The sequence below is a fragment of the Nomascus leucogenys genome, chromosome 22a, assembly GCF_006542625.1.
Source record: "Nomascus leucogenys isolate Asia chromosome 22a, Asia_NLE_v1, whole genome shotgun sequence".
Taxonomy (NCBI): Eukaryota; Metazoa; Chordata; class Mammalia; order Primates; family Hylobatidae; genus Nomascus; species Nomascus leucogenys.
In genome coordinates this window covers 127,074,039-127,218,217 of record NC_044402.1, presented here as the reverse complement: position 1 = coordinate 127,218,217, position 144,179 = coordinate 127,074,039, and positions in this window count along the sequence as shown.

Here is a 144,179-nt window from a genome sequence, read left to right as displayed (position 1 = left end):
TCCAAGGACTATGCTTAACCACTGCCCCAGTCACTCCCTCTCTGTGGTGTCCTGCAAGTGTACCAAGAGAACCTTGCAAGGTTAATAAATTTAAAGTGGTGAGGGAGGACCCATCCCAAGTTCCTATATTGTAACAGCTATATCTGGCAAGTTAAATGGACTATGGAATAATAAAACCCAAATATTTCTGTGTGTGGAAAACCTGAGGTCTGATAAAGACTTGGGTTATATAGTCCCAGGTACACATAAAAAGACCTTGGACAAGTCACTTAATGGACTTCAATTGCCTCATTAAAGAGAGATAATGAAAATACCTAACTGATATGAGGTGTGAGTATCTAGGTAGGTGATGAATTTGGTGTTGTCTGAGTTACATATCGGAAAAATCATTGAAACAGTATTAAAATAGTGAATAGTACTTTAAAGTATTAATGTACAGCACTTTGGGAGGCCGAGGCGGGCGGATCACGAGGTCAGGAGATCGAGACCATCCTGGCTAACATGGTGAAACCCCGTCTCTACTAAAAATACAAAAAAAAAAACAATTAGCCAGGCGTGGTGGCGGGCGCCTGTAGTCCCAGCTACTCGGGAGGCTGAGGCAGGAGAATGGCGTGAACCCGGGTGGCGGAGCTTGCAGTGAGCCGAGATGGCGCCACTGCACTCCAGCCTGGGGGACAGAGAAAGACTCCGTCTCAAAAAAAAAAAAAAAAGAAGTATTAATGTAGTGTGGTGTCCTGGGCTATGGCTGGCTGGTTGACTGTGTTTACAACTTGGTTTGAAAAGTCACAGTTCATTCTTTGGTATGTTTTTGCTGCTCAGAAATGAAGGCAAGAGCTTCTCTCTCATATTTCTCCTTCCATAGGTAAAGATATAATTGGCCCAGCCACAAAAGTCAAGAGAACCTGAAATGCCAGTTGATATCCAGGTTTCAACTTTATCTGAAACAACTTTGCTCATAGTTTTTATCATATCCCTAAATGCAATAGACACTTGTGGCTCATTGGTAAGTCTCCTGTTCATAGCACCTAACTAGAGGCTGCATAAGGAGACACCTGGTTCCCACACTATAGAAGAAATTTCCGCAGAGTATATGGGAGGCTGAATGAATGGGCTGGGTTATATGCCATTAAGTCTGGAGTGATTTTTATCAGAACAATATATATTTCCTTCTATATAGACAGTGGCAGAGTGTTTCAAGTTATATAACTAGCTGTTCTGGAAGGGTTTGAAGAAAAACAACAGGGGATTCAGTTAAAGGTAAAAGAGATTTAACCATCCTTTCTAATCCAGCTCAAAATTAGGAGCAGAGAAAAGTGGAAAATGGAAAGAAACATATAAAGGTCATATCTATTTTGATTATATTGATATTGTGGAAAGTGCAAATTTGGGGTATGGGGAAGCATTATGGATAAGCAGGGGTCATGTGATCTGGAGCCAAAGTACCCAGGGTGGTAGAGTAAGAGGAGTTAATGGATGTGATGCCATTGAGGCCTCAGTGAAATCATCTGCTGTTCTGGGCTGGCGTCTGCTCCATTAGGGGCCTGTAGTGACTGCTATAAAGCTCAGTTATACTGCTCAGTTGTTCTTAATGTTGGCTGCACACTGTCATCACTGGGAGCTTCAAAATTACTGTTGCCTGAGCTTTTCTACTTGCAGAGCATTTCAGCTGCTCTAAAGAATCTCCCTAACATCTCTCGGAAGTAACCCCTTGGTTGGGTCCCTCACAGTGGATTTTTGTGAGTGCCATATAGCTTCTGTTTTAAGACAGAGCAGCCCAAATATACCTTTCAAATTGCAAGATGAGTTGTACCTTTTTTCCAGCAGCTGTGGGAGGCAGCTGACTCTCTTATTTCCTTCCAGTGGCTTACTAATTTTCAATTAGTTGTAAACATGCTTTCCACATTTGGTAAAGCTCAAATCATCAGTTTCACGTGATGGAGTCACAAACAGAAACTTAATTTTATTATCTAGATTGACATTTTGTACTCAATAACTGATTCTATGGAAAATTGTCTTAATTTTACCAATAACGAATTTGAGAGTTTGAGTCAGTTTATACATTTGTACATATATATTTTTCTCTTCATTTAGAACTTACTATTTCTTATCAAACACGAAGTTACTTTCAGTCCTTTAGTCATGGAAGATTCTCAGTATTAGAGTTCTAAAGTGTCTTTCAAGTGAAGAGCGCTTTAGAAGAGAGCTGTTTCATTCGTGTTATGGGGTGCCTAGCACTTTGCAATACTTAATACAAATGAAACTATAATAGCTTTTTTGTACTCATCATGCAATAAAGGCACGGCTTATCACTGAACACACTATGCAGTTAATGCTTCATAATTCTAGTTTCAGTATCTAACAGCTACCAGCCAGAATGTAACCTGACCTGACCTTTTTTGTTGATGTAAAGTGATACAAACTGATGAGTCCACACAGAAGGCCCTTTTGGTAGATGGCTATTGGCTATTGTCTATTACCCTGGGACAAAGAAAATAGGCTTTTCCTGAAGCCAGAGAGAACTGGGGGAGCACAGGAACTTGGCGCAAGATGGTATATATGGAGATTATGGGATCCTTTCCCTGGAAGCCCCTTGGCTCTGGGTGTGGCCCCATCTGCTCAGGTCTAGATGACCTTGGGATATCCCAGCCTCTGGGCATTCCTCACTCCTTTTCTAGGGAAACAGGGACACAGATGTGTGGCCTGAGGTCGCAGAGTCAGTCAGCATCTACCTGGAGATTCTAATTCCTTCCCCTGGGCTCCAGCCTCAAGGGGTCTGGGTAACCATTATAACTGTGCTTTACTGATTATTATTTCAAAAACATTAAAAAAAACACAGCTTTGGAAATCACTTTCCTATCACCAACACTATTGATTTTCCACTATGGATAGATTTTTTTGTTTAAAAGGACATTTGTATGTAAATTGAGCAGGCAGGCAGATCATCATTTACATTGATATTAGCAGGGTGCTTATTGCCATTAATTATTTATTGTTTTTGGTTCTCCTGAAAGGTGGGTTTTCTGGTCTCCATTTTGCAACTGATGCAGGTTTCCAAGGACAGCATGTTGCCAAGTCCAAGTCAGTTTGGGCTTCTGTAACTCACCTGAGCATGGGAGCAGGACCTTCTCACACAGGCCAGGTAATCAGCTGCTCACTGAATGAATTTCTACATAGATACTCTCTCGGGAAAATACTCACCAGTGTTTGGAGATTTCATTCAGTGTTATTATGGAAACCTTTTGGTTCATTTGTTGCTAGCATGTTTGGTTAACGTTTACTATGGAAATTTTCAAACATTCACAGAAGCAGAGAGAACGGTATGGTGAGAACAGGCACTCAAGTCCACCTTCAGCAATGAGCAACATTTCGCCAGTTTCATCCCTTCTACCACCAACCACTGGTTTTCTTTTCCATTTTTGTTTGCTGAAATATTTTAAAGCAAATCATAGATAGCAGGGACATATTACCCATAAATGCTTCAGAGAACAGATAAGAACCTTAAAAAAACAGAATCATTACACCATTATCACTCCTAATGAAATGAACACAATTATTTAATCTAATTTAATGCCCTCTAATCCCACTCATGATTTTCAAATGTCTAATTATATTTAGTTTTGTTGAATCTGTATCCAATATTTGTGTCTGTTTTATTTCAAGCCCTTCAGTCTGGTAAGAATGACTGAGGACCAGTTATGGGCCAGGAGCAGGGGCAACACAGATGGATAGAATCTGGTCCCTAACCCGGATGTGTTCAGAGTCTTGCAGAGAAGACAGACATAACAATAAAGTACTCTAATGTTTATGACGCAAGGAAGCCTATAACCAAGTTGTGCATCTCAGGCAGCTGGCACACAGGTGGAGGGAAGTGGAGGAGGCTGCAGGGGTGACCATAGGACATTTCAACTTCCAGTAGCTAACATTTATGAGTAATTGCTATATGCCAGTGTATTAGTCCATTTTCATGTTGTTAATAAAGACATACCAGAGACTGGGTAATTTATAAAGAAAAAGAGGTTTCATGGACTCACAGAGTTCCACGTGGCTGGGAAGGCCTCAAAATTATGGTGGAAGGCAAAAGGCACATCTTACATGATGGCAGGCAAGGGAGAATTAGAACCAAGCGAAAGGGGTTTCCCCTTATAAAACCATCAGATCTCGTGAGACTTATTCACCACCAGGAGAACAGTATGGGGGAAGCTGTCCCCATGATTCAAGTGTCTCCTACTGGGTCCCTCCCACAACACGTGGGAATTATGGGAACTACAATTCAAGATGAGATTTGGGTGGGGACACAGTCAAACCGTATCAACCAGGGACTGTTTCAAGTATGTCTTAACACATTAAGTCCCCTCAACAATTGCACAAGGTAGATATGACTACTATACCTAGCCTAGAGATGGAAGTACAGATTGGTTACATAATGTAACTACTGAAAGGCAGGTAGGAGTTTGACAGGTAGCAAACTGGAGCAGGATATTTGGCAGAGGAGATCCCGTAAGGAAAGAACAAAATGTGCAGGTTCACAGCGGCTGATATGTGTCCCAGCCAGAGATGGGGGTAGGGGCAGGGATGTTGGGGGAGGGGACACTAGGAAGATGGGCTGATAGGAGGGTGGGAATGTATAAAGGAGGCAAAGGAGTCTGGGCTCCTTTAGGAAATGGAATATCACTGAAAGTTTTTAAAAAGACAGTGATAAAATCACATTTGTATTTTGGAAATAAAAATCTTCTGGCACAGTGAAAAATAAAGTGGGATAGGGATTGCCTGAGAAATCTCTGGGAAATAGCAGTGGATAAGCCAGGTAAGAAATAAGATCTATTCTACACTGATTATTTTCCTAAGGGTTCTTAGGACATTCTTTTATTACTATAAAAAGTAATACACACTCATTGTAGAAAATTTGGAAAAGACATATAAAAGAAAAAAAAATGTCCTCCCAGAAGATGTATTTGCTAAGATTTTCATATCTCTCCTTCCAGTTTTACACACACACACACACACATGCACACACACACACACATTTTCTTTTTCTAAAGTTTGGATCCTAACTATATATTGTTTTGAATCCTGCTTCTTTCACTTAATATAATGCCTTAATATTTTCAGTGTCATTAGATATTAAAAAACATGACTTTGAATGAATATATTGTTCCATTAACTGATTAAAGTGGTTACATCACCATCTATTAATTGTTCTCCTATTTTTGGACACTCAGTTTCCTTTTTCTTTGCATTTCAGAGGGTAACCTTTCCTTACACTTATACAAAACTTCTACACCCATGTCAGAATTGAAATTCTTGATCACTAAGAGCTTTGACTAATGTAATTACTGAAGTTTTCCACTGAAACCATCCTCTCATGCCCAACTGCAACAAGCTGGTAGCCACAAAGAGAGGAGACACTGAACTTCAAGAAGCTGATGTGCGGTCTGCACTTGCAGCTCCAACCTCCACCCACCATAGTGCATTTTGGATAATAGCTCACTAAGCATATGGGTTGACTTGGCTCTGACCTGGGTTTGTAAGTGAGGTTAACACTCATGCTCTTACTGCTGCCATCAGGAAAACTTTTTTTTTCTTTCTGGATACTGTTCATTTGGCACAATAGCCACCAAGTAAACCTATTAATAGCTATTTCCATAATAAAAATATCTGATTTTTGAGAGCTTACAAAGAAGGGGCAGGTTTCTCAGCTGTTGAAAGTAGATGCTATTTGGTAGGAAACATTCTAAATACTCAAATGTTCACTTGCATGCCACTGAGGAACTCATTATAGTAAGTCCATCTATTGTACCCATTTTTTACTGTACCTCTATATCAATCATTTGAATTCTTTCAAAGAGTGCCACGGTTAGGTTACTTGGGAATCCAGGTATAAAATGGAATTTGTCCATGTTTATGTGTAATCTTATCAGATCATATATAATAGAAGGATAGGAATTAGTGGTAATGGATCAAATCAATTATTTATCCTCCTCCCAAGTAATATGATAAGCCAGGAACACAGTGTGAAAATACAGGAAATTTAGTTGGTGGTGCTTCTGATTAAAAAGGGAGAAGAAAAAGGGAAATTAATACAACAGAGAAGTGGCCATGTTAACAACAGAATGTTTTTCAGTAGTTCATTTTGATGTGCACAAATATTGCTGTTTATATTCAATGGATTTTCACTACTGTTACAGTCAGTGGTGTTGGGTGTGGTGTTTCACACCTGTAATCCCGGCACTTTGGGTGGCTGAGGCAGGAGGATTGCTTGAGGCCAGGGGTTCGAGACCAGCCTGGGCAACATGATGAAACCCTGTCTCTGTAAAACATTTTTTTAAAAATTAGCTGGCATGGTGGCACATGCCTGGAGACCCAGCTGCTCAGGAGGCTGAGGCAGGAGGATCTCTTGAGCCCAGGAGTTTGAGGCTGTGGTGAGCTATGATCACACCACTGCATTCCAGCCTGGATGACAGAGCAAGCTCCTGTTTTGAAACAAAACAAAACAAAACAAAATTAAAAGCTAGTGGTTTATTAATTTGTCTACTTCAAGAAGTAATCACCGTGTATCACTTGGAGGCTGGCTACACCTGAGCAAGGTGTGTGCACCACAAGAATCCATGGCTACTGGTATCCAGGCAGGCCCCCGTGAGACGGAAGTTAGGCAACTTTGCTCAAAGGAGAGCACCACGATCCTTGGAAACTTCTCAACAGAGGCAGACCCATGTGTTTCTTTCAAGGATGTTTGGACAAAGCCACGTTTCCTCACCTCCCACAAAGGAATTAAAAGGACTTTTCTTGCAGGGTTGGACAGGATTTGGTTGAGGACAGTGAGCTGACTCTGAAGACTTCAAGTTCCTGTTTAGATTTTAAGAAGCATCATTCTCAGGTGCCTACCTTGGAAATCTTTCTCAGATATCTCTGCAGTGACAGGTCATGGGCACATGGTAGGCATTTATGAATTGTCTGTTTTTACTAAAAAAGCAGAAATATGATGTTAAGAAATTACATATAGAGATGGTATGAAAAATAGAATATTGAAAAAACAAAACAGATCCCTGAAAGAATTCCCATAATTCCATTATCCAAAGAAAGCCTTTGTTAATGTCTATCTGTCTTTTTCGGGCTTTGTTATTTTTGATATATATGTACAATATAGTAGTTAAGACTTCAGTCTCTTTAAAATCAGGTGAATCTCAAGTCAAGTACCTGTTCTCCTACCTAGCAGCTGTGTGAACACTTAGCCTTGCTGAGTCTCTTTTCTCTCTTACATGAAAGGAAGATAAAAATACCTACATTATATGGTAATTGAAATATTTAAATAAGCTAACATGTGAAATTATGTTAGTATGTTTAGCAGGGTGGCTAATTAACAGGGTGACTATTACAATTATTAGAGTTGTGATTTTTGTATTCAACATTATAACCTATTTTCTAGATTAGTATACACTTAACACAATCATTTTTCCAAGTGCATAATATTCCATCACATATTTGACTAAGTTGTTATAATTTAGCATATTTTGTTTCTTTAGAAACCTAAACTATTTAAAAATTCTTCACTTTAGAAAATATTATTAAAAGTATAGAATAGCAATAGAGATAAAAGAAAAATGTATCAAAAGAGAGAAAAGAAAAACTTAATCCACTCATATGCGTAATCTAAAATATGCCACAGTTTTTTCAGTCTATTAAATTCCTTTCACTCCTTGAATTTTTATCCATGGAAAATTACTGCAAATTGACAGAATGGCAAGCTGGTTGTGAAGACCTTGTCACATGGCTGCGAAGAACTCTTGCCAGCAACCAATGCAAAAGCAAATATGCACTTTCAGAGAGCTTTAGTTGGAAGCAGTCAAAACTAACCCATCAAATCACTACAAAGTAATTAAGTGGATAACAGCATTATAGAAGGGTCAGAAAATAGATGATTCGAGGTTGGAGTGATTAGAGGTTCTGTGGACATAGTATCCAAGTTGAACTTTTTAAAGACAGAATCAGGATTTTTGAGAGGAGCAGGGGAACTTCCCTGCTATGGACAAGTTTGGCCGAGGGTGAAAATAATATGAGAAAAGGAAGGGGATGCACAATGAATGTGCGTTTGTGTGTATATGTGTATGTGTATGTGTATGTGTGTATGTATGTGTTACAATCAAGATACTGGCCTCATTAAAGTGGAAAGTACTTGTGGAGTTGTTTTAGGCCATTCTTGTATTGCTGTAAAGAAATACCTGCAATTGGGTAGTTTATAAAGAAAAGAGGCTTAATTGGCTCACGGTTCTGCAGGCTCTACAGGAAGCATGATACTGGCACCTGTTTGGCTTCTGGGGAGGCCTTAAGAAACTTACACTCATGGCAGAAGGTAAAGAGGAAGCAAGCACTTCATATGGCCAGAGCAGGAGCAAGAGAGGGAGAGAGGGGGGTTCCACACACTTTTAAACAGCCAGATCTTGTGAAAACTCACTCACTATCGTGAAAACGGTACCAGAGGGATGGTGCTAAACCATTCATGAGAAATCCACCCCCGTGACCTGATCACCTTCCACCAGGCTCCACCTCCACCACTGGGGAGTACATTGCAACATGAGATTTATGAGATGTGATGGGGACACAGATCGAAACCACATCAGAAGCAGAGGGAAATATATAGAGAGCTTGAAAAAGGAGACCTGAGTGCTAAGAAGGGAAATTGGCTAAAATAGGATTTTAACTTTTTAAGTGACCATGTGGAAGCTAAGAGAAGCCATTGGTGACAATCATCATATAAACTTGTGTTCTCCCTGCAGTGAGGAAAACTGTAATATGAGGGATTATATCAGAGAATCAGAGTCCTGAACAGCACACTGCTGAGACTTCCTTAGTGGAAACATTATGGCCACTGACTTCCATAAACCTTGGGCTTGAAGCTCCTCCTTGATTGTTGCCCTCAAAGACCAATATGCTCATTATCCCATCCCATGTCACTCACTTCTGAATCCCATGCTGTGCAAATGCATTTCATTTGGAGAACCTGCATCATAAGGAAGAACTTAGGTTTTGAGCCATAAAGAAGTCAGGGATTGCAAATTTTCTGAATGAATTGTATAGGAAATTATCAGAACATAGAAAGATGGTTCAAAAATGTTTTTGTACCTGCTAAAGTAACAAATGTCTACTACCAGCTTTTATGCGGGAGGAGGGTTTTAGTTAATCATAAGCATCTTTGTTTACTTTCTTACATGAGAGAATCCAGTAATGTCACTTCTTAAGTTTACAGTGGAGAAAAAAAAGTTCTTACGGCCTTTCTGATTTCTGTGAAATATTTGGACCCTCGACTATGTGACAGCCAGGGTAATGGAGCTTTGTATGTATTGAAGGACCCCAAATAGAGGAGCTCATGCCATTGTGATTTAATAGATATGTAGTGAGTACCCACATAGGTACCAAAACCTAGGGGAGGGATTGAGATTCCTTTAACCTTCCCAATTTCATACTCTTTTCATGCTCCTGTTGCCAGTCAACTTTCAACCTCCACATTAACACACAACTCCTGCATCTCAGTGACTTTCATTCATACAGGTTGATTTCTTTCTCACCATTATGGGATGCAGGCTGAAGGGTGATATGAGGCCAAAAGCAAGGAGTTACGGCCTAAGATTGGAAGTTTTTTGTTTGTCTGTTTGTTTTTTAGCAGCCATACCACTCTATTGCTACATGTCATGCTTGCAGTCATCTGAAGCCTTAATTCCTTCCCATGCTCCACATATTCCTGATTCATCCTATGCTGCCTCTCTTCTGTCCTTTGTTATTAGTCCCAGTTTGGATCACATGTCAGGTGGTTTCACACCAAGAAACTTTATAGAGAGAAGCTGTCTCACTGCTTGTGTGATTTCCTCAAAAAGTTCTTTTCTGATAAAATTTTAGTTTTAATTGACAAATAATAATTATATACATTCATGGGGTAAAATGTGATGTTTTGATATATGTTTACATTGTGGGATGATTAAAATCAAGTTAATTAACACATCTATCAACTTATATACTTTTTTTTGTGGTGAGAATGTTTAAAATCTCTTTTAGCATTTTCGAAATATACAATACATTATTATTAACCCGAGTCACTGTAGTTCAAAGTAATTTTTCAGGTTCCTTCTACCCCATCTGTTATGGCCTAAATTGTACCCTCTCCAAATTTATATGTTGAAGCCCTAACCCCCAATGCAACTCTATTTAGAGAAAGCGTAATTACCTTTAAAGAGGTAAAGTTAAATTAGGTCATAAAGGTGGGGCTCTAGTTCAATAGGACTGGTGTCCTTATAAGAAGAGGAAGAGACACTAGGCTTCTTCCTTTCTAACACAGAACTTTGTTATCCTCCTTCTTTGTTATTTATTTACTTATTTTTAAAATAAATATCAGGAACCAACAGAGGAGAGCTCGTCCCATCTGGGAGTCTAGGGCCAGGGGAGCACATTATTCTATTCCTGATTTTTCCCATTTTCTCACTTTCTCTTTATGTTCTAAACCTCATAATTCCTTAAAATCTCCGTATTTCTTCGGATTCTTTTCTCATGGGAGCAGTGGCAACACCCCTTTATGTGTGCTCTGAGGAGGGAGACGGGATCAGATGAGGCTGTTTATAAGAGACTACTGTTTATAAGTCCAGGGTTTATAAGTTGTCTTTTCCTGTATATGTACGACAACTTGAAACATTTAAATTAAAATTCTACCTAGAGCATACAATGCTTGAATTACATCAATTTTTGGTGGGCACATGAGAGAATTATTCTCTTGTGCTTGGGCACAAGAAATACTTGTAGACTAATGTCGAAATGTCCATCATTTTCTTTCCACGTTAAAAAAAATTACACAGGCCGATACCCATATTCATGCCAAATCTCTTTTTTTTTGTGGTATTTTTCTCTTTCTATAACTTAGGACATTTTCCTCAGCATTTCATCATCTTGTATAACCAAAAAGTAATTCCTTTCAATTGATTCAACCAGAAGGCTGAAAACCATAATTATATTACCACAGAGATCATTAAAAATACATACAACTGAATAACAACAATGAAAACACTCTTTGGCTGTATTTTTCTTTGTTCTTTATCCACAGAGGAAATAAATTCCAAGTACCTAATTGTGAAGGGTGAAGCTGGCTAGCCTTAGGGTTAAAACTCATGGTAGATATTAAATTTGCCAGAAAGCCAAGCAATTGACTGTGTACTTAAGTTGTAAATTAACATGCTCTTTATATAAAGATAGATTCACCAATCTGTGCCTTCAGTATCTTCCCCATACTGTGTGTGTATGTGTGTGTGTGTGTGTGTGTGTGCATGTGCGTGTGCGCACATGAGCGCATGTGTATAGTGTCTTTGGTTCCAATAAAACCATAAGAAAAAACAGAAAAGTTTACAAATTTCACAAAAGGTAATTCTACAGGGAATTGTGGGTGTTGTATTAATGACTTTCCTAGATAAATATTGCCTCTTAGGTAGTTGCATTAGCATTAAAATGAGTCAGTTTCTTCACTGATGCATTTATTTTACTTTAATTTTCTATGATTTCGGTGTACCAGGATGCTTTAGAAAAAAAAAGGTAGTTAAATTACAGAAGCTAATAACTTTCTCAGTTTAGTTTTTATTTAAATTCCTTCAAGATCTAATGATTTTCTAGATCAATTCTGGGTTCAAATCTGCCAGATAAGGAATCTTATCATTTTGGATTCAACAATGTTATTTTCTAAGAGGGTTTTTTTACAGTAGAAATCTTTCACCTCTATTTGTCATAATTGCTTATGTTATTTGATCTTTGTAATGGGCAAAATCAAGAGACGACACTCCTAATCATCAAAATGTCAAACATCCTTGAGAAAAGTGGTAAAATAGGATTTATGCCTCATAAGCTTTGGGGCAAATGTGAGCTTTTAATGTCTGAATACAGGGACTCCTCCTTGTCAGAGGGCAGAACTGTCACTGGAGGGTGGGAGGAGGGGCATGGCAGAGATTTGGACACATGGGATCACTTATCTTTTGGATTATCGTCAGGTTCGCCCACATGCCTAGCTGATAGCTCTCTGTCTCATTCCTTCAAGGCTGCATTGTGGATCAGCATGAGCACTGCACACACCTGGGCGCTGAGTCAGCATCCATGTTGGTGAAAGGGGAGCAACCCAGCGTTAGCATTTGGCTAGAAAAGCAAAGTTTAAACATTGTGTTCTTATGCAGTGTAGTAAGAGCAAGAACGTCATGTTATTTACATTTTAGGTTCTACTTATCATGCAGAGTCACAGGTTTATGTAATAGGACTGTGCATGGACTGACTTGTGTCCATAACACAAATAGCTCTGTTGAAGCCCTAACCTCCAATGTGACTGTTTTTGGAAATGGTACCTTTAAAGAGGCAATTAAGTTTCAATGAGATCAAAGGGTGGGGCCTCAATTCAATGGGACTAGTGTCCAAAGAAGAAGAAAGGGAAGAAGAGGAAGATGGAGAAGAGAAGAAAGCTTCTGCTCACACAGAGAAAAGGCCATGTGAGAATACAGCAAGAAGGTGCCATCTGCAAGCCAAGGAGAAGCCAACCCTTGAACTCCCAGCCTTCAGCACTATGAGAAATGAACTTCTGTTGCATAAGCCACCCAGTCTGTGGTATTTTATGGTAGCCGTAGCAGACCGATACACTGTTCATTAATAATTCCAGAGAAATTGTGTATTGAAAAAGGAGTCCATTATATTTATTTCTACCATTTGCACACTTGGTTGAGTATTGTCAACAAACTGTCCTCTTATTTATTGAAAATAATGTATCTCAAGCCTTAATATTTTATTGCCGTATAATTAAGGAGACCAGAGAAACCTCTAATCTTTTCTGATAGGATAGTAACCCAGTCACTACTGAAAGATGCAGAGAATTAAAAGTCAACTTAGTTATCAGGCACTCTTATGAATAAAAGGCCATCAGATTGTGGGCTCATGAAGGGGCTGAAAAACATGACATGCATTGCATTCATCTGTGTTTCAAGAAGACCCATAAGCCTTAAATGGGAACATCTGAAATGTAAGTGCAAAGCAGGATTGCATGATATACACACTTTGCTGGAACTACCCATTCTTTAACGCAGGAACAGGAAATCTAATACCACATGGTCTCAAAAGTGGGAGCTAAACATTAGGTACTCATGGACATAAAGATGGCAACGATAGACACCAGGGACTACTAGAAAGAAGGTAGGAGTGGAGCAAGAGTTGAAAAAAAACTATGAATAACTATTGGGGTACTATATTCAGTACTTGGGTGACAGGATCATTTGTACCCCAAACCTCAGCATCATACAATATTCCCAGGTAACAAACCTGCACATGTATCCCCTGGATCTAAAATAAATTTGAAGAAAAAAAAAATGAACCACCCATTGTCAAAGGCAGGCACTCTCATCATTTTATTATGCAGTTGGATGATAGTTTGGGATAATAACCAATAAATATCAAGAGATGCCTCATGAGAATTGTTACAGAAGGATGAAAGAAACAAATTAATGCCTAATTTTTTTTTCTTTTTCTTTTTTTTTTTGAGATGGAGTCTCACTCTGTCACCCAGGCTGGAGTACAGTGGCTCGATCTCAGTTCACTGCAACCTCCACTTCCCAGGTTCAAGCAATACTCCTGCCTCAGCCTCCCAAGTAGCTGGAATTACAGGTGCACACCACCATGCCCAGCTAATTTTTTTGTATTTTAGTAGAGACAGGGTTTCATCATGTTGCCCAGGCTGGTCCCGAACTCCTGAGCTCAGACTTTTTTTTTTTTTTTTTTTTTAATTATAAGATGAGGTCCTGCTCTGTTGCCCAGGCTGGAGTGCAGTGGTGTGATCATAGCTTACTCCAGCCCCACATTCCCGGGCTCAAGCAATCCTTCCCACTTCAGCCTCCCCAGTAGCTGGGGGCTCTAGATGTACACTGCTATGGCTGGTTCTCAGTTAGTGTTTTTAAGCTTTAAACGTGAAGATATGCACATACAACACCAATGAAGTGACAGAGAACAACTTGTCTTCCTCTATTTACCTTGTCTTTTTTAGATAAAGATTCTATCAGCATGGTAGGAGGAGAGAGTCAAATTTAAGGAAGAAAGTTTAGATTCAGGGAGGCTTTTGAGAAGAGGCCCATAGCTAGTTCAGACAAGGGGTGGGGAAGACACGATTAAAACCTCAGATGAGTTAGATCATCTGAGAGTTGAGGAGACCTATTTCTTTCTTCCTGGGTATAGCTCATAGACATGACAATTTGTGTGTTCTTGAGAGGCTCAGATATGGATCCAGGGAAGTCTTACAGCCAAGGGGAAGCGACCTCACAGCATGTGTCTCTGTAACTCAACCACTGAAGAGTTGAGATGCTGCAGATACTTCAATTGGTGCATGGACAGGTGATGTTCTTGCACTTCTAGGTCTTGGTCTGTGCCTGTCCCCAGGAGCCTAAGGACCATCTCTGAGGAGGACCCTCAATTGCATAAGATTTCGTTTCCGGCTTCCTTGTTCTCAACCAAATGCAATGGGCCATCCAGATGAAAAAAAATAGGTTTGCTGTAACAATGAAAAGCATTTATTTCTTACACATCTGAGTTGGAGCCTGAGAGTCAGGGCTGCTACAGTTGCGTATAAGCAGTTGCTCTTAACTGGCACACACCTGGGTGCTGAGTCAGAATCTATGTTGTATTAATGACTTTCCTAGATAAGCATTTCCAGGCAACCACTTCCCACCTGCTAGAATGGAAATGTTTGGTATTAGAGAAGTGGGTGTAGAAAGGCAAGGGGTTGCCCAGCAACTTGTTCCCTCAGACCTACCTCCATGATTGCTCAACTTTAAGATATTGAGAGCTTCTGCTCTAAAGATTGATTGATCTATGAGGGCTTTGTGGGGAACATTTGCTTCTAGTCCTTTGTGTCTGCTGTTGTTCCAAATCCCTGAAAGAGACTGCTCATCGCCAAACCCTCAACTTGGTACTGAGCACAGATTATAGAAGGTTTGGGGTTGGTTTCAGGTGACCCAAGGCAAGCTAGATTCTGATCACCAACCCAACTAAATGCAATTGCAGATTGACCTTGGAGCCATGATGACCTTCCTAGAACACTCTAAACTGGGAGGAAGTGGATCAGGGACAGAGGCCTAGGACATAATAGCCTCAGGCTCCAGAACGGCCTAGGACCTGTCTTTCCCCAACTTAGTTTTCCTCTTATCAGGCTGTCTTAGAACAGAAATGGTCCTCAGGTGACCAGATCCTCCCCATACTTAGCCCAGTGGGCATTCTCCTGAGTGCTCTTAACAAATATCACTTAACTAAAAGATTTCCTGCCAGATTAGGCCACTTTCTGTTTTTAGTGGCTTGAGGTGAGTGAGTCTGTTTCTGTTCTTTGTGTGTCCTCTTATAAAAATCACTGTCACCTGCTTCGTGCTTTGCAAATAGCTCTTTTTGCTATAGGTAAATCCCTGAGAGTCTGCACATCTTTCCTATTAGGGACAGAAGCTCCAATCTCCCCTTTAGGTATTTTTAAAGTGCAACCCACCCAATGTATAATAATCGAGTTTTCTTACTCTGTGGTTACCTATTGATACTCTTTAAATGACTTGCTTTTGTTGTGCCTTCTATTACAGAGCTGTTTTAGGGAGGCAGGTTGGAACCGGGCATACAGTTTGTCATGTGTGACTTGCAGGAACCCATTTGTCTTAAGAAGGGAGACTGGAGTGCAGTGTGAGAGGGCACTATAGTGAAATTCATGGCCTGAACTGGAAAGGGATAAGAGTACTGGGAAGAGGTATGAAGATGGGAGTAGTAGACCTGAAGCTTTCTTCTAGAAATTGCCAACAGAAAAAATACGTATTTCCCATTAAGAATTGTTGACAGGGAAAGAAAACAAAGAGAGAAGCCAAGGGAAGAATATCTATTAGGAGGAATAATGTTGGTTCCCTTGATGTTAAACCTATTTTTTTTTTCCCTGATAGACTTGTGTCTGCAGTTGAACAGAGGTTATTGGCTGCAGTAAGTGCCCTCCACTGCAACACCAGCAAAGGCTGTACTTCCAATCACGAAGAGTCACACACTGTCTGAGATTGATAAAGCGCAAGTACACAAATGCAGTGAGCACCAACAACACATTTGAGCAAGGGACACCCAAATATGTTAATTCTCTTCAACCAAGAAGAAAGAGCTTTGCTTATTTCCAGAGCAAGCACAATTTGGCAAGGGCCCTGGGATGGTCGTTCTCAACCGGGAGTAATTCCCTGTCTCCCTGCTTCCCACAAGCGACATTTGGAAATGTCTAGACACACTTTTGGTCATCACAATTGGTGGTGGGCCAGCAGGATACTACAGTTATCTACTGGGTAGGGGTGAGGGATGTATAGGACAGTCCCCCATTACAGAGAATTATCTAGCTCATGCTGTTGAGAAACTCATGTCTAATGTTAATTTCTAATGTGTTTCAAGATAAAATGGACACTCACAACACAGTATGTCTTCATCACATTGCTTTTTAGATACCTGCTACAGATTAGACATGAAAAAAAGTGATTCATTGTTCAAATCACTGCAAAAAGCAACTTACAGTTAAAACATATGCTAACAGACCTGCTTCTCTCTTTCAGGAAACAGATTTACAAATAAATGGTGATGGATTTTTGTTTTTTAAAATTTTTGTTTGTTCTTTTTTTCTAGAAAATATCCTGGCTTTTATGTGTATTGATGAATGTGGTCTTTATAGAACTTTAACACATTAAAAAAAATAGTGAGCACTTAAAAGCCAATTTATTAGACTGTAGGATGGTTACATTACATAGTAGCACACATGAATTTTTTTTTAAATCTCAGCTCTTGTGAAGAACAAAAATGCTTATTTTAGATGAAAGTGTAAACTCTACTTGAATGTCTGACAGAATAGGTATCTATTTCAGCATTGAGAAGAAAATTGATTGTTCATTATGAGAAAGATTACAGCCTGTTCCTATCATATCTAAAACCTGAGTCATTAAAGTTGAAAACTTTCACAAAGACCTTATACTTTAACCACTTAGAAATTTTCATGGGCTGATATGTCCTTGGGGATGGGGAGATGAGGCAATATTTACTGTGACATTTTTGTGCGTAGTTCACCTTTCCCTGGGACCACTCCATTTATACACATTGGGAGATGATCATGGTGTTAAGACTCTTAAGTCAATAAGAACATGACTTTCCTCTAGGATGTTTCATCAAGCAGTTGGGTTGATAATGAGAAGCGTTTTCAAAGACAGAATCTTAATATAGACCTTTTAAGCGCTTATGAATTCACATCAGTAGAAATAATAAGCTTACTATCACAGGCTAGTGTGTGTCTATTAAGTGAAACTAATTTTACTTAATCTTAATTAATTTTCAATTTCTATTTTGTCTCCTCTGTTCCTGCATTATTCTCGTAATTACAGCTTATGCTTAGCTTTGCTGATACTAGAAATCAAAGTTAAATGAGGAAAGGAAGCCAAGTTCAAATCTGCTTAGGTGGCAGGGTCCAGGGGATCAAACTCTTACTTGAATGTGGAGATGGAAGTTTCTCTGAGAAGGTTGTGTGCATATGAGTGCATGCGTGCGCATGTGTGTATTTGCCTTGTTTCAATCTTCACAGACAGTAGCTCCCTTCTCCAAATATTTGAGGTTGGTAGGCCATTTTTCTACCTAAAAGTATTTTATTGAAACAGCCAGAGTCATATTATTGTTAGTACAGTATTTAGATGTTGTATGAAATTACTAAAAGATAATCTGTAAACTATAGCAACCATGCTTCTCAAACTGACCTGATTACTTTCCTATATACACAGAATGGAAGAATCCTAGAATCTTTTCTCAAGGTAATTGTAGATTGCCATAACTAATTACAAAATTGAACAGTTCGTGTCAGTTGATACTTGTCACTTAATCACATTTCTAAGTATTTGGTCTTGCTTCCTAAATTAATTTTTTATTCTATTATACTGGGTTGAACTTCTATTCTTAACTCCTGTCAAAGATTAAAAAAAAAAACCAACCCTGGTTCTCTCTTAAATTTTCTCCTAAAAGCAGTTGAATTATCCTGGACCAGTGATGAGAAACTGTTCCCAGGACACTTCTAAGACAGGCGATGCTGGTCTAGATTTGTGGGTGATGTTACCTCTCATTCCTTGTCAGCTCCATGACGTGTTGCTAGAGCATTTCAGTTGTCTGGGTTTTTATCATTCTCCATGACACTCGCAGAGAAGGAATGTGAGTAGCTGGTAGCTCTGGCCAATGTATTGCCATGTCCACCTGTCACCAATAATAATGTAATGAGGACAAAGGAAATCTCCTTCTTCAGTATCCACTTCAGAACTTCTGGTTTTAAAATAGCATTTGGTTAGCAGCCCCTAAAATAAACATTTACACAGAAAAGGTGAAAATTCTGTAGTCTGATGGAAACCTGAAACTGACCATTTACCTATTGCCAGAAGCTAGAACATTGCACTAAGTACCAAAGGCTGGTTGAATGAGTCTGAACACTATGGTCAGTACTCCTGCATGCGGACAGGATAGCCTTTTCAGCATTTCCCATTGTCTGCCACCAATATAGAACTTAAGATTTTCATCAATTAAAAAACTCAACAGCCCTTGTGTCATAGGAACTCCTCAATCCCTTTACTTCTCTTTCCGCTTCAACCTAAAACTCCTAGACAGCAACTTGATAAAAAGGAAATGAGGCGGGGGATAGAACAGGATGGTAGTCCATGAGAGCAGAGGTAGGAGAAATCCTGGCTGTATCGTGTTTTCTTACATAATCCACTTGTTTAGAGTCAGATAGCTAAAGAGTGGGGCTGGGAAGACGCCATCTCATGGAGGACAGTTTTGTTGGTTAGAGTAGAGGAATAAACCTAGGATCTCTGTGCACATCCACACATAGTTCCAAAAAAGAAATTTGATGAAGACACAACCGGACAAATGAGAGAGCCAAAGTTAACATGTACATCCTGTCTTTTGGATGCTGGGTTTGGCAGATCTCTTATTAAAAGAAAAAAATATATATGTAAATACACACACACATATAAAGAACAAAGGGAGTAGAATATAATCCATGTTACAGGTGAGTACGACTCTCTGGGCCCAGTTTCACGTGGGTGGTTAAAGAATTTACCAAGACAGTTGTAGGTAAAGAAAAGCAGATTTACTACAGAAAGTGTGAAAACGCAGTGAAAGGGTGCAAAAGGTAGGATGGCAGAGAAGGGGCTGTCTGCAAGGAAACAAAGAATCGCTGGGGATTTTCTAGAAGAGTGTTTATGTGTATGCTGAAGAGAGCTTTGTGCAGTACTGATAACGCCAAGGCTACAGTGAGCTAGTTTGCAGGTGTCTGGTGATACGTGGGCACAGGAAGATTATGAGTTATTTGCGCAGGAGGGCTATGTGTCCCGGACCATGAAGAAAGACAGACTTAGAGCTTATCTGCTTTTACTTTTTGCTTTCCCTTGGTCCTTCCAGCATGACTCCTTTTACCTAATTAGGACTCCACAATCCAGAAGACATCAGTGAAGAGCAGACCTCTGAAAAAGAATTATTGTAGGAATGAGAAAAAAAAGTAGAAAACTGGCATCATATATGGGATATTAAAAAAGAAAAAGAAAAAAGAAAAAGACAGGCAGGGTTATCATAAAATAGAAGCAAGAATTCATACTAGATGAAATTGTAGTTTGGTAACATTAGAAATATATTGTTGAAAAATAAAGGTGCATAAATAGAATTAAAGCAGTACAGAGCAGAGTGAAGTTACAAGCAATCAAATAGGTGTTATAAGCAATCAAAAAGACAAACTTGAGAAATTCTACTAGGATGCAGAGGAAGAAAAGAATCAAGAGTTGAAAATAATGCAAGAAAATGAAATGTACGGAGGATAGAGAATGGAGAGCCAACCTGAGAATTATAGGTGTTCTAGAGAAAATAAATAACAAGTAGAACAAGAACAGAAGCAATTATTCCAATATATCATTAAATAAAAGTTTCCTGAGTTGAAAAAGAATGAACAAGCAGATCAAAAGAGCTCACCATGTTCAAAGTAAATTAAATGAAAAGAGAACTTTGTTACATTTGAATTACAGGGATGGAGGAAAAGAGACTATAGGCATTCATGTAGAAAAAATGGTGAAAAACAAAAAGAACAAAGCTAAGTTGGCCTTAGCCTGACTTTTTCTCTGGACACAATGGAGCAACGTCTACAGAATTTTGAAAGAAAACATTTTTACATGACCATTTTATATTTAGCCCAGTTAAAAAAATCTACTAATATAAAAGTAAGACCTTTACAGATATACTAAAAATATGCCAACCATCTAATTTTTCTGAAAACAAAATTACCTGTAGTGACATATTTTAATATATGAAATTCAAGAAGAATTAAGCCCAGGTAAAACATGACTGCCAGAATGCCCAGTGCTTTAAGAGATGGGCAAGAACATAGTTAACTTACCAAGTCTCGAGGCAAACTGTCACCCAAGCAAATGGGATTAAACTGGCCACAGTAAGAAAACTACAAGAATTTGCTCCCTTTTTCCACAATGTCATCTGGATGGAGCCTAAAAGTAAATATTTTTATTGCAAATGATTGCTCATTGTCGCGGAGGCATGTTTTGAACTAGCCACAAGTGTATCTGAAAAAGCGTGTTTTAGATGAAATTTGCCACTGGATGTGGGTTCTGGAGTCACACTACCTGGATATTACTCCTTGTTCCATCAATTACTCCACATACCACTCCCCACGTCTTCTTGGGCAAATCATTTAATCTCTAGGGGCCTCGGTTTTATTACTTGTAAAATGGAAATATTGTAGACTTTCTGGCATAAAATTTTTGTGAGGATGAAATAAGTCAACACATATAAGGTACTTAGAACAGTACCCAGAACCTTGTTGCTAATAAAAAGATGTCAATATATACCATGTGTAATGTGGTGAGACCTGATATATATACACACCATATGAGACAGGGGATACACATCAGTAGATTTGCGTTTTCTTTGGATTGTGGTGATATTTTTTCTGTTTCTCTAGTTTATAAGATTTTACTTAGTGAGCTTGCATTACCAGTTGAACAAAGTATAAGCTTAAAGAAAAAATTCTGATGTAAAAATAAAAATAAATTAGAGCTATTATGTAACTGTAATTTATGTATTATAATTCCACATTTATTATAGCAATAATGGGTGTACAGTCGACACCAGTAATTCAAATTCGATTACTTGATATTATTTGGATTTGATTTTTTCTTAGTATCTAGGAGGGTCATGACATCATTTCCTTTTAAGAGTTCATGGAAATAGACATTGCTTTTACCCTCCTCCTGGCTACACTGGTGTTTCTCAGGGCCATGTTTGGTTTTCATTTCTCATGCCTGTAATCCCAGCACTTTGGGAGGCCAAGGTGGGTGGATCACCTGAGGTTAGGAGTTCGAGACCAGCCCGGCCAACATGGTGAAACCTCGTCTCTACTAAAAATACAAAAATTAGCCGAGTGTGGTGGTGGGCGCCTGTAGTCCCAGCTACTCGGGAGGCTGAGGCAGGAGAATGGCGTGAACCCAGGAGGCAGACATTGCAGTGAGCCGAGATTGAGCCACTGCATTCCAGCCTGGGTGACAAGAGCAAAACTCTGTCTCAAAGAAAAAAAAAAATTGTCCTGAACAACTAAGAAGGAAGAGAGGAGTTAAGTGATCTGGGGCATAATAGTTATTCAGATCTGTCTCATTTTTATCACTCCTATTTCCTCTATTAACCTGTCCTAACTGTGGTAGTGAAGAAATAGACATGTTCAAACTACTTTTGTGGTGGTCATGGTAGGCAAGCAATTCTCTATAACCTCATATGACCACATTGCACATGACTACCAAATCAAATAGCCATCCTGCTTGACTCAAGTGCGAGAATTAGACAGAATTAATATTTACCAGATGGCTACATGTTTTTAAGTGATAGGGTAATGTTTGTTGTACTGGTTTTGAGTTTTAATTGTTGAAGTTTTACCCTGAAGCCTTCCCTTTGCTCTTTAGTGCTTTATCCCATGATATGGAAATGTGGCACCGTGCTTTGAAAACATTCTTTTATGTCTGTGCTATAATGCCAAAGCTTGTTCTGACAAAACCTCTATGGTTTTAATGGCCAACTACAGGACCATGGATTCCATGTCAATAATTGAATATTTCACTTTTGGAGAAAACCAGACATGTAACCATGGTTTGTAAGGATCTCATAAAGCATATTTTGAAATTTTTTAAAGCCAAGTTGTTTGCACATTATCTCATTTCTTCTGAATATCATTTTTTTGTTCAGCGATAAGCAGTGTACTACTTACTTTGAAATCAATCTCTCCAGTTGCTTTACATTTTTCTAAATTTGGATTTTTTTTTGTTAATGTGCATTCCCTAAATCTCTTCTGCTTAAGGATTTTAATTCAGTATTATATTGAATGTGCCATTGGCATTAGTATCACTTTTATATCGGTTTCACTAAGACCAACTTTCTAGATATAAGATAATTACAGAAGCTACCCCCCATGGCAACTGTCTGGGGATCTGGTTTCTAATAACGATGAGCTAAAATTATAAGGAAAACTTAACGTGTGCCAGGCGCTGAGCTAAGTGCTTCATTTACATGGATTGTCCTAAAGAATTGTTATTGCTAAGAATCAGGCACTGTTTTTAATCACCGTTTTACAAATAGGACAATTGCGGTTTAGAGAGGTTAAATAGTTGCACACGTTTATAGAGAAAGGACAAATGTCTAGGTCTGATTATTTCCAAAGCCCATTCTCTTAACATCTGGCTCCTGTGTATTTCTGCTTGGTTTTGGTAGACTAATGTCATACCTAACAGAACCATGGGAGTATGTCTTGATCTCCACACGATGTTTTCTCTTTGCAGTTTCTAAGAACAGTGATACAAGTCAGAAAAGAAAAAAAAAAATGAGAATCTTCAAATATCAGGAGGTTCTAGGAAGCTGGTTTCTGACCAGTGGTAGTAATCCGTTAAGAAGTAAATGGAAGCAAAATTAAATGAGTTTTTAACTGTATGAAAGTATTTACAAAATTAGTAGCTCCATGTAAATGGAGATACTTCCGAGAAGTCACAAGGAAGATTTGCAGGAGTCTTACCTTTTACTTGGGTTTGGGCTTCAATTGTGTGGTAATGGAGAAAGAAAAACCTTTTAGCTCCACCTGGCTTGTATTCAGAAACCACACCTCTTCTGCATATCACCTGGCCGTATAAAAAATATGTTTTGCTTTTTATGATACATGTCATAAAGAATGAAAACACAGTGAGAAGCCTTAGCATGTCTTTAGTATTCAAATTAAAAAAAAAAAAACAGGCAGCCCTGCCTCTTCTGAGAAATGTTTACGATCCAGATGGCTTTGCTTTTGAGGTTCCAGGCAGGCAACTGTACCTGTAGCAACACACCAAACTCATTCATACCCTTACTCACAACAAAAGGTGAAGGGATGCTTGGTGGGAGAGAAATGCTGATGAAGCCGGATCCAGAGGTCCACTGGAGAGCAGGAATCCTTCACACACCCTGCACTTTGACAAACCTGTTCTTGCTTTGCTGCCCATGTTCAAGGAAGCAGTTTTTCTAAATAACTATGTTTAGATCAGAACTCGGTCTAACAGAAGTTCTAACATGTTGTACTGATTAAGCAAATTACCATCAAAACAGACAGACAGACAGGAACACAAACAAACAAATATGCATTATTCTCTGGAATGTTCCATTTCTTAGAAAGCATGCAAAGACCTCCACACATTTTGGAAAATGTTGCTCTAACTTGAGTAGAAAAAAGAGCCTTTAGGAAATGGGGAATTGTTATTTATTTGATGGGGTAAATAAAATGAAGGAATAAAAAATTGAATGCATTTACTTTGGAGATGAGACCATGGGCCTGAAGCCAAGTGTCTCGCTGTGGGGAGTGGAGCCGTGACCCTGACTTGTCTGCAGGTCACAGCATTTGAGAATCAAGAAACCTTGTCTGAGGATATGTCCTTGCACCAGATCCCTCCAGCCAGTTTGCCAGATGCTGACTCAATTAGGGGAGAGTGGATTATGCCCAAGGAATGGATAAATCTTCTCACTGATACTCAGACATGGATGTTATTTTCTGGTTCTTTTAAAAAGGCAGATGATCCGACTTAAGGAAGGAAAGTAGAGAGCAGGGACAAGTGTAAGCTGTCATAATAATCTTGTTATAATCTTTTGGATACATTACCTTATTTTCTATAGTAGAGGTAGTTTCTCAAAAGCAGTATGCAGTTAGGTTTTCTGCAATTTTCATATTTTTGATAAATGCATCATTTAAAAAAGTCTTTAAAAAAGATTTCTTTCAGCCGGGCGCGGTGGCTCACGCTTGTAATCCCAGCACTTTGGGAGGCCGAGGCGGGCGGATCATGAGGTCAGGAGATCGAGACCATGGTGAGACCCCGTCTCTACTAAAAATACAAAAAAAAAAAAAAAAAAAAATTAGCCGGGCGTGGTGGTGGGCGCCTGTAGTCCCAGCTACTCGGAGAGGCTGAGGCAGGAGAATGGCGTGAACCCGGGAGGCGGAGCTTGCAGTGAGCCGAGATTGCGCCACTGCACTCCAGCCTGGGCGACAGAGCAAGACTCCATCTCAAAAAAAAAAAAAAAAAAAAAAAAGATTTCTTTCAAAAGGAAAGTGGCACCTTCTAATTGAATGATTTAACAATAAGAAAGTCTGTGATTGGGTTTATTAATACTTAGTGCCCTTGTACAATATAGGGCCTAAGTAAAATATAACAAAGATGATGACATTTACCAAATAATTATGTAACAATGGTTTGTTCTATATAATTGTAATTACTTAGTAATATAGCAGGTTATTGGCTTTTGTTGTCAGCAGTTTCAGGCATGTTGTATTAAAATAAAAGCTTTAAAATTTCTCCTAGAGGTGTGCTCAGGAGTCTCTAGGCTGCTTTGCAGTCCTGTTTGCTTGTTCTGATTCAGAGTAGAATGCTTTCTCTTTTAAGTGGATCAAAGCAATGCAGTTTGGAATTTGGAATGCAGGCAGTTAGGGAAGTATGTTTAGAATAACTACTAAGTTTATAAGATAAGTGTCTGTATCCTTGTAATAAAGATGCTCTTTTGCAATATACCTTGGCTGTGTGTTTAATTGCAGGTGCTTGATAAAGGCACTTGTGATTCTTTCCTTACATAATGAATGCCTTAGTATTTAATGCTGGGATAAAATGCGACACATTGGGTGTAGGGAGAGGGGACCAGGGCAAGGTAAGAGCCATTTCTGGCCTTTCGTCACAGAAGCTAATGCACAGCTTTTGGCTGCCAGTTGTCATAGCCTTTTGGACAACCTGACATTTGACCCTATCTTCTCCTGCCTCCCTCTGGCTATGCTTAATTCCTAGCCCTATCTACACTTGGACACATCCCTGCAGCACTCTCTCCACCTGTCCTTGCTGCCCGCCCCCCAACCACTTACTTCCTGGAGTCTTTGCTGTCAGCTTGCTCACAATCAGTCCCCTTAGACTTTACTCAGAAGATTGAGGTCTCACCTGGCAGAGCAGAGTCCCATTTTGCTTTTTCTGTGCACTCCCCTTTATCTTTTTTTCCACTGAGAAGCTCGTTAAGATCAACACTTTTACCTGTGCCCTTGAGCTCATGCAGCCCATTCCGTTTTGGAGTTCTTGAATTCAGCTGTGTTCAAAAGACAAGTCCTCAAACACACCTGGGGTTCCCTTGTTACACCACACGCATGCTCAGACTCTCTTCCTTACAGTGTTCCTCCTTTAGCTTCCTGAGCTCTCCAGCCTTGTTTGGGAGGGGGAACCTGGACTGGCTTAAACAAGAGCCAGCCTTAGGGATGAACCAGAGCCTGGCAGAGAAGCCTTTACTGAAGATAAGGGGAGGTGGCATTGCTGGGGATTCAGGAGAGCCTCAGGACTGCTGAGGCCCAAATGCCAGAAGAGTTAGGAGCACCGGGCTCCAGAAACCCCAGCGACAGAAGGAAGAGAACCAGTGAGCCGAAACCCATTGCCAACAAAACAGTATTTATCAAGGTGGGAAGGTACACTACTTCCCCGAGAGACTGCTTAAGCAGACAGGTAACATTTCAGATTTGTTTTTATGAGCCTCAGAAATGAGTGAGTCAGTGAGCAAAGATACTAGTTAACATGCTGTTTTGATGATCAAATTTGTTGAATGAATTGACTCTGCCTTTCACTTCTTCTCTCTAATGCCCACTTTCTTTTCGCCCTGTGGAGGGGCAGTTCTCCTCGGTTTGTTAAAATTAGAGTTGGTTGATACATCCCTGTATGAGTTTGCTATGGCTGCTACCAGAAACTACCACAGACCAGGTAGCTAACACAGTGGAAATGTATTTTTCACAGTTCTGGAAGCTGGAAGTCCAAGATCAAGATGTGGGCCAGTTTGGTTTCCTCTGGGGCCCCTGTTTTTGGCTTGCAGATCCCTGCCTTCTCACTGTATCCTCACAGAGTCTGCTCTCAGGCCAGGTCTGTCTCATGCCTAGATCTGCTTTGACTTACGTTGTGTTGGAAAGTTGTCATTAGTGGCCAAGATTAAAATTCAGATGTTGATATTTTGCATGAATGTCTCAATTTCTGGCTTTTCTTCAAACGCTGCATGACCTGGTTTTAACCCTGTGTGTCTGTTTGCAGCTGGAAGCTTTCCATTTGATGCCATTCACATGCTTCCCATCAAATCCATTATCACAAATCACTGCAGGTCAGCTCAATTGTCTGACTTTTTATATTAGTAGAATATTCTCTATACTTTTGTAGGCTCAAGGGTTGGACATGTTGCTGTGACCTATATCTGTAATGTCTCCCTCCCCGTCTTCTCCACCTGCCCAAAGTGTCTTGCCTCTCTGTTATTTTGCTCTGGTTTAGGCCTTTACACTACGTCATTCCTAGCTTCTTGCAAAAGCTTCTTAGCTCATCTCTCCTCTTTCAGATTCTACACACTATCTCCAAATGGTTTTCAACATGTTACTTTCCTGTGTACTCTGTTGCCTAGATGTTTAGCCTTTTATGTCCCTGCTTGTCATTTTAGTTTTCTCTCTTTCTTTTCTGGTCAGTGACTGGCACATTTGTAGGTGTTCATTCACTACTTGTTGATAAGGGATTGCTTTGTTCAGATCCCCTGAGCATGTCACTGGGCTTGCTTTGCCTTATGTCATCTACACCCTCCCACCTGTAGCCACCCAGATTCTCCCCATGGTTCCAGATCAAGACCAAATCATCCATGAGCAAACGTTTGTTTCAAGTAGATTCTTTTTCCTCTGAAATCCTCAAGCCCTTAGCATATGGAGTAAACACTTGTTATTTACTCTTTCCTACGATTAATTTTATTATAATGTTACATAATTTAGTAATCCAGAATGCAATTTCTTTGAAGGTAGAAGCTGTATTTCTTCCTAATAATAAACAATTCAGTAACTCAGAATTCAGCTTTAAGTCATGGATAGGCCCTCCTGCTCAATATAGAATGTAGATTGTTGGCAATGGCTATGCTGGATGACCAGTTCCTTAAAAGATTCTGGTGCTGGAGAAGAAACATGATAGAGAGCAAACCATGGGTCTTGGAGTCAAATGGACCTAGGTTTCAATACAGGTTCTACTACTTGATAGTGCTGTGGCACATGGCAAGCGACTTACTTTCTATGCACTGCAGTTTCATGTGCAAAAGTGGAAATAAGAATACTTCTTTACTAGATTGTCCTGGATATGAAATGAATTTAAAAACACCTGGAATAGTGCCTGATACAACTGGGATGCAATAAGTCTAAGTTTTCCTTGTTTTTCTTTTGCTAGGTAGCATCATGACCCCTCAAAGATGTCTATGTCCTAATCTCTGAAAGCTTTGAATATGTTCACTCTGAATTACATGGCAAGAGAGAATTAAGGTTGCAGATGAAATCATTCTTTGAAATGGAGATGTTATCCTAGATTGTCTGGGTGGGCCCAAAGTCTTTAAAAAGTAGAAGAAAGAGGTAGAAGAAGAGTCAGAGACAGAGAAGGGGACATAATGATGGAAGCAGAAGTGAGAATGATTTGATATGAGAAGGATTCAATCTGCCATTGCTGGCTTTGAAGATGGAAGGGGGCCAGGAGATAAGGAATGCAGGCAGTAAAATTCTTTGGAATGAATCCAATGAAATGGATTCTCCCCTAGAGCCTCTAGAAGGAACTCAGCCCTGCCAACACCTTCGTTTTAGTCCAGTGAGACTCATTTCAGAAATCTGATCTCCAGAGCTGTAAGATGATAAATCTGTGTTGTTTTAAGCCACTAAATTTGTGGTAATTTGTTACAGTAGCAATAGGAAACTAATATATTTTCCTTTCCTTCCCTAAGATTTTGCAATTGAACTACCCTCCTCATAAAGTAGAAGAGTGGAGAGATTTAATTTACTATGTCACTTACTTGGTAGGTGCTTGTTGAATAAAGCAATGAATGCATAGGAAGATTACTGCTTACATAGTGTGTTTCATTGTTCTGATTGGTAGAAACTTTCACCTTTTACTGAATCAGAATGAGCTGGTGATTCTTGGCTGATTGAAAGAGTAAATTCCATAATATCTTCACTGTAATTAAAAGCTGTGTATTTGTATCATTAATATTTACTAGAAGTACAAGTAAAAAGAAACCACCAGGTTTGCTGAGATCTAGTCATCTCATAAGAATTAAACTAAGTGCAGAATCAGAGAACATGGAGACTTCTCTTATGTATGTCAGAAATTTCAAATGAAATCAGCAGGTATCACTGGAATATCAACATGTGCACAGCTCTGGACCACATACACAAGGGAAGGTAAAAGTGTATTTAAGGGCTGAGTGCAGTGGCTCATGCCTGTAATCCCAGCACTTTGGGAGGCCGGGTGGGTAGATCACTTAAGGTCAGGAGTTCGAGACCAGCCTGACCAACATGGTGAAACCCCGTCTTTATTAAAAATACAAAAATTAGCTGGGTGTGGTGGTGCATGCCTGTAATCCCAGCCACTCTGGAGGCTGAGGCATGAGAATCACTTGAACCGGGAGACGGAGTTTGCAGTGAGCCGAGATCACACCACTGCACTTCAGCCTGGGTGTTAGAGTGAAACTCTGTATCAAAAAAAAAAAGTATATTTAAAGAATTGTCCCCGATTATACTGATAAGACCAGGATACAAAGTAATAGTAAAAAAGCCAGAAGGTAAATGGAAAATGCAGTATATATGCTGTTTAAGATGATTAATTGATCAATGATTAATGGAAAAAAATGTCCAAGCTTTGAGAAGAAGTTACCATCATTGTAGGGGACCCCATTCTGGCCTCAAGAGTGCTTTAATCACTGTGAATAAGATTTCTGCTCATGGAGAGCTTGAAGTCTCTTTTGCTAACTCTATAAAGACTTTGAAGACCTTCAGACTAAACTAAAGGCTGTACATAGTGTTGGCCTAATTTTGGAAGGATAAGAGTTCTATGTAAAAGAGGTAGAATGGTTACCTCAGGAAGCTTGAGATTTAGAATGTAAGCACTTTACATTTGGCCAATAAATTTTCATTTAGGAAAATAATACTGGAGAAGAAAGTACCCAGGTCCCAAAAATGAAAGTCTCCAATCAACAGGAAGAAAAAATCATGAATTACTTGGAACTTTCCCTGGTACTATGACCATCCTTGCTTGAGTCTTTCCTGCTTTCAAAGAACCATTAACCTAGCTAGCATGACCTCCTGTGCTAGTAACCTGCTCTATACTCTTCTAGGCTATGATACTTGTTCTTATAGAACCTTGAATTTTGCTAGCATTCTACCCATTGCTTGGCTCACTCTCCTGCCTCTTTCTCTATCCATTCTAATTGGCCCAGAACAACTCTCCCATACTGAATCCTGCATATCTTTCTTCAGTCAAGCCTCAAAAATTGAATTCACCAAAAAACAACAACAACAAAAAACCTAGAACATGATGACATAGCAAACCTCACTTTACAAAATGCAAAAGAGCTGTTTAACATAAACATTTAAAGTCTATTTTTATTAATGTAACTCATTAGATATTTTCCTTTGAGAAATGGTTCAATAGAGTGCTTACTGTTTCTTCCAATTAGTAATCATTAGTGTTCTGTGGCATTTCCTTGAGAAAGAATATTAAAGGGCTAGAACAATGTCACCAGGGGCAGAACTTTTAAATTCAGAAGCCATGTCAAAACCAATCATTTTGGGATCAAACATTTAGTTAGTCTCATCACTGGTACCATGATTCTTAATCTTTATGACAAGGGTTATTAATTTAGATTAGTTCCAAGAGAATCAGTTATTCTTTTGTTTTTTTGATATGGTGCAATGCAGATTTTCTGTGGTACTAAAAGCAAAATAGGCATGGAAAAAGATACCATTAGACTGAAATGTTATTTGAAAGTCAGTGATGATCTGTCTCCTCAAATTCAAGTCCAGAAGCCTTTTCTCAGCTTTTATTCTTAATAATATTTTATGTGCATGCCATTTTAGAGTTCACAGACTTGTAAATAAATAACTTGCTAATCCTTCCTTCTCTGTGTTCCTGTATAATGATACTCATCTTCCTGTATTTGTCTGTTCTCTGAGTTCATTGAGGGCAGGAATCATTTTTTTTTTCCCCCAGTACTTATCAAAATTCCCAAGTCATAGCTGTGATTGACTGCTGCTGAATGAGTAAAGGATGAGTTTTGTGCTTCTTACTCTTGGCCATTCCTCTCCTTCAGAAATGTTTTCCTCCTTTGGGGATATGGTTTTGCTGTGCCCCCACCTAAATCTCATCTTGAATTTTAGCTCCTATAATTCCCACATGTTGTGGGAGGGACCTGGTGGGAGGTAATTTGATCATGGGGGTAGGGTTCTTTCTCATGTTGTTCTGATAGTGAATAAGTCTCATGAGATCTGATGGTTTTATAAAGAGAGGTCCCCCTGCACAAATTCGCTCTTGCCCACCACCATGTAAGATGCCCCTTGCTCTTTGTTTTCTGCCATGATTGTGAGGCCTCCCCAGCCATGTAGAACTGGGAGTCCATTAAACCTCTTCTTTATAAATTACCCAGTCTTGGGTATGTCTTTATTAGCAGCATGAGAATGGACTTAAACATTTGGGTTCTGCATAACACACTCCCCAGTTCTCGGGCCTTTTTGTTGACCAAGCTTCCTTTGTTGTCCTCACTAGCTTTCCTCTCCTATGACTCTAAAGTTCTGTGCTCATTCCTTCTTTCTTGGTATGCTCTGTTCTTTGTGTCATTCACTAGCAATTATCTCTGTGTTAATTCTGGACCTGTAATCCACATTTTATTTCCAACCTTGACTGCTCACCTGATTTCCAGTTCTACACCTCTGAGGTGTTCTTCTGAGAACATGACATGTCAGGAACAATGCCCAAGATTTTATCATTGAATCCATACCAGATTTCATGATGAGTAACTCTTGATTTCATTAATGCTGTTAATAGTACATGTCACCCAGTTTCAAAACCATAAATTCATCTTTTATTTATTTTCTTCTTCCCAACTGCATCTAGCCAGTTGGAAATCCTCTCAGCCCTGCTAGTTTAGTGGTTTTCACATTGGAGTAGAGTGTTTTGATCCTTCCATTTTATTTTATTTTAAGACAGAGTCTCACTCTGTTGCCCAGGCTGGAGTACAGTGGTGTGATCTCCACTCACTGCAACCTCTGCCTCCCTGGCTGAAGCGATTCTCCTGCCTCAGCCTCTGAAATACCTGGGATTACAGGTGCCAACCACCACGCCTGGCTAATTTCTGTATTTTTAGTAAAGATGGGATTTCACCATGTTAGGCAGGCTGGTCTCAAACTCCTGACCTCAATGACCCATTAGCCTTGGCTTCCCAAAGACCTGGGATTACAGGCATGAGCCACCACGCCTGGCCTGATCCTTCCATTTTAAACACACAATTTATGAAACTGAATGTAATTACCCAATGGAGTCTTCTTGTCCACTTCCCAGAAAAGCTAATGCACAGAGAACAGCAGATGTTGCAACAAAGAAAGAGTTTAATAATCACAAGGCCAATCAAGCAGAAAGATGGGATATGTTATGCAAATCTGCCTCCCAGAGAATTTGGAAACTAGGGTTTTTCAAGGATGGCTTTGGTAGACAGGGGTCTAGGGAATGGCGAAAGCCTATTGGTTGGATCAGGGATGAAATCACAGGGCGTTGAAGCTGTCTTGTGCTGAGTCAGTTTGAGGGTCACAGGACTGGTTGAGTCAGTTTCTAGGTATGGGTTACTGGTCTTGGTGGTGCCAGCTGGTCCATCAGAATGCAAGGTCTGAAAAATACTTCAAACACCAGTCCTAGGTTTTATAATAGCAATGTGACCTATAGGAGCAATCTGGGAGTTTACTAATCTTGTGACCTCCAGCTACATGATTCCTGAGTCATCATTCTAAACTTATGGCCAATTCATTAGGCTTTACAAGAGTAGCTTTGGTCCCCAAGCAAGGAAGGGGTTAGTTTTGGAAAGAAACTGGTATCGTTTTTGTTTTACAGTTAAACTATAAATGGAAATCCTCCCATAGTTAGTTTGGTCTACACACAGGAACGAGCAAAGGCAGTTCACTTGTGAGACTAGAAGCAAGATGGAGTTAGCCAGGCTAGACTTCTCTCACTGTCATAGTTTAATTTGTGAAGGTGGCTTCATTTAGATCCCATTGTTCTTGTCTAATCTGTAAGGGATCAAGAACAGTGGGACCAAGAACATTATGTTTGAGGGAAAAGGTACCTAGGGACACCTTTGAAATAAGATCTCTGAGCCCTTAAATAATTTTGTCAATTTATCAGTGTTGAGATATCTGAAGATTTTTTTCTCACAAATTTCTAATGAATTTCCTGAGAAACATACAAACCATCAGTCTATTATTAGAAATCATAATGAACATTACCAGTAGTGTAATTCATGGAAAATAAAACTAGCTATAGCTAAAGGGCAAGTGGTAAACTTTGATATTTTTAACAAATTGTTGGAAAAAACAAATCTTGACCCAATTTTTAGATTCTTAAAAATATAACCTGGGGCGCCGGGCGTGGTGGCTCATGCCTGTAATCCCAGCACTTTGGGAGGCCGAGGCAGGTGAATCACAAGGTCAGGAGATCGAGACCATCCTGGCTAACACGGTGAAACCCCGTCTCTACTAAAAAATACAAAAAATTAGCTGGGCGTGGTGGCGGGTGCCTGTAGTCCCAGCTACTCAGGAGGCTGAGGCAGGAGAATGGCGTGAACCCAGGAGGCGGAGCTTGCAGTGAGCTGACATCGAGCCACTGCACTCCAGCCTGGGTGACAGAGCGAGACTCTGTCTCAAAAAAAAAAAAAAAAAAAAAAAAAAAAAATATATATATATATATATATATATATATATAGCTTGGGTAAACTGGACTTGGTGGAATTACTGCCCACAAAAGAAAAATCACTGTAATGGTTAATTATTTATTTTAAAAGATTTTATAAATCAAATTGCCATGCTAATCTCCTTTGTATTGTTCCAATTTTAGTATAGTGCTGCTGAAGGGAGCACTATAATGGCTAATTTAATGTGGCAAATTGACTGGGTCATGAGATGGCCAGATATCTGGTTAAACATTATTTCTGGATCTGTCTATGTATGAGTTTGTTTTCACACTGCTAATAAAAACATACCTGAAACTGGGAACAAAAAGAGGTTTAGTTGGACTAACAGTTCCACATGGCTGGGGAGGCCTCAGAACCATGGTGGGAGGTGAAAGGCACTTCTTACATGGTGGCAGCAAGAGAAAATGAGCAAGAAACAAAGGTGGGAACTGCCAATAAACCCATCAGATCTCATGAGGCTTATTCACTATCACGAGAATAGCATGGGAAAGACTGGCCTCCATGATTCAATTACCTCCCCCTGGGTCCCTCCCACAACACGTGGAAATTCTGGGAGATACAATTCAAGTTGAGACTTGGGTGGGGACACAGCCAAACCATATCAGTCTGTGAAGGTATTCCCAGGAGAGATTAGCATTTGAACTATGTAAAGCAGATGGCCTGTGTGGGTGCACATCATCCAACCCATTGAGGGCTTGTATAGAACAAAAAGGTGGAGGACAGCTGAATTATCTTTCTGTCTCTGTGTCTGACTGCTTGAGGTGAGACCTGGGTCTTCTCTTGCCTTTGGACTAGGACTTATACCAACCATGTGCACTCCTGGTTCTCAGGCCTTTGGACTTGGACTGGAATTTATATCACCAGGTTCCCTGGGGTTTCCACCTTGCAGATGGCAGATTGTGGCATTTCTCAACCTCCATGATAAAGTGAGCCAATTCTTTATAATGCATTTCAGTATCTCTCTCTCTATATCTATCATCATTTAATCTCCTGTTCGTTCTATTTCTCTGAAGAGCTTATTGATACATTCACATTAATAGAACCTAAATGAGTAAAAATTTGTTATTAAAAATAAAACAGGCCGGTGGGGTGGCTCACACCTGTAATCCTAGCACTCTGGGAAGTGGAGATGGGCGGATCGCTTGAGTCCGGGAACTTGAGATCAGCCTGGGCAACACAGGGAGAGCCCATCTCTACAAAACAAACAAATACAATGATTAGCTGGGCATTGTGTTGTGCACCTGTAGTTCGACTTACTTGAGAGGCGGAGGTTGAAGGATCACCTGAGCCCAGGGAGGTCAAGGCTGCAGCAAGCCATGATTGTGCCACTGTACTCCAGCCTGGGCAACAGGGCAAGACCCTATCTCAAAAAACAAAATACAACAAACAAAAAGCTCTCAAACACACTAAAAAATATTGATTGATAAATCAGTTATTGGTTTGTAACTTTCTCTATGGAAAAAGAATTTATCTTAAGATAATTTCAGTGCAATAAGAATAAAAATGAAAAAATTAGGAACAGTTTCTTCTGTATAGAAAACTGATCAAGGAATTAAGGTGGCTTAAGGAGTTATGCCCTGGAGAACACTTTTGCCTTTCAAAATCCTCCAGTTGTTGTATATTCTGATAATACCCACATTCAGAATGTTCTCATGGTGAAAATGCTGATGTAAAAAAAACTACTGTATCAAAATGGCAGAAGAAAGCATTCGTCCATTTTCCCCTCCTCACCAATGCTTGAATTAAAACTTCCTTTATTTCTGAAATGATCTTTGGTTGTTGGTTGTTTCCCTGAAATTTTGGCTTTTCAGTTCTCAAACTTCCCTGACAAGCTGCACTATGCTAACATTTTCGAGGACAGTTCTCACTCCGTGTTGTTGTTTAGGGATGTAGGTTTCACAAGCCTCTCTCTCATTACCTGGCACACTGCAGATGCTCAGAAATTGTTATATCCCACTGTATTTCCACATCCTTCCATGGTCAAACAATTTAGCCTAGTTTTGAAGATACTCAATTTGTTTAACTGCTCTCTGAAATACCAGTTTTATTTCTCTTTCTCTCCCTCTTTGCATCCTCTACACTCCCAAGTATCTGCTCTATTTATTCCATTTTCCTATTACTCTGCTTTTCTTCAAGCAGTTCCTCAATCCAGATTGCCTTCTTCTCATTTTTGTCAATCTGAATCTTTTTAGTTTTGTTCTTCTGTGCCTAACTTTAGTGTCACCTCATCAGAGAAACCTTGTCTTCTAAACAAATGTGAGGTGTATCTCCATATAACCAATCTAGCACATTGTTTTCACCAAAGTGGGGTAATATGGTTTGGCTGTGTCCCCACCCAAATCTCACGTTGAATTGTAGTAATCCCCATTTGTCAAGGGCAGGGCCAGGTGGAGACAAGTGAATCACGGGGGCAGTTTCTCCCATACTGCTCTCATGGTAGTGAACAAGTCTCATGAGATCTGATGGTTTTATAAATGGGAGTTCCCCTGCACAAGTACTCTCGCTTGCCACCATGTAAGATGTGACTTTGCTCCTCATTCACCTTCTGCCATGATTGTGAGGCCTCCCCAGCCATGTGGAACTGTGAGTCAATTAAACTTCTTTCCTTTATAAATTACCGAGTCTTGGGTACGTCTTTATTAGCAGCATGAGAACAGACTAATACATGGGCCTTTGCACATTTTGTCTTCCCTTCCTACTAGAACATCTAAATTCTGTAAGGATAAAGGCTATTCTTGAATATATTTGCAATCTGAATAGTGCTGACACAGTTTCTTACAAATGTTCGGTGCTTATTAACTATTTACTGCCGAACTATGTGAAGATCAGAAATGACAAGGTGTTTTTGTGGACACCAAGCTGATAAAAGATGCTGTCCTTGGCCGGGCGCGGTGGCTCACGCTTGTAATCCCAGCACTTTGGGAGGCCGAGGCGGGCGGATCACGAGGTCAGGAGATCGAGACCACGGTGAAACCCCATCTCTACTAAAAATACAAAAAATTAGCCAGGCATGGTGGCGGGCGCCTGTAGTCCCAGCTACTCGGAGAGGCTGAGGCAGGACAATGGCGTGAACCCGGGAGGCGGAGCTTGCAGTGAGCCGAGATCGCGCCACTGCACTCCAGCCTGGGCGACAGAGCGAGACTCCGTCTCAAAAAAAAAAAAAAGACGCTGTCCTTCTGTGGATAAACCTACATATTCAACCCAAGTCACAGTGGTGGAAGAGAGGGGAGAGGTTACTGGCAATGAACTAGAGATTACTAAAATATAAAATATGCTTATAAATACTTCAACACTACATATTTTTCTTCTCTTATCTCTCCCCCTAAAATAATAACTGTACATTTGAAAAACAAATAATGCATTGTATTCTCACCTCTCTGTGTGGGTTTTTTTTTCCTTTCTTTTGGAGTCTTAAATTTAGGAGATGTATAGAGAGGGAGAATAGTGATAAGAGTAAGGTCCTTCCTGGGGGAAGGGGTTGACTTTGACCCTGCAGTATAATTGGTTGGCACCTGATTAAAGATAGCAGTGTTTCCAACCACTACAAAAGTGTCTGAAGTTCATCTGCTAAAAATATTCCTGACTTTCCTATTAGAGGATTATTTTAAACCTTAAACTTTCATTGAAGTGAAATTTCTCTGCTTGGTAGATTAATGTTCAATGCACTTACTTTCTTGCGTATTTGTCCTGCTCTAATCATTGGTCTAAGTTAGTCTGTGCCTCATTCCTGTATCATGAGATTTTTCTATTTCATGGCTTCTTATTGATTAAGCATTTTAAAAGATTGACATGGTTTGGCATTGTGTCCCGACTGAAAACTCATCTCGAATTGTAATCCCCAGGTGTTGAGGGAGGAACCTGGTGGAAGGTGATTGGATATTCTCATGATAATGAGCTCTCACCAGATCCGATGGTTTTATAAGGTGCTCCTCCCCTTTTGCTTTCTCTTTCTTTCCTGCCACCATGTGAAGAAGGTCTTTGCTTCCCCTTTGCCTTACGCCATGATTATAAGTTTCCCGAGGCCCCCCAGACATGTGGAACTATGAGTCAATTAAACCTCTTTCCTTTATAAATTACCTAGTCTTGGGTATGTCTTTATAGCAGTGTGAAAATGGACTACTAAAAAGATTCTACTAGCATTATTATATTCAAGAAGAAAAGCAAACAAAATCACACTTTCAGAAAGCCCTGGGACCATTAGCTTGTTCCTGGTCCTTTACTAAGAACCTTGATTATGATGTGCTTTCAGCTCAAAGTCACAATATGCTTTAACAAATCCCACTGTGAGCTAATCAATTACCAGTTACTTTCCTTTAATTGAGAACATAATTTTGTTATTGTCTATCAGTTTAAGAGTAGAGAGCAAGCATATCAAGATTATCTCACTGGCATAACTAATTAGTAAAACAGTATGAGATAATAAGAATGAAGTCACTTATATGTGTCTGAGCTTGTGCTGAGAAAGGGAGTGGGGTCAGCAGAGTAGGTAACAAAAAGAGCTGCGTTATTTGGATTTCAGTTCATCGGTCGCAGCCATAGGAACCTTTCTGGTCCCTGTGTAGATTTAAATGCAATTGCTGATTCTCTGACAAAGTGAGCATATTTCTAATCTTGTGGGAAAAATAACATATCAGAGCTTTCCAGATTTGAACACGTTCTCAAAATTTCCAACCTACCTCTAGAAGATACAATTTTCTTGAGTTTCAGACTCTTGAAAATTTTCTCACCCAGAGTGTAGCCACACTAGTGAAAAAAAAACATTTTCTTTTTAAGTACAAACTGTCCTACAGATTGAGGTATTAGAGATATTTTGATTATTTTCCCCCTATTAATGCATGGAAATCAATTAGGTATGCTCTTGCAATTTTCATTTAGAATAGAGCATTAAATTTAACAGATGATCAATCTCATTACTTTCACTGAGAAGTTTCTTGTTGCTAGTAGCTGCTAGCTTCCAAGTATTCTGATATGAAGTATGGCATTTCAGAAATCAGATCCTCACATGATCTGCATCAGAATCACCTGGGATACTTGTTGAAGATGCATTTTGCTGCTTCCCACTGGATGTCTACTGAGCTGTGGCCGGCGGATATTAACCTTAGGGGCTGATGTTCACCAACAGTGGAGAAATAATAGATTAGTGTGTATGCTTTCAGGTAGTTGAGGTAGATTCACATGACAATGAAATATGGTGATACAAATAATCAGTTTCAATAAGTAGGATTAGCCAAGCATTCTTGTTTATTTTAGGTCAAAATACTCTTAATTTTGATAGAGAGTGGAATGATTATTTGACTTGTTACTCTTGAAATAAATTCAGAGAATTCTATCAAGGATGGCAAAATAGCTGCTATAGATAAAAGCTTAGTTTGTCAAGTCAACCTTAAGGCTACCTTTCATTCTGAAAGGCATGACTAGGGAAAGATGGTCAAGAGAGAAGGAAGTAAGTACAACAGAAGGTACAGTTTTAAGGAAACAAGAAGTTCAGTTGTCAATGAACACATGTTGCTTCTAATTCAAAGGAAAGCACAAATGTGTATTTGCAAATCTCAGGATTACATTTGGAAAATACTATCCCTCATCTTTTAAAATTGTGCATAAAAACCTAAAAGAGACTATAAAGTAAATTTAAAGTCCATTTTTGCTTGGTACTCTTTTTTTCTTTTAAAATAAGAGATAGAAGTCAGACAATTATAGAACAAGTTATTTTCAAGGAAGAAAAAATGCAAATAACTATACAATCACAACAAATTATAGATTTAATCCAACTAAAATTATTTGATACCTGTTCTATGACCAGAACTATCTTAGATAAGAGGAAAGCAAAGATAAAATGCCACTGACTGTATGAAGGAACCTTAAATACACATTACTAAGTGAAAGGAGACAATCTGGAAAGGCTACATGCTGTATGATTTCAATTATATGATATGAAAAAGGCAAAATTATGGAGACAGGAAAAAAATCAATGTTGTCTGGGGTTGTGGGGGAGGAGGCAAAGCAAAGAGAATGTTTAGGGCAGTGAAACTACTCTGTATGAACTGTAATGGTGGATACAGGTCATTATAGATTTGTCAAAACCATGTAGAATGCACACCAAAAGTAAACCCCAATGTAATCTATGGACTTTGAGTGATGATGTGTGATATGATTTGGCTGTGTCCCCACTCAAATCTCATCTTGAATTGTAGCTCCCATAATCCTCAGTTGTCATGGGAGAGACCCACTGGGAGGTAATTGAATCATGGAGGTGGGTCTTTTTGGTGCTGTTCTCATGATAGTGAATAAGTCTCACGAGATCTGATGCTTTTATAAAGGGCAGTTTATAAAGGGCAGTTCCCCTGCACATGCTTTCTTGCCTGCCAGCACATAAGATATGCCTTTGCTCCTCCTTCAACTTCTGCTATGGCTGTGAGGCCTCCCCAGCCATGTGAAACTGTGAGTCCATTAAACCTCTTTTTCTTTGTAAAATTACTTAGTCTCAGGTATGTCTTTATTAGCAGCGTGAGAACAGAATAACAACTTGTATAAATGTTAGTTCATCAGTTTAAACAAACGTACCACTCTGGAGTAGGATGCTGATAGTGGGTTGGCTGTGCATGTGTTGGGTTGGGGGAGATATGAGAAATCTCTGTACTTTCTGCTCAATTTTGCTGTGAAATGAAAACAGCTCTAGAAAATAAAGACTATTAAAAAAAAGACTTGGGATTGATGGATGATACACTCAGCAGAGTCCAGGGTCATCAAGGCAACAGTGGAAGTAAATACTGAGAAGTGGAACAGAATGGAGGAGGGAGCAATTAGCCATGGAGAGTGGGAGGAACCAGGGGTGGCTTTTGAGAAGTGGGGCCTCTGAACTGAATTCTGTGAATCAAGACAAACCTGTCAGAGACATTCCAGCAGTATGTGTGGTTTGGGGAACTGTAAATTATCTGATATTGCTGGAGCAAAATTTGAAGAAGTAAGGGAAGAGCAATAGGAAGAAAGACTGAACAAATAGGGTGAAGTCAGGAAAGATTGACACATGCACATACACATGCACATATACATACACATTCACATTAACGTGAACATGCACACACACATATAATCACGTTATAAAGCACTAAGACATTTAAACCTGGTGGGGAACCACGAAAAGCTTAGCTGTGAAGTGATGTGACCTGATTTGCATTTTATAAAGAGCCCTGAGGTCGTCATGGGGAAGTGCAAGGAAAAGAAGATCAGATGGAAACATCTAGTTACCTGGATGCAGTTAGAATCCTAGGGCAATAAAGGAAAGAGCAGATTCTCATTCAAGAGAGATACTTGAATTAGCTGAACTTGATGAGTGCCTCACCATGGGAGGTAAGGGAAAGAGGAGTCAGAAAACTGTCCTCAAGTTTTGGGCTTAAGAAAGTGGAGGGATATTGGTTAAATTCAATCAAGACAGGAAATGTAGAAGGAAGACCAGTTTTAGAGGGTGGCTATTTTCTCAAGATTAGGAGTCTATGTTTGACATACTGAGTGTGACGTGTCTATGGAACATCAACTCATTCAACTCAGCAAGTTTGTATTGAGTCCCTTTCAGATGCTCATCCCAGGTTGATACTGGGGACTCAGCAACGAGCATGACAGGGATAGTCTCTGTCCTTGTGAAGTTACTGATAGTGATAAAGGAAGTCTTCAAACAATAATTGCAGGTGTGATGTCTGTTACGAAAGGGGAAGTACAACTTAGATATACAGGAGAGGTCTAGGGTAGAGAATCAGTTCACAATCCATCAGCGCGTATAGGTTAGAGTTGCCATCATAAAGATGAATGAGGTGGCTGACAGAGAAGATGACAAGGGAGAAGAGGAGAGAAATGTAGGGCATCCCATTGTTAGACTGAAGGAATGATGAGGGAATTGTAAGGAAGGAAACAGGAGAGAGAGGTGCTTGGAATCAAGGTGGAATTTCAGGAAGAATGAAGTGGTCAAGAGATGTCATGGGAAGCTGACATAAAATACAGCATCAGAGATGTCCTTTGGGTCTTGCAGCATAGGAGGCTTTTGTGATGTCTCTGTGAGCTGCTTGAGTGTATTGGCAGGGGCAGGAACCTCCTCAGAATGTGTTGAAGATGAAGAAGTGATAAGAGATGAAATCTGAAGGTGACACGTCCTAGATCCTTGATTCTGACGGGAGTGCGAGAGAGAGGGAAGTCAATAGGGAGGGACATGAGATAAACGGCAGGTGCTTGAAAGTGAGAGAGATTTGAAGATATTTATCGACTAAAGAAAGGTGGAGTCAAAAACTAAGTAAAGAAGGGCTAAATTATGGATCAAGATACCAGACAATGGCAGGAGGGAACAGGGTTTATTCATTGGTCTCAAATTAGCTTTAAACAAGTGGAAGGAGAGTTTTCCTACAAAACTAAATGCAAAAAGGTGAGAGTGTGCCTGGATGTATGTAGGGGAGGAGGGTAGGGTGGAAGGAACCTAGGGGAAAACAGAGTAATAAAATAGAAATTTAAAGATGAACAACTTTTTTGATGTCATTAAAATTATTGGCCCTGATCACTTTAAAATATTCATCTTCTATAATACATTATCTCATATGTGACCTTTTAGCTTATCAGATAAAAAGTAAAAGAAAAAAACAAAAAAAGTGGCTTCAATGTGAAATGAATGTCAAACATCAAAACTTAATTTGATTTTGAGAGGTTCTCCCTAGGGTTTTATATTTAAATGCAGCAAAGGCCTCTGAACTCTATAGATCACAACAGAAACACGAGTCCAGGAAATTCCTAGGTCATGTCATTCTTGGAGAAAATTGTACCAAACAGAAGCTTTGGTGAGGAGTTCTATAAATATTTATCAGCCGTGACTTTTACCGACTGGAGGTTAAAGATCTCTGAGTTTTGGATGAGAATGCATAGCAGTCTGATTTGACTTGAATTAGCAGCAAAAATAACTCTCCAGATTTAAAACTGCTTATTACAACCAAATAATGATATATTTTGCAAAACATTACAAGATAATAGGAGGTGTTCTAGTCATTGACAAAACAGTGTAAGTACTGTAATAACTTTTTTCATTCTAATCATATTTAATGGATTATATTTTGCTTTCAGATTGGCTTTCCATCAGAATAAAATCAAATGAGAGATATTCTTAAAATACATAAGATGTTAACTGGGTCAATTTTAACGTCAGAAATTTATTAACTTCCTCTTTAGTTGTCAACTGTCTTGAACATTAGGTTTGAGCTGGCTCAAACTTGTCATACAGCATTCCATGTTATTCAGTTTCATCATGTGTTCTTATTAAAATATATTATAATTTTTATCCTACAAGGTTAAAAAGTTTTCGGCTTCAAAAGTCATTAACTTCTTGATTTTATTACAAAGTAGGTCATTTTATTAACTTAAAAATAGACGTGAGTCAATATATTCAATAGGTCATTTAAGAAAAATAAGGATAGAAAGGAACATGAATTTCACTATAAATTTCTTTAGAAATATCATATTCATTTGTGATTAGTTTGATCACTCGTAAAGTGTTCCAGAGTACTTAAAATGATATTAGTGTGAACTAAACATGATTTTTCTCTTGATAATTTTATGGAGTTTATCGAGATGAACAGACATGTTTTGGTGTGAAGATTGAGAGACAGAGGTTTTCCCAAATGTGACAGCTCAGAAACCTATCTGATATTACAAAAAGCACACCATGAATCTGGAAGGAGTCTTTACAACCTGTCAATAACAACAAGCTGGACATGGTGGCTCACGCCTATAATTCCAGCACTTTAGGAGGCCGAGGAGGGTTCATCACTTGAGGTCAGGAGTTCGAGACCAGCCTGGCCAACATGGCAAACCCCATCTCTACTTAAAAAAATATATATATATATGTATATATATATAAAATACATATATATAAAATACATATATATATAAAATACACATATATATATATATATATATATATGTATGTATTAGCCTGGCATGGTGGCCCGTGCCTGTAATGCCAGCTACTTGGGAGGCTGAGGCAGGAGGATCATTTGAACCCTTGAGGTGGAGGTTGCAGTGAGCTGAGATGGTGCCACTGCACTCCATCCTGGGCAACAGAGCGAGACTACATCTGAACAACAACAACAACAAAAAACTCCCCCCAAAACTCCAAAAACAAATTGAGCCATGCTAGAAGAAAGACTGCCTTTTTTCTCTTCTCTCCATGAAAAATAGTATCATTTGCATGTGAAAAGCCATGGAAGAGTATGCAATCAAGATGTAGGGAAAAAGTCTAATATAGGCAGGTGTTTGATTAATAAAAATTTAATGTTTTTCCTCAGATTTTGTGATTTTTAAAATATTTTTACATTTAAAAAACTCTGTGATCCCCGTGATTTATTTTCTCATTATAAATAAACATTCACTTTTATACTTAATTGTGTTTTTATAATTTTGAATTCTTTTTTTGTAAAGTCTCCACAAAATGTAGATTTACCATGTGGTAAATGTTGTAATATTCATTGGAAGTAGGTTTTTCCAAGCATTTTCAAAAATGCTTCAGTATTTGATGTTTTCTGGGGAAGCATCATTTAGCTCTGTCCTAGGGTTCCAAGTATTTTCCTTGCAAGTGTATTTTTATTGGAATAAAATCTTATATTTTACAATGTTTACATCTTTCTCAATGATCAAGTTGTCCTTTTCTGATAGGCTATTATATTTTTTCTTTTTTAGAACTAGTAGTTCACATCCCACGAAAGAACAAAACTAATATGTTCATGTTCATAGTAGAATCATAAAATGATATCTAAACAATGATCTCTATGGTTTGAAGGTTCTACATAAAAGTATAAATAGCTGCTAATGTATTGCTGGGAGTGTTTGTCCTTCTTATAATATGCTTTTTACAACTAAAAGCATTTCTAAACATCAGTGCCTACGAAATCCTAAATATAATAGAGTATTTGAGAACTTCTCATTGAAGGGGTACTGATTATTGATGCATGTTTCATTAGCAATAGATTTATTGCCCTGCAATAATATTAATTTTTAGAAACCCTTTGTACCAGTTTGTTTATATTTCAACAAGACTTCAAAAGTAGTTATCTTTCAAGAAAATGTGGTACATATACACCATGGAACACTATGCAGCCATAAAAAAGAATGAGATCATGTCCTTTGCAGGGACATGGATGAATCTGGGAACCATCATTCTCAGCACACTAACACAGGAACAGAAAACCAAACACCACATGTTCTCACTTATAAGTGGGAGTTGAACAATGAGAACACATGGACACAGGAGGGGAACAACAGGGCCTGTCGAGGTGGGTCGGGGGAAGGGAAAGCATCAGGACAAATACCTAATGCATGCAGGGGTTATAACCTAGGTGATAGGTTGATAGGTGTAGCAAACCACCATGGCATATGTATACCTATGTAACAAACCTGTATGTTCTGCATATGTATCCTAGAACTTAAAGTAAAAAAATAAAACTAAGTAGTTATCTTTATATTTATTTCCTAGAGACCAATATCTGAGGAAGTGGATATGTATTTGTATATATCTTGATAGTATATGTTTAGCAATCACCTATGAATTGATTATTGCAGAGTGATTTGTTTTCCTTTTCCTACTGTATTGTCATAGCTGCCTCAATATTTTTGAACATTGTATAAAGTGTCTGAGCAGGTTAATCAAGGTTCTTCTAAGTCTGAGAAGGTGTCAAGCAGCTTTGCCTCTGTTTATATAATCATTTTTCAAAAGTAAACTTAGTAGAAGATGTGAAATATATTGTAATGTCATGTTTTGAATTGTTGATGGGATAGGGCAGTGACCCAGAAAATAGCTGTTTGCTCTAGTTCTGCAGTATCCAGTGACTTATGGATATTGTCTTCAGTGGCTTTCACAAGGTCAAGGTTGTAGGAGGATCCACAAGTCCAGAGCCATGGCCACTGCTTGCACCCCCATTCCTAGCCCACCATCTTACTCATATGTGCTGATGGTCACAAGATTGAGGACAAGGGGCAAATAGCCTCTTGTTTCTACAAGCACAAATGTATCCCTGCTAATGACAGGCTCATTCATTATCTACCTACTTGGGCCTGGAAAATGGCAAATCTGGAGCATCACCTCCATAAATGGAGGAGAGTGTGTTATTGTAGACACCAATTAGTGGTAAAAGGAAGAATTGCTAGTTTTGGAAGCAGTTTGTCATTTTGAAAATTAAGCTTGGTAAACAGGGTTACACAAAAAGCAGTCCTGAAATACTACATCACTGTCATGCCCTGGCATGTTTGGAAATATTTCTGTTTTTGTGAAATTGTACATCATGTTAGGTTTACTATACTTATGTCTCTGTATTCCGCATGACAATTGGCTAAAAGTTAAAAGGCTCTGTGTAGTAAAGCCAAAATTCCATATATATATGCCACATATGTATAGATATATATGCCACATAAAGCATATTTACTTTGAGTTGTATTTTATCCTGTGTGACAGCAATGGATTCCAGCTAGACACAGAGTATATTTTTCCCTAGTCCTGATGTTCTTTAATCTTAACACAGCAACAGATTGCAGGATTTATTTTCCCCAGTAGAATCTACTGCAAGTTAGAACCACTTTGTTTTCTTGAATTCCACTTACAGCAGTACTTTGTCTTGGGAAACGAAGCTAGAATTGAGTGGGGTTGTGGGGGGTGGGGGAAGGCACATCTTGGTGAACTATATAGTTCTCGGCAAAAGTGGTTTCCACCCACGGCTGATACAAATCAAGATGGGAGTATGATCCTTCATATCTAATTGATAAAAGATTTCTCAGTGCACCCTATGAATCATTGGCTCCCATAAATGAAAACAGGGGATCATGTGGCATTGCAAGGCAGTGAAGTCTCTGGACTAGCATGAGTAATTACGGAGCAGCTTCATCCATAGGGCAATGGAGCTCACAAACAATTCAGGGGAAAAAAATGGTTTGTTACATATTGCCTTTGTCCTTGTAAAAATCTATTATTTCATACAGTGCATTTTACTACATTGCTAACACGATTCCATCATGTAGCTGCATTTGGGGGCGTGTTTAAAGACCAATGCTTTTAGCAGCATAAAGTCAACCAAAGCCCATGTAACTCAAACTTTGATTTTAATTCTCCCAGATGCTTTTGTACATACACCAAATTCGATGTCATTTTGAAAGCTTGCATTTTAATGAGTATTTATTTATTTAAATCGATGATTGGAATCTTAGAAGGTTTTTGATGGTGTTGGTATTTTTTAGTTTTCAAGCAGATGACACCGTATATCCGTGAGAAGCCTTCCACCCCTACCCTACAGCATACAAAAGAACCCCTGTGAATTTGAATTTTATTCACTAATTCAAAATCGAGGTCTTATCTATGACAATAAATGTGTTGATTTTATTATATGTTTAGCGAACACACTTAATCATAGAAAACTGAAATACTAGCCCTGATGGGATGTCCTTTATCATTTCAAATAACAGCATTTTGGTCATAAACAGAATGATCAAGTTGGCCATTTGTGACTATGGGTTTAGCTCACTAGATATTGGCAACGGAGAGAGGTAAAAGTGTTTCATACTGAAGCATGTAAATGATAGGTGTCTTATTTATTTTTACAAAAACAAGCACAACTTTAACAGGCAAGGATTTCTCAACTTAAATTTAAATTTCCATTTCATTTCCCCCCGTAAAGGATAAGGTATTTATTTTGGCTACCTATGCTTAGGTAGTTTTGAAGCTATGAAAATGAATGCTTGAATAGGAAAACACCATCTTTTTAAAAAAGAAATTCAGTCCTCAACATCTACACTGAATTATAGGCAGATCTTGCTTAACTTACACTAAAATATGGAAGCATCTCTATTATTTGGGATAATTTAATATGGTATAATTAATATAGCATATCAATACAGTAGTTCATTTACATATGTGTAATTTTCATTACAAGGTTTCATTTGTTCCATTAAGGATATAAATGTGGAATGAAAAACATTTCTATAGGGCAAGGTGAAGTCCATGTGTTTTGCATAAGTGGATAGTCACCAAATAAAGCCCTCTTTGGAAGCATGCTGTTAACATGACGTTTACCACCTCTTCACATGTAGCTTGAATCTGCTCCTGCTACCACACTGAGTGGAAAGAAAAGAAAACAAGGCAATAAGAGAGGAGAAAAAGCAGAAGTTGTTTTCACCCCTTGCAGAATACCTGCAGTAGCTCTCTTTTCCTTCTTGCATTTTGGCATTGAACCCCTAGAGATAACAACAAATGGCCCCTTCATTAGTCATTATGTTTTGCTCTATTTTGCCTTTGGAACAACATTGCCATTTTCTGGTAGAAAACACAGTTTGTAAACATCTGTAATAGAAATCAGTATGGCTGTTTAGGAATAAAAGCCAAAAAGCCTAGGGCTAGGGTGACACTGAGCCCTCCAACCAACGCCACTCTTCAGAGCTGTTCAACCTCTAGTAAGAGTGGCTTACTAAGTAGCCCTGTGTCGTTCAGTCATTGGCTGGGAGCAGCTTGTGAGAAGCAAGGCTTTGGATCAAAAGTGGTGGTAGATTCTGCACATTGCAGCTGGAGACATCAATCAAGTACTTTCCTTATTGTGATAGATCGAGTCACATTTTCATAGCTGCCATGTGAATTAAAAGTCCTGTGATTCCAAAGCTCCATTGTTTAAAATGAGTTTGGTCTCACTATAATTTAGAGTTCAGGAATTTGAGTACTGGGAATGCTTAAAGGTTAGATTGAAGAGTATGTTGGACAGAAGTCTTGATTATAAAAATTTGAAACCCAACTCACAGTACCCTAAGGAAAAGAAAATGCATTTATGGTCTCATGTATGTAACTGAAGAATCAAAGGTGGTTGTGATATCTTTCAGGGATAGGTGGGCTGGGAGGTCAGATGATGTTTTTCATTCCATCTTCAGCTCTGTTTTCCACTTTATTGGCTTTTCCTCAGGTATGTTTCACATTCTGTTTCCTAGACATGTTTTCCTTATAGTTATTAACACCAGAGAAGAGAGAAACCCTCCTCTCTGATAGTGCCAGCAAAAGCCCTTGGACGGACACTCTTTGGCTCAGTTTGGATCAAATTCCTTGCCAAAACCAATTGCTTGACTTGAGAACACTATTCTCTGATTGGTTGAATTTAGCCATGTGTTTAGCCTTATGCCAGGAGAGGTGAGTAGAATCAAATCATAAATACCCGGCCAAGTGGAGGAGCAACACTCGTTAACAAACAAAAACAAAATGATGCTGAGTAAACAAAGGTGTTCACCAAAGAGGAGATTTTTCTTCTCAAAGCTTCAGTGATGGTGGTGATTTTTGAGATGGGTTGATTATGGGTGAAAAAGCTAAGAAGTTTGATGGTTGGCTGAGGATACAGTGCTTTAAAAAGATGTTGACTGAAAAAGCAGATGAAATCAGTGGTAGAGTGTTGAATTTGGGGCCCTTTCAGGCCGGATAAAGCCTGTAGATTACATATCCCCTACATTGCTGTTACTCTTTGCAATACAACTTAGAACTTCACAATGCATCTTCAGGTAGCATGCCTTCTAGGAATAGACATTATATGGCACGTGAAAACCTAAGTAGATAAAAGAATTCTAGAAATTCAGAGAGAAAAGAAATACCATGGGCTTTTCCCTTAGTATATTGCTCTTTGGGGCAGAAATGTTTTAAAATTTGTTTTCCAGAATATTTGAGTTCATAATTAGTAAGTTTGGCTCAGCAAAGTTTATCTTCAAATACATGAGATTTTATAGTAGTTTTTGGATCCCAAGTAGGCTTGTTCTATGTTTACCTCCTTTAAAGTTCAAGGTGTCGACTGACTAATCTGATAAATAAAACTCTTGGGTGTTATGTTCATAATGTTCTGGAAAAGAAACTTCTTGGGTGTGTACTTTACCTAGTGTCTTCCTGGAACAAGTCTCAATGTTTCTTTTATAACTAATTTGCAGAGTCAGTCGTGGTACTAAGTAAGACTAGCAGCTGGAATATCTGTGTCCTGGATCGTGGCTCACTGTTGCGTGTCCTTAGGCAAACCTTTATCTTTTTAAGTAAAATGGGGTTAATAATACATTTCTTAAAGAATTATTAAACCAATCAATTGAAAGACTGCACGGGATGCTGTACCCAGCTATAAAACGTGAGCTTTGTCATCACATTGTTCTCAGGGATGGGAAATTCAGGCCAAAGGTGGGGATATAATGGAATCATCAATTTTCTTTCTTTCAAATTGTTACACACAGGATGGAATCTTTTCTGTCTACACCCTGGATGGCTTCTGCCCTTTAGCATGCTCCAAATAAGAGCCGGGCTTTTATAACTCAGAATTCAGGCAAACCTCCTCATCCCATGGATGGTTCTATGAAGAAAGCCTCTTATATTCACTTCTCTTTGTTTCTGTAATTGTCAGTCTCTAATTTATTTCCTTTGAGAAAGAGTTTATCTCTCCATCAACTCATTAGTGATTTAATATGAAGTAAGCTGATTATAGGCAATCTGAACAGCCAATGTTCACACTGCAGAGAAATCAAGCTAATAATGCCTCTCAAGAATACATTTGACATTTCAACAACATGGGAGTTAGGGGTGCCAACCACCGTGTGCAGTTGAAAATCCACAAGTAACATACTTTTGACATCCCCAAAACTTAACTACAAATAGCCTGCTGTTGACCAGAAGCCTTCCCAATAACATAAACAGTTGATGAATAAATATTTTGTATGTTATATGTATTATATACTGTATTCTTACAATAAAGTAAGCTGGAGAAAAATGTTATTAAAATCATAAGAGATAATATATTTACTGTTCATTAAGTGGAAGTTTATCATCATAAAGGTCTTCATCCTTGTAGTCTTCACGTTGAGTAGGCCATGGAGGAGAAGGAGGCGGGGGTTGGTCTTGCTGTCTCAGCATGTATAAGTAGAACTGAGACACTTTAACCCATGGTGTTCAAGGCCCAACTATTTTTCTCCCGGACCTATCATTTCAGCTCATCCTATTAGATTTTACATGTGGTCTTTCCAGAAAAAAAAAAAAAAATCATGAAGCCATATATTTAGAAAGAAAGGAAACCAAAATGTTTATATATTGCCACTTGGTTCTGAATCTGTTACTTGATTGGAATATCCCAAGATTCAGTCTGAATAAGAATGTGAGATAACATTACTAAAGGGCTCAGGGATTAAAATCGTAAACAAAGAAGATTCACACTGGGTACCCAGGGAGAAATGAAGGAATTTGAAACCCATCCGAATCCTTTCCTTTTAGTCTGCCTCCAAGAGGCTAAAACATCTGGTGAATCACGTCAAAGATTCAATCAATCATTCCTGTGTTTGGATTTTATGATGCCAGACATCTGGATCAACTGAGTTTCTCTTTTCTTTAATTAAATCAACTGGATGTTTTGGCTTCCTGCAAAGTCAGCTTCAGTCTAAATAATACACATCATAGTCCTATGTCCTATTTGTACTCTGACTCAATTTTGATACATTTTGTTTTGGTTTTAATTTCTATTAACATAACTCATAGATTTAAATAGTTTTGCATATTGTATAATACTTTGGGCATTAATATGAAAGTCTTAATAAATAAATCAGAAAAACAAAATCGACTGTTTTACTTTTTTCTGGAAGGCACCCTGGATGTTGGCACTGATAAATGGAAGTTGAGAGGGCTAAAGAACAATGTTAAATAATTACACAGATAGGGCTCAGCAGAGATCAAAATATCCTCTCTGATGTAAAGACAGCTGGCACCGACAGTAATTTTAACTGTGTGTAACAAGAACACACAATTTATAGAATTTATGCATTCCTAGGTTTTTTAGTGCATAGGAATTTGGTCTGGTTTTATGTTATTTTCAAATATCCTTTGCTTTCTTATCTGGAAAGGCTTCTGGGCAATTTAATGACTAGAGGAGATTTAAAAAGAGATGAAAAGAAATCAGGAACACATACTGGTTTAATGAAATATCAAATTTTCTAGGAGAGAAATCAAACCTCAAAATAGACAAAACAATGTTTATTGGTCTAAATATATGACATGAAACAACTGAAGAATTTTGGAATAACATCTTATACTTTATTTCTTTATGATGTTTTTGTGGGGCCTGCCTAATACACAAGTCAAAAATGGATGCTGCTTTCTCATTTAGGATGATTCTGTTCTTTGGTTTTAAAGAAATAAAAGGCTAATAGAGAATAAAGTAGTGTCTTTGTATGATTGTAGTTAATTCATTGGTCTTTTGAAAGACTGATTAATTAGGATTTCACGATTTTATTATAACCATTTGGGCCAAATTGGCTAAATATTTTATATTTATGTTGTGAGATCTATGTCCAAACACAGATATCTAAAAGTTTTTACTGAAACTAGGCTCCACTCTTGCAAAAAGCTCCCTAATGTGCCCTAAGTCAGATCTTCTTTTGCTAAAGTAAGAGTTGGAAGTCCACTTTGATGCTACTTTGCCAGATGTGAATACTTCTTGCTTTATTTTTCTGAAATTGATTTTTTTTTTTTTTTTTTGGGACAGAGTCTCGCTCTGTTGCCCAGGCTGGAGTGCAGTGGCTCGATCTTGGCTCACTGCAAGCTCTGCCTCCCAGGTTCATGCCATTCTCCTGCCTCAGCTTCCCAAGCAGCTGGGACTACAGGCACCCACCACCACGCCTCACTAATTTTTTGTATTTTTAGTAGAGACGGGGTTTCACCATGTTAGCCAGGATGGTCTCGATCTCCTGACCTCGTGATATGCCTGCCTCGGCCTCCCAAAGTGCTGGGATTATAGGCGTGAGCCACCACGCCCGGCCTCTGAAGTTGATTTTGTAGAAGTTCCTACTGCATTCAACATCTGTATTAGGACACTTCAAGGATGCAGTATTTGTAAATAGAAGGTGCCAGGCACTCTCATGCACATTTTACATATATCATGTTTTAGTTAATCACAGCAAGCCTATTAGGTAGGTACTGTTATTAATTGCATTAAACAGAGGCTGACACTAAAGCTCTGTGAGGTTACTTGCTCAGAGTTAAATAATTCAATTTTTGGATTGAGAGTAGTTATTTTAAAGATTGTGTGTATATACATAAACACAGATATTTATTGAAGGAATTTTGGAAAAGCTATAATATTTAAAAAAAAAGAAATTACTCAGAATGCTATTTTCCTGAGATAATGACTGTTAATTTTTGGTGTATGAGCCTATATTCACATATGTACATAAATATTTAAATAAATACATCTACATTTAAAACCATAGACTCATACCGAGTATACTATTTTATAACTTTCTTTTTTATAAACTTAATTGGGAACTTGTTTCATTTCATTTTTATTTTTCTATACCAGGGAGCAGCTGTAAGGATCAGCTGGCAAAAATCTTTATGATTTTGTGTGGAGTATAATCTTCATCACAACTACTCAGCTCTGAGAAAGCAGTCAAACACAATACATAAGTGAATGAGTATGATTGGGTTTCAATAAAACTTTACAAAATAAGCAGTGGGTCAGATTTAGCTCGTGGGCTATAGTTTGCTGATGTTTATTTTACGGCATCATTTTTTCAAATGTCACCAATAGTAGTTTATCCCATGGCTGTATTACTCTTTAGTTATAGGCCTTATTTAGTTATTTAGTTTGTGTCTGCTTAGTAACAACATTGTGAAGAAAATCTTATAATTAAAACTTAGTACACATGCACTTAGTTTTTCTCAATTTCCCAGAAAAAGAATTTCTGAATCAAATGAAAGTCCTTTTATAAAGTGATTGGCATGCATTGCCAAATAGCTGTCCACAGAACTGTAGCTTACATCCTCACCAATGTTGTCAAGGAAGGTGTCTTTATCCATACCCTTGCTTAGGATGGTGCAAAATAATTGCAGTTTTGTATCACTTTCAATGGCAAAAACTGCAATTACTTTTCCACCAACCTTAATAACAATGCATACTATGGAGTTCTTAAAGTTTTTATCAATTTGATGGGCATAAAAATATCCAATTTGGCCAGGCGCAGTGGCTCATGTCTGTAATCCCAGCACTTTGGGAGGCCGAGGCGGCCAGATCACGAGGTCAGGACATCAAGACCATCCTGGCCAACATGGTGAAACCCCGTCTCTACTAAAAATACAAAAATTAGCTGGGTGTGGTGGCAGGCACCTGTAGTCCCAGCTACTTGGGAGGCTGAAGCAGAAAAACAGCTTGAAATCGGGAGGCGGAGGTTGCAGTAAGCCTAGGTCGTGGCGCTGCACTCCTGCCTGGCGACAGAGGGAGACTCCATCTCAAACAACAACAACAACAAAATTTGATAGGCAAAAGCATTTTTTTCAACCTGCATTTTAAAATTATGATTATTGAACATATTTTCTCTTCTCTTGCATGTTTAATATTTAACCATAAATCAGCTGTTTCCTTCAGGTGAACAGTTCCTACTTCAGGTGAACATAATTTTATATATGAGGTGAACATGCAAATTTATTTTGGCATATTAAATGACTTATATTCAGAGTTAGATTGACACATAAAGTGTTAGATGAACACAGAGGTGATGTCAAAACTGTCCCAGTAAATTCTTGTTCATTCACTTTATGGTTAAAATTAACTGTGCTTCTTTTTAAATCTTGCTTCCTTTGAGTATTGCTCATAGAATAAGAACCTATCTTTATTGAAGGTCTCTGCTCTTCTTTTCTCCTTCACTGTATCCTCTCCATGGAAGGCACACTTTATCTGATTTACTGGAAGGCAAAATCCTGATATCCTTTTATCCAGATTCTCTAAGTGATGAGATAAATGTACTAAAGGTCCTAGTCATTGTTATGAGTGAAATTGTGTCCTCCAAAAAGATATGTTGAAATCCTAACCTCTGGTACTTGTGAATGTGACCTTATTTGGAAATAAGGTCTTTGCAGATGTAATCAAGCTAAGATGAGGTCATTAGTGTGGGCTGTAATCCAGTGTGACTGTTCTTGAAAGAAATGAAGACAGAGACAGAAGGAGACAGCCATGTGATGATGGAGGCAGATATTGGAGTTGTGTAGCCACCAGTCAAGGAATGCCTAGGGCTACCAGAAGCTGAAAGAGACAAGGAAAGTGCCTTTCACAGAATTTTTGGAGAGAGCTCAGCCCTGCTAACATCCTGATTTCGAACTTCTAGTGTCCTGAACTGTGAGATAATACTTTTTTGTTGTTTTAGGCCATGCCCTTTGTGGTACTTTGTCACAGAAACCCCAGGAAGAATGCAGGCCTCAGTGACCATCAGCTCTTCGGGAGCTGGACAGTCCGTGGGTTCCACCCACTCTGCTGTCCTTCAAGTGGAGCTCTAATCAGAGCAAACACTTTCTCTCTGATGGCTGATCTGCCTGTGACCAGCAGGTTGCTTATTTCAGAAAGGAAGGAGGAAGAAACTCTTTTGGCCTTGTGTTTGAGCCTCTTTCTCCAACCTAGTCATGTCCCCATTAAAGCTGATATTTTGATCTCCTGTGCCCTTTCCTCCAGAAATCTTCATAGGTCATGCCTAGGACAGAAAACCTCCAGAAGACATGGGCATACTGGCATTTGGTGCCCAATAATACACCTGGATATGCCTAGCTCTTTGCTTTGGCTGGGGTAGCTAGTGTCCAAATAGGCATGCAGATGATGTAGCTTAGGTTTCAGCAAGCATGGCTTCCAAGGCCTCTGCAGCTGATGTTGACCAAAGAAGGCATACTTTGGTTACATCTGGTAAGGGAGATTTTTTTCAGTTTCATTGAAGTATAATTGACAAATAAACATATTTGAAGTGTGCATTGTAAAATGAGCAACACCAGCTAATTAACATATCTATCACCTTACAGATACCATTTTTTTTTTTTGTGGTGAGAACACTTAACATCTATTCTCTTAACAAATTTCAAGTAGACAATACGGTATTAATAACTTCAATTGTTGTCACTTTGCTACAGTCCCTTTGTTCTTGATTCCCAGAACTTATTCATCTTATAATTGAAAGTTTGTGCCCTTTGATCAACATCTCCCCATTTCTTTCCCCATTCCTACCTCCAATTCCTGGCAACCCTACTCTAATCTCTTCTATGAGTTTGATTTTTTAGATTTCACATATAAGTGAGATCATGGAGTATTTCTCTTTCTGGTGTCTGGCTTATTTCATTTAGCATAATGTCCTCCAGGTTTATCCATGTTGTTACAAATAACAGGATTTCCTTCCTTTTTATAGCTAAATAATATTCCATTATAAGTGTATGTGGGTATATATATATATATATATATATATATATATATCTACATATCGTATATAATTTTTTTATCTGTGCATTTGTTGATAGACACTGGTTGTTTCTGTATCTTGGCTATTGTGACTAGTGCTGCAATAAAGGTGGGAGTGCAGATATCTCTTTGCGATTCTGAATTCACTTCCTTTGGATATATACTCAGAAATAGGATCACTGGATCATATGGTAATTCTATTTTTAATTTTTTGAGGAAACTTAATACTCTTTTTCATAATGACTGCACCAATTTACACTCCCATCAATAGTGTACAAGGGCTTGGAAAAGGAGATTTTTATTTGTAGCTGTCTTTCCTTAAAACAGACAATATGTTGTACAGGTTAGTCGCTGATGGGGAATATTTTTCTTTCTATCTATCTGTCTGTCTATCTATCTATCTATCTATCTATCTATCTATCTATCTATCTATCTAATCTATTTTTAGCCAGGACTTTAAACTGTAAAGGCAGGTAAGTTTCCAATGAACCTCAGAGAACTCGTGTGCAAGCTTTCAACCTTTTAGTTAGTATTTATCACGAGTAGGTAGCACAAGGTGAGCTGCCCCAAATCTAGCTATTTTTGTCTTATTTTGAACTATTTTGAGAGATGAGAAAGGAGCTGTGGAAGGGTTAACCTTGTGAATTCATGAATGCATCAAGAAGAATGGAAATTCTTATTACATATCAGAGAAGTAATCTTCTTGAATTGAGGAAAATACTCAGTGATATTATTAGAAACTCGAAAGATTAGAAGGAAATTGAAAAGCCTTATTCCTGGAACACTGTTTTTAGAAAAGCATACCTAGAAATTCCAGGAGGGATGTGATTGCTGTGTGTAACATGCTTTGGTTTTAATGTCAAAACATGAGCAGGAGGAGAGAGAAACAAAGTAAGTTACACTGATTTAAGAGAGGCAGGTGAGAGACATTCTTATTAGAAACATTAACATCTTGGTAGATGGTACAAGGTACAGACTTGACTATTTATAAAGGTGGTATCGAGTGCTCTCAGTGATGAGGTTGAAGGGCCACAGGCTGGCCAGGGGATATGGGAGATGCTTCAGCATGACTGAGAGGTGAACAAAGTCACCCCAACCAGTGAGCATCCTAGGCCATGACCAGTCAGCAAGATCCCCAGGGATGAGGCCAGAGACAGAGCAGCAGGCACCAGGGTAGTGGCTGTTTTGTTCAGCCATTCAGTTGCAAAGCCCAAGGATGTACAGGGGGCACTATGTGGATTCTGAGGCTCTGTCTCTTCCTCTCTGTCATAGGGTGCTGTTTGTTATGCTCCTGCCTCATGTAGTTGGAGGCCAACTTAGAGAAGAGCAGGGGAGAATAAGAGGATCTGAGAAAGTAGGCATCTGTCTCAAGGAATTAAGTTATTGCTTCAAACCAAGTCAATTGAGTGGACTAAAGCATAGTTTTTTTCCCCTCCTACCCATTAGATGGGTGTCACAAATGATCAGATTATAGGTTAGATTATATTTTTCAGTTATAGAGAAAAAAAGTATCTTATTACAATTTTTTACATTTGTGTAGAGTGTAAGTAAATTGGGTCTTCTAGTACACAGGGAGATTTTATTATGCAAAATGGGTTAATATAACTTGGATTTTTGTCCTCACCCAAATCTCCTGTTGAAATGTAATCTCCAGTGTTGGAGGTGGGACCTGGTGAGAGGCTTTGGAATTATGGGAATGGATCCCTCACCAATGGCTTGGGCCTTCCCCTTGGTGATAAGTGAGCTCTCCAACAGAGTTCACAAGAGATCTCTGAACACACAAAGAACACAAAAATTCTGTGGCACTTCCCACCCCAACTCTCTCTCCCTTTTGCTCCTGCTCCCCCTACGGTCTTCTGCCATGATTGGAAGCTTCCTGAGGCCTCACCAAAAGCTGAGCAGATGCTGGTGCCAGGCTTGTATAGCCTGCAGAACCGTGAGCCAGTTAAACCTCTTTTCTTTATAAATTACTCAGACTCAGGTATTTCTGTATAACAATGCAAAAATGGCCTAACACGGGGATTCACATACAAACTGGTACTTAGTAGGCTTCAAGAAGAGGCAGCTCTTTTCCTGGCCTGCCAGTTCCTAGACTGTATCCTAACAGCATATCCTCTCTGTGCTCACCCTTCATTCCTGGACACTTCCAGGGTTCCCTTTGCTTCTTAAGCTAATCCAGAAATAGGACAGGGATACATTTTTAGACTACTACATCCCCTCCAAACCCTCCCTTTGTCCAGCTTTCAAAAGTCTGGCTGTTAGTGAGGCCACAGGGATATGCCTGAATCTCAAGGGAATGATCTGCTCTGTGCTCATGGTCCTAATTTGTGATGTAGGCCTGGCCTCTGGCTGGGGCTGGTGAGTCTTCTTTCATTCAATAAATAGACTGTCTGAGCAGTGGTATTGCACCTGGGAAAGGGAACTAGACACACAATTTCCCTTCATGAAGCACCCAGTCTGAAAAATAAACAAACAGCAACAGGGACAAAAGAAAGATGGGAAATTAAACAGGTATTCTCCACACCGAAACTGTTTTAGAGGTTCCATATAGGAGAAGAGCACTTGACAAAATATGAAAAAATGAAATGATTTATTTAGGTTGAATTTTCTATCATTACTGGGAGACTGGGACTTTCTAAATGTCTCTAGCAACGAGATACCATGAAAGATGAGAGAAAGAACATTTAACAAAAATGAACTTGTTCAATTTTCTATACCCTTGACTGAACACGAGACTTTCTTATATAAAGAACTACTTTATACAATAACAGTGGACCAAGTAGAGGATGGCATGGAATAACATAAATCTCTCCCTCAATTTGGAAAAAAGAAAAGGAGTTTTCCTGTTGGTCTGTGATATGGTTTGTCTCTGTGTCCCTACCCAAATATCGTATTGAATTGTAATCCCCAGTGCTGGAGGTGGAGCCTGGTGGGAGGTGATTGGGTCATGGGGGTGGTTTCTCATGGTTTAGCACCATCCCCATAGTGCTGTTTTACGAAGAGTGCTCAAAAGATCTGGCTGTTTAAAAGTGTGTGACACCTCCCCCCACTCTCTTCCTCCTGCTCCAGACATATAAGACATGCCTGCTTCCCCTTTGCCTTCCATCATGATTGTAAGTTTCCTGGGGCCTCCCCAGCCATGCTTCCTGTACAGCCTATGGAACACTGAGCCAATTAAATCTCATTTCTTTATAAATTACCCTGTCTCAGGTAGTTCTTTATAGCAATGCAAGAGTGAACTAAAATAGTTTGTGTTGTCATCTTTGGCTACAATGGAAAAAAACATGTTTATACACAGTAGGGAAACGAACTCCAAGTACATCAGTATTTATCCAGGAAATAAGCACAACATGTGGAACTCAAACTTGCCTTCATCTTATTTCCCAGTCCTTTGCTGTTTTGACACTGTTGGCTACCCAGTTTCATCAACACTGGAGGCCCACCCAGGGGATCTTGGTGTCAGCAAGAAAAGATGCAATTTCAGTTTGGCCTAAACATGAAAATTTGTTTTAAATGTGTGAAATCACAGCTAATGGGATTCCAGGCATTTCTCTGTAATATGCAATGGAATTTATAATAAGATGCTTGTATAAAACCATGCTACTGGAACAACTGGGCTTCTAATTTATAAATAAAAATCTAAATTAAATATGAAGATACTTAATAAGAATGCATGTACACTGTTTCAGAGCTTAAATTTCTACTTAATAATGTACTGTGAATCTCTGTCACTGTCAGTAAATACGTATCTAATTTTTTTTTTCTTTTTGAGACAGAGCCTCTCTCTGTCACCCAGGCTGTAGTGCAGTGGTGCGATCTTGGCTCACTGCAATCTCCGCCTCCTGGGCTCAAGCAATTCTCTGCCTCAGCTTCCCGAGTAGCTAGGACTACAGGTGGCCACCGCCATGCCTGGCTAATTTTTGTATTTTCTGTAGAGATAGGGTTTCACCATATTGGATAGACTGGTCTATAACTCCTGACCTCAAGTGATCTGCCCTCCTTGGCCTCCTAAAGTTCTGGCATTATGGGTGTGAGCCACCGTGCCCAGCCATATCTACATTTTTATGTAATACTTTAGTATTACATCTTATGATGTAACTGTAATTTATTCAGTAAATCCCTTAATTTTGGATGTTGAAGTTATTCTGATTTTTTGTCAGTATAAGCAATTGTACAATATCTTTGTGTAGATATGTATACGTAAGTGTATGTGTATCTTTGAGAAATTATGTGATTATTTCCTTAGGCTAAATTCATAGAATAGCAATTGCTGAATTAATGCATTTAAATATTTTCAATGCTTTTAATATATGTTAAAAATTTGGTCTCTAAAATTTTTGTGTTAATTTATACATCTACCAGCTGTCCATGTATATGTCTGTATCCGTTACCGTGACCAACACTGACATTTATTATTTAAATTTTTTTTCAACATCTGAGAGTGAAAAAGGATGTCTCAATGTCACTTATATTTGCATTTATTTGATTTCTGTTAAGATTGATGACTTTTTAAAAGTTTTATTTCTTTATTTGGGAATTGCCTGTTCATAATGGTTGCCCATTTTTAAAATTGCTATATGTAGTAGGTCTAGTGGTGTCCCCAAAAAAGGTAAGTCCATGTCCTAGCCCCCAGAACCTGTAAATATGAACTTATTTGGAAAAGGGGCCTCTGTAGCTCTATTAAGGATCTGAAGATAAGATCATCCTATGTTATTTGGGTGGGTCCAGAATCCAGTGACAAATATTATTGTAAGAGACATGAAAGTATAAGACATAGACACAGAGAAGAAGGCCATTAAACAGAGGCAAAGGTTGCAGCTTTGCAGCCATAAGCCAAAGGACCCCTGGAGCCACACCAGAAGTGGAAAGAGGTAAGGAATCTCTTCCCTAGAGCCTTCTGAGGGAGTGGGGCCCTGCTGATACCTTGATTTGGACTTCTGGTCTCCAGGACTGTGAGAGGATAAATTTCTGTTGTTACAAGTTCCTAGTTTATGGTAATTTGTTATGGTGGCCTTAGGAAACTAACATAGTGTATTTACAGATTTTTAAAAAAACTGACCACAATTTATATTTTAGGATTATTAACAATTTTTCTGTTATGTATATGACAAATACTTTCCTCCTAATTTTTTATTTAAAATTTTTTTTTAATGTTTGTATTTCTCCATGGAAATTAAAAAGTTTCTTTCCTGTGGTCTTTTAAAAAACGTGAATACACTTTGTGTTTCAGAGCAGTTTTAGAGGCACAGCAACATTGAGACGAATACAGAAAGGTTCCATATATACTCTGTCCTCACCCATGCCTAGCCTCCCCTACTATCGTCATCCAATACCACAGTGATACATTTATCGCAATAGATGACCCTGTGCTGGCATGTCATTACCCAAAGCCCATGGTTTATATGAGGGTTTACTCTTGGTGTTATAGATCCCATAAGTTTTGACAAATGCATAATGACAGATGTTCACCATTCTGGTATCACACAGAATAGTTTTACTGCCCTAAAATTCTTCTGTGCTCTGCCTAGTCATCCTTCTCTTTTCTACCAAGAAACTAATTTTAGTTTACCCATACCTCTCAATCGTTTTTGTTAGTGTTTTTGCTTTTGAAGATATTTTTAGAATGTTTACAAATGTACCTTTAATTAAACAATTAATGGTTTCACCTATGACATTTAAATTGTGATTACTTAGAATTTATTTTGGCGTAAGGTTTCCTAGAGAGGAGAATACAACCTTCCACATTTTGTTGTATGTTTTGGTATTTGTTATGTGAAGAAAGTATTTGTTTCTTCATAAACTTGATAGATATATCAAGTGAAACTAAGTCTATTAATGCAGTTATTGCTTGTTGGACTTTGAATTAAATTCCCATCAGTGATAACTATGTGGTGAGTATGAAGGAGGCCAAAAGACTATTTGAATGGTTAAGCATGAAGTATGTCCATAAGGGACAGTTCACCTAGGATGGGGAGAGACTGGCCTTATCAGTCATTCCTTTTGGAAAATAGTGATGTTGGGTGCTACAGGAGAAGGTGAGTCTCTTAAACCAGCCTTTGTTCTGTTCCACTATAACCTGTGCACTTCCTACTTACCATGGGACCTGGTTAATGTAGGCCATCATTCTGGGACCTAGAGTGAACGTAGGCCTGGGTTTTATACTGCTTCAGTTTTGAGCATACTTACATTTACAGTCCACAACAAAGGTCATTTCTGTTTACTTGAAAAGTATAAGAATGATGTACTTTTATAACACAATTTGTCGTTTGAAAAATACCTATTACTCTTGGTTTTCTAAAAAATTTTTTTGTGTACTCATGATTATTCTTTCAGTGAATTTTGGGTTATTCATTAAGATCCCACTCTCTGCCCTCATCTCCACAACAAAAATTTCCTAATTTTTATTTGGAGTATCTGGTATTTATAGTTGGAAGGGAATTGACATCTTTAGAATATTGAAACTTCCCATACAGGAAGACTCATTCATTATATAAGTCTTCTTATATAAAAGCATTTTGAGTCCATGAGTAAAGTTCTAAGGTTTTTATTTTTTTAATGTGGGCCTTTAGCATTTATGTTTTAGTTGAAAATATTTAAGATGTTTGCATTTAGAAGAGCATATTTTATATATTACATTAAAAATGGTAATTACCAAAATATTAGATAGTATTAATTTTTCTTTGTTTTATGTTGATTCTAGTTGAAAATGATGAATCTATATCTTCCTTTCAAATACTCATATGCCTTGTTTGATTTACATGGCTGATTGTATTAGCTAGTCCTTTCAGAAATTAGCTTATAATGGTGATAGTGGGCCTTCTAGCTTTATTTCTGATTTGAAACGAAACACATCTCATGTTTCCGTAATGGGGACATCTTTACATCTAACTCATAATGAAAGCATATTCTTCCTTCAAGCTTCACAGATGCTGTTCTAATAGTTTCATTCTGCTATGATAGTTTTTGTTCCCCCTTTGTCTTTTGTCTCATACTTTTACAATGCAGGAACAGTTAAGACTTAGAGTTTTCAGTAGAAGGGTGAGTTATTTGTTTTTGCTCCTGTCCTTGATCTTGTTGTCTCATATCTTTCTTGGATTTTCAGACAAGGTGCAGGCTGTTCTACACATTACTTCATTTCTAGAAGGCCTTCATTTAGTGTTTTAGTGTATCGCTACTCTACTGTGGTGTTATCTTTCTTACTCTACTGTTTTTGATAATAATATTAAACATAAAACAAAACAGTACTACTCAAAAGTCTGGTTCGTGCCTGCCTCATCCATAGCATTTTGCTTTGCTTACTCCCAGCATTGATTGTGCCTGGAAGTAGATTCTATCTTTTCAGAGAAATTCCCAGGGGTCCATGTGCAACCTGCCTGTTCTCTGAGAGGTGGAAAGCCTCTCTGTCAAGAAGCCTTTATTCTTTCACTATGCCATGTGTTTAAGCCTCGATATGTGTTTCACAATTCAGATCTAACCCCCTTATAATTAATGCCAGTTCCTCCTAGATTCTGGTTTTAGGTTGACTATCAGTCTTAGTTTTTCTGTGTGTTGTCAATGTGTCCTCTTTTGCCCAGTGTTCGTTTGTATTTAATGAGAAGATGGGGGAGGCTATGCTGGGAACTGCTCACCATACATTTTTTTGTACTTGTCTCATGTATGTTTACTCCTAGAGAAACCTGTTTATATTTAACTTATCCTGGTCTAATTTCATAGGTTAAGTTTGGTCAAAACATGTTGGTTATATTTCAAAATCTTGTACTCTGATCTCTTTGAAAAGTTTGCAGGGTCATGTTGAGTCATTCACTAGAGACTGTCTGGAGTTTGTTAATTACAAGTAGTTTAAATAAAATCTCTCCTAGGAATAAATGATAGGAACAAAGGACAGGACAACAATGGTTAAAAAGGGGGCTAATTCTGAAGAGTTTCCGGGTTGCCAAGCTATTTTTCTCCTTTTTAGTACTTACCACTATTGTGATGAAATTATTGTGTAACTAGTTGTTTAATGTCCAAGTGTCTCTCTTAATACAAACTCAATGAGAATAAAGGCTGTCTCTGTCTCTTTCATTGCTGTATCTTCAGCATCTAACAGAGTCTTGCCCATAGTAAGTGCTCAAGTCATATGTATCAAACGAATGAATACAGGTTACCACTGTCTCTATCCACTCCCATGCCACAGAGACATTCCTCCTCGGAGGAGGCACTAGCATTTAGTAGAAACTATTCTTTAATTCTGACCAGATAAATGAGTCATGACTGACAATAACTTATGCAGCAAAGAGATGCATTTTTTGGACTCACATCCTGGGATGAGAAGTGCTAAGACAGCGATGATCAAGAAGAAAGATCACAATTATTTTAATTAAAAATTGAGGCTATCCTCAAAAATGTTTGTGAAGTTAGTTTAAAAAACTAAAATGTAGCTTAAAACAATACTATTAGCCACCCATATGTGTTTGTAAAATCTTTTGGATACATAGACTTTTATGCAGTGATGGTCGGAAACATAAAGCCATTGCATGCTGTTTCCAAACACTCTGAAATTATGGTCTAATGTCTTAAATCATAAGAAGTACCTCAAGTCTTAAAGTAAGCATCTCCATTTGGCTTGATGTATGTTTAGTCTATTCCTTCCTGGCAAAAATATTTTAGCGTAAGTGTCCGAGCATAAGGATGACAAAATGTTTTCTTTCCTACTCATTTGTGTGGTCTTATTTAATAAAAATTATACATAAAAAACTAAGTAGAATTTGTTCAGGGGGAATATATATATGTATATATGCATATATATATGCATATATGCATATATATGTATATATGCATATATATATGTATATATGCATATATATACATATATGCAGTTTACTTAGCATTAAGAATAATTCATGAAAAGAAAGATTTCTAAGTGGGAAAAAACAAGAGACCATTTCTTTTTTTGCATTTACTGTTCTAGCTATTTAATAGAACTTTGCCTCCTTTCATTTAGAAAAAATGAAAACCTTCCAACAAATAATATTTGTGAATAATTTTATATATAATACTTTGGCACTTTGTCTCTCACTATTTAATAATACATCGGTGTGGATTTGTTTTCACTCTTTTGAAACTTTTCCACTGTATGCCTATAATGTTATTTTTATAATGCTAGTACATAGGTAGATAGGATGAAAACTACTTTTAATTCAGAAAGTATGTACTGAATTCTTCTTATGTGCATAATTTGTTATGGAGTATTCTAAGAACCCTATAACATAAATACCAAGAAAAGATGTATTCATGTGGAATAATTATATGTCCCCATAAAGCAATGTGTGACAAGCTATTCTAGTGAACAGCTGGGATTTGCTATAGAAATATAGAAAAAGGAGTATCCCAGGAGGCTAGAAGAGATGGAGTGTGCCCTATAGTTTAAACATAATATGGATCTTAAGAAGAGTAAGTTTAGATAAAAGAAATGAAGGGAAAGGCCGTTTCCACTCAGGGAAACAGGATGAGCAAAGATTTTCAGTTGAGAGTGAGTATAGGACAGAAAACTTGAGCTATGGTGAAGCTGGCCATGAAGGGTGGGCCAAATTCTGAAGGGTCTTGAGGTCCAAGCTTCTGTTGGGATTCTAGTTTTTAGATTGTGAAAGGGGAGTTTTGTAAAAAGAAAGAAAATGTTAAAATTAAATTTGGAAGCAACATATAGGGTAAATGGGAATATAGAAAGAGTAAAGACAGAAAGAATACATATACCATATGTATATGTATCTAGAAGTGACAATTCTAGGATTACAGTTGTGGAAGTGGATTGAGGCATCTGATATGGTTTGGCTGTGTCCCCACCCAAACCTCATCTTGAACTGTAATCCCCATAATCCCCATGTGTTGAAGGAGGGACTCGGTGGGAGGTGATTGGATCATGAGGGCAGGTCCCCCAATCTGATCTCGTGATAGTGAGTGAGTTCTCATGAGATCTGATGGTTTTATAAGCATCTGGCAATTCCCCTGCTTACACTCACACTCACTGTTTCCTGCCGCCTAGTGAAGAAGGTGCCTGCTTCCCCTTCCACCATGATTGTGAGTTTCCTGCGGCCTCCCCAGCCATGTGGAACTGTGAGTCAGTTAAACCTCTTCCTTTATAAATTATCCAGCCTTGGGCAATATCTTTATAGCAGCGTGAGACTAGACTAATACAGTGGCCATTCTCTATTTGGTTGTCCAAATAGAAATGTCTCTAAGACAGCTGGAGATTGAGGCTGAAATTGCCCAAGAAGACAGAACAGAGACACAGATCTGAATGGTCAGCACAGAAGCAATTATGAAAATGAAGAGAAATTGTAATGATAAAGATCTGATGTTCTAGATGGAGGACTAAAGACAGAACTTTGGAGAATTTGCCCAGTCAGTTGCTCGGGGGAGGAGGAAAAAGTGGAAACGAGTGGTGAGAGATAAGAATAAAACCTAACGTCAGTCAAGTACAGTGTCAGAAACAACAGGTGTTCACTGCCCGTGATTTTTAAGTCACGTCTGAGGGCTACGAAAACATTTTGAATTTGCCAAAAAGAAAGCGGCTGGGCGCGGTGGCTCACGCCTGTAATCCAAGCACTTCGGGAGGCTGAGGTGGGCGGATCATGAAGTCAAGAGATGGAGACCATCCTGGCCAACATGGTGAAACCTATCTCTACTAAAAATACAAAAATTAGCTGGGCATGGTGGCGTGCACCTCTAGTCCCAGCTACTCAGGAGGCTGAGGCAGGAGAATTGCTTGAACCTGGGAGGCGAAGGTTGAGTGAGCCAAGATTGTGCCACTGCACTCCAGCCTGGTGACAGAGTGAGACTCCGTGGAAAGAGAGAGAGAGAGAGGTAGGAAGGAAGGAAGGAAAGAAAGAAAGTTATTTAGCCTTTGCGGGGAGGCCTATTTGGGTAGAAGAGTGTGGACAGAAGTAAGATTGCAAGGCACTGGGGAGAGAACTGGAGTAGAAATGAATTAATGATTGCATGATGCTAGTTTAAGAAACTTGGCAGGGAAAAGGATAGAGGCATGGGTGTAATGAGAGAAAACAGAAGGGTCAAGCAAAGACATTTTCAAAATGGGTAAATAAGTGAAATGTGCAAAATATAGAAATTTAGAGGAAAAGGAGCTTTTGAAGATGGCTGGGGGTGATGGAATGAGGATAAGAACTGTGCACTGACAGGAATTGAGGATGCAGGTGCAGGGTTCATTACCTTAGAGAAGGATGAAATTTGTTTCACAGCATTCAAGAGCAGGGTCTAAAGGAGGTTAGGTGAGGAAACTAAGGGCTTATGGCCTTATAATAATAGTTATTATTATTGCAGGACAATAAGGGCAGGAATTTGCTGGCAAGAATAGAGTGAAGGAGTGAGGAATAGAAATATTTACATAGTAAAGTCTCATATATCAGTCCCACATTTAGTTTATGTGAATATTACCAAATATGCTTTGGAAAAAAAAGGCAAAGTAACACATGCCTTGGGTTTCACATGGATAAATTATCGAACCTGTTCTCCATGTAAAGCATGATTTAAGTTTTTCTTTGGCCATAAAATGAAATCATAGTGTATCTCGTATGGTGGACACTGCAATGTGCACCAAGATTCTCCTTCTGCATTGAAGAACATATTTCCCCTGCTGCTAGGAATGCTGCCAGAAAACACTCTAGCTGTCATTCCCTTTTGGAGATTGTCTTGGCTGAATAAATTTGCCTCACCCAAGGTCATAGCCCTTTCCGGATGGCCCACATCCAGTGAGTGATCAATATAGGGTGTAAAAACCTGACCCCCTCTCTCCAGCAGGGAATGAGTCTGAACGTCCAAGCTCCAGAGCTTCCCACAAGGTTTGCTGAATTCTTTATTAACATTGTATTCGGCTTTCATTCCTTCCTTTTAGCAGGTGCTCAAGAACACTTCCTGAACATCCGTTATGTTAATCTATGTTTGAATGTCTGTTTCTGGGGAAACCAACCTGCAACAGTTGAAAGACTTATTCCTCCAAGTGCAGTAAATGCTACTAGCAGGCAGCTGTCAAATGTCAGGCTCCTTTAATTTGTCTCAGCTGAAGAAAACTTTCTCTACCAAGTCATAGCTCCTCCTAGGGACAGCCCATGTTCCATGACTGATTGATGCAGTGTCATCCTTGCTTTACCTTGGAATATTTCTGATAGGCCAATCACATTCAAATCTCCTCAGGGCACTGGCTGAAGGCCCTAGTTGAGACCGCATTGCAACCCAGCTTTTCCGTCTGTCCAGTTCTCCTTCGATCCTTTCCCTTTAACGGGTGCAATTCCAAGGGCACCCAGTCAACGTTCTGCATGCTAAGGTCCATCTATGAGTTGGCTTCCTGTGAAACCTATCCTACAATATCTTGCTATCCCATATTATTTTTTAATATTGATTTTTACCTTAGCAAAGTATTCCAGTAAAGGTTCATTGTTTTATTTGACCCTGGAAATAAATAAGTTGTTAAATATATCTTAATGCTTAATGCTTTCCATAAAGACGTTTTCCTCCAGTGCTCATGGTCTAGTTGTTTTTTTGTTTTTTTTTTTTTTTTTTTGACAGAGTCTTGCTTGTCCCCAGGCTGGAGGCTGGAGTGCAATGGAATGATCTCAGCTCACTTCAACCTCCACCTCTCGGGTTCAAGTGATTCTCCTGCCTCAGCCTCCCGAGTAGCTGGCACTACAGGTGCGTGCCACCACGCCCAGCTAATTTTTGTATTTTTAGTAGAGATGGGGTTTCGCCATGTTGGCCAGGATGATTTCCATCTCTTGACCTCGTGATCTGCCCACCTCGGCCTCCCAAAGTGCTGAGATTACAAGCGTGAGCCACCACGCCCGGCCTCATGGTTTAATTTTTAAAGGTCTGCTGATAATGCCACCTGGTTTAGGATATTTGTGTGTAATGTTTTCCTTCATTAATTTCAGTTATCAAAAACTCTTACCTTAAACTTTATTTGAGCTTCTTTTTATTAAATTAAATTTCTAATTGCTTGATACCTTTACAGGATATTTGTCAATACATGTGTCTGGTTAGCCACAATATCTAGAAGATAATTTCTATTATTCTTTTACTAAATACTGAACACAAATTTCTATCATGCTGATAACTTTAGCTGAGAGTGGCAGAAATTGCTGGTTGTTCTTCAGTATCTATTTTCCCTTTATTATTTAGTGATAGATTTTTTTTTTCTTAAAAAAGGACAGCATAATGCTACTTTGTTAAATATTACCCTTCCCATTTTCTCTTGCAGCTAGGTATGGCCATGTGACTAAATTTTGGGCATTTAGAATGTGAGTGGGAATGATGCTTGAAATTTCTAGGGAAGAACAACTGTCTGTTCTTGGATGTAGTCACAATGGCAGAAGATAGAGGAGTGGATCATGTTGAGCATGGCAGAACAAAACAGATGGAGCCTGGCTTCCAACACAGGCCACCATATTAGCTAAGACTTTTACATAGGAAAAAAAAATGAAACATCTATCTTGTTTAAGCCCTTATTACTTTGAGTCTCTCTACTAGGAGCCAAATCATTTCTTTAATTCTTTAAGTATATGCATATCTGCAAGATGCTTCCTAATGTTATATTCATGTAATTAGTCGTTGCTTGCCAATAGGTTGGGAAATACATAAAGTCTTCTAAAATTATGTTTATTAACATGGGCTATATGTGCTCCTATGGGGAAGTGATAGCTTGCCAGAGTCCAGTTATTTGCAGGATCAATATGACATACAGTCCTCAAGTATTGACTTCACTCAGAGTTTAATAAAAAATAATTTCAGAAATTCCCTAAGGTAAATAATTTTAATATTCATACAGATATATATGTTACATGTATTTTATATATAACTATAAATATAATTATATAGAGATAGATGTTAAGGTATAACTCAAAATTATCATAATATTTTAGGACAGATACAAAGCTTAAAAGACATTTAATACTTGAGGTGTGCTAGTTTCTCCTGTGTTTACCATCCAACCAGTGGGCTCATGTTCCCAATCCCTTTACTTTTATGGTACTTAATGGAGAAATTTTTGAAAAACACTTGCCTCTGCAGATATTCTGTATCAAAATCAGAAGCTCTCCGGCTGAATCAAAATGACCTTTTCCTTATTTACATCAGCATTTAATTTTGTTCCACATGGGTTATAATACCATTAGTTAAATTAATGCTTTGGTATTTTAGAAACATCCTATTTTAGGAATTTTAGAATGAACTTCTGTGATTTTTTTGACTTTATTATTTGAATGCTTCATCTACTCTTATTACCATTTAAAACAGAGGTCTTATTTATTCCAGCTCAGTAGTTATACATGACTGAGTCTGGCTCAGACCAGGGAGGCCAATTTATTGTTTTTGGCCGTCCTTTGCCAACTTTGTTATTCAAACCCCTGGGTTGCTACATGCTAGTTTGTGAGTGTCTGATAGTGTTTGAGGGATTCCAAGAAGCAGAATGTGAGAATGCTGCTTGGGGTCTAGTGAGTAATATAAATTTTGGTATAAAGTTAAAAATGCAATTATAAGTAGGTTTTCTTCCTGACTGGAATTAGACTTTAATCTAATTAGAATATTATTTGGAATATTAAATCTAAGAGCTAACAATAAGGATGAAGAGCAGAACAGATAGCTGAAGATGTTTAACATAGTTTTGAACACAGACCTGTTAGGGTAGCTTTGGAATGCTGAACAGAACCAATGAAGTAGCTAGCACTTACAAAAGCCAGGTAGAACGGCTTTGCTCTGTGCCCTTATGAAATGGGTTTATTTGTGAAGGGGATGGCAGAGAGGATGGGAGAATGCTTTATCTCCCATACTTACCGTCAGCAAGGGGTCCCTTTTCCTTAGCCCAACGACTATTGGAATTAAAAATTGGAAAACAGGAAGCTATTATTCTATATTTGTGCTTTCAGATCAACCTCAGAGCGTGGGCTTTATGCTGAGCAACATGAGTTTACAGGAGCAAACAAATGGGCAAAGGGGCTTATGAAACAGGGCAATGCAAAGCCGCCAGTGCTCAATTGCCAAAGTCCATGGAGGTTGCATTTGGAACCTGCTGGTCCATTGATCACAGTACCTGGGCAAAGTCAGCTGCAGCTGAGGAAAAGCCTAGAAAACTGAGGTGCTGTGAAGGGAAACTTGAAGACTTTCCAGTTATGTTTTAGCAACCCAGGAACAAAAGCTGTCCCTTAGCTAGAAAAAGGGAGTGGAGAAATGAGCAGTCATGCGGGGCGTCATCTGCCAAGGAGGAGCTTGAGCAAGTTGCTGGTCTGCTCTGGGTCTGTTTTTTTTTTTTTTTTTTTTTTTTTTTTTTTTTGCCGCTCTGTGATGTTTCTTGATGATTCAGCTAGGGTACTTGTCTTATAACCGCAGACAACCATCATGTCTACTTAAGCAGAAAAGCAATTTACTGGAAATGTGTGTCGTCGTTTAGTGAATCTAGATGGATGCTGAAGGAGCTGGGTGAACGAACATGTACAAAAGGAAGACAGGTCCCTCCCCAACACTCCCTCTTCCGGATGAATTCAGCGTTTGTACCTTTTGCTCAAGGATCACCTTTCAGGAAGACAGTCTAATTTGCCTAGTTTGGGTCACTTGGAGAAGGATGGGATGGGCTGTAGGCTTTGCTTGACAGACCCTCCAGACTGTATTCAATGAAGAAGACCCAGAAGGAGAGATGTATATTATCTTTGGTCACTTTCCAGTTAATTTACAGCACCATTCTGGCTTTGAGTGTTGGTAGTTATGTCATTCTGGGCAAGTTAATTAAAGTCATTTGTACCTCACTTTCCTCATCTGTACTGATAGTACTTAATTCAAACAATTGTTGAGAGTATACATTGATATAATTCTAAATTTTAGGCTGGCGAATGGAACATAGCAAACATTTAATAAATGCTCTTTGCTTTCTCTTACTCTTTGGAAGGAAGGATTGGTATATGGTTTAGGAAATATCACGAATACCTGTAATTATGTTCTTCTATGCATGGATGGGTTAATGACTCTCATATCTATCTATGCCTGTCGATTTCTGAATGTTTCATTATCAATAGATGTTTATGAGTATTCCTTTAAGTACATGGTGCTAGAGATACAAAAATGCATAATATGTTGTTTCTCCTTAAGGGAAATCATAAAATGCTAAATAAAAATAAGGTAATAAATATAAAATACATGTAATATTTTCAAGTGCTATTAAAGGTTAGAGTGGTTATATAATTTTTTAAGATTTTTTTTGTTTTTTTTTTGAGACAGGGTCTCGTTCTGTTGCCTAGGCTGGAGTGCAGTGGTGCAATTGCTGCAGCCTTGACCTCCCGAGTTCAAGCTATCCTCCCACCTAAGCCTTCTGAGTAGCTGGAACTAGAGGCATGCACCACTACACCTGGCTAATGTGGTTAGTTTTTGTAGAGAGAGGGTTTTGCCATGATGCCACTTGCTATACAAGCCATTTGCTATATTTTTACATTGCAAAGACCTTTCCCCTCAGTGTGGATTGCCTGTGTATTCTCTTAAGTAATGGAAGTTAATTCAGTATTAAGAAAAAAAATTATTATTAACTTTAATACAATTTATCAGTCTTATATGATTCTTTTCTGTGTCATGTGTAAGAGATCTTTGCCTACCTCACCTTCATAGGTACTCTTATTTTTAAAAGTTTTATTAGCTTGCTTTTTAATATTTTGATGTACAATCTATCCAATATTGATTTTTGTGTACAGTTAAATAGGAGTCAAATACATTTGCTCTGCCATGTGTATCCATTGATCTAGTACTATTTATTGAGAAGAGCACTTCCCATCTGTACTGCAGTGTTACCTTTGTAATAAATAGGTGACTATTTATGTAGGTTCTTTCTCTGGACTCTATATGTTTCATTTATTTGTTTAGCCTTAGGTAGACAAATTGATTGTGTTATCTCGATTGCTGTAGCTTCATAGTAAGTCTTAAAATTAGATGATGTAAGGCCTCTAATTTTGTTCTCTTTCTATCAAGACTATTTTGGCTCCTCTAATTCATTTGCATTTCCTCAGGATTTTGGACTCAGTTGCCATTAAATACAAGCTATTGCTGGGAATTTGTTTGGGATTTTATTTAAATTAGTGCATCAGTCTGAGAAGAATTGATACCTTAATACTGAGTTATTCAACCTATGGCGTCTTTCTGTTCTATGATGTGGTATAGCTCTGCATTATGTTTAGGTTCCCTTTATTTTTTTCTCAGCAATATTTTGTAATTCCCTTTCTTTTAATAGAGAAGGGGTCTTGGTATGTTGCCCAGGATGACCTTTAACTCCTGGCCTCCAACTGTCCTCTCACCTCAGCCTTCCAGTATTTTGTAATTCTTAGTGTAAAAGTCTGTAACATTTTTCATTAGACTTATTTCTAGGTAACTGATGTTTTTAATACCTCTGTGAATGGTATCCTTTTAAAATTTTTAATTCTGAATTTTTGTTGCTAGTATATAGAAGTCCAAATAACTATTGAATAGTTACTTTGCATATGTCATCCTTGGTAGATAAACTTATTAATTCAAGTCCTTTGTAGATTCTTTTGGATTTTCCACACGTAATATTATGTTATCTAAAAATAAGGACAGTATTTTTTCCTTTACCATTCTAAATTTTGTTTCATTGCCTTGGATAAAGCACAATGTGGATGATCAAATTATTTTTATCCTTTAACCTGTTCATATGAAAAATTACACTTATGTTTTTAAATTCAATTTTTGATTTTTAAATCAATCTTGCATTTCTGGAATGAACTTGATTTAGTGGTAATGTATGCATCTGTTTAATTTTTTATTGTGATATTTTGATCCATAGATCATTGAACATTATATTACTTAATATCTAACATTTGTAATTTTTCTACCTAAATGCTTGCTTCTCATTTCTAGCTTAATTCTACAGTGTTTAGAGAACATATTCTTAATCATTTCAATTTTTTGATCTTAGTGAATCTTGCTTTAGGGCCTTAGCATATGGTCAATTTTGGTACGTTTTCTGTATGCACTTAAAAAATAAGGTACTCTAGAATTTCTAGGTACAATTGTCTATGTTCAATTTATTCAAATCTTCACTAGCTTTACCAATCTTTGGTCTGTGTCTTTTGACTTATCAAGAGAAGTATGTTAAAGATTTTTACTTTGCTTGTGCATTTGTTGATTTTTTTAAATCATTTTTTGCTTTATATATTTTGAGCTATACTGCTAGAGGAATACATACTTAAGATTGTTATATATTCTGTTGTATTGACCTCATTATTCTTTTATTTCATATGATATTAGTATATCTACACCTGTTTGTTATAGCTAATATTTTTCTGTGTTGGTGGTATTTGTATAGTATATCTGTATGTTAATTGTAACATCTCTGAGTCTTTATCTTTCAACTGTATCTTGCAAACAGAATATGTTAATATATACATGTTTTTATCTCTGAAAATCTATTTTCAATATTTAACCCATTTACAATTAATATAATTAATATATTTGGATTTATATCTACCATCTTATTATTTATACTACTTGCTCTATATTCCCTTTTCTCTCTGTTCTTGCATTTTTTTTTTTTATTTTTTGAGATAGAGTCTTGCTGTGTTGCTCAGGCTGCTGGGGTGTATTGGGGCAATCTTGGCTCACTGAAACCTCTGCCTCCAGGGTAGCTGGGATTCTCATGACTCAGCTTCCTAAGTAGCTGCGACCACAGGTGCATGCTGCCACACCTGGCTAATTTTTATTTATTTATTTATTTTTCAGTAGAGATGGGGTTTCATCATGTTGGTCAGGCTGGTCTTGAACTCCTGACTTCAAGTAATCCACCCACCTCAGTCTCCCAAATTGCTGGGATTACAGGCATGAGACACTGTGCCTGACCTTTTTACAAATTTTTTTTTCAAATTCACACATAATAATTGTATATATTTATGGGATAGTGATAATTCAATAAGTATATACAATGCTTAATAATTAAACCAGGATAATGAGCATATCCACCACTTTAAGTATTTATCATTTCTTTCTGTTGGGGACATTGAACATTTTTCTCTTTCAGCTATTTGAAAGTACATGATAAATTATTGTTAACTATAGTCACCCTATAGAGCTATAGAATGCTAGAACTTATTCTTCCTATCTAGCTGTAATTTTGTGTCATTTAACCAATCCCTCCCTATGCTCCCCTCCCTCCACCCCTTCCCAGACTCTTATAACCACAATTCTACTCTCCTCTATGAGCTCAACATTTTAAGCTCCCACATATTAGTGAGAACATGCAGAATTTATCTTTCTGGGCCAGACTTACTTCACCTAACATAATGTCCTCCAGGCTCAACCAAATTGCTGTGAATAACAGAATTTCATTCTTTTTTATGGCTGTATAGTGTTCCATTGTGTATATATACTACATTTTCTTTTTCCATTCACCTGATGAAGAACATTTAGGATAATTCTATATCATGGCTATTGTGAATAGTGCTGCAGTTAACATGTGTGGTACAGATATTTTTGATATACTCATTTCCTTTCCTTGAGATAAATACCCAGTGCTGGGATTGCTGGATTATATGGTAGTTTTCCTTTTAGTTTTGTAGTTCTGTTTTTAGTTTTTTGAGGAAACTCCATACTGTTTTTCATAAGGTTGTACTATATTCCCATCAAAAGTGAGTAAGAGTTCCCTTTTCGGCTGGGAGCAGTGGCTCATGCCTGTAATCCCAGCAATTTCGGAGGCCGAGGCAGGCGGATCACAAGGTCAGGAGATCGAGACCATCCTGGCTAACACAGTGAAACCTCATTTCTACTAAAAATACAAAAATTAGCCAGGCGTGGTGGCGGGTGCCTGTAGTCCCAGCTACTCGGGAGGCTGAGGCAGGAGAATGGCATGAACCCGGGAGGCAGAGCTTGCAGTGAGCCGAGATTGCGCCACTGCCCTCCAGCCTGGGTGACAGAGCGAAACTCCGTCTCAAAAAAAGAAAAAAAGAAAAAAGAGTTCCCTTTTCTTCTCATCCTCACCAGCATCTGTTATTTTTTGTCTTTTTGATAATAGCCATTCCAGCTGGTTTGAGATGATATCTCACTGTGGTTTTAATTTTGATTTCTCTGATGATTAGTGGTGTTGAGCATTTTTTTCATATACTTGTTGGCCATTTGTATGTCTTTTTTTGAAACATGTGTATTCAGATTATTTACTCATTTTAAAATCAAATTATTATTATTTGTTGTTGTTGAATTGAGTTCCTTGTGTATTTCAGATATCAATCTCTTATCAGGTAAATAACTTGCAAATGTTTTCTCTCATTCTACAGTCTTCACTCTGTTGATTGTTTCCTTTCCTGTGCAGAAGTTTTTAGATTGATATAATTCCATCTCTCTACTTTTACTTCTGTTTCCTGTGAAGTATTTGAAGTCTTACCCATAAAATCCTTTGCCAGACCAATGGCCTAAAGCGTTTCTGTTCTAATTTTTTTCTAGTACTTTTACAGTTTTGGCTCTTATATTTAGGTCTGTAATCCATTTTGAATTGTTTTTTATATGTGATGAGATATAAGGGTCTATTCTTCAGCATGTAGATATCCAGTTTCCCCTGCACCATTTATTAAAGAGGCTGTCCTTTACTTAGTGTATGTTCTTGGTGTCTTTGTTAAAAACCAGTTGACTATAAATACACTGATTTATTTCTGGGCTCTCTATTCTGTTCCATTGTTCTATGTATCTGTATTTATATCAGTACCAGGCTGTTTTGGTTATAATAGCTTTGTAGTACATTTTGAAGTCAAATAGTGTGATGCCACCAGCTTTGTTCTTATTGCTCAGGATTAGTTTGGCTATACATGGTCTTTTGTGGTTCCATATGAATTCTAGGATTTTTTTTCTGATTTCTGTGAAGAATGTCATTGATATTTTGATGGGGATTACATTGAAGCTGCAGATTTCTTTGGATAGTATGATTATTTAAATAATATTCATTATTCTAATCCGTGAACATGGGATGTCTTTTCATTTATTTGCGTCCTCTTCAATTTATTTCATCAGTGTCTTACAGTTTTTCTTGTAGAGATCTTTCACCTTGGTTAAATTTATTTCTAAGAATTTTATTTTATCTTTATAGCTATTATGAATGAGATTTCTTTCTTGATTTCTTTTTCAACTAGTTCGTTATTGGTGTACAGAAACACTCTTTATGTTTACATTTGATTTTTTTATCCTGAAATTTTACTAAGTCTAGTGGAGTCTTATGTACTGTTGGTGGAAGTGTAAATTAATTCAACCATTGTGGAAAGCAGTATGGTGATTCCTCAAATCGCTAAAAGCACAACTACCATTCAACACAGCAATCCCATTAATGGGTATATGCCCAGAGGAAAATAAAGCATTCTACCATTAAGACACATGCAAACAAATGTTCATTGCAGCATTGTTCACACTAGCAAAGACATGAAATCAACCTAAATGTCCATTAATGACAAACTGGATTAAGAAAATGTGGTACATATACATCATGGAATATTATGCAGCCATAAAAAAGAATGAGATTATGTCCTTTGCAGGGACATGGATGGAGTTGGAGGCTATTATTCTCAGTAAACTAATGCAGGAACAGAAAAACAAATACTGCATGTTCTCACTTATAAGTGGGAGCTAAATAGTGAGAACACATGGACACATAAAGGGGAACAACACACACTGGGCTCTACTTGAGTGGGGAGGGTGGGAGGAGTAAGTGAAGCAGAAAAGAAAACTACTGGGTACTGAGCTTAATACCTGGGTGATGTAATAATATGTACAACAAACCCTGTGATGTGTTTATCTATGTAACAAACCTTCACATGTACCACCAAACCTAAAGTAAAAAATTAAAAAAAATGTTTTACCTCATTTGTACCTAATTTGCAAAGAGGTACAATTGGACTTCGTTTCCAATTTGAGTGCCCTTTATTTCTATCTCCTGCCTAGTTGCTCTGGCTAGAACTTCCAGTATCATGTTGAATAAGAGTGGTTGAAAGTGAGTATCTTTGTTATGTTCCAGCTCTTATGTCAGTAACATCAGTATATTAGCTGTGGTGTTTTCCTAAATGGCCTTTATGGTGTTAAGGATGTTTCTAACTTGCTGAGTTTTTATCATGAATGGGTGTTGAATTTTACCAAATGATTTTTGTGTCTATTGAAGTGATCATATGGTTTTTGTCCTCCATTCGGTTGATGGGATATATCACATTTATTGATTTGCTTATGTTGAACCATCCTTGCATCACTGGGATAAATTCCACATGATCATGGTGTATAATTTTTTTGATGTGCTGTTGGGTTTGGCTTGTCAGTATTTTGTCGAGAACTTTCTCATCTATGTTCATTGGGGATATTGGCCTGTATTTGTTTTTTGTGTTTTTGCTGTTTTTGCTGTTTTTTTGTTTTTTTTTGTTTTTGGTGTCCTTGTCTGGTTTTGGCATCCAGAAAAGGCTGGCCTTGTAGAATGCATTATGAAGAATTCCCTCCTCTTAATATTTTTTTGGGATATTTTGAGAAGAATTGGTGTTAGTTCTTTAAAAGTTTGATAGAATTTGGCAATGTTGGCATCTAATTCTGGAATTTTCTTTGTTGGGAGACTTTATCCAATCTTGTTACCTCTTATTGGTCTGTTTAGGTTTTTCTATTTCTTCTTGGTTCAGTCTTGGTTGGTTATATGTGTCTAGGAATTTATTCATTTCCTCTAGGCTTTCCAATTTGTTGGTATATAGTTGTTCATCACAGTCTCTAATGATCTTTTGTATCTCTGTAGTATCAATTGTAGCATCTTCTTTTTCATCATTTGATTTTATTTGAATTTTCTATTTTTCTTAGTCTAGCTAATGATTTGTTGATTTTTAAAAAATCTTTACAAGAAAACAACTTTTCATTTTGTTGATCTTCTGTATTTTTTATCTTGATTTCATTTAGTTCTGCTCTAATTTTTATTATTTCTTTTCTTATACTAATTTTGGGCTTGGCTTATTATTGCTTTTCTAGTTCCTTGAGGTGCATTGTTAGGTTTTTTATTTGAAATCTTTCTCCTTTTTTTCATGTAGGTGTTTATTGCTATAAACGTACTCTTTAATACTGCTTTTGCTGTATCATTTAGGTTTTGGTATGTTGTATTTCTATTTTTATTTGTTTTAAGAAATCTTCTAAATTTCCTTTTGATTTCTTAATTGACCCACTGGTCATTCAGGAACATGTTGTTTAATTTCTGTATGTGTGTCTCTGTGTTCAAATTTCCCCTTTTTATAAGGAGTGCAGTCATATTAAATTAGGGCCTGCCCTAATGATCTCATCTTACTTTGATCACTGGCAAAGACCCTATTTTCAAATAAGGTCACATTCACAGAGACTGGGGGTTAGGACTTCAACGTCTTTCCGGGGAACACAACTCAACTCATAGCATAAAGCGAGGGGCTGTATCAGAGCACACTGTTGTCCAGAAGCATGTGATATTTCAAGTGGGAACATTGGTAAATCAGATATTTTATTACCATGTATGATATTTATTTTTATATTTTATTATAGCATAAATCTTCCTACTTCATTATCATGTGTAAGTCTATGTAAGAGCAAAAGTTAAACATCAGGATATACGAATATCTGGTGAATGTTTATTTGTTTTCTAACTGAGTAATAATGGCTATCAGCCCGGTGCGGTGGCTCACACCTGTAATCCCAGCATTTTGTGAGGCCGAGGCAGGTGGATCACCTGAGATCAGGAGTTCGAGACAGCCTGGCCAAAAGGGTGAAACCCCATCTTTGCTAAAAGTACAAAAAATTAGCTAGGCATGGTTGCAGGTGCCTGTAATGCCAGTTACTCAGGAGGCTTAGGCAGGAGAATCGCTTGACCCTGGGAGGCGGAGGTTGCAGTGAACTGAGATTGTGCCATTGCACTCCAGCCTGGGCAACAACAGTGAAACTCCGTCTCAGTAAATAAATAAATAATGGCTATCTTATTCCCTTTTCCTATCCCTTCCAGAATTGCCTGCAACTATTTATAAGACAGATCCTGTCCAAAGGGTTTTTCCTTTGCAGTTTGGTTTCTTGCTCCTCCCATCTTCCCTTTCTCGCTACTATCTGCTTCTTCTCAACATAGGCAATTGGCTCCCTGACCTCATATGCTTGAACCATTGAAACTGAGAATATGCTCCATGCTAGCAGTTCCTGCTCCCTCCAAACTCTTATAGCTTCTGTTTAGCTACTTAATTATGGAATTAATCTTGCCCATAGTACTAGGAATTTGAAAAAAGCCCAGGACAGCTATTCACCATGATATATGCTTGTTGTGGCTGGACTACCCAGACTTTCTTGAACAGCTATTCCTCTCTCAAATATCTTTTGACATCTCTTCTGTATGTGAGCCTCATTTAACTGTTCTGTCCTTGTTTTCAAAATATACCTGTTTATTTTATCACTGCTTCTAGTTCTGTCCAACCAAGACATACCACTCTCACCACTCTCTATTTTCTCTTTTCCTTCTAATTTTATCACTCGAGCTCTGGGGCCAGCAGTTATTAGGACTCATTGGAGCTCTACACCTGCTGTGCAGTTGAACTATTCCTAACCTTGAGTCAACACCCCTAGACTAAAGTCTTCCCCGTGAGCCTCAGGGTTCAGGACTGGAATGTGGCTACCTTCTTCCAAATGTGGATTTAGAAGGCTAAATGTGATAGAAAAAGGTACCTATTCTAGGTGCTTGCAGCCATCTACATGCTCACTCTCTGGTGAGTGGTAAGTGGAGTGAGGTCCACCCCACCTCAGTTGCTTTCTCCAGTATCTTGGTACAAAGAACATTCTATAGAATGAGAGAGCCTCGTGCCTGGGTCTCTTCCCTTTTCCTGTTGTATGATTCCAGGCTTCCTTTTAAAGAAGTCTCCACAAATGTTTACCTCCTGAATATCCAGATCCAAGCTCCTTAGCTCAGGCCCACTCTGCTACCAAAGTTAGCCACAATGGTGGATTTAGAAATAATCACAGAACAACTGAAATTGCCATTTAGTCATGTTGGTGGTGCCAATCAGAATTCCCAGGATCATAGATGGAAAATTTTATGTCTAAGACCAAAGAGCCAAAAAATATGGATATATTATTGACAGATTGGGTCCAGTTCACATATACCATTTTAAAACCCACAAATGGTTGAGATTTCATAAAAAATATAAAGGAGAGCGGGTGCAGTGGCTCACGCCTGTAATACCAGCACTTTGGGAGGCCGAGGTGGGTGGACCACCCGAGGTCAGGATTTGAGACCAGCCTGGCCAACATGGTGAAACCCTGTCTCTACTAAAAATACAAAAAATGCGCTGGCTGTGGTGATGGGAGCCTGTAATCCCAGCTACTCAGGAGGCTGAGGCAGGAGAATTGCTGGAACCCGGGAGGCAGAGGTTGCCGTGAGCTGAGATTGCGCTACTGCACTCCAGCCTGGCGACAGAGCGAGACTCTGTATAAAAAAAACCCAAAAAACCCCTAAAGGAGGTGTTGATATTACTCATAAGGTTACACATGTACACTTAGAATTTCGGTCTTACAATTGATACAAGAGAAAATATTAAGAAAACCTCTCTCTTATAATAAGATCTTGGTTTATTTTCATTTTTTTTAAATCACATTATACATTTGAAGTAAATTTACCACTTTCCATGAAGAAGGGTTTAAATATAGCAATAAGAGAATGGATGCCTACGAAAGGCATTGGACTGATTAGAAAGTGGGTGCCAATAGCTGGTTCTGAAGCTCATTAAAACAAATGAAAGACTTGGAATGTTTTCTTTTTTTTGGCAGAAATTATACAACCACATTGCAAGTTTAATGATTTTATGCTTGTGATTAAAACTTGAGTAATGTTTTCCTTTGAAGAACATAATAAATGCATGTGGCACCCATAATATTCAGTACTTCTCTGTCATATGGTAGAATTTCTGGGTGCTTAAAAATATTAACTTCTTTGCATAATACTGCTGGGGAATAATTTCTGCTTTATAACTCCCATTATATCAAGGAGAAAATAAAAAAAGAAGGATTTTTTGTCAGGTCAGCGGCAGAATCCCAATAAAAATTAAATCACCTGTGAAACCCAAACCCAGGGTTAAGTTCCCCCCTGGGGAGTTGAGAACCTTTACTGGATCATCTGGACAACGGGCTCATGGAGTCAGAATCATAGCACCTTGCCTCCTTTCCTTCTTCCTATCATTTGGGACTTCTATGGGTGATATTAATTTATAAGAATCTTCATGCAATTCCACTTGAATTTAATCTACACAAAATTAAAATCACAAATCTTGTTCTCCATGGGCATCATAGAATACACTGTTGCTGAATAACTTGTCTCCCTCCTGCTTTCCTGAGCATACCGGTTTATTAACTCAGTTGTGTGTTTTCTCCATACCAATCACCCTCCTTTTCTCCCAAATCAGAAGCAAACCTAAACAAAAGAGAAGCAAACAGTCGGTCCCTACGTTACATAGAGGCAAAATCAAAGTGAAACCCTTCACAGGAAACCCTCGCCTTTTCTTATCAGTGGACCTTCCTCCCCATCCTGGCAGGGATCCTCAGAGCGGGGAGCCTGGTCCTCTGCTGGCCCCCAGGTTGGCTCTGGGCAGCTGACATCGAGGATGACCCTGGTTGTCTGTCTCGTGAAGCCACAGAGCATTTGCTTTTGGTTTTGCTCAGTTGCCTGGCCAATCAAATAGATTTCTGTTTTAAATAGCATTTTTTTTTCAACCTTGGCCTCTGAAGTCTTCCAGAATATTGGAAACCTGTTAAAGCATAAACATGTCATGCAGAGCGAGAGGTAGTCAAAGAAATCAGGATGGCAAAGTCAAAGATGCAAATTAAAATCCAGGAAGAATCAATTAAATAGGCACCAAAGGTCTGTTTAAATGATTAAATCAGACAGAAGTGCATCTTGAGATGAATAAATTATAGCAATGTGTGAGAAAAGAAATGAAGGGCTGGGAGGATTGGAGGGGGAGGACGAATGAATAGATATGAGTGAAGAGATTTAATAGAGGTGATATGCACACAGTCTCAGGTTTTGGTTATTAGACTGATTAAATATGCAAAAAGGTCACCATAGCCTCTGGGTAATTGTATAAAACACAAATACAACAGTAAACTCCCACAGCTAGAAAAATAACAAGAGGAAAGCCATGGCATTCCTCATGGTTCTGCCTAGCACATGCCTCTGAATGTACTGCTGTTTGTCTTTGTATCAAACGCAGTGTGTCCTAAAGCTCAGTCACGCTGCACTGAGCCTCCCAGTCCCCCTCCTCCCTCCTGGCTGGCTACAGAGACTTGGGTTAGGCTGCTCTGTAATAATTTCTGTCATTCTGTATGTTTCCCAAAGTGCTTTTACATATGTTTATCATGTCATCTTTAAAACCAGGTGAGAATGGCAAGTATGATTGCAATTGTAGCTTTCTGGGGTACAGTTGCTCAAGATCACCCCAAAGCCAGAGCTGTGTTAGGACTGCATGCCCAGTTGGGCAAGTGGGACAGGTCTTGCAGCTCTCAGGGTTACTGGCTAAAAGGACAAACGGGCCAAAATGCAAACCTTGTCAGGTTCACCAAACTGTGCAGCTTGTCATGGGGCTTGTTTACCTGGAGGCAGGGGTGTCATTTCCTAGTTTGCAGAGAGATTTACAGGTGGCCCCGAAATGAACTTGGGTCTCTTGACACTCTTCCTGTTCTGGTATCCTGCCCTAAGAGAGTTCTCTTCTTTCTCTTCTCCGATCCAAGTCATAGTCTTCTTTTCATTTCAAACCCACCAGCTTAAAAACACTGAAGTGTTCATTTATCAATCTCTCTTTTTTTAATTTAATTTTTTTATTTTATTTGTCCATAAGTTATTGGGGTACAGGTAGTATTTGGTTACATGAGTAAGTTCTTTAGTGGTGATTTGTGAGATTTGGGTGCACCCATCACCCGAGCAGTATACACTGCACCATATTTGTAGTCTTTTATCCCTCTCCCCCTTCCCGCTCTTCCCCCAAAGTCCCCAAAGTCCATTGTATCATTCTTCTGCTTTTGCATCCTCATAGCTTAGCTCTCACATATCAGTGAGAATGTACAATGTTTGGTTTTCTATTCCTGAGTTACTTTTATCCTATGCAATCTGCAGTTCTGGTGACTGATAGTCTGTCCCCACTACCTTAGGGTATGCAGTAGAAATAAACAGTAGGGAGGGAAAGCAAGCTGGATGGCACAGATAGTATGAACTATTGGTACTGTCCTACCAGGGAGCCCTGCTGGAAGTGAAGATGCGGGGGGAAAGAAGGGCAAGTAAGACATAGGTGGTCTAGGGACAGTCAACAGTCAGTCAACACAAGGACACTGGGGTAGGAGCTCTGCTGAGAATGCTTTCTATGTGACTACTTGGACTACTCAATACCTCAGGTGATCTGCCTGCCTTGGCCTTCCAAAGTGCTAGGATTATAGGCATGAGATGCTGCATCCGGCCAATCCTTTTCATTTCTACAAGGTCAATAGTAATGTACGTCTTTTATTTCTGATTTTAGTAATCTGAGTCTTCTCTCTTGTATTCTTGGTTAGTCAAGATAAAGATTCATTACTTTTATCGATATTTTCAAGAATCAAAATTGGTTAATTTTTCTGCTTTGTATATTCTCTAGTTCATTTATTGCCACTCTATATTATTTTCTTTCTGATTGCTTTAGTTTTAGTTTGCTTTTCATTTTCTAGTTTCTTAAGGTAGAGGATTAACTTATTAAGTTGAGATTTTTCTTTCTTTTTTTTAATATGGTTCTTTACAGTTATAAGTAAGAAGTAAAAAAGAAAATGAACTGGTTTTCTAGGAGATGGAAGTCTTATGCTAATGAGGCTTGGTTCCTGAGCTCATTCAGCTTTGCATTCTCATTTGCTAGATTCCTATTGGGACAAAGGGAGACCAGGGAAGTGTCTTTTTCTAAAGGCAAGTTCTTCTGCACTGGAAAGGAAACCAAAGTTATTTAGTTATGGCCAAGGAGAAGCATCATTTTCACATGTTGGACTGCACCTTATGATTTTCAGATTAACTACTAATTGAATAGCAGTAATTATTTTACCAGTCTTAATAATTTCCCAGCAGAAATCAGGCAGTTTTCTTCTTTCTTGACAGTCTGCTTCACTCACTAATGATGCCCACTGTTCATTCCTGTCCTTGGTGCTGTATGTACATCAGAAGAGAAATAACAGGGAGTCTCCTACAGACTAATCTGATGCTCCATCAAGTAATTTACTTCAGCGGCTATTTGCAGAGGAAGCCATATAGTATTATTTAAACAGTCGGCTTGGCTGGGCAAGGAGGCCAGGGCCCAAGATCTGAGTTTCATAGCACCTTCCCTTCACAGTACTATAATTCCTGGCTGTGTCTATACCACCTTGCAGGAAATTGGTACCTCAACTTCTCTTTCATCTTTTCATATCTTATCAGTGGAAGAATAGGGTAGGCTGGAGGACCAAGATATGCAGACACCTGGAGTGTTGTGAAGTGAGTACATGAGAGATGGGGGTTAATGGGCCTTGAACGTAACTGGCAAAATTATCTATCTCTTTTAATCATTTTCTAGTTTTTTTCCCCCCACAAGATAATCCTTTTCATGGTTCTTCACAGTTTTCTAAGGGCTTCCCCATGCATTGTCATGAAAACAACTGCATGCAGAAACTTGTTGCAGAAAAACAGCTGGGAGAGCATTTCTAAGGCCACAGTGCAGGTAGGAGGCTGAGCCTGGATTAGAAGCCAGGTGTAGCTCCCTGAATCTGGGCTCTGTCCACCATGCTAAATTGCCTGAAGCCCAGCTTCCCTCCCCATCTCCAGTAACAATCCCTTGTGGCTTCTCTCCAAATACCTGCAGCAATTTTTACCTCCTCCATGAATCTAGCAGCTTAATCCAAGTAGGCCCAATAACACTCTGTTTCTTCCCTGCTGAAATTTGATGAAATGTCCACTTAGTCTTGGCCCAAGGCAAATAAGACCAAAACTTTGGTCTTGGCTTCAATTTCTTTTGATAACATTCCAATTTAATGCTGAGTTTCCCTGGGATCTGTCACTCTTCTCTACTCTCCTCACATAAGCCTCTGCGGAGGCTAATTGATCCCATCTCCACATTTTCCCCCACCAGACTCTGACTCAATTCAGAAATAGTCTCTGAGGGTCAGGAGAGAGTTATAAATTTTATTAATGGGTATAAGAAGGATGCAACTAGGACCCAATTCTACAGTGTCATTCTGACCACCTTCCTGCCCAGTCGTAGGCTGTATAGCTGGGTAGCTGGGGGAAGGGAGCCCTTCTCAAGGCAGATGGAGAGACAGAAGGAAGAAAGCACTTGCCCTAAAGGACACGTTGTTTCCAAGAGAGATCCACGAGCAAAGATGCACGGTCCCATCAACTCTCCCAAGAGAGGCTCTTGTCATCTTCCTCTTCACTGTGGATGGAAGAATGGGTAAGGGGGAGAGAAGAAGGATTTCTTCCTGGATCTTTTCTTGGGAAGGCAGAGGAGGTAGCAGAAGAGCCAGTTTTATGGGCCAGGGCGGGATTTGATTCATCAGAATAAAAGGTCTCAAGATGGCCTTCACGTGAGTCCCTTTTCTTAGAACACCTCTAAGCTTTCCCTGCTGTTCCCATAGAAAAACCATTCAGAGTGTCCTGCCTCTTCCCCAAGACCGTGCCACTAAGAAAGACTTCTGGAATAAAATGCAGTTGATAGAGCAACCCTTCTGCCCAGCCTGTGTAATGGGCACCCCCATTCTGTGGGTTCACAGGGTGGGAGAAAAGTCCTTCCTTTTTCTTGGTAAGCTATTGATGGTTTTGCCAGACTATTCTCTGAAGTGGACTTTTATCCTATGTTGTAGTAAAATGATGAATATACCCATTCTGAAATTATTTAGATGTTACATGTTACTGGATTCCTTGGAAATCAGCAAGAGTAGCCAAAAACTTAAGGCTGTTGTTTTGATATTGGCACTAATCATCTGTGGTATGTTGGATATGTCTTTTAAACACTTTGGATATCAGTGTTGTTATACATTTAACAAAAAGGTGATATCAGGTGGATTATTCCAGGCTCAATGTCTCCCACTTAATGATCTCTGAGATCTTAAGAGCAGTAAGAAAACTCTTGGTTACCTTGGTGTCAACTGTTGACTCACTCATCTGCAAAACGATTGTTTTTAGAGAAGTAGGAAGGAGTTGAATTTGACAGAAATGAATGATATATCTCTATGTGTCACTGTCTTAGCAAGCACAAGACAGCTTTCTGACCTGGTTTACTAGTGGAAATATTTTGTTTGCAAATACTGTTTAATCAGGAAAGACAAAATGCACCACAGGGCAAAGTGATGGTAACAGGTTCAAAAGACTGCTGGGTAGTATTTCACAGGCAAATTATCTCCATGAATATAATCTTGTTGCTACTAAGAATGGGTTATTTCAAATCTCTGAAGCATTAAGAAAGACATTGATTTCCCACAGATATAAATCAGCAGAGTATAAATATACATTTTACAGGAAATTCTACATAGGAGGAAATAAGGGAAAAATAAGTGGGTTAACTTAGTGGTAAGGATTAAGTATGTGAAATGCTATATTGTTGTAGACATTTGCTCTTCCTTCCTCTGTGATACTAAATGATGGTGGCCCTGTCCACAAAAAGGATCATGTTAATTGGACAATGTCTCTTTTTAGAGAAATGTTAAGGTAAAGGGAAAAAGTGAGACAGCATTAAGCAGGGTTCCAGGAATATACATGGCAACGATATTTTTCTTTAAAGTTCAAAATTGGTATTCTGCCCTTTTCTTTTTTTCTTTTAAAGGAAATATTTTGAAAACGGAAACTTGTACTGGGAACTAGTAACCAGTCATACGTCTCTTCTACTCTGGAAACTTGGCTGAGATCCAGTTTGAATAGATTAACTAAGTGTTATTCCTCTTACAGTCCAGCTTGATTTTCATTTTTGGAATTGGGAAGCTTTATACAATTAATTCACATTAACTTCACCTAAAATAAAATATTATACCTTCTGTCAGATTTCTCAATTTTGTTTTCAACTTGTGACTTTTTGTAAGTCTTGACAGAAGTGTATAGCTTATTTTCATGATTGAATCTACTTAGGATAGTCTGTATATTTTGAGCCTGCTAAGTAGATCTTCACCAACTAATAAATTATAACTTATTTAAAATTAAATATGCAATTTTAAAATTAAAGTAAGATTCAGAAGTGGAAGTGCCTTGCTCAGGCTCATGTATTTGGTTCCTGACATGTGCAATACAACCTGTTCTCCTGATTTATGGAAAAGAACTTTGTTTATGGTTGCCATGGTTTTGAAATAAATGGATATTTTGGTTACTCTCTCTCTGTCACACGTGCACACACACACACACACAAGCACACACACATACACACTCAAAAGTCTCGATTGTAAGTATATAATGATATTATAGGAAGGAACGAAATGAATTTCCTAAATACATTTATTGACAAGGCGTACATGGCTAAATAATTCATGTATAATTTACAGTTCCTCGAAGGTAGAATGGTAATAGGGGGATATGAATGGCTTTAAGGTAGCTTCCACATTACAGATTCATGGGAAATCCCAAGTCAGTTTGTTATCTGTTGAGTAGAGGAAGAGGTTTTTTCTGAAAGACCAAATCTAGTTTGAGATATAGATATAGACAAATATAGATGTAGGTATAGGATGTGTGTACATCCACAAGCACACATACATAAACACACTACATTTTAAGAGAATGATTCATTGTCCATCTCCAGGAAGTACCACTTATACAAAGTTCAACACGAATGGCACTCCCCCTGGACTTGTGCAATGTGTAGAGCTGGGCGTTTATATTTGAGTATGTTGGAGCGGTCATCACATAAATGTATAATTTCATCAGGCATGTTTTTAAGATTCTTCGAAAACTTCTTAATCATGTATGAGTTCTCGTGTTCAATTTTTTTATGAGTGAAATAATCTTGCCAAAAAACTGACTGTATTTAGGAAATCAATCTAATTTGAATGAGACTGGTGCATGTGACAAGACTTATTTCAGAGGTTGCTACTTTAGTATAAGTAGATTTAATGCAGATGAAACTCATTCTACTTATTGGCAAGATAAATAGTGGAATCAGGAATTTCCCAAATAGAGTAGAAGCTGACAGTTTCCCCTCTTACATCTACCATGGTGTGTGAAATTCCTGATATTAGTCATTCCTTTGAGTCATGGTGCCGTCTCTAGACTGGCTTCTGCAGTCTGTTGTTAAAATTATGACATTCTACCCACGTGGGGTGCATTTACCCTTTTAGCCATCATTATTAATTCAACTTATAAGACATTTATGGCCAGGCACGGTGGCTCACGCCTGTAATCCCAGCACTTTGGGAGCCCGAGGTGGGTGGATCACGAGGTCAGGAGATCAAGACTATCCTGGCTAATATGGTGAAACCCTGTCTCTACTAAAAATACAAAAAAAAAAATTAGCTAGGCATGGTGGCAGGCACCTGTAGTCCCAGCTATCCAGGAGGCTGAGACAGGAGAATGGCGAGAACCCAGGAGGCAGAGCTTGCAGTAAGCCAAGATTGTGCCACTGTACTCCAGCCTGGGTGACAGAGTGAGACTCTGTCTCAAAAAAAAAAAAACATTTATTAAGGACATGCTATTTTCCTGACAACAATTGGGGTTCATGTATAACACCACTTACTTCCGAAGAGAATGTGAAGCAACTTAAGATGCCTTTGCAAGAAATTTTATACTGCAAATATAATGATAATCATCTGAAAAGACATGATGGGAAAAAGTATGTTTTGGTGGGGTGTTTGAGTGTGTTTAATAGTTGTGACTGCAGAATGTTGGTCTTGGCTTGCTATCATGTTAGCAAAAAGCATGATCTGCTCTGGAATAAATTCATTAATGTGCATTTATGGTCCTTCCTCCTTTCCTATATTTCTGGCACTGAACAGTACTCTCAGAGCCATTGTACATTTTCTGCAGTTGGGCAGACAGTCTCCGCAGTAAGAATTTGCCTTGAGAACAGAGCAAGACTGGTAGGCAAGCACGCAATGTGTAGTCTGGTTGTTTCCTGCTTCTGCATATATTCTCCTATTTAGCTTCAATGTGTTGACAAGGTTGAGGGATGCTGTTTCTCCCAATTTCTTAACATGTGTTTTATTGAAGAGGGTCGCATGTTTTTTCTTCTCAGAGACCCTTTCCCATCAATGGAAAGTAAGCCCCATAAAGGGGAGCAGATTGCATCATTGAGCTCAGCAGGAGCAATTCTAGAGTTTACATCAGAGAAGACCGAGATTTCAAGGAACTGTGGAACCTTTCATTGAATGTCAACCTCAGATTTAAGAATCAATTATTTAGATCGAGGCTTTGGTTCAAAAACCACATAATAATATAAATATAATATATATATAATATAAATATAAATATACAACCACAAAAATAACATAATTATTTTTGCTTTTGTTAATTTCTCATTGACTCTGCTTTACGCATAAATGGAATATAAGATTAATGTGTATATGATCTCCCTCAGGAGAATGAAATATGTGCAGAAGCTATTTGTTTGAAACACTCAGCATCAGATGTACTTCCTTCTTTTTGAGGGACCATCTTCTTCTATGCTTTGTCCATCTGGTTCTGGTAGGGTGTCATATTTGATATTAGGAATGAAATCTGTGATTCAAGCTTGGTCATTTAGTGCATCAAAGCCCCTTAACCACAATGATCTTTGTAGAGATGGGAAAGAGTGAATCCAAGGAAGGTGGATGGGCTCTTGGGAAAAAACACTTTCTCTTCTCTGCTGGGCTGAGCATGGGAGAATGAGCCTAGAGTTGACAGGAATTACAACATGGAGACTGAAAATGAAGTTAACACAATAGGAGGCAGAGTACAGAGATGGAGACATTTTTATTCAAGTCTTTATTTGAGCCTCTGAATCAAACCATACCTGAAACTAGCCTCTTTTTGACGAGTGTTACAAGTGTGGGCATTACTAAGTGTGGACAAACTCACACCCTCTAAAAAGGCTCTGGCTATGTCCATTAGCTGTTTAAACATCTGATACACAAGAAAATGCTGAGGTTTTCAGACATAAAGGATATTATATTTTTTGAAATTTGAGAACTTATTAATTTGACTTTTCATTCTTTTTAAAAAACTTCTCTTACCTGAAGATTTTAGCTTAAATTAAAAGAAAAACTGTGTCTGAATTCCTTCAATCAAATATGATCTTTTGTACCTATCTTTCTCTCACAATAATTTGTATGCCTTTTGTGGCAAAGTTATTTATATACCTGTCTCATTACCATAACCAATTATAAAGTCTTTTTGAGAAAGGAGAGGCCTATGTATGTATTATAACATAGTACTTAGTCCTCTCTTATACCACACTAGTATACATTAATTAAAGTTACTTGAAGATATGTCTGAAGTCAGGTTGTGGGTGCCTAAAATTCAGGAATTGAGCCAAAAATTAGGTAAAGAAACTGTGTAGTCAAGATTTATTGATCCTTAAAATTAACCACATTTAAGAGTTGACCACTAACTCTTCTGTTGGAAGAGACATACGTAGAACCCCAAAACAGTAGTTAATCCCTACATAAGATAGGTTATTTGATTCAAATCTGTTAAAAAATTATGTATATATAAATAACACAGAGTCATCCACAGAAAAGGCTTACTAATAAAAGTGGTGAATATTCTATACTCTGTCATTTGTCTATCTCTTGCACTAGACTGGCAGTTCCTTAATTTATATCCATAAGTATCGATACACCATATTTGTTGAATAAATGATTACTGTATAGAATGAACGAAGGATTTTTCCCTCTTTCACTTTCATTATCCCTTTGAAGCACTTACTAATAATTTTGTCTACTGCTGTATGACTCTTTTTGTCTGCTATTTTGATGGCACTTGTCAGATGTGTTTGTGTGTGTGTGTGTGTGTGTGTGTGAATGGCAGCAGTTGTGAGAGGTTAGGTTGAGGGTACTGTGAACTTTGGATCTTTCTAGAGCTCTTTAGTATCAAAAAGTTTCTGCCTCTTTCCTCAGGTCCCTGTTATCTAGTGTGACCATGGGCTTATATAGTATTTGCATTTTATTTCAGGTCTCAGGTGGAGTATCAGAACACAAATGACATGTCTTGGATCATCTGTGTTTGGGGTGCATTGGCTGGGAAAGCCATGAAGAATCCACTCAGGAGATGTTTTCTGCATTGCTGTAGGGCTGGCCTTGCTGACTTTGTCTGTGTGAAAGGAATAGCCAGACTGTGAAACAGTTTGCTTGTGTTGGCCCCTTACATTTTTGGAGCCTTCCATAACCCAATCAATTGTGTAGCAATTGGCACTAAACTTGCCCAGAGATACTCAGCTGAATACATTTTCACACTTAGACACATGCACACCTAATCCCCACTGTGCCTGGCCTGAACATCTGATGGATGAGCCCAAGCTCTCAGTGTTCAGAACACGCATGGGCATCGTGCAGGAGATAGTAGACATTAACAGCACAAGTTCTGAAGGTGGATTTTCTGCGTTCAACTTTGGGCTCTGTCACCTACCAATGTGTGGCCTTGAGTATGATATTTAATATTTACCTAACACCTCAGTGCTTCAGTTTCTCCACCTGCTAAATGGGGATATAGCTCTTGGCTCATGGAGTTGTTTGGAAGATTGAATGAGATAATCCATGAAACATGCTTAGCTTCATGCCTGCCAAATGGTAACTCTCAGTAGTAGTTGGTTTTCATTACTGCTATTACCATTACTATCACCACGACCATCACATCATTATCATCATCATCTCCATTATTATCAGCATCAGCATCTCCATCATCTTATGAAGAACAGCTGTTCTGATATTTAAGCCACAATTTGAGGATGGGAATAAGAAGAGATTTCACATCAGTGCACATGAGATCTAAAAATTGAGGACCACATGTAAATAAGTTAGTGTTAAAGTCTAAACTCCTGCAGATGTATTTGCTGTTTCTTGATGAACGGCTACCTAGATATAGTCCTCAGGGGCAAGACCAAAAGTTGGGTCATGATTTGGTCATTGAAAATCCATGGTAGTCTTTAGGTAACTTTTTGTTTAACTTTTTGATGGTGAGTCATAAATATCGCCTTTGTGTGAAAAGACATGCCCACAAGAATAGCCACAGGGTGTTAAAAAGGTGAGATGGGGAAGCATTTTATATAGATATACATACATATGTATGTGTGTGTATCTATATAAACTGCTTCCCCATCTCACCTTTATATATATATATATATATATATGAAATATTTCAAAGGAGTGAAAAAACACCCAGCAGATGGGGTGACATGGGGAAACACTTTGCTTGTGTTGGCCCCTTACATTTTTGGAGCCTTCCATAACCCAATCAATGGTGTAGCAATTGGCTCTGAACTTGCCAATTGTTTGGGAAGTTTAGATGGGGAAACAAGCAAAATGTTTCCCCATGTCACTCCATCTGCTGGGTGTTTTTTCACTCCTATGAAATATTTTATATATATTTTATACATATATATATTATAGAAAATGATAAACAAAATGATAGTTCATAAATTCACCCATGAAATGCAGTTCCGCTGGGTGTTTTTTCACTCCTTTGAAATATTTTATATAATATATATATATATACACACACATATGTATGTATGTGTATCTCTCTCTCTCTCTCTCTCTCTCTCTCTCTCTATATATATATATATATATATATATATGCATATATATGTTACAGGAAAGGGGTCCCAATCCGGACCCCAAGAGAAAGTTCTTGGATCTCACTTAAGAAAGAATTCAGGGCAAGTCCACAGTGCAAAGCAAAAACAAGTTTACTAAAAGAGTAAAGGAATAAGAGAATGGCTACTCCATAGACAGAGCAACCCTGGGGGCTGCTGGTTGCCCACTTTTATGGTTATTTTTTGATGATATGCTAAACAAGGGGTGGATTATTCATGCCTCCCCTTTTTAGACCATATAGGGTAACGTCCTGACATTGCCATGGCTTTTGTAAACGGTCATGGCTGTAATGGGAGTGTAGCGGTGAGGACGACCAGAGGTCACTCTTGTGGCCATCTTGGTTTTGGTGGGTTTTAGCCGGCTTCTTTACTGCAGGCTGTTTTATCAGCAAGGTCTTTATGACTTATATCCTGTGCTGACCTCCTATCTCATCCTGTGACTTAGAATGCCTTAACCATCTGGGAATGAAGCCCAATAGGTCTCAGCCTCATTTTACCCAGCCCCTATTCAAGATGGAGTTGCTCTGGTTCACATGCCTCTGACATATACATTGTTGATCTTCTTCTAGATCTGTCTATCTAATCTACCTATCTATACCTATTTATGTATTTATCTCCATCTCTCTCTCTCTGTCTGTCTCTCTCTCTCTCTCTCTCTCTCACACACACACACACACACACACGCACACACACATAAAAGCAGCTAAGTCTGGTTTCTGGTTTCTCTTTTCTAATATATAATTTAGGGATCTCTGCCATATCTACACTTAATTCTTTTCTACTCTAGAAACTCCAGCAAAGCAGCTCTTGGGGAAGAATGCATTCCTCTGTGAGTTACTTCATGAATGCATAATACGGGAGGGGTGCAGCTGCGATATTTGCTGTACAAGGCAGGATTTGAAAAATTCTGGGAGGTGACTGCTTCTCTTGCCCCAAAGTCTGAAATGGATGGAAGGAACACATAGTAATAAGTTCCGTATCTAAGCGAAATGCTAGAAGTTCATAGTGCCTCTTTGTGACTTTATCAGTTTTTTTTTTTTTTTTTTAACCTAAATGGGAAACATAAGCTGCAATGATTTCTGAGGACATCAGCTCCATTATTCGTGTGTCCAGGCTGTCTCACTTTCCCTTCTGCAAACAACTCTGCCTCAGCTTAATGCTGTTGGGCTGCTTGGAATTCCTGACATGGCTCTTCCACATTCCTCACCCCGAAGGGATAATAGTCATTTATAGAGGGGCCACCTTCTATTCACCTCCTGAGAAGGAGGGAGGTTTGAAAAAAAAACAAAACAAAACTACCAAATGAAGAAAAATGTGAGATATCGTGAGAAAAACACGGAAACAGCCAAGACACTAGAGAGAGATAGGAGAAGCTGATCCATGTGTTCCACCTATGGGCTTGAAAGGAAGTGATAGTTCATAAATTCACTCATGAACTGCAGTTCTGCTGGGTGTTTTTTCACTCCTTTGAAATATTTTCCTTTTTACAGCGCTCAAATATTTTGTTTTCCCTTTTCTAGGATTCTTAACCTGGGTTGTGTTCCCTTTTAACATTTGTTTCTCCTCTTTTTAAAGCTTTGTCTTCCTTTCGTTTGCTTTTGCTTCTCTACAGGGTCTTTTTGGTTTTGGCTGACTTTCTTCAAATTTTGTGTGGGTGTGTGTGGGTGTGTGTATGTGTGTGTGGGTGCATGCACATGCATCTCTTTGAATAAGAGGATAAGGGAGAGGAAATTTATAATATATAAACTGGGTAAACCAATTGAGTTTGCAAAAAGCTGTGTTCTCTGAGGCACATTCTTTTCACCATGTGCTTAGAGGGACATGTCCTCTGTGGTGCGGTACACCCCAAATCCCACAGTGAGTGCAAACAGTGGAAAAAATGTCTCCCTTTCCTGCTTTCATACAGGCTACATGAACAGAGGCCACAGTCTCTTGGACAAAGTGATGTCTTTTCTGCTTTCCAGTGAAAAGTCAGTCAAGAGGTAGGATGCTGTGCCTAGCGTCAGAGGCTACAACAGGACGAAGAAGTTATTTTACATGTTGCACAATGAAAGAATGTTGTTTGTGCAAGATCTGATGAGCAGAAGTGCCTATTTGGTGTACCTTGTTAAACCAGCGCCTCATTTAATCATAATGATTGTCTTCTGTGGTGGAGATTAAATTACAGAGCTTCTCCTATATAAACAGGTAGACAATTGAAGTCTTGCTGAAAAGAAAAGCATCCATCCTGGTGCTCCTGGAAATATCTGATTCCTCCAAGGCAGAGAAGAATTTGAAAAATCTGACATTAGAGCATTCAGACAGTTGGGGAAAGAAGCTGCAGCTTTTCCTCCAAGATATATGTATTTTTGGTTTAATGTTCACTCCCGCAGGATGAAAATCAAATCCAAACACAAACTCACTCATAATCACTTTTTTTATTCTGGAAAACCCTTGAGAACCGCTTTAAAAAGTTATGATTCTTTTGGGTTTGACTTTTAAGTCTTTCGTAGAGTCTGCAATTATAATTACTGTGCTTCTTTCTTCTAAGACCTGAAAAATTTAATAGGTACCTGAGCGGGACAGTTTAATTTTTGTTTTGAAACTGTTGTGGCAAAGCTTAGAAATATTATTATTTATTTTCTCATTTCAAATCAAAGTCATTATTCTCAAAAGGTAAAACAAAATAACAGTCACTTTTGGGGAATAAGATTACATCTCAAGGCCATGTCAAAATCTTTACAGTAGCAATTCTCATGGAATTTTCAAAATCTAAAATACAAGGGTCATTTTCACTCTTTGAGATTGTTTGAAAAGTAATTAAAATAGTTTTCCTATCACAAAGAAAGAATGCTCATTCACATGTTACCTTTAGAATTACTGAGATTATTTACCTAGTCTGCAATAATATATTGCTGATCTCTTTTTAGCTATTACTTTGCTTAATATATAAAGTTCTGTTAGATCTTGCTATATCATTTAGTGCCGTGAGTTCAAACGCTATTGTAAAAGCTCTTCTGTGAGGAATCATGGAAAAGGAAAGAAAACAGAATGACTCGAAATAAATAACAAATATAGTCACACTCAATGTAAATAATACCAAGAAAAAAATTAATGAAAAGTTTTATTTTGAATTAGTACTTTCAATTCTATAATTTCATGCTTATCAATATTGCCTAAATTGGCTCTAAAGCCTTTTATGATTATTCATGACACACATACCTGATGTTCTGGGCCTCAATTTCTACCCCCGACCCCTACCATGTAATGTAAATTTTATAAGTGTGAAATTAAGTTAAATGATCTATGTCCAATAACAGTTATAACAAAGCATGACCTAATTTTCTTGATTCTCTTACAACGTACAATGATTTTGTTTTCTAACAAATATTGTTTTGTTCAAACCAGCAAAAGAAAGGAGCTTGAGCCTTACATGACTTCTTGCTAAACCCTGTTATAATGCAAATGAATTTTGTTTTCTTCCCTAGAAAGCGTAACATTTGACCCATTTGAGAGGAACTCTTCCATTTGAAAAGCTTTGCTCTTAGGAGCGATGGTTTTAAGATCTGAATCAAACACCAGCATATTACTAACAAAATTCAAACGTAATGAAAATAAACTATCTCTATTTTCACTACATCTCTAAGTTTGAAGGCTATATTAAGTGACTAAAATGTGCAGTAAGATTTAGAGTACCACTCCAGACTCCAGGCACAGTACAAGTCACATCTCAACCTTTATAGAAGATGTTCTGTTTTCTTGGAATGCCTTTCTCTTGTCCCTCCAGGTCACTTTTCAAGGATGACATCAAATGCCACTCTATCTGTGAAGTATTTGTCATGTCTCCTCTCTGCATTCTGTCACATGCAGAAGTAGAGGCTCCCTCTGCCATGTTTCTAACCTACCTCTTCATGTCTATTATAGTGCTCATTGTGTTATAATTATTTGTGTCTATATGTTGTTAGATGATACATTATTTGAAGGAAGTAGCCATGTATTCACCTTATAACTGAATTCAATATCAGGCATAGAACAGATGTTTGATAAGTATTTGTTACCTAGAACAATGAAAAAACAATCTGTTACCTAGAACAACAGCAAGAAACTTCAGGTCCTGTCATTTGGTAATCAGTGGCTTTTAAGCTCTTGGTGAAGTAATACTCTGCAAAAAATACTTATTTTACATATCAACTTAGAACACACTGACACAAACGCAACTGATAGTTTTATAATACAGCATTTTCTACCTTTAATATGTGTGAGGTACGCTGATATTTTCTATTCTGTTCTCATTTTAAAATTTGGTCTGACCCACTAAATTGATTTCATAACCTAGCTGGTTGTGGCCCACAGTTTGAAAAGCATTATTTCTTCTTTGTGGCTTTAGGAAGATCTATTTCTTTCATCTGGTTTCAGAGCAATCTGTTCTGTTTTTAATGGTTATCAAAGATTCATATTATTGTAGCCATCTTCAAAACACTTGTTTACTAGAAATAATGTGTAAATTAAATGTTATTTTAATAGTCTCTAATTGCTAAATTTCTTCCAGTGCTTCTCTTGTATAATTTGTTGGAGAGATAAGCAAGTTAAAAGTTATCTAATCCTGGTTTTACTTAGTCCATAAGATATTTTACCATATTCCATAACGGAATATAAGGAGTGAAGTGCCAGAAAGGTCAGGTGTCCTGAGAGCTGGCCAGTAGCCACCACATATAATGTATTTGAATTCATACAACAAGGAATCAGTTTTCAAGAAACATGCAAAAGGATGTTCTTGAAATAACTACCTGGAGAATTCAAAGTCTTAGCAACTGATTATAACTCTTGACTCCAAACCAACAGAAGAAAAAATACTGAGGAAAACCATTTCTATGATCCAGAAAGTTAACACCACAAATCAACTTACAAAAACACTTAATGACACACCATGGCCATTCTGCTGTGCTTAGGTTATAATGGGGTGATGACTCATTGGGAAACTTTCATTGGAAAATAGATAGTCGAGGCAGGTCCTTCTCTCTGAAGTCAGAGAGAACTAGGCACGCTCTTCCTGACCTCCATGATCTTACTGCCCACTGATAGGCTATCCTGAGTAGAAGGGAGATAAGATGGCCCTTCTGGACAACTCAAAGGGATCTCTTTTGAAAGTGAAAATGTTTTGAAGTTTTTTCATGCCTGAGCTAAATACAGGCCCTGCATCTCATTATATGTTAACATGGGGCTTTTGATAGGTAGACACCATCTTCTAAATCCAGCAACACCACTGAAGTCTGATGGCTGGTAGAAGAATAATGTAAATTTTTCCAAAATGCTTTGAATCTCTCGTTCAGTCAATATAATTTTATTCTTTAGAGCTACACGGTCCCATATGATAGCATTAGCCACATAGGGCTATATCAACTAAAAGTAATTAAAATTAAACAAAATGAAAAATTCAGTTCTTTAGTCAGAGTGATTCCACATCAAGTGCTTAGTATCCATTACTGTAGAAGGTTCTATTGGTTCTGTACAGTGCTGCCTATAGCCATTTCATTTTATTAACATCTGATGTCTTTGGTTGCTTGCTTGATTGCTAAAAAAGGAAAAGTGGCAGGATGGTGGAGCCTTGCTTGTCCATGTTAGGAAAACATTTATTTCAGCCTCTACAGGGTTTCTTATCTAAAAGTCTTCTATGCTCACTCTTATTGGGTCCTTTACATGGGTCCATTCCAGCTCCTGCCTTGATCCTGTCTAATCAATCCTTCTTACTGCTTCCAGGGTTAGCATTCTTTTTTTTTTTTTTTTTTTTTTTTTTTTTTTTTTTTTTGAGATGGAGTCTGGCTCTGTTGCCCAGGCTGGAGTGTAGTGGCACAATCTCGGCTCGCTGCAAGCTCTGCCTCCCGGGTTCATGCCATCCTCCTGCCTCAGCCTCCAGGGTAGCTGGGACTACAGGCGCCCGCCACCACACCTGGCTAATTTTTTGTATTTTTAGTAGAGACGGGGTTTCACCGTGTTAGCCAGGACCAGGGTTAGCATTCTTAACCACAGGGCAGTGGAAGTTATTTTTTTCCTAGGAAAACTTCAACTCTTCCCTGTTACTCACAAAGTAACTTTTACTTTTCTTGATTTGGATTTGATCTGGCCTGAACCAACCCTTCCAGCTCTTTTTCTGTTTCTCTAACTATCCTATGCCCTGGCCACACTCAAATTCAAACACCCTTGGCTGCCTACCCACTTATCTTTAGTCTTTTGCTCATGCTGTTCCTTGGAGCTCTAGGAAACGTGTCCATGCATCTTGGTTCAGTTTACGTGCCAGAACCTTTGTGAAAACTTCACAATCTTGCCGAACCAAAACGTGTCACTATGTTGTCTAAGTGCTCACAGCACTTGCAGTTCTATTACAACATTTTTTTTTCCACTTAAATTTTTACATGTTTAACTCTCCTACTGGGTGATAAGCTTTTTGATGCACAAGATCTTGCACCTCTGTGTCCTGCATAGCTTTCTACACATAGCTGTTTAACAAGAAATACACAGAGAGAGTTGAATTTAATTTGGGGTGAGGATAGAAAAAATGGTTAACTGGAGTCAGGGAGGGTGTGCTTAGAGAACTATTACTGGGGGTTGTGTAGGATTGTAAAGGATGCAGACTGGAGGAGGACTGAGGTTAAGATGAGAAACCTACCCTTGGCAGTGCTGAAAAACATAACAGAATTGTGTGGCAGCACTGCAGGCTGCCAATGTTTCATAGGTCACAAAACACCACGAGGCATTCTTCCTAATGGAGGTCAACCTCCAGCAGAGTGAGTCACTCTCTCCCTGTGCTCATGAGGCCCTTAATCCATGGCTCTGCAATATTCCAAGGCCTCAGGCTGAGCACTTCCTGGTGTCGGGGACACCCTCTTGCTCTATCCTGCTTCTTACCATGCACACTGCCCCATCCGTCCTACGGCCCGGTATCATGCACCCCATAAGGAAGTTTGCAGTACATTCTGACTGAATAAATTCAACTGTGAGCTAAGACCTGAGTGAAGGTAACCACAGGCAGAATGTAAAGCACGTAGATTGCTGAGTACAAACAGGAATGCGGAACATGTTGCCGGAGTAATTTTATTTATTTTCAAACAGCACGGGGTCTTTGGGTCATCTCCACCATTTAACCCAGCAATATCTTGGCATCCCTGGAATTCTGAATGCTGTTTGATCAATCATCACGTCTCCTTTCCACAAAAGGGCCTGTTTTTACTAAAGATAAAACTCTCTTTCCTCATCTTCAAAAGGAAGCTCAGTACATTAAACAAAAAAAAAAAATTCCCCCTTTGACTTTTCTCACTCCAAGTTTCCCAGGGGTCGATGCGAAGTGGAGGAGAATGTGGAGAATTGGAGCTGGAAGTGTTAGGAACCTAGAGCTCTTTTCCACGAATGGGAGGGAAGTTCATCAAAGCACATGTGTGGTCAAAGAAGCTTAAAAATAAAGCTGATTTCTAACAGAGAAAAAAAAAATTCATTAAGCTTTCAGTAAGCTGCTTTTTTCAAGGAATAAAAGAATAAAAAAGGAAAAAAAAGAAATGTCTGCCAACAGAGGAAAAGGCAACACACTCTTCCAAAAGGATCTTTTGAGTAAAAGGAACATGTAAATTCCAAGAAAAGTTAGTTAGAAAGAACAGTTTATTCTCACTGGTTCCTTCACATCACATCAGTATTTATTTCCCCAAATGCCCTTTATTTATTCATTTTAAAGTATCATAGGTGTCTACATGTTGGTCAGGGCATAAAGAACTTTTCTCACCACAAAGACCCTTTGGGACACCAAGCAGAGACCTCAGCTATCCTTTTAAATTCTCAGGACTCTGAAACCTAATGTCTGCATAGACAAACAGGAGGGCTGCTGGAAGAAGGCAGGAGCCCAAGTAGTTAGCACATAGGCCGCTTACCAAGAAAATCACCAGGGTGTTCCAGCATGAGCTGGTTTGACATCAATCCATACGATGGGGTTAGCGTGTGCCAGCTTCAGACTGTGTAACTTCTATTTACCGAAACTGTAACACATACTCATTGTGAGCTACAATTATCCACAGTTTAGTATGTTTATGAAACCATTTTGTGGTTATTTATTAAAAATAAAATTTATGTGTGCTTATTGAAGCTATATTTTGGCAGGCAAAGGAGGTTGGCAGAAATGTCTGAGTCAACAGCGGGCACTAGCCACTCTTTATGTCATCATATAAAAACTTGTCAAATAATATTTAGTTTTTAATCTTCAGTTGCAAACATAAGGTTAGTCATGAAAAGTATTCTGTGAGTTGGTCTCCTTGAAACAGGAGACTGGGTGTTTGGATTTAACTAAAGGTGATAATTAAGTTTCTGGCTTGTTTAAGGGTGATCTGTTATCCCTTTTCTCCTACCAACTTCTACTACCTGTTTTTTTATCCATGTTCCTCTTCCTCATGTCTTTAAGAGCTGTTTCATAATGATTTTTCATAATATGAGCTGTTTATCTACCAATACAAAAATGCAAAGACAAATGTATTTCTCATGATTAAGGATAAATTATCCTGCCTGTATGATCATGCTACTATTCTCTTGGAGATCTCTTGGGAGCAAATGGATTATTTATTTTTTCTGAAATTTTTGGTTAATTATTTTATTTATTTATTGAGACAGGGTCTTGCTCTGTTTCCCAGGCTGGAGTGCAGTGGTGCAATCACAGCTCACTGCAGCCTCAAATTCCTAGGCTTAAGCCGTCCTCCCACCTTTGCCTTCCAAGTAGCTGGGAGCACAGGTGCATGCCACCACACCTGGTTAATTTTTTATTTTTTGTAGAGATGGTGTTGGTCTCAAACTCCCAGGTTGGTCTCAAACTCCTGGGCTCTAGTGATCCTTCCACTTCAGCTGCCTGAGTAGCAGGGAACACAGCCACGTGCCACCACACCTGGCTAATTTTTCATTTATTGTAGAGATGGGGTCTCCCTATGTTGCCCAGGCTGGTCTTGAACTCCTAGGCTCTAGCAGTTCTCCCACTTCAGCCTCCCAAAATGCTGGGATTACAGGTGTGAACCACCACACCCAGCTAGTTATTTAAATCACGATATTTACTTTCCAAGGGCCTTTTAAGAAGAAGGTTCTTCTTCTTCTTCTTTTTGCTTTTTGTTTTTTTTTTTGTTTTGTTTTTAGAAGGAGGTTCTTCTTAAAGCGGCCACAGTTAGCTTCAGGAATGTATAGTCCATCATAATTAACTATGTGTACTTACACACAAACTGGAATCATAGGAGTTTGTTCATAGGGATCCTGAATGGATAGAAAAATAGCATTAAGTAAGGGTACTTGGGATTAGAAAGGATATTCTATGAATAGGTGGAAAAAGGAATTCTTTGTCTTTGAATCGACTTGCATAAAGATTCAACAGGAGAAGAGGAAAGATTTAGTATGGAATTCTTCAAGAAGAAATCTTTCCTAAAGGAGAGATTCTGAGATGTGATAAATTGGAATTGAAAAAAGACAGCCCAATGTGCTTCTTGCTACTTCCTTAAATACCTTGAATATGAGTCACTGCTGAGGTTGTGCTTCAGTTTTCCTTGAAAGAATTTCTAATCTCAACCGTAGAAGACATTTGTAAATTTTATATGTCAATTGTCTCTCGTGTCTCTGGAGTTTTGCTTTGGTTCTAGTAGAAGAGCTGTTTTGAGCATGCCTTTGTTGACAGCGATTTGGTCCTGCAATAGAGTATTTGCTGCCAAGTAACCTAATCCATACACATTTTATTTATTTATTGAGTATCTTTTGTGAGCAAAGCTCTGTGCCAGGTGCTATAGAGAATGTCACACCTAAAAGCCATTCCTCTAAGAAGCATGTAAAGTGAAAAAATGTGTTGTCTAAGAGTGGTCTCTGTACCATAGTCTACAGTAGTTTGGATGCCATCATCAGGATGAAACCTTATTTTGGATCCACCAAACACAATAATTCTGAGACCTGCAGGAATTTGGTATATTTGAAAACAAACATGCAGCAGAATAGGGCAAGAGAGTGGAAGGGAGGAATGTGTCTGGATCAGTAGGACCCAAATAAACCCATCACATGGTTTCAAAAGTCTTGTAGATAGTGTTCCCAAGGATGCAATCTGAGCCAGAGTCTGGTGAGAAGGATGTTCACTAGAAGGACTAGTCTTGGATTAACACATGTGGAAGCGGGAGAAGGAAGAAGGATTGGGCAGAGAGATAAGGGCACTGGGGTTTGGGCCCAGTGACAGCCTTGGTTGACCCCACGAGGAGGAGTGGAACTATAATGGTTCTCCAGGGGGGTCCCCAGTTGGGTTGAGATGATTGGGTTTTTATACCTTCACATTGACCAATCATTGGATGAGGGCCTCCCCAGGATGGAGTGTGACCTCCTGGGGCAAGGCAGTTCTTTGCAGCTACAACAACCCTGAAGGGACTGGCAACACTCTCAGCCCATGGAAAACAAGTCTTTATTGAAGGGGGATCTGAGTGGTGCACCTTGGTGTCTACCTCAAAAATCTTATTTGCATTAAAAAATCATGTTTTCAGTTTTGGGAGAATAGTTTAGTGAGGAACAGAGTAGGAGTGGGAACCAATTAGAATGTTTTTGGAATTGTTCAGTGGAAGATGATCATGATGGTTTGAATTGCAAAGTGACTGTAAAATGGCAAAGTAGTAAGTGGAACCAAAAGGCATTTTTTGACATAGATTTTATAGGAATAGGAGATGGATTAGATGGGTTACACAAGAGATAGAAATATACCTAAGATAAATCTGAGTCTTGCCATGAGCAAGTGGGAAAATAGAGATACCATTTATAGAGGGGGGACTTCTTGGGAAGAATTGTGAGCAGGGGCAGAAATGGGACTGAAGACTACTGGTGATTCAGCCAAGTGGCGTGCAGCCATGCAGGAAGGTGGATACATAATTCTGGAGCTTAGGAAGAAGGTCTGGAATGTTGTTTTATAATATGTTGCTGTGTTGCTGCAGAACCTCAGCAGGTGATAACTCCTAGGGAGGGAATGTGATAAACTGGGAAGGAGGTTCACAGAGAAGCCTAAGGCATGGCCATCTCTAGAAGTAAAGGAATGAACAAAGGACACAGAGGAGATATCAGAGAGGCCTGAAGAAAACCAGCACCATGTGGTGTCCTTGAAGCTTGGGGAGGAGACCATTGAAAAAGCATTGTTAGCATTCTTTGAATACTAATGAGGAAGAACATCTATTTTAATTGTTATTGGTCATTTATTAACAACTTGATGGAGGCATATTTAACATATCATATAATTCACCCATCTCAAGTGTACAGTTCAATGATTGTCTTTTTTTTTAGTAAATTTACCAAGTTATATAATCATCCTAAACCAGTTTTAGAATATTTTAATCACCCAACTAAGATTCTTCATGCAGATTCATTTGTTTTAGCCTTTATTTTGAGAAGTGCCTTTTAAATTAGCTTTTGCCTTTTTATTTTTAAATTTTTTTATTTTCAGGAACTTTTTAAAAAATTGGTATTTTTTTTTGGATATATATTTGAAAAATTGCTCTTCCATGTTGTCATTTATCCTTCATCCCAGTTTATGAAGATGTTTTTCTCTGCAGAAACTTTACAGTTTTATGGAGTTAAATGTAATGGGCATTTCTTATATAAATAACTGCTTTTTTATTTTTTATGTTATTAGAAAGCATTTTTTCCAAGATTATAAAATTATTTTCCTATATATTCTCCTATTATTCTTCTTGTTTTAATTTTTGGATTTTGATTTCTGTTTCCTTTGGAATTTATTTTAAGGAAATAAGTGGTGATCCAATTTTACCTTGTTTTCCAAACTGCTGGCCAATTGTTCCAAAACCAATTGTTCATGAATAAATATTGTCTCCATTGATTTAGTTAAATTACCATATTCTGCCTGTGTTGGATCTATCCCTGCCTTAGTGCCACACTGTTTTATTTACTATTCCTTAGCAATACATTTTAGTGTCTAATAGCATGAGACTGTAATAGAACTTGGTTAAGTGTCCACGTGACTGAGTGTATTAAAAAATTTCCTTACTACTCTCTTTCTCTAGCATCTCCCTTGGCCTTTTCTCTCTCTTTGGCTGCAATTAGACCCTCATTCCAAATATATCCTGCTAACCCTATGGCTTTGAGTTCATTTGTTTTAGCTGCCAAACTCTCAAAATAATTCTGATTCTTCAGCCAGACTGTAATTTGGAAGTTTGATTGTTTTGTTTGTTGGCTGCTTCTTAATCTGAGGGAAGTTCATCATCATCTGCAGTCCATTTTCTGGGTAATGTAAGGTAAACACTATCTCATGATGCCCAAAAGGAAGAGTTAACTATTATAATTCTATTGGTCAATTGTCATATTTAATTCAATTCTCTATAAATAACAGACTTTTGTGACAGTTTTGTGTTATATTTCACTCTGTCTTTCTGGTAGGCTTCAAATGAATCTGAAGTTGAGGGTTATTTTTCCACTGGCTGCTGACTGACATTGGCTATCTTTATTCATTGCATCAGCTCGAAATATTGCCTCAATTTTGCAGAGGATTTTTTCTGCATAATCTTTTCTTTTTTTTTTTTTTTAAATTGTTTTGTTGCACACAAGAAGGCTTCTACATATCAGCAAATGGACTCTGGAATTTTGATGTTGTCTGTGGCTTATAAAATCAAAAGGATAGAAAGTGGTTTTACAGGCAACTTCTATGTCTCTTATTATTGTTTGGGATTAAAAGGTGATTTGGAGTAAGATTCTTATATTGCTATTTCTCTACATTGTTGAGTAAAAGGTTGTCAGTTACAACCAAAGTTGTACAGGTAGTTTTCAGACCTTAGTTGCAATGTAGGGTAGTGAGACTTTTATTCAGAGCAAAAGCCTAAGAGTAATCATAGTGGGTAGTCAGATGGGCAGAGGCTGGTGCCAGAAGAACTCATTAGGCTGCTGGCTCTGTCAGCCAGTGGCCTTGTGCAGGAGAGTTCACTTCTCTGAATCCTGGATTTCTCATCTGTGAAAGGAAGGGATAATAAACATCTATCACCTTAGGATTGACATGAATGGAAAGAACATACAGAAATGTGTTAGGTAGGATAAGAAGCTATGGAAATATTGAGTAGTGTTGAGGTTAAATGTCTTGCCTTCCCTTGGCTTGGAAGTGTTCACATTAATTGAAGGCAAAGTAAATGATGTGGTTCATCCAATCTAAATCACCATAGATTGTCAGATATATCATTTTTTCATTTACCACTGGAGAAAAATGCTCCCAATTTCATCATTGGGTATAAGACATCTAGATTTCTGAGATGTCAAAATCTGAAAGAAATCTGTGTCTTATGGATGAAATATAGTAAGTAGAGAAAATATAAAAAATGTGGACTGATTGGGGAGAAGATCAGTCTGAATTAGTGATAATCAGACATATAGGATCTTTTAAAAAGGGATACAATTTCTAACTTTTGAATTTATAATAGATGAAATAGGTTAAATTAACAGGTCACTAGAGAAATTGCCTTAATGAATAGATAACTGAGTTTGTGGCACCTGGTCCCCACTGGGCCCTGAGCGGGTCTTCTGATTTAGCTTTAGCTTTTTGGGGACCCTGTCGAGTTTTCCATAGGAGATACTTCAAGCTGTTTCTATACTCTCCAGGCTCCTGCCCGTGTCCACTGGCCAGCCGTTAATTTCTCCACTTCCATTTGGGTGGAAGCAACTGTAGTTTTCCTGATCTTCATCCCAGCCTGTCTTTCCTTCTGTTTTAGTTCAAAATGTCTCTTTTCTCTTCCAAGATTAAAATTAAAATTATACCTGCATATGTCTTTCTGGAAATTTTGCTTTATCTACTTTCTTTACTAGATTTAAAAATTTTGCTTTCTAGTGGGCTAACATTTTCCTAATTAAAAAATGTCCTTTTAACCTGTTAACTGTTGAGAGGCAGTATAGTTAAGTCAATAAAAGCGTGAGCTACAGAACCATATTCTGTAAGTTTAAATATCAGCTTGTCTCCAACTAGCAGGATATATTGGGAAATTATTTAACACATCTGTTCTCCAATTGTTTCACTTGGAAACTTGGGACATTGGACACTTGGAACTTCATGTTTACCTCATAGAGTTGTTTAAGAATTAAATGAATATATATATATATATTCATTTAAGTGAATGTATATATATATTCATTTAAGTGAATGTATATATATTCATTTAAGTGAACGAATATATATATATTCATTTAAGTGAACGAACATATATTCATTTAAGTGAACGAACATATATATATATATTCATTTAAGTGAACGAATATATATATATTCATTTAAGTGAACGAACATATATTCATTTAAGTGAACGAATATATATATATTCATTTAAGTGAACGAATATATATATATTCATTTAAGTGAACGAATATATATATTCATTTAAGTGAACGAATATATATATTCATTTAAGTGAATGAATGAATGTATATATATATATATATATATATATATGGCACTTGGGGCACTGCCTGGAACATGGTAAGTTTACCAGTCTGTTTCTTCACTTTTATTCTCTTACCACCAACATAAAAAGTTACTTCCTGAAACCACTGCATTGGACTCACAAAATGTTTCTCATGTCAGGCTCTGCTACATTTTCTTTCATGACACTTTCTGTCATACCACATATACTGGTGAAAATTAAAGGGGCAAAGGTCAGTGGGTGTAAAAGCATTACATAGTCCCCAAATCTATTTTAAGTCATCTTTACTTCTGATGACGAAGGCCATCTTTACTGTTTCTATCTACCTGGGACAGTAACTTTCTACAGCTTTTCTAATGGCTACAAATTTGATCTTTGTGTTTTTAACTGCCAAGTCTCAATGATTATATTCACAGAAAATCAGAGTAAGATGTATAAACACATTTCTGAACATTCTACAAATTCAAAGTATCCACTTTACATAAATATGGATATCTGTTTGTATAAGTGGACTCATTGTATTTTCCTTTTGAAACTATTCCATAGAATTCTTGCAGCTTTCCCATTTGCTGTCTCTAACATTCTTCAGCACTTTCTCTGGGAAGGCAAGTTAAATGATTTGAGCACAACTCAGAACTCATAAACTCTGAAACAATGTCATTATAATTGCCCTCAAATTGCTCTGAATACAAAATATGTAGATAGCTTTATTCATTCAAGAAGCAGTTTCGACCCTTGAAATAATGATTGGATGGATGGGGAAGACACAGGGCGGGAGCAGGCAAACAACGGCTCAGCAACTTGATTTGGCATGCACCTGTTTTTATAAACAAAGCTGTATTGGAATGCAAGTATACTCATTCATTTACATATTGTGTATGGTTGCTTTTGCTCTATGGTAGGTAGCAGAGTTAAGTAGTTGAGGCAGAGACCATATGGCCCACAAAACCTAAACTATTTACTGTCTGGTCCATTATGAGATGTTTGAAGATACCTTATGCACAGTATCTAATAAATCTTTTTGTCCTAGTTTTGCTTTCTTATATATATGGTTTTGGATTCATGACCTTAATACTTGTGTCATTTTTAGGAAATAGTTTAATTTTTGTGTGTGTCATGTGATGACAAAATGGAAAATAAAAGTTAAATTTGGGGGATAAAATTTAGGAACCTGAAGTTATAAAGAGTAAGGAGACTGATATTAATATTGAGGGTAGGGGAGAGCCATCTCAGATGCCAAGACTTAGGGATAAATGGTGAAACTTTGAGAAATCATTAAACTAGTTTGCCCTGTTGAGACCTTCTGTAGTACTATGTAAGGAAAAATATTTTGTATTTTCTCGGTTAAAAATGATCTATTTTGTATATTTTCTTTGCGAAACTGGCTCAGGTGAGAGGACACTTAAAAAAATTTTCCCCATGCAAAAGCACAATTATTGGTTTTGTATAATTTTTGCAGGCATGAGTCTTGATGCATGACAGCCCGAGCTTTTGTAACCCATTCTGGTCTACAGCAAACACAGTATCAGTCTTATTGTTCACCTTTAGAGACCTGACTCATTTATTCCTCCATTCATTCAAAAACCACTTACTGATGACTAGTCTATTCCAGCACTCTATTCTACATAATTGGTATTCAACAATAAAACAAACGAACAAATAAAGTAGACCATTCTGCCTTTAGGGAACCAACAACCTTGTAAATTACATAGCCTGTTAGAAGGAAATAGGGATTATGATGAGGAATAAAGCAAAGGAGGGGTAAGCACTGCTAGAAAAGGGATGGGAAGGTAAGCCTCATAGAGAAGAGAACATTTTGACAGAAACTCAAAGGAGGTGAGGAAGCAAGTCATTCCTTCCAATAAGTGCAAAGGCCCTGAGGTAAGGAAATGCCTGGCATGTTCTGTGAACAGCAAGGAGACAAACACGGCTGGGGCAGAATGATCGAAGGAGATAATTGTAGGCAATCAGTTGGTGACATAATGGGAAGCAGATCACATAGGGAATTGCAGGTCACTTCAAAGACTTTGGAATTTTGACTAGATAAGGTGGGAAGGCACTGAGACTTCTGAACAAAGGAATGCCATAATCCGATGTATGTTTTTAGAGGATTACTCTGGCTGGTTAATATTAGACTAACAGGGAAGTGATAATGTTGGTGAAGCTGTCTCAATAATCCAGGAGAGAGACAATATGGTTTTGGCTTTGTGGTATCAGATTTGAGTCAACAGGATTGCTGATGGATTTAGATGGGAGATGTGAGAGATAAAAAACAGGTCAAGAATGATTTGAAAGTTTTTAACCTTAGCAGCTAGAAGTGTAAGGCTACCCCAAACAGAGGCGAGAAGCTGTAGAGCACATTTGTTGAGGAAGAAGAGTAATTCAATTTTGGTCTTACTGAGTTTTCAATGTTAGTGGAGATGTTGAGTATGTGGTTGACTATACCTGTGGGGAGTTTGTGAAGCAGCTGGGGCCACAGCTATAAATATTGTTGTCATCAGGATAAAGGGTATTTAAAGCCTCTAATGAAATCACCGGAGAAGTGAATAAAGAATGAAATAAAATGGAAGCAAAGACTGAAAACTGGGGAATTCCAGTATACAGTTGCTATGGAGATGAGAATGGAGACAGAGAAGGAAGGGTCGCAGTGAAGTGGGAGGAATACTGGAAGAGCCAAGGGCAGGAAGTTCTGGCAGGGAAGAAAGAGTTGTGTCAAATACTTTAGACAGGTCAAGCAGGTGGAACACTGAAGATCACGCCTTGGATAACCAGCAGGAGTGTCAGTGATGACCTTTTCAGGAACATTTTGATGGAGCAGTGGGAGTGAAAGTCTAATGAGTGGGTTTAACAGAAAACGAGAGAGGACAAATTATAAAAGAAAAACACAAATAATAACTCTTTGGAGGAAGTGTGCTATAAATAGGAGAAACAGGGCAGTAACTGGAAGGGGAAGATTTTTTTTTAGGATGGGAGGAATAACAGCATGCTTTATGTAGTCAGAAGGATCTGGCAGAGTGTGAGCAGAATGAGGAAGCAGAAGAGAGTGGATAGGTACTAGGACAACATTCCTGAGTAGGTAAAAGGGCATGAAATCTGGTATACAATTAGAAGAGGTTGATCTAGATAGAAGTACACACAGTCCGGAGGAACAAGTTGGAAGGCAGAAAGTAAGAGTGCATGTGCAGGTAGGTGGGTGGAAGTGAGGGTGGAAGTTCTGAACTGATAGTCGTTATTTCTCAATAACATAGGATGATTGCCTGGCAGCAGGAAGGGCCCATGAGGGTATGTCCATACATTTAAAGTGATACTAGACCTTCTTTAGTCATACATAGTTAGCTCTTTTCATATCAGTTGGTGACAGTGGAAAGCAGGTCAGACCATGTAGGGCATTGCAGATCACTGTAAGGACTGCATATAGGCCAGAAATGGGATGAAGTTTTGTCTTAACAAGGAAGGGTTGAATTTTTGCCAAATGAGTAAAATGAAAATAATATAAATATGAGTAATATTAAAGAGAAAGTGAGTTCAAGGCATATTTATGGGTAGGGTAAGTGTTGTTAGAGTTAGGGTACTATAATCAAATTGAAGTCAAAGTGTGGGAGTCTTGGAATTGAGATTATCGAAGTGTTGCATTTTTTGGTAGTAACAAGGTCAAACTTGGGTACCATAATCACATAGAAGGCTTATTTAATAGAAATTGCTGGGCCATAGCCCAGATTTCCTGGTTCAGCAGGGCTGAGGTGAGGATGAGAGTTTTTTAGTAATTTCTTCAGTGATAGCAAAATGGAACTTTGAGAACTACTGGTCTGGTGTATGAGCATGGTGAGGAAATGGCTGAGATAGGTTGAAGAACTTGGTCATTAGGATAAATGGGTTCAAGGATCTAAGAAACCAGAATATTGGAAGAATCATCTATTTGGACATAGGAAACACCAAAGAAGGAATAATTGTTGGCCCAGGCGCTAGAGCCATTGAGAAATGAGAGATGGCTGTAACAGGGAGGGGAGCCAGGTGGGATAGTCTGACAACCTGAGATTCAAATTTGGATGCTTTAATGAAGGAAGAAGGAGCTTCTGGTCTCCATGGAAGATCATGCATACCCTAGAAAGTGCTGTCCACATCATGGTTTCTGGGAAAGAAAATGGCCTGTAAACTTCATTGAGACATAAGGGACAAACTTCTTCAATCCCAAGCCCACTGATATGTAGGCTGTACATATGTTTTAATTATTTCAGCCCTAAAAGAAGAATGCTTTGGCCTGCTTAAAATTGTGTGGCTTTACTCTCCCTTGAAGGAACTAATGCAGGAAAGAAAATGCAAATAATCACCACACATGCACACACCTGTGTCCAAATGGAAATTAGTTCTTCTAACTTTTAAATTCATTAAGGTAGGGTCCTCAAGTGTCAAAGAATATCACAAAATCCTGCCAGTGAAGAAAAACAAGCAAGTGCCACAGTTTTTGCCATGTGCTATTTAATCTAAAAAGTCCAGTGAACAATCCTGTGTGGCGGGTGTGTTCTCCACCTTTTAGAAACTTGAATAACAGCAGTGCATAGATACTGGGTCTGCTTACCTCTCCTCATTGCTTTCGTTTTTCTTTAAATCCTTCCTTTCCTCTTTTTTTCTCTCCTAATTGCATATCTTTTAGCCAACACCGTCATCCATTGAAATGAATTGATAAATGTCCAGGTTTTACTCATTTGCAGTGTAGCTCTGATGGTGGGAAAGAGAAGTGAGGTCAGGTGTATCTTGTGTGGGTTCAGCAGCCTGAAGTGAGGTGGCTTCTGGCTAGGAGTGTGCTCTCCTCTGCTGGAGTGCATGGTTCTCTGAAGATTCTAAGTTGTGTTAGATGATAGCCCCGAGTTGGTAAGTAAAACCGGACTTTCATTTTCATAATTTAAAACTCTTGCCTTTGCTTTCAGGCTTGTTTTATAACAACAACAACAACAAACACACAGAAACGATCTTAAGAAGGTGATTTAAATTGGCGGGGCTGGGACTATTGATAAAACCTGAGAATACTGGTTTTGAACACTGATTTTCAAATGACCATGAAAATAAATATTAATGCATAATATTCTTAGATGAACGGAAATTAGGTAAATTATCGGAGCATGAAGAAAACATGGGGTTTAAACTAAGCTTGGAGATGGTTTTCGGTCTAGAAAATCACTTTGGGTTTTTTCTCTGCTTTTCCTGGAATTGCATTTGAGAGTTTTTTGGAAAAAAAAGTTTCTATTTTTTCTCTGTAGTATCTGATATATCTTAATTATGTCTGGAGCTTGTTTTTATGAATATGGAAAATATGCTCAATCTTCAATAGCAATGTGTAAAAAACTAAGAAAACTACATGAAGGGTGGTATAAAGAATAATTTACTTTTTCAGGATTCATCTTTAAAAATACTCAGGCATTACTTACATATAATACAATGCATGGATCTTCAGTGTTCAGGTCGAGGAAGTTTGACATTTGTAATCGTGTAAATAACCACTACCAAAACCAAGATTCCATTAGTTCAGAAAGGTCAGTTGTGCTCCTTTCTTGTCCATTCCCACCTTTCCAAATGGCAACTACTTCCTGACTAGACAGTAATTTTACCTGTTCGTGGAAGTCAAATAAAGGGGACCATAGGTATGTATTAGGTTGGCACAAAAGTTATCTATGCATAATTATTTTGAAATTTTTCCATGCTGTTGCTTGTATTAATAGTTCATTTCTTTTTATTACTGAATAATATTCCATTGTATAAAAATATTGCAGCTTGTTTATCCATTCACCTGTTGATGGCATTTTGGTTATTTTCAAATTTGGGCTATTATAAATTAAACAGCTATGAATATTCATATACATATCTTTGCATACACATAGGCCTTAATTTCTCCTGGGTAAATACCTAGGAATCTAATGGCTAAATCATGTTTTAATTGAATATTTAACCTTTCAAGGAACTGCCAAATTGTTGTCCAAAGTCAATGTACCATTTTACATCCCGATCAGCAGTGTAGGAGTGTCCCAGTTCCTCCACATCCTTGCCAACACTTGGTATGGTCAGTTTTTAAATTTTAGTCATTCCAATAAGTGAGTGGTGGTAGCTTATTATGGTTTTAACTTTGGATTTCCTTAAAGAATAATGATGTTGAACATGTTTTCACATACTTATTTGTGAAATATTTGTTGAAATCTTCTACCTGTTTTTATAATTGGGTTGCTCATTTTCTTACTGAATTTTGAGAGTTCTCTTGATACAAGTCCTTTTTCAGATATATGATTTGCAAATTTATTTTCCTAGTATGTAAACTGCCTTTTTATTTTCTTCAAGAATGTTTTCTGAAGTGCAGAAGTTTCGTGTTGAATTCCAATTTGTCAATTTGTACTTTTACACATTTTGCTTTTGCTTTTGTGTCTAAAACATCTTTGCTGAATCCAAGGTCATATGTATGAGGCAGATACATAAAACTTTAACTTTGTTTTCCCACAGCTCTATAATGTTCTGTTCATTTTTCTAAACTTCTTTTTTTGATGTGCTTTATTTTGGATACTTTCTATTGCTCTGACTTCAAGTTCACTAATCTTTTTGTCTACAATTGCTTATTTGCTGCTAATTTCATTTAGTGTATTTTAAACTCATACATTGTAGTCTCTTTTCTAATAGTTTGGAGTCTTCTTTTATATCTTTTATGCCGCTACTTTTCAATACATAAAACACTTTTATAATAAATGTCTTAATGTATTTTTCTACTAATTCTAATATCTGTGTCAGCTCTTGGTTGGTTGTGAATGCTTATTTACTTTCTTATTATGGGTCATACTTTTCTCCTTTGAATATCTGGTAATTATTAATCAGATATCAGATATTGTGATTTCACTTTGTGGGTGCTGGTTACTTTTGTATTCCTATGAATATTCTAGAGCTTTCTTCTGGGATGCAGTTAAGTTACTTAGAAACAATTTGGTACTTTTTGGTCTTGCTTTTAAGATTAATTTAGGAGAAACTGGAGCAGTGCTCAGTCAAGGCCTAATGATTCCCCATTACTGAGTCAAGAGCTTTCACGCTCTCTCTCCAATGCCCCATAAATCATGAAGTTTTCCAATGTGGTGGGAAAGGGCTCTATTGCCAGCCCTCTGTGAATGTGAATAGTTGTTCTCTCTAATCCTTTTGGGTGATTCTGTTTCCAGCTTGGGTAGTTCCCTATAAACATGTGCTTATCAGTAGTCAGCTGCATATTTGTGGGAGACCTTTGAGGACTCCCCCTTCCCCCAGGATCTTTCTCTGGGCAAGTCTCTTCTTTTCCAGTCCTCTGTCCAGAGGACTTATAGTTTGTGCTGGTCTCCCTGAATTCTCAGCTCTTTCTCTGCAACTCAGAAAGCCTACTGGCCTCCACCAGGACCCGCTTGGGTTTCTCCTCCCTAAGCTGCAACATGATGGCAGTAAGCTTGGGGTAATTTTGGAACTCAACTCATTTGTTTCCTGTCTTTCAGAGATCGTGAAACTTGAATGCATTTTTACAGTTTTTTAAATAAATCATTGCTTTATATATTTTGTTAAAAACGTTATCTTACATGGGAGGGTAAACCTAGTCTTTATTATTTCTTCATGGCCTGAAGCAAGAGTTATCATTTACTCTAATCAGTTTTTGCTTTGTGTATTTTGAAGCCCTGTGTTGGGTGCTTGTCCATTTAGGATTGCTATGTCTACTTGATTAATTGATCATTTTATTGTTATTAAATGATACTTTAACCTCTATAATACTGCTTGCTTTAAATTCACTTTCTCTTATGTTTATATAGCATACCAGAGTTCTTATGCTTAGTGTTTGTTCATTATACCTCTTTTTATCTTTTAATTTTATCTTACCTTTTACAGTTAAAGTCTATTTTCTGAAGAGCATGCAGTGGGTCTTGCTTCTATCACCTTTGTCTGATAGTCTTTTTCTCTTCTTTTCTTTTCTTTTTTTTTTTTTGAAATAGAGTCTTGCTCTGTCACCCAGGCTGGAGTGCAGTGGCGCCATCTCGGCTCACTGCAAGCTCCACCTCCCAGGTTCACGCCATTCTCCTGTCTCAGCCTCCCAAACAGCTGGGACTACAGGTGCCTGTCACCATGCCCAGCTAATTTTTTTGTTTTAGTAGAGTCGGGGTTTCACCGTGTTAGCCAGGATGGTCTTGATCTCCTGACCTCGTGATCCGCCTGCCTTGGCCTCCCAAAGTGCTGGGATTACAGATGTGAGTCACTGCACCTGGCCAAGTCTTTTTCTTTTAACTAGATAGAGGGTTTAGTCCTGTTCCATTTAATATATTTATTGATATGGTTGTGTTTAATCTACCATCTTGGTCTTTAAATTTTATTTGTACTTATTCATCTTATTTGTCTTTATCCCTCCCTTCTCCTTTCTTGTATTATTTTAAATAGATCACATATTTTATGTGTAACTTTTTGAGTTGTTTTCTTATTAGTTATTCGAGTTGTTACGACGTTTCCGATAGGGTTTGACTGTGTCCTTACCCAAATCTCCTCTTGAATTCCCATGTGTTGAGGGAGGGACCTGGTGGGAGGTAATTGAATCATTGGGCAGGTCTTTCCCATGATGTTCTCATGATAGTGAATAAGTCTCATGAGATCTGATGGTTTTAAAAACAGAAGTTTCCCTACACAAGCTCTCTTTTCTTGTTTGCTACCATGTGAGACGTGCCTTTCACCTTCCACCATGATTGAAAGGCCTCCTCAGCCATATGGAACTGTAAGTCCATTAAACCCTTTTTTCTGGATAAATTACCCAGTCTTGGTTATGTCTTTAACAGTGGAGTGAAAACAGATTAATACAGGATCTTTATGTTTTCACAGTTTACTTGCAAATCAAATGAACACTATAACAACTTTAACAAAGAATTATTTAAATTTCCTTCTCCTATCATTTTTGTTTTATATTTTTCTTCAGTATATATGTAATATACCTCTAATACACAGATGTTATTTTCTGTGACTTAAATAATCAATAGTATTTTATTTATTTATTTTTATGCCTGGCTAATTTTTTTTTTTCTTTTTTAATTTTTGTAGAGACGAGGCCTTGCCATGTTTCTCAGGCTGTCTCCAACTCCTGGGCTCAGGCAATCCTCCTGGCTTGCCCTCTGAAAGTGCTGGCATTACAGGAGGTCCATTTTTTAAATTTTTATTTCTTTTTTTTTTATTGTACTTTAAGTTCTGGGATACATGTGCAGAACGTGCAGGTTTGTTACATAGGTGTACATGTGCCATGGTGGTTTGCTGTACCCATCAACCTGTCATCTACATTAGGTATTTCTCCTAATGCTATCCCACCCCTTACCCCCATCCCCCGACAGGCCCCAGTGTGTGATGTTCCCCTCCCTGTGTCCATGTGTTCTCCTTGTTCAACTCCCACTTATGAGTGAGAACATGTGGTATTTGGTTTTCTGTTCCTGTGTTAGTGTACTGAGAATGATGGTTTCTAGCTTCATCCATGTCCCTGCAAAGGACATGAATTTTTTATGTCTGCATAGTATTCCATGGTGTATATGTGCCAGATTTTCTTTATCCAGTCTGTCACTGATGGGCATTTGGCTTGGTTCCAAGTCTTTGCTATTATAAATACTGCTACAATAAGCATACATGGGCATGTGTCTTTATAGTAGAATGATTTATAATCCTTTGGGTATATACCCAGCAATGGGATTGCTGGGTCAAATGGTATTTCTTGTTCCAGATCCTTGAGGAATTGCCACACTGTCTTCCACAATGATTGAACTGATTTACACTCCCACCAACAGTGTAAAAGCATTCCTATTTCTCCACATCCTTGCCAGCATCTGTTGTTTCCTGACTTTTTATTGATTGCCATTCTAACTGACGTGAGATGATATCTCATTGCAGTTTTGATTTGCATTTCTCTAATGAGCAGTAATGATAAACTTTTTTTCATATGTTTGTTGGCCACATAAATGTCTTCTTTTGAGAGGTGTTTGTTCATATCCTTCATCCACTTTTTGCTGGGTTGTTTGTTTTTTTTCTTGTAAATTTAAGTTTCTTATAGATTCTGGATATTAACCCTTTGTCAGATGGATAGATTGCAAAATTTTTCTTCCATTCTGCAGGTTGCCTGTTCACTCTGATGATAGTTTCTTTTGCTGTGCAGAAGCTCTTTATTTTAATTAGATCCCATTTGCCAATTTTGTCTTTTGTTGCAATTGCTTTTGGTGTTTTAGTCATGAAATCTTTGCCAGTACCTATATCCTGAATGGTATTGACTAGGTTTTCTTCTAGAGTTTTCATGGTTTTAGGTCTTACATCTAAGTCTTTTTTTGTTGTTTGTTTCCTTTTTGAGACAGAGTCTCACTCTGTCACCCAGGCTGGAGTGCAGTGGTGCAATCTTGGCTCACTGCAACCTCCGCCTCTTGGGTTCAAGCTATTCTCCTGCCTCAGCCTCCCAAGTAGCTGGAACTACAGGTGTGTACCTCCACGCCTGGCTAATTTTTGTATTTTTCGTAGAGACAGGCTTTCACCATGTTGGCCAGGCTGGTCCTGAACTCCTGACCTCAGGTGATCCACCCGCCTTGGCCTCCCAAAGTGCGGGGATTACATGCATGAACCACCATGCCTGGCCATGTTTAAGTCTTTAATCCATCTTGAGTTAATTTGTGTATAAGGTGTAAAGAAGGGGTCCAGTTTAAGTTTTCTGCATATGGCTAGCCAGTTTTCCCAATACCACTTATTAACTAGGGAATCCTTTCTCCATTGCTTGTTTCTGTCAGGTTTGTCAAAGATCAGATAGTTGTAGATGTGTGGTATTATTTCTGAGGTCTTTGTTCTGTTCCATTGGTCTATATATCTGCTTTGGTACCAGTACCATGCTGTTTGATTACTGTAGCTTTGTAGTGTACTTTGAAGTCAGGTAGCGTGATGCCTCCAGCTTTGTTCTTTTTGCTTAGAATTGTCTTGGCTATGTGGGCCCTTTTTTGGTTCCATATGAAATTTAAAGTAGTTTTTCTAATTCTGTGAAGAAAGTAAATGGTAGATTGATGGGATAGCATGGAATCTATAAATTACTTTGGGCAGTAGAGCCATTTTTACGATATTGTTTCTTCCTATCCATCAGCATGGAATGTTTTTCCATTTGTTTGTGTCCTCTCTCATTTCCTTGAGCAGTGGTTTATGGTTCTCCTTGAAGAGGTCCTTCACATCCCTTGTAAGTTGTATTCCTAGGTATTTTATTCTCTTTATAGCAATTGTGAATGGGAGTTCACTCCTGATTTGGCTCTCTGTCTATTATTGATGTATAGGAATGCTTGTGATTTTTGCACAGTGATTTTGTATCCTGAGACTTTGTTGAAGTTGTTTATCAGCTTAAAGAGTTTTGGGCTGAGATGATGGGGTTTTCCAAATATACAATCATGTCAATTGCAAACAGAGACAATTTGACTTCCTCTCTTCCTATTTGAATACCCTTTATTTCTTTCTCTTGCCTGATAGCCCTGGCCAGAATTTCCAATACGATGTTGAATAGGATTGGTGAGAGAGGGCATCTTTGTCTTGTGCCAGTTTTCAAAGGGAATACTTCCAGTTTTTGCCCATTCAGTGTGATATTGGCTGTGGGCTTGTCATAAATAGCTCTTATTATTTTGACATACATTCCATCAATACCTAGTTTATTAAGAGTTTTTAGCATGAGGGGTGTTGAATTTTGTCAAAGGCCTTTTCAGCATCTATTGAGATGATCATGTGGTTTTTGTCATTGGTTATGTTTATTCAATGAATTATATTTATTGATTTGCGTATGTTGAACCAGCCTTGCATCCCAGGGATGAGGCTGACTTGATCATGGTGGATGAGCTTTTTGAGGTGCTGCTGGATTCGGGTTGCCAGTATTTTATTAAGGATTTTCACACCAATGTTCATCAGGGATATTGGCCTGAAATTTTCTTTTTTTGTTGTGTCTCTGCCAGGTTTTGGTATCAGGATGATGCTGGCATCATAAAATGAGTTAGGAAGGAGTCCATCTTTTTCTATTGTTTGGAATAATTTCAGATGGAACGGTACTAGCTCCTCTTTGTACCTCTGGTAGAATTCGGCTTTGAATCCATCTGATCTTGGGCTTTTTTTGGTTGGTAGGCTATTAATTGCTCCCTCAATTTCAGAACTTGTTATTGGACTGTTCAGGGATTTGACTTCTTCCTGGTTTAGTCTTGGGAGGGTGTTTGTGTCCAGAAATTTATCAGTTTCTTCTAAATTTTCTAGTTTATTTGCATAGTGGTGTTTATAATATTCTCTGATGGTAGTTTGTATTTCTGTGGGATCAGTGGCGATATCCCCTTTATCACTTTTTATTGCGTCTATTTGATTCTTCTCTCTTCTCTTCTTTATTGATCTGGCTAGTGGTTTATCTATTTTGTTAATTTTTTCAGAAAACCAGCTCTTGGATTCATTGATTTTTTTGAATGATTTTTCATATCTCTGTCTCCTTCAGTTCTGCTCTGATCTTAGTTATTTCTTGTCTTCTGCTAGCTTCTGAATTTGTTTGCTCTTGCTTCTCTCATTCTTTTAATTGTGATGTTAGAGTGTTAATTTTATATCTTTCCTGCTTTCTCTTGTGGGCATTTAGTGCTGTAAGTTTCCCTCTAAACACTGCTTTAGCCATGTCCCAGAGATTCTGGTATGTTGTGTCTTTGTTCTCATTGGTTTCAAATAATTTATTTATTTCTGCCTTATTTTGTTATTTACCCAGTAGTCATTCAGGAGCAGGTTGTTCAGTTTCCATGTAGTTGTGCGGTTTTGAGTGAGTTTCTTAATCCTGAGTTCTAATTTGACTGCACTCTAGTCTGAGAGAGTGTTTGTAATGATTTCCTTTCTTACGTATTTTCTGAGGAGTGTTTTACTTCCCATTATGTGGTCAATTTCAGAATAAGTGCCATGGGGTGTCGAGAAGAATGTATATTCCGTTGATTTGGGGTGAAGAGTTCTGTAGATGTCTATTAAGTCTGTTTGGTCCAGAGCTGAGCTCAAGTCCTGAATATCCTTGTTAATTTTCTGTCTCATTGATCTGTCTAATATTGACAGTGGGGTGTTAAATTATCCCACTATTATTGTGTGGGAGTCTAAGTCTCTTTGTAGGTCTCTAAGAACTTGCTTTATGAATCTGGGTGCTCCTGTATTGGGTGCATATATATTTAAGATAGTTAGCTTTTCTTGTTGCATTGATCCCTTTACCATTATGTAATGCCCTTGTCTCTTTTGATCTTTGTTGATTTAAAATCTGTTTCATCAGAGACTAGGATTGCAACCCCTGCTTTTTTTTTGCTTTCCATTTTCTTGGTAAATATTTTCCCATCCCTTTATTTTGAGCCTATGTGTGTCTTTGCACATGAGATGGGTCTCTTGAACACAGCACACTGATGGGTCTTGACTCTATCCAATTTGCCTGTCTGTGTCTTTTTATTGGGACATTTAGCCCATTTATATTTTATATTGTTATGTGTGAACTTGATCCTGTCATTATGATGCTAGCTGTTTATTTTGCACATTAGTTGATGCAGTTTCTTCATAGTGTCCATGGTCTTTTTATTTTGGTATGTTTTTGCAGTGGCTGGTACTGGTTTTCCTTTCCATAATTTGTGCTTCCTTCAGGAGCTTTTGTAAGGCAGGCCTGGTGGTGACAAAATCCCTCAGCATTTGTTTGTCTGTAAAGGATTTTATTTCTCCTTTGTTTATGAAGCTTAGTTTGGCTGGATATGAAATTCTGGGTTGAAAATTCTTTTCTTTAAGAATGTAGAATATTGGCCCCCCACTCTCAGCTGGCTTGTAGGGTTTCTGCAGAGAGATCTGCTGTTAGTCAGATGGGCTTCCCTTTGTGGGTAACCTGACCTTTCTCTCTGGCTGCCCTGAACATTTTTTTCTTCATTTCAACCTTGGTGAATCTGAGATTATGTGTCTGGGGATTGCTCTTCTTGAAGTGTATCTTAGTGGTGTTCTCTGTATTTCCTGAATTTGAATGTTGGCCTGCCTTGCTAGGTTGGGGAAGTTCTCCTGGATAATATCCTGAAGTGTGTTTTCCAACTTGGTTCCATTATCAACTCCCTGTCACTTTCAGGTACACCAATCAAATTTAGGTTTGGTCTTTTCACATAGTCCTATATGTCTTTGAAGCTTTGTTTGTTCCTTTTCAGTCTTTTTTCTTTAATCTTGTCTCCACACATTATTTCATTAAATTGATCTTCAATCTCTGATATCCTTTCTTCCACTTGATCAATTCAGCTATTGATACTTGTATATGCTTCACGAAGTTCTCGTGCTATGTTTTTCAGTTCCATCAGGTCATTTATGTTCTTCTCTAAACTGATTATTTTAGTTAGCAGTTCCTGTTACCCTTTATCAGGTTCTTAGCTTGTTTGCATTGGGTTAGAACATGTTCCTTTAGCTCGGAGGAGTTTGTTATTATCCACCACCCGAAGCCTACTTCTGTAAATTCATGAAACTCATTCTCCATCCAGTTTTGTTCCCTTGCTGATGAGGAGTTGTGATCCTTTGGAGGAGAAGAGGCATTCTGGTTTTGGGAGTTTTCAGCCTTTTTACACTGTTTTTTTCCTCATTTTCATTGATTTATCTACCTTTGATCTTTGATGCTGATGACCTTTGGATGTGGGTTCTGCATGGCTTCCTTTTTGCCGATGTTGATGTTATTGCTTTCTGTTTGTTAGTTTTCCTTCTAATAGTCACGCCCCTCTTCTGCAGGTCTGCTGGAGTTTGCTGGAGGTCCACTCCAGAACTTGTTTGCCTGGGTATCACCAGTGGAGGCTGCAGAACAGCAAAGATTGCTGCCTGCTCCTTCCTCTGGAAGCTTGGTCCCAGAGGGGCACCCACCAGATGCCAGCCAGAGCTCTCTTGTATGAGGTGTCTCCCTGTCAGGAGGCATGGGGGTCAGTGACCCACTTGAGGAGGCAGTCTGTCCCTTAGCAGAGCTGGAATGCTGTGCATGGAGATCTGCTGGTCTCTTCAGAGCTGGCAGGCAGGAACATTTAAGTCTGCTGAAGCTGCGTCCACAGCTGCCCCTTCCCCCAGGTGCTCTGCCCCAGGGAGATGGGACTTTTATCTGTGAGCCCCTGACTAGGGCTGCTGCCTTTGTTTTAGAGATGCCCTGCCCAGAGAGGAGGAATCTAGAGAGGCAGTCTGACTACAGTGGCTTTGCTGCACTGTGGTGGGTTCCACCCAGTTTGAACATCCCAGTGGCTTTGTTTACACTGTGAGGGGAAAAACCACCTACTCAAGCCTTAATGGCAGATGCCCCTCCTTGCACCAAGCTCAAGTGTCCCAGGTTGACTTCAGACTGCTGTGCTGGCAGCAAGAATTTCAAGCCAGTGGATCTTAGCTTGCTGGGCTCCATGGGGGCAGGATCTGCTGATCAAGACTACCTGGCTCCCTGGCTTTAGACCCCTTTCCAGAGGAGTGAACGGTTCTGTCTTGCTGGTGTCCCAGGTGCCACTGGGGTACAAAAAAACAAAACAAAACAAAACAAACTAAAAAAAACAACTCCTGCAGCTAGCTCAGTGTCTGCCCCAAATGGCCTCCTAGTTTTGTGCTTGAAACCCAGGGCCCTGGTGGTGTAGGCACCAGAGGGAATCTCCTGGTCTGCGGGTTGCAAATACCATGGGAAAAGCATAGTACCTGGGCCGGATAGCACTGTCCCTCATGGCACAGTCTCTCACAGCTTCCCTTGGCTAGGGGAGGGAGTTCTCAGACCCCTTACGCTTCTTGGGTGAGGTAATGCCCCACCCTGCTTCTGCTCACCCTCCATGGGCTACACCCACTGGCTAACCAGTCCCAATGAGAAGAGCCGGGTAACTCAGTTGGAAATGCAGAAATCACTCACTTTCTGCATTGGTCTCACTGGGAGCTGCAGACTGGAGCTGTTTCTATTGGACCATCTTGCCAGATCTCTCCCTGTCAATAGTATTTTAAATTAAAATATATATACACATATATGTATATATACACGTATATACATACTATATATACACATATATATACACGTATATACATACTATATACACGTGTATATATATGTGTGTATATAGTATGTATATACGTGTATATATATGTGTATATATAGTATGTATATACGTGTATATATACATATATGTGTATATATAGTATGTATATACGTGTATATATACATATATGTGTATATATAGTATGTATATACATATATACATGTATTTATACAAGTACATATACATGCATGTACATATACGTATACGTATATGTACATATATACGTATACGTATATGTACATATATACATGTATATACATGTATATATACATATATGTGTATATATAGATGTATATACGTATATATACATATGTGTATATATAGTATGTATATACGTGTATATATATGTGTGTATATAGTATGTATATACGTGTATATATATGTGTATATATAGTATGTATATACGTGTATATATACATATATGTGTATATATAGTATGTATATACGTGTATATATACATATATGTGTATATATAGTATGTATATACATATATACATGTATTTATACAAGTACATATACATGCATGTACATATACGTATACGTATATGTACATATATACGTATACGTATATGTACATATATACGTATACGTATATGTACATATATACGTATACGTATATGTACATATATACACATGTATATGTATATGTACATATATACACATGCATATGTACATGCATGTGTATGTACATATATACATGTATATGTATATGTACATGCATGTATATGTACATATATAAATGTATGTGTATATGTACGTGTGTATATGTACATGTATGTATGTATACATGTATATATACATATATGTATGTGTGTATACATACACATATGTATATATACATAATGTATGTGTATATATACATATATGTGTATAATATACACGTATATACGTGTATAATATACACGTATATACGTGTGTATAATATACACACGTATATATGTGTACATACATATATATATATAAAATAATGGCAAAAGTTACTAGTTTATAGTTACCCAGCTTTATTCTTCTTTATGCTCTTCTTTTCTTGTACAACTCTGAGTTCTGGTATCATTTTCTTTCAGATTAAAGAGTTTCTTTTACTGTTTGTAGTAAATGTCTGCTGGAAATGAATTATCTTTTTGAAAACATCTTCACTTAATTTTAATATAATATTTTTACTGGATATAGAATTCTAGGTTTACTATCATTTTTTCTTTGGCATCCTATCAATGTTATTCTATTGTCATTTTCTTTCCATTGTTTCTGGTGATAAGTCAGTCATTCATTATATTATTGTTTCTCTATGTAGTATATATATATATTTTTTCCTGGTTTCTTTTGAGATTCATTTTTGCAATCTTCAGTTTTCAGGAGCTTAACTACAATGTGTCCAGGTTTGGTTTGCTTTGTGTTTATTCTGCTTAGGGTTCATGAAGCTTCTTGGATGTTGAATTATTTTTTATTAGTTTTGGAAAGATCTCAGACATTATGTTTCCAAATATTTTTCTGTTTAATATCTCTCTTCCCTCCTCTGGGACTGTAATTACTACAGTAATCTTAGATCATTTAATATTGTACCATAAATCTTGAACACTCTTCTTCCTCTTCCCCTCCTCCTTCAGTTTCTTTCTTCCCATCTTTGTTCTCCTTCTCCTCATTTTTATACTTCTCTCTTTCTCACTTTCTTTCTCCTCCCCTCCCCCTTATTCACTCCTCCCCTCTGCCTTCTGTTCTCCTTCTTCTCCTTCTCTTTTCTCCTCCTTTTTCTTTGTGTTTCAGTTGGTATACTTTCTAATGACCTGGTTTCAGTTTCACTGATTTTTTTCCTCTGGTGAATCCAGTTTGCTGTTAGCCCAATTGAATCCTCGTTTTTTTAATATATTGTTTTCACGTCTAACATTTCAATTTAGTTCTTTTTTCATAGTTTCCATGCATACGCTCACGTATAAATTTCCATGCATCTGCTCAAATTCCCCAGCTGTTCATATTTGTGGTACACCTTTCTTATTGGATCTTTTATAGTCTTTATTATAATTATTTTAAGGTCTGATTTGTGACATCTAGGCAGTATTTCAGCCTGTCTTTATTTTGCTGTTCCTTTTCTTCATCACGGATCATATTTTAATTGGTTACTTTTGTGCTTTTATTTTATAGCAAACATTTTGCATATCATAACAGTGAACTGTAAAGTAAATTATATCTTTCCCTAGAAATTGTCATACCCCTTCATGTATAAATTGATAGATTTGGGGTTTGTGTAAATCTCATCTGTAGCCAAGTTGATCTGGGCTTGACTGCAGCTTTAGTTTAATATAACTTACTACTCACTTCAAATATTTTGAACACAGTATCAGAAATTTCCTTTCTGCAGAGCTGATTACTGGTAAGATTCCTCTTCGTGTTTTACCTACCAATCTGCTGCCAGACTTCCAAACTGCACCTAGGGACATATCTTTTCACTCAGAGGTATGGGGGAGGTGGGGGGGATTTCTCTTAGCTCTTCTGCCTTGCCCATAGCCTTTGAGTTCCTGAGTACTTAATGATAGAGAATTGTAAAAACAACAAAAAAAAGCTTGACATGTGTCTGTAAACTTGCCCTGTGGCTGAGGTTCCTTGGGATTCTAACATGCCTTGCTAGCTCACATACACTTGTCATAGTTTCTTAAAATTTTAACGGATTTCTCCTTATCTGCATAAATGATGGATTTATTGCCTGCCTATCAGGGTTGAGAACAGCTATAGTTCTCTTATAAAATACTAATCACTTTCTGGAATTTAGTTCTCTTTGCATCCTCAGATCAGCAGTAGGTTCAGAATACTATAATTTTATAATTGATATGGCTTGGTTTTGGTTGTTAGGGTAAAAGCAATAGTCTCTTGCAGCTTGCTATGTCCTAACCAAAAATAGAACTCCTCTATTTAGGTGCTTCTTAAAACAATAAATTTGAGTAATATTTTAAGATTCAAGCCTCACATTTAGTAACATAGGGCTTCTTTTTATCCTTCTACATTTTAAGTAGAGTTATTTGGAGTTGTTTATGCATAATCAATTCAAACAGATATGTAATTTTATAAAACTTAACCTGATCAACTTGATACTATTTTGCTGTTGTAGTTAATGCTGAAAAAGGAAAGAGGATAATATATAGTTTATATAGTCATGTACCAAATCTTTACTAAAAATAGATTAAAGGTAGTTTTTTTTGCCTTTCTAGGATAAAAAATTTCTGACTGAAGGGTATGTTAATTCCACTTTAGTAAAAATTAAGTGGATAAAGAACAAAGTTTGTTATGATAGTGTGGGGATATTCTATATGTCCTTATACTTATTTGTCATTTTATGATAGCAGTGAAGTTATTGTTTTGAATTCTAATACGTGGAATTTATGAATTGGTCAAGGTTGCCTTTACCATAGCTAAAGATAAATTTGATCTAAAATGGTAGAGATCCTTTCTGTCGCAAGTTAAGTTTTTATTGCAGAGATAAAGGGGTGAGAATATCAGAAACTAAGGCATGAATGCTTTAATATCTGACCATAGGTTCTATTTATAGAAGGTAACAAGGCCAGAACATTATCATTAAAATGTTATTAAAAGTATATCTAAATATAATACATTCTCTTCTAGTTATGAGATCCCATTGGCACAAAGGAGATGAAGACATATGAATGAAATTGAAGCCCATTTAAATTATTTGCCTTATAGCTGAAACTTATTTAGAGTTTGTTTCATTTGGTTGTGGTAGAGAATGTGTTATTGTGCAGCTATTTGTTGTTTTCTTTGTAAGAGGATTATATATTCCTATCCATTGTTATAAGAGCTACAGTGTCTTTCTGGTGAGGCTGGGGGTTATATATTCCAACTCCATTGAGTCAGGCTTCATCACTGACTTAAGCAAATGGAATGTGAGTAGAAGTAACTGTATGTGGTGTCTGAGTAGGTCCTTCAGGAGCCATTGTATGATTTAACCATTGTTCCTTTGCTTTGTCCAAGATTAGAGTAATTGCTGTTATGTGAATTTGCTTACTGAATTTTTATTTAGCAACATAGCACCTGAAATTTTATTTAAATACAATTAGAATATTTGGAAACTATGGTTCACACTATTTAAAACGTAATTTTAATAGATGTGTGGAAACTGATAGAGAAACTTACAATTATTTGGCAAAATAAGGCTATTGTATTATTTAGAGCAATTTTTAGGATGTTTTCACAAAGAGACCCCAAGATATAGTGGTCTGAATAAGAAAGTAGTCTTTGATTCCTCATGAAACCATCTGCTTGGTCTAGCCGGGTGAGGAAGCTCTGCTCCCTGGGGCCATTAAGAGACCTGGCTTCCACTGACATTTTCTTCTTCTACCCATTAGGTCACTGACTAACTCTGCATGATCAAAGCGGGACATTGAGTTTTCTTTATTTATGGCTCATGATGAAGGAAAAGGGAGGAGGTCTCAGAGAATGAATTTTATTTTAAATAAACAACTTGGAAGTTATGCAGAAGTTATTTTTACTCATATTTCTTTGCAAAGGAAGCTGAAATTGCAGTTTCTAGCAGGTTGCTCATGATTCCAGCCAAAACTAAAGGAAGAAACTCTCTTACCATGAGGAAGAAGAGATTTGAGAAAGGGCATGATTAGTAATCTTCACCTCACTATCGAAACTGGCAATTCAGATTATTTAGTCTCCATGTAGGTTGTACTTCTCAGAATTCTGGAGCATTCCAGAAGCCATTTCACTCAGGCCTCTGAGAGAGACAAATGTTTCTTCTTCATCTTTACCTTTTTGAGAACAGAAAATTTAGATCTCCTCTTAGCTATCTCCTTTGGTATCCTGAGACACTAAGTCATGAAGTTCTTTACAATGCCTGGTACATAGAAGACAAATGATTTAAAAAAATAGTAAGTTAATACATAATATACTTATTAGACTTTTAGGACACTGGCTGTTAGAATATATTCAATAAGTGGTTTTTGAATACAGAATGAATGGTTGATTAAGTGAATTCTCAGTTATTAAGTATAAATAGGCTTCCTATTGAAAATGGTGAACTGCACACACAGGTTTATTTCTTTTGCATCCAGAGATGGAATCAAAATAACAGTAACAGAATAAAGACCAAGTATGATCCTAGAAAAAAATGTAGTTGGGGGCAAACTTAACTAAACAACGTATTTCAAAAATTATTTTTGGATGTGAAATATAGAATACAGAATAGCAGAATAACCATAGACTTGAGTACTCTGAGAGAAAGATGCAGCCAACAAGGAATTCAGGTCTTAAAGACTGCAGAAATGCTGAAAGATTGGGATAACAAAGTGGTAAAATGGAGGGTCTAATTTTAAATTTGTCAAATAGGTAGATACAGGTCAAATATCTACCCAAACTCCTTTCTTCCCTACCCCAAAGAGAAAAACAAATCAGTTTTTTTTCCAACTGTACCACTCACTCCCTCAAATCTCAGAACTAACCGTTTCTAAGATTGTTGTTCTCTTACTTTTGATGGGGGACTTTGGCAGAAAAAAAATCTTTGGAAAGCTAGAAATGATTGGAGAAGAGGATTGTTTTTTCTCCATTAGGTAAAGATTTAGGTTGGATAAAGTACCTCCTACTATTGGGTTTTGAAAACTGTCCTTAACTTTCTCCCTGTTCTGACAAGTAGTTAGTTTCACATGTCCATATATTTCTCCTTGGATCTATTAAAGAGGCCTTAACAATGCAGCCCTCTTGGTATTCCCGTAATTGATCTCACACCCTATTTGCTAGCTCTTGAACTCAATATAGGCTATTGGTAAAATAAATGAAATGGATTTAACCTTATATAAAAGTTTGTTTTTCTAGTGCTAATTTAGATAATTTTTCCTATTTTTACATTACAAAAATCCTTTAAAGTGAAAAAAGTTATTGTAACATTTATATAAAAAGATCAAGTAAGTAACATTTTGTGTCAGAATGAACATTAGTCACTCTAAACTATTTGCTGATTCAGGGTAACAGCTGTCCAGACAAGCATCTTCAATTGTCATAGAAAATGCTTGTAATTTTTTTGGCCTGTGTCATTTTTTCATCTCTTGAAACATGTAGGAGAAGTGGCTGACATAATAGGGAATGGCCTATGTCCCATGCTCAAATAACTTTGTGAACCTACCAATCCAAGCCAGTTGCATGATTCATACCCCATTCTGCACACCTGTTTTCTCTGAGCATGCAGCCGACTGTGCTTTCCAATGGTGCTGGCTTATGCCAACCTTTATGAGCCAAATAGTTTTCGGATTTAAGATCTCATACAATCATCCCCATATATGCCCTTGGGTTTAAATGAATTTATGTGGTTGATCTCATTTCTGAAACTAAGAAACAAAAAGCAAGAAAAATTAAAGTTTATAGTAAAGGTAATTACTTCCTTACTGCTCCTATAGACTTGGCATTTTTCTACTGGTTCTCATAGTTATCAACATGCAAAACATATTGGCTTTGGGGCATAGGGCGATAGTTAACAACAAGAAATCCAGGTGTCAGATTGTATGACCTTGGGTACATAAAGTTCTTTAAACATTAAGCGTTAGCTACCTTATTTGTGACATTTAGATAGCACAGTCATACTGTATAAGGTAGCTGCAAGACAGAAGGAATAATGGAATCAGAGCGCCTAGTGTTTGGTCTGACTCAGAGTGAGCAGTCAGGGCATGCTAGATATTATTGCTATAGGACTTGTGCTTAAGAGAATGCCTAAAAATGTCTGTTTGTGAGATAAGAACGAATGCTGCCCAGAAGAATCCTATTTAACCTTATTTGTGGGACTTCTTTAATAAGATATTGACTGAAATGCTTAATATACTTCTTTGTAGAAACCAATACTAAATTTATTTCACAAACAGTTGAGATTCCACGATGTGTAGAAAGCTGACAAAGTAGACACAAATGAAGTTTTTGCTTTCCAGGAGATCACAATCTGTTAGAAAAGATTGATGGATAAAGAAATTATAAAGGATTAAATGAACTCAAATAAATTAAATTACAATGCAAAATTTCTGTTGGTGCTGAATTTGCATATTGTACAATTACTGTATCACTAGTTCATGACAGAAATTGAGAAAGTCAAAGTCATCAAGCACATCATGTGAATGTGAGCTTAATTTTAGTTTCAAGTGGAATAATCCAATGAATCGGAATTGAGTCCTCAACTCATCTTAACTTCTCTATCTGAAGAAGTTCTTGTATTTTTTTTTTTGGATACAAGACAGAAAACCACTGCATGTATTAAATTGCGTTGCCTTACATGGTTTGGAGAAATGAGGCCAAAAAACATCTACCGGATATTCTACTAAACGTTGTTTATGTGAGCCAACAGAAAGAATTGGTTTGCACATCCATATCAAATGCCCACTCTCTCAACTCCCCAATTCTTTATATAGCTGTCATGAAACAAAGATAGGCCTAATTGGCTTTGCCAGCAGTAAGGGATAAGCTATCTTTTTTTTTTTTTCCATCTTCATTGGCTGCAACTCTCATTCCTGATTTGATGCAGAGCACTTAGCTTCCTCTAAAAAAGGATTCATGTTAAAATGAGTCCATGTACAGATGCCTTTTTGCACATAGTCTCCAAAGAGCAACAACATGCTGAAAGTCTCTGGTGTTGTGGAAACTTCTGATTTGGGACATGTGACTGGCATTTCCTTTAGGGATGCAAGTGGTTAAAGTGGCTCAAGATAGAATGCTACTCTATGCTTGGTATTACATTATGCACTGTCAGAAACCCTAACACTGATTTATTGTTGTTACTTATGTGTTTTGCATGACTTAATGTCTTACGTGAAATGGACTCCAACTTAATTGCTAACATTGTTTTACTAATAAGAAATGACCCAGACATCTTAACACGTGTCATAGAATAATTATAGTCACCATTATAAAATTCTGCTTCCAACATTATGGAAAATACCACTGACTTGTCTTCCTTTTTTTCTTCTGTTCTCACAGCCATCCCTATAGAGGTCAGATTTTACTAATAGGACAAGATAGCCACGAGTGTGTACTCCAGCCTCTATTGTTTTTTGTATAATAAAATTAAATTGTGCTTAATCTGTAAAATATAGATTATAAGTAGTTTAATTGTACTTTTGGAAATCTTATGATTTTTCACTCGTGATGTTATCACTGACTTAAATAAACAGGAACAACAGAGAGCTTATGATTACAAGTTAATTTTTATATTTTGTTTACTAAAGAACTTAGTTTATTTCTGCTGTATACATTTATTTACAGAAATCTGTATGTAGTAGAAAAGGAAGAAAGTAAGAAAATTTAGTCTTCACAAGACAACTCTTATACCACATTAGGCCAAGAGCTAAGAGCACCGTATTTACCATTTCTTTATGTTAATTCATTCAGCTAGATTTTTCTTTTCTTCCCAAGATATTTGTTTGAGAGTAGATTTATCTGTTAGGATTCATTTGGTTCCACGAGATGCATAACTGAACCCAAGCTTTTTTAGGCAAAGGTGCCATCTATTGACTCACACAATGAACAATGTATAGGGCTGGCTTCAGGTGAGGTCTGAGCCAGATACTCAAAGCAGGCATTAGGACCCTTTTCTTCTTTTCAATCACTGTACTCAGGTTCCACTTGGATTCATTCTAATAGAATATTCTCTCCTTGTAGTATCAAAATGGCTGGCACAATTCCATGCTTTATGGCTTCAAGTCCAACTAAATAGAACAAGGGTATCTTTCTTAGATGTCCCAGCCAAAGTCCATGTTTCTGTTTTGTTTTAATTAACTAATGTGCAATTCTCGGAACCAATCACAGTCACCAGGCTAATGGTTAACATTTACCATCTTTTCCACTTTTGAGTGGAAGAAGCACCCTGATGTGAGATATACTGGAAGGTAAATCCCCAGGTAAAATTCTAGAGCTAATATTGGAAAAATGGGGCTGTGCGTGCTGGCTCTGAAAACAAGCGAACACACACAACTATCCACTACAGAAGGAACACTGGTGTTCCTGTCAGTGACAAATCAGGCTGGGGTACAAATGACTGTGCCAAAGAATGGTTCAACATGGGGATCAGCTGGAGGCACTCTGACCTTTCCAACACATGTCTCTAATATTCCAAGAATTTGGTTTGCTAGAGTGGCTATTACCATTCTCTGTAGGACGTGATTCCGAACCACGATGGCTTTCTAAGTCCAGAATAGGAGCCTGTGTATCCTGCTGTGTGGAACCTTGGGTTTTCTTTCTTCTCTCTTCCTTGAGTTCTGCTGTTTGTTTTTCTTTCCACTTTAAGTTCCCAGAGAGGTCCCCTTTCTCACCCCTTCCTTATCACATTTAGTACTCGGATAAATGATGTTGTTTCCACTAGCCTAGTGCAAACATTATATACTTTTTTTCCACAGGGATATGCTTTTGAAATTTTATCTCTAATTATGAAAAGAGTTGGCAAACTAATTTCAACATCAGTAAGAAGCTTAGGGGAGCTCTCACGTGCAGTAAAGAGGCCTCTCCCTAGCATCAGTAAAAATCTTTTAAGGAATATACTTGCAAAGTTTAGATGTAAAGCCAGTCCTAATGGCAAGGAAAGGGGGTCTCAGTTGAGTGAGGCTGAATACAGATCACATTTAAGAGGACTCCAGAGGACTGAATTCTGGAGTCATTCCTCTATCTTGGTGTCTTTCTAGGAAGATTACTGGAGTCATATTGTAATCTCTAGTTTCTCTACTGAACACATAAATGCTGGGATTTTATTCCCCTGAAGAGCCAGAAGCTAATCAGCCTCACCCAGAAAAATTTCAGAGCAGTATCTCACAAATTGTGATGTGTATGCAAATCACCTGGGAATCTTGGTAAAATGTAGATTCTGTTTGTAGATTCATGATTTGTCATTTCTAACAGAAACGCAGCAGGTGATGTGAAAGCTGCTGGTCCCCAGACCACACTTTGAGTAGCAAATCTTTAGTATTGTGTTGTCTGATATAGTAGCCACCAGCCACATGTGGCTGTTTAAAAATTAATAAAGATTTATCATTCAGTTCCTCAGTCTCACTAGCTACATCTCAAGTGCTCAATAGCCCCTCATGACTAGTGGCTATTGTTTGGGGCTGTTCAGAATAGAACATTTCTATAATCTCAAAACCAGTTCTTAACAATGCAAAGATGCTTTAAGATCCATCTCTACCCTCAGGAAACGTATAGCTTGAAAGGCAGACGTATTTATAAGCAAACAACTAGAACAGCCATTGCAGGCTTGATTCCCCTGCAAGCTAACTCTCCAGTGAAGTTTAATACGTATAATGTTTACTAGGGAGAGTTGTTGGTACCAACATCTGTTGAAGGGAAGAGAATGATGCAGAACTGGGCAGAGGAAGGAGTTGAACGGTGTGGTAGGCCTGAGAGAGCCTAGTTGACTGCACTAGAAACTCTAACACTAAAATGGCCCATCAGGATTGACCTGATGGGCTAAAATGGCTTGGCCTTATATACCACTGGCTTCTTCATTGGATGTGACCACTTCATGTGCAGTGATGTTCACACTGGCCTTTTTCCTCATCTGAGGTAATCTCTGCAAGGCTAACAGCTGAAGGTGAAGTACTGTCAGCACTCACTGGGACAACAAATCCTTCCTTGATAGGGCAGTTTAGAACGTGGGACCCCCTGACCCACCCCCAAAAGGCAGACGTTAAGACTTGGCTTAGTAATAGCCCTCTCCAAAGTACAAATATTCCCCAAATCCCCTCCCTTCACATTCAGGCCCATTTCTATTTACTCAAAGTGGAGCAGTGGTTCAAGAAGCTCAGGTTGATTATTTTCTTTGAATATCTCTGCTAATCCACATCAGCCATGTACTCACTTTCTAATCTGATGTCTGTTGAGGTGGGAGCAGATCTCACTGGAACATCTCCTTGCATCCAAGTCAGTGTTATTTAAAGACAGAGATATGGTCCTTAGAAAAATGTATCCTTAGGGGATTTCACTGTTTTGTGAACCTCATAGTGTACCCCAACAAACCTGGATGGCACAGCCTACTACACACCTAGGCTGCATGTTACAGCCTATTGCTCGTGGGCTACAGACCTGTTTAGCATGTTACTGTCCTGAATATTGTACAACACAACACAATTACAACACAATAGTAAGTATTTGTGTATCTAAACAATTCTAAACACAGAGAAGGCAAAATAGAATATGGTATTATAATCTCAAGGGGCCACCGTAGTACATGCTCTCCCTGGTTGATGGAAACATCGTTACACAGGGTGTGACTATACTCAGATGCAGAACGGCAATGAGGAGGGAACGTCTGGCTATGAGACTGCGAGGTTGCCTGGGGCCTGGTTGTGAAGCAAGCTGCACTTTGCAATAGGAAAGTTGAACTTTTTCATTAGTGAGACACCACTGGAAGTTTATTCTCCTTGGCATCCATGGGTTGGCTCACTGTTTTAACTCAGTAACAGGTGGCAGTGTAGACAGTGGATTGAAGAGGAAGAGACTGGAGGTGTGGACACAAATGAAGAAAGCAAGAAGCTGTAGAAGAGAGAGGTGATGAGGTGCAGGGCAGAGCAGAGTCAGCACAGACAGCAGGGTTGGGGGCTCTGAGGGAGGATTCCGAGGTTGGACAGACAGGGTTCAAAGACTGATCAGATAAGTGAGGTGAGAATGAAGTTAGTTAGAATGAATTTGTTTTCCAACTTGAGCCAGTGTGAACTGGCTGGCTAGCTCCATTGGTTAGAGTGTGGTGCTAACAACTTGAATTAATGTGCTAGTGAGGGAGTGGCGTGAAATTCTTTCCTATTGCAAAAATACATTTATTCTAAAACAAACATACCAATATACTATCAGGAACATAATGTTTTATTTTTCACATGTTCACTTGTTTCATATTAATAGTTTTTCAGGTGTTGAAAACTTGAGTGGACATTAAAATATTCCAGAACATCAGCTCACAGTTGATTATAAGAGTAATAGCAACCATTGATTATTTTCCTTTTAAGAAAAATTTCATGGGGATAATTTTTTATTTTTAATTTTAATAGTTTTTGTGATACATGTGGTTTTTTGTTACATGGATAAGTTTTTTAGTGGCTATTTCTGAGATTTTAGTCCACTTGTCACCTTATCAGTGTACATTGCAGCCAATATGTAGTCTTTTATCTCTCACCCCTCCCCCAAGTCTTCCCTTCATAGTCCCCAAATTCCATTGTATCATTCCTATGCCTTTGTGTCCTCATATCTTAGCTCACATTTATAAGTGAGAACATACGATGTTTGGTTTGCCATTCCTGAGTTACTTTACTTAAAATAATGGCCTCCAGCTCCAGCCAAGTTGCTGTATTATTTCATTCCTTTTTATGGCTCAGTAGTATTCCATGGTGTATATACACCACATTTTCTTTATCCACTCATTGATTGATGGGCATTGAGGCTGGTTCCATATCTTTGCAACTGTGAATTGTGCTGCTATAAACATGCGTGTGCAAGTGTCTTTTTCATATAACGACTTCTTTTCCTCTGTGTAGATACCCAATAGTAGGATTGGGGGATTGAATGGTAGTTCTACTTTTAGTTCTTTAAGGAATCGCCATATTGTTTTCCAGAGTAGTTTTAGTAATTTACATTCCTACCAGCAGTGTGAAAGTGTTCCCTTTTTCCTACATCTACATCAACATCTATTGTTTTTTGACTTTTTAATTATGGCCATTCTTGCAGGAGTAAGATGGTATGTCATTGTGGTTTTGATTTGCATTTCCTTGATTAGTGGTGTTGAGGATTTTTACACATGTTTGTTGGCTAGTCAATAAATGGTGCTGGGAAAACTAGCAAGCTACATGTAGAAAAACAAAACTGGATCCTCGTCTCTTACCTTATACAAAAATCAAGATGAATCAAAGACTTGAAGACCTGAAACCATAAAAATTCTAGGAGATAACATTAGAAAAACTCTTCTGGACATTTGCTCAGGCAAAGAGTTCATGACCAAAAACCTGAAAGCATATGCAACAAGAACAAAAATAAATAGATGAGACCTAATTAAAAACTTCTGCACAGCAACAGAAACAATTAGAATAAACAGATAACCCATAGAGTGGGAGAAAATATTTGCAAACCATGCATCTGACAAAGGACTATATCCTGATTGGGCTTTTCTGCTTTTCTTTCTTTTCCTTTCTTTTTTTCTTTCTTTCTTTCTTTTTTTTTTTTTTGAGACAGGGTCTTGCTCTGTCACCCAGGCTAGAATGTAGTGGTGAGATCCTGGCTCACTACAACTTCTGCCTCCTGGGTTCAAGCAATTCTCTGGCCTCAGCCTCCCGAGTAGCTGGGATTACAGGCACCCGACTAATTTTTGTATTTTTAGTAGAGATGGGATTTCATCTCTTGGCCAGGCTGGTCTCAAACTCCTGACCTCATGTTCCACTTGCCTCGGCTTCCCAAAGTGCTGGGATTATAGATGTGAGCCACCATGCCAGGCCTGATTGGGCATTTTCTATGTGCTAAGGACTGGGGCACTTTCCTTAAATAATCCTGTTAAACCTCATAGCTACATGATTATCCTGCAGTGTGATTATGCCAGTCAACAGTGAGAAAATGAAAAATGGTAGATCCAAGATTGGAATCACAACAGTCTGACTTCAAATATCATGCTTTGTTTTTATAACCAAGACAAAGCCTCACTGAAGTGTTATTAGTCTTCCCCTGTGCCTGTCCCCAGATCAGTCCATCACTGCTGATGACATGTGCTTCCTATCACTGGCCACCAAAGGGCTGAGGGTAAAATGTACGTGGCCCTACAGGCAGCAGTTTATGGCAGTAATTTGTAGTTTGTAATGTTGAAATGTTGAGAAAAAAAAGATGTTCATGTTTCCAGGGTTTCTTGCATAGAAACATAACTTCCATTAGCATTCTGTTGAGTTTTCAGAAGCTAATTAAATATAGGACCAAAAAATGCAGATGAACACTGATGAAGTCTGGGAATAAGATTTTCAGTCTTTTTTATTTCCTCCTTTAAGAATTATATATGTATTCAACGTTAAACTTTGATTGAAATACTACCTATAGGCTATTTGTCCTCTTTTCATTTTCTAGTATAATATATTACATTTGAATAACACTTTATCTTTTATCAGCTTTTTTGCATGGAACCCTATTTGATCTTGCAATAATGTGAGATTGAGTGACTCAGAGGGTTGAGTGAGTTGTCAAATCTCACCCAGCTACTAAGAGTCAGGACCAGCTTTCAAACCTGGCAATTCTAACTTCACGTTCAGTACTTAAAAACTTTTTTTCACCACATTTAGGAATTTTGTAAGCCAAATAGTGATCTAAAGCACATGGTGCCAATAGTTATTTTTTTTGCTTATTTGCTTGTTACCTATCAATATATAAAAATTACTTTAACTCTTTTACTGTTAAAAATATAGTTTGAGTGAAGTGAATGCAAGTTTTTTTTTCTTTTTTCTTGACCTAGAAACATAGCACAAAACAAAACAGGAGACAGATTCATTTTTTTATAGTGACATGAGACTGATGACATCAGTTTACCAAGGATTTGCATAGAGTTTTCATTGTTTTTGTGAAATCTTGTGGACTGCTATGCTATTTAACTGAATCATGACATTAGAATTTGGACTTTGAAATAAAGACAAACAGATAAGTCTTGGTGATATACAAAGGCTGGTCTCTTTTGCTTTAGATTTTCAGACAGGGATTTCTGTGTCATTCAGTGATTAAGGGTGCCAAATGCAGCCAGGGACTGTTTCAGCAATCATAGATGTTGTTTTTCCAATTGGGCCAATCTGCCAGACTGGCAGACAGAAAACTAACAGAAATATTAAATATAGACAGCTTCTATAGTTGAATCTTGTTTTTCTCTCTCTCTGCTGGAAGCCACTATAAAATAGTAGCCTGTATGTAGGTCATTAAAAACATACACAGATACACACAGCAAGTTGTGTATTTGCACTGTCAAATTAAACTTTGTGGACTCAATAACTGGGTGCCAAAACAGTTGTTGTAGATGGATTAGGTGATTGAAACAGTCTTTCACTGACGATGTCATACCCAGATACTGTCTGCTGGCTCCCTGTCCCACTGTGAAGGATTCCATTCTCTGTTGACCCACACACCTTTGGGAATCATTTTAGGGGAAGCACAATTCTTTAGTTTCCAAATTCACACTCTTGAGGTCTCATAAATTTGATAGATGTGTGCTGGGAGAACTTGATCGAATAGTTGGTTTTATTTTTAGGATTCGCTTCCATGCATGGCCAGCAAAGATGTATAATTGTGTGCAATTCTTATCCTGGCCACAAATACAGCAGAAGTGAACTTAGCTTCTGTGACCACAATTTATGTAGAGCGAAACCCTCCCCTCAGATTCAGAGAAATGATGCAATTACATTGCAACACACATATGTGGCTTCCCCAGATGCCCCTGGGATACAAAAGGGCCTAAAGCAGCTTGCGTGGCATCATGATCCTCCTTTTCTATGAATATTCTTCAACAATTTTCCTAGCTTTTTCTGAAATATATTTCTACCCACTTTGTTCTGTATCTCTTTAGAGGAAAAAAGTTGGGTAATATAATGCAAAGTGAATTTTTGCTGGGTAGGATTGATTAATGTCCACTTAGGAAAAATATCTTTCAAATATATTGTTTTCTAATAGGTAGGAAATGAACAGAGAGAATTGGTTTTCGTCATGCTTGCTAACTAGTTTTTGTCTGACTTCTCAACCTAAAGTCTTCATTTCTGTGTCCCATAGACACTCCCCCCGCCACCCTTTTTTCGTTGTTGTTTTTTGGGATGGGGTGTTTCACTCTTGCTGCCCAGGCTGGAGTGCAATGGCACTATCTTGGCTCACTGCAACCTCTGCCTCCCAGGTTAAACGATTCTCCTGCCTCAGCCTCCCAAGTAGCTGGGATTAGAGGTACACGCCACCATTCCCAGCTAATTTTGTATTTTTAGTAGAGACGGGGTTTCTCCATGTTGGTCAGGCTGGTCTTGAACTCCTGATCTCAGGTGATTCACCCACCTAGGCCTCCCAAAGTGCTAGGATTACAGGCATGAGCCACCATGCCCAGCCTGCCACTCACTTTTTATACCCAAAGGGACAGCCCTGGCCTAGTCACCTTACAAATGTGTGAAGACAGCAATTGCAATCCTTCTCTTCAATATAGTAAACTCCCTCTGCACAGCAGACCTCCCTTGTCCTGCATATGCATGTGTGGTTGATGGCTCAGAACTTGTTGGAAACTTGTATTAGTTTCTATAGAAGCTTAATAAATTACCACATATTTAGTGGCTTAAAACAACATAACTTTATTATCCTATAATTCTTTAGGCTAAAAGTCCATAATGGGTCTCACTGGACTAAAACCAAGGTGTTGGCAGATATGTGTTCCTTTCTGGAGGTTGTAGGAACAGATAATTTGTTTCCTTGCTTTCTCCAGCTTCTGGAGGCTGCAGCATTCTTTGCTCCGTGCCTCTCTTCCATTTTCAAAGTCAGCAATGGGTTGAATTCTTCTCACATTGTATCATTCCAATCTTTGCTTCCATTATGACATTGCTTTCTCTGACTTTGGCTCCTTTTCTGCCTCTTTCTTTTGCTTTTAAAAGACCCTTGTGATTGCATTGGGCCTACCCATACCGTCCAGAAAAATCTCTCTATCTCAGCATCAGCTGATTAGCAAACTTAATTTCATCTGTAACCTTAATTCTACGTTGCCATATAACATAACATATTCACAAGCCCTGGAAATTAGGCCGTAGATATCTTGGGAGGCCATTATTTTGCTTACTACACCCTCCCCTATCTTAGATTCAGCTAACTAAGGATGGAGGTTATGTTCTTTAATTGGTAATATGGTTTGGATCTGTATCCTCACTCAAATCTGATGTTGAATTGTAATCCTCAGTGTTGGAGGTGGGGCCTGGTGGGAGGTGATAGGATAATGGGAATGGATTTTTCATGAATGATTTATCACCATCTTCCCTGGTACCATCCTCATGATAGATAGCGAGTGGGTTCTCATGTGATGTAGTTGGTTTATAAGTGTGTAGCACCTTCCTTCATCTCTCTCTCTTGCTCCTGCTCTGGCCATGTGACAGGTGTGCTCTCCCTTTACTTTCCATCATAATTGTAAATTTTCTGAGGCCTCCCCAGAAGCTGAGAAGATGCCAGCATCATGATTCCTGTACAGAGTGCAGAACTGTGAGCCAATTAAACCTCTTTTCCTTATAAATTACCCAATCTCAGATATTTCTCTACAGCAATGTGAGAATGAAATAATATAACTGAATTAGCAAAGGTTAGCTGATCTCAGCAGAGGTGAAATGGTATTTCTTGGATAAGTGCTCAGGAGCCTCACTCCAAACCTGAGCATCTTTTTCCAGAGTAGGTCTGCATGAGGGCTTTCTGCAGAATCAGATTACAGCCAAAGTATTTGATCTCCATGATTTGCAGAAGACTGTCATAAGTGAACACTGCTCTTTTTAAATACAAGCTTAGTCCTAAAAAGGAAGGTTGAACATGTACTGTCTACGAACTCTTTGGTCCTAGTCAATGAATACATTATTATTATTTTGACAAATGACACTGCATGAACACTGGAAATTTGTCAGCATATTTGCCTTTGAGAAGATTACATCGTCCATGAGAGGAGGCTTCAGGGCTCTGGTCCATGAGAGGAGCCTCTGGGCCTCTGGTTCATGAGAGGATGCTCTGGGCCTCTGGTTCATGAGAGGATGCTCTAGGCCTCTGGTCCATGAGAGAAGGCTTTGGGCCTTTAGTCCATGAGAGGAGCCTCTGGGCCCCTGGTTCATGGGAGGATGCTCCAGGCCTCTGGCCCATGACAGGGTCCTCCAGGCCTCTGTGTTTCTACTTTTGCTCAAGTACCTGCCAAGCCCTGCCAATCTGCAGGAGGAGCATCTCCTGCTAACCCTGATTGGACTGTTTCAGACCTGGCTGTTCACTGTCTAAGCACAACCTGCTCATTCCTGCTTTTGGGATGTGTTTTCAAGTTTTCTGAAATGTTCAGTTTCCCACTTTTTCACATGAATCCCAGAATTCTAGCTGTATACCTAGGCTTCGAATTTGACCTCTTCCCCTCTGGCCAGCCTGGAGGTCTGGACTTGGGTCCTGAACTCAGCTCTTTGAGGTTTGCCTATCATTGTTGCTTGATCAGTTACCCTGAATCGGATTTTCAATACTCTTTTTTCTTTCTCTATTCTAACCCTTCCTTCTACTTTTACTCCTACATGTGATACTCTTAAAGCATGTGGAACTCTGGTCTCACTGACCTGGTCAGGTTCTCATCCAGTCCTTTCAGCTCTTTCTTTGTTCATTTCCCTTCACTTTGGCACTTAGATAATGGCAAGGCTCATTAATGTAAAGGTAGGTGCTTTAATAGAAGAAGCAAGGAAACTTCTGACAGAGAGACTGCTAGTAATTTCTCAGCATCGCTTTATAAGGAACTGGGAGTACAAGGAGCCACTTTCTCATATTTTGGAGTCTGTAGCAGCCAGAACAGAGCTGCAAAAGAAAGGGAATCCCAAATACCTTTCACCGAAGGGATACTGTCATGATTAGAAAAGAAGATATTGGCCACATACATTTGGTCTCTGTGTAAAAAGAAAATTGCTCCCACCCAATTGAAAGGTCATTTTTTAAAAAATAAATTAATTTTGGCTTTGGGTGGAAACATTTCCCAGCTTTCTAATTACCCAGAAATAGCTTTTTCTAGGACCGTTTGAGAATAAAAGTGCCATTCAGAGAGGAAAAGGAAAGTATCCGAATCCGAAAGCCAAACAACAACAACAACAACAACAAAAAGCTAAAGTAGAGTACTGGGTTTCCTTGGGGTCTTTTTCTCAACTATCAATAGTATTTGGGACAGTTGGGTGCCATTGTGGGAGTCATAGGGACTGTGTCTTCCACAGCAGAAGGAGGAAGACTGCACCTGCTCAGCTAGGCCTGCTAGACATTCTCTGGATAGAGTTACTCTGAAACCAGTCATCCTCCTCAGGGGAAAAAAAAAATATCCTCCTTCCTCTTTACCTATAAGACAAGAACAAAGATGAGAGAGGACAGTGGGCCTATAGCCTGGGGGACTCCAGTGTAATATAACTCCATAGAAAAACCATTAACAGCATGTCGTATGGCTGTGTCCCCACCCAAATCTCATCTTGAATTGTAGCTCTCATAATTCCCACATGTTGTGGGAAGGACCCAGTGGGAGATAATTGAATCATGGGGCAGTTTCCCCCATACTGTTCTCATGTTAGTGAATAAGTCTCATGAATTCTGATGGTTTTAAAAGGAGAAATCCCTTTCAATTGGCCCTCATTTTGTCTTGCCTGCTGCCATGCAAGAAGTGCTTTTCACCTTCCACCATGATTGTGTGACCTCCCCAGCCACATGGAACTGTGAGTCCACTAAACCTCTTTTTCTTTATAAATCATCCAGTCTCAGGTATGTCTTTATCAGCAGCATGAAAACCGACTAATACCACATGAAAGGGACCTGGCTGAGGGTATGATGGATTTCAGTGAGAATCTTACAGAAAAGACACAAGGAGGGCTAGAGAATCATTTGCAACCTGCACATTCCAATAAAAACCTTAGCTCCAGCTCCAAAGAGTCATGGAATGTTGAAAGGTGAATGGTCTCAGAGTCAGATGAGTGAGGAAAGTACTGTATCTGCAGCATATTACTGGCTGTCTCCTGGTTACCAACCAGATCTTTTTGTCCTTTGTAGTGGTTGGTTTGTGCTCCATGGGGTCTGATGGGATGAGTATAGACCCTGGCTTCCCTGATTACTCTCTGAGTGACCCCCAAACAATGTAGTTAGCCTCTATTTACCTTCCGTGTGAAACAAGAGTTGCAACGGACTCTGCCTCATTGTGTAGTTTTGAGGCATATGTGAGATAACACATGTCAAAGCAGAGATTATTAAAAGCTAGCTGCCATAATTGTCATCATTCATATGATTATGGTCAGTTGTACTCAATAACTTGGGAGACGGGCACAGAGTAATAGCTGGAGTTCTGTTGCCTGATCGTGCCCTATCTAAGCGTTAACTTGCAGATTGTAAACAAGCTCCCTTTTCCACATTCCACTTTCCACTTTCCAGGGGCTTGACTTCAAAGTTTAGGCTCTCTGTACCCTACAATTTGAATTTGTACTGCTTTTGGTTCAACTGTGAAATTGTGGTATGCTAGAGCTTAACTCAGCCAGGCTTACTATTTTAAATTTTCTCTTGCAGCCTGTTTGGCATTACATAGATCTAAAAGCTGGTTTCACACTCCATTGTATCAAAGGTTAGAGGTCAATTTACAACATAGCAGGAGTGGACAGTAAT